This window comes from Corylus avellana, chromosome ca3 (assembly GCF_901000735.1).
Source record: "Corylus avellana chromosome ca3, CavTom2PMs-1.0".
Taxonomy (NCBI): Eukaryota; Viridiplantae; Streptophyta; class Magnoliopsida; order Fagales; family Betulaceae; genus Corylus; species Corylus avellana.
In genome coordinates this window covers 39,419,822-39,551,046 of record NC_081543.1, presented here as the reverse complement: position 1 = coordinate 39,551,046, position 131,225 = coordinate 39,419,822, and the positions used below count along the sequence as shown (strand labels likewise).

At 36.0% G+C, this 131,225-nt stretch overlaps 16 protein-coding genes across 29 annotated transcripts; 5 read left to right on the top strand and 11 right to left on the bottom strand.

Moving 5' to 3' along the window:
- Positions 1-383: 383 nt before the first annotated feature.
- Positions 384-6,421, bottom strand: LOC132174723 (phosphatidylinositol/phosphatidylcholine transfer protein SFH13-like). 3 transcript variants are annotated; one of them, XM_059586371.1, is made up of 15 exons: positions 6,088-6,421; positions 4,964-5,089; positions 4,464-4,767; positions 4,238-4,337; positions 3,670-3,936; positions 3,229-3,306; positions 3,050-3,154; positions 2,917-2,966; positions 2,738-2,837; positions 2,454-2,552; positions 2,242-2,355; positions 1,996-2,158; positions 1,096-1,481; positions 931-1,005; positions 384-840 (listed from the first exon to the last, which is right to left on the bottom strand). In XM_059586371.1, exons 2-15 carry the CDS (start codon positions 4,968-4,970, stop codon positions 820-822), a joined length of 1,869 nt encoding a protein of 622 aa, XP_059442354.1. In that variant the 5' UTR covers positions 4,971-5,089; positions 6,088-6,421; the 3' UTR covers positions 384-819. The 3 variants fall into 3 exon arrangements, with proteins under 3 accessions (XP_059442354.1, XP_059442357.1, XP_059442355.1); XM_059586374.1 differs by having other exon boundaries at positions 4,964-5,084; XM_059586372.1 differs by lacking the exon at positions 6,088-6,421 and adding an exon at positions 5,299-5,812.
- Positions 6,422-11,885: 5,464 nt separating this feature from the next.
- On the bottom strand, positions 11,886-16,102 carry LOC132173907 (ubiquitin-conjugating enzyme E2-17 kDa). 2 transcript variants are annotated; one of them, XM_059585577.1, is made up of 5 exons: positions 15,960-16,102; positions 15,268-15,374; positions 14,070-14,197; positions 12,513-12,617; positions 11,886-12,244 (listed from the first exon to the last, which is right to left on the bottom strand). In XM_059585577.1, the coding sequence occupies exons 2-5, from the start codon at positions 15,335-15,337 to the stop codon at positions 12,101-12,103; spliced, it is 447 nt and encodes a 148-aa protein (XP_059441560.1). In that variant the 5' UTR covers positions 15,338-15,374; positions 15,960-16,102; the 3' UTR covers positions 11,886-12,100. The 2 variants fall into 2 exon arrangements, with proteins under 2 accessions (XP_059441560.1, XP_059441561.1); XM_059585578.1 differs by having other exon boundaries at positions 15,964-16,102.
- Positions 16,103-18,944: 2,842 nt separating this feature from the next.
- On the top strand, positions 18,945-22,112 carry LOC132174821 (probable calcium-binding protein CML21). 2 transcript variants are annotated; one of them, XM_059586509.1, is made up of 5 exons: positions 18,945-19,102; positions 19,996-20,244; positions 20,770-20,972; positions 21,307-21,481; positions 21,771-22,112. In XM_059586509.1, the coding sequence occupies exons 2-5, from the start codon at positions 20,046-20,048 to the stop codon at positions 21,887-21,889; spliced, it is 696 nt and encodes a 231-aa protein (XP_059442492.1). In that variant the 5' UTR covers positions 18,945-19,102; positions 19,996-20,045; the 3' UTR covers positions 21,890-22,112. The 2 variants fall into 2 exon arrangements, with proteins under 2 accessions (XP_059442492.1, XP_059442490.1); XM_059586507.1 differs by having other exon boundaries at positions 18,945-19,106.
- A 1,632-nt stretch (positions 22,113-23,744) lies between these two features.
- Positions 23,745-30,239, bottom strand: LOC132173618 (KH domain-containing protein At5g56140). Of its 2 annotated transcripts, none has more exons than XM_059585156.1 (7): positions 29,924-30,239; positions 29,738-29,823; positions 27,358-27,503; positions 26,048-26,167; positions 25,854-25,970; positions 24,536-24,679; positions 23,745-24,419 (listed from the first exon to the last, which is right to left on the bottom strand). In XM_059585156.1, exons 1-7 carry the CDS (start codon positions 30,052-30,054, stop codon positions 24,270-24,272), a joined length of 894 nt encoding a protein of 297 aa, XP_059441139.1. In that variant the 5' UTR covers positions 30,055-30,239; the 3' UTR covers positions 23,745-24,269. The 2 variants fall into 2 exon arrangements, with proteins under 2 accessions (XP_059441139.1, XP_059441140.1); XM_059585157.1 differs by having other exon boundaries at positions 27,358-27,464.
- Positions 30,240-33,751: 3,512 nt separating this feature from the next.
- LOC132175035 (THO complex subunit 3) lies at positions 33,752-37,292 on the top strand. The gene is made up of 11 exons (XM_059586835.1): positions 33,752-33,858; positions 33,979-34,074; positions 34,176-34,305; positions 34,535-34,626; positions 34,808-34,876; positions 35,394-35,451; positions 35,575-35,674; positions 35,911-35,997; positions 36,155-36,233; positions 36,625-36,757; positions 36,889-37,292. The coding sequence occupies exons 1-11, from the start codon at positions 33,796-33,798 to the stop codon at positions 36,921-36,923; spliced, it is 942 nt and encodes a 313-aa protein (XP_059442818.1). The 5' UTR covers positions 33,752-33,795; the 3' UTR covers positions 36,924-37,292.
- Positions 37,293-37,418: 126 nt separating this feature from the next.
- LOC132175684 (uncharacterized) lies at positions 37,419-39,195 on the bottom strand. 2 transcript variants are annotated; one of them, XR_009439454.1, is made up of 3 exons: positions 38,292-39,195; positions 38,147-38,206; positions 37,419-38,066 (listed from the first exon to the last, which is right to left on the bottom strand). XR_009439454.1 is itself a non-coding variant. In XM_059587706.1 (2 exons), the coding sequence occupies exon 1, from the start codon at positions 39,017-39,019 to the stop codon at positions 38,339-38,341; it is 681 nt and encodes a 226-aa protein (XP_059443689.1). In that variant the 5' UTR covers positions 39,020-39,195; the 3' UTR covers positions 37,419-38,206; positions 38,292-38,338. The 2 variants fall into 2 exon arrangements, 1 of the variants encoding a protein (XP_059443689.1); XM_059587706.1 differs by having other exon boundaries at positions 37,419-38,206.
- A 384-nt stretch (positions 39,196-39,579) lies between these two features.
- Positions 39,580-51,489, top strand: LOC132173365 (nuclear pore complex protein NUP93A-like). Of its 3 annotated transcripts, none has more exons than XR_009439315.1 (16): positions 39,580-39,721; positions 40,399-40,490; positions 40,622-40,688; positions 41,798-41,854; positions 43,051-43,140; positions 43,397-43,666; positions 44,089-44,184; positions 44,303-44,437; positions 44,798-44,851; positions 44,960-44,995; positions 45,885-45,971; positions 46,495-47,397; positions 48,039-48,220; positions 49,105-49,396; positions 50,206-50,360; positions 51,226-51,489. XR_009439315.1 is itself a non-coding variant. In XM_059584841.1 (15 exons), exons 1-15 carry the CDS (start codon positions 39,620-39,622, stop codon positions 50,281-50,283), a joined length of 2,589 nt encoding a protein of 862 aa, XP_059440824.1. In that variant the 5' UTR covers positions 39,580-39,619; the 3' UTR covers positions 50,284-50,528. The 3 variants fall into 3 exon arrangements, 1 of the variants encoding a protein (XP_059440824.1); XR_009439314.1 differs by having other exon boundaries at positions 44,960-45,043; XM_059584841.1 differs by lacking the exon at positions 51,226-51,489 and having other exon boundaries at positions 44,960-45,043; positions 50,206-50,528.
- Positions 51,490-52,869: 1,380 nt separating this feature from the next.
- Positions 52,870-72,477, top strand: LOC132173364 (proteasome activator subunit 4-like). Its single transcript, XM_059584840.1, has 35 exons — positions 52,870-53,301; positions 55,672-55,774; positions 55,877-55,989; positions 56,302-56,424; positions 56,940-57,041; positions 57,126-57,291; positions 57,835-57,951; positions 58,059-58,126; positions 58,228-58,329; positions 58,418-58,634; positions 58,832-59,065; positions 59,159-59,283; positions 59,433-59,550; positions 59,651-59,869; positions 59,954-60,109; positions 60,280-60,356; positions 60,463-60,671; positions 60,978-61,194; positions 61,283-61,362; positions 61,478-61,589; positions 61,957-62,127; positions 63,556-63,724; positions 63,801-63,844; positions 63,952-63,994; positions 64,076-64,221; positions 65,528-65,622; positions 65,714-66,615; positions 67,156-67,434; positions 67,522-67,617; positions 68,531-68,709; positions 69,049-69,130; positions 69,443-69,567; positions 70,207-70,299; positions 71,760-71,913; positions 72,004-72,477. Exons 1-35 carry the CDS (start codon positions 53,141-53,143, stop codon positions 72,043-72,045), a joined length of 5,439 nt encoding a protein of 1,812 aa, XP_059440823.1. The 5' UTR covers positions 52,870-53,140; the 3' UTR covers positions 72,046-72,477.
- Positions 72,478-74,421: 1,944 nt separating this feature from the next.
- On the top strand, positions 74,422-91,794 carry LOC132173520 (proteasome activator subunit 4-like). The gene is given in 36 exon segments (XM_059585035.1): positions 74,422-74,898; positions 76,956-77,058; positions 77,190-77,302; positions 78,139-78,261; positions 78,952-79,053; positions 79,144-79,186; positions 79,188-79,328; positions 79,833-79,949; positions 80,050-80,117; positions 80,223-80,324; positions 80,415-80,631; positions 80,837-81,067; positions 81,157-81,284; positions 81,569-81,686; positions 81,786-82,004; positions 82,084-82,239; positions 82,410-82,486; positions 82,579-82,787; positions 83,055-83,271; positions 83,366-83,445; positions 83,539-83,656; positions 83,743-83,913; positions 85,198-85,366; positions 85,442-85,485; positions 85,578-85,620; positions 85,697-85,842; positions 86,085-86,179; positions 86,306-87,213; positions 88,117-88,398; positions 88,487-88,582; positions 89,064-89,242; positions 89,680-89,761; positions 89,971-90,095; positions 90,804-90,893; positions 91,384-91,537; positions 91,641-91,794. Coding segments are annotated over 36 exon segments (5,469 nt in total). The 5' UTR covers positions 74,422-74,737; the 3' UTR covers positions 91,683-91,794.
- A 118-nt stretch (positions 91,795-91,912) lies between these two features.
- On the bottom strand, positions 91,913-93,108 carry LOC132173521 (transcription factor MYB80). The gene is made up of 3 exons (XM_059585036.1): positions 92,976-93,108; positions 92,748-92,877; positions 91,913-92,584 (listed from the first exon to the last, which is right to left on the bottom strand). Exons 1-3 carry the CDS (start codon positions 93,106-93,108, stop codon positions 91,915-91,917), a joined length of 933 nt encoding a protein of 310 aa, XP_059441019.1. The 3' UTR covers positions 91,913-91,914.
- Positions 93,109-94,097: 989 nt separating this feature from the next.
- LOC132175704 (probable amino acid permease 7) lies at positions 94,098-97,806 on the bottom strand. The gene is made up of 7 exons (XM_059587725.1): positions 97,557-97,806; positions 97,216-97,452; positions 96,422-96,515; positions 95,570-95,784; positions 95,350-95,483; positions 95,008-95,235; positions 94,098-94,791 (listed from the first exon to the last, which is right to left on the bottom strand). The coding sequence occupies exons 1-7, from the start codon at positions 97,636-97,638 to the stop codon at positions 94,390-94,392; spliced, it is 1,392 nt and encodes a 463-aa protein (XP_059443708.1). The 5' UTR covers positions 97,639-97,806; the 3' UTR covers positions 94,098-94,389.
- A 936-nt stretch (positions 97,807-98,742) lies between these two features.
- Positions 98,743-101,769, bottom strand: LOC132176141 (probable amino acid permease 7). Its single transcript, XM_059588270.1, has 7 exons — positions 101,689-101,769; positions 101,358-101,591; positions 100,839-100,932; positions 100,400-100,614; positions 100,009-100,142; positions 99,651-99,878; positions 98,743-99,374 (listed from the first exon to the last, which is right to left on the bottom strand). The coding sequence occupies exons 1-7, from the start codon at positions 101,759-101,761 to the stop codon at positions 98,973-98,975; spliced, it is 1,380 nt and encodes a 459-aa protein (XP_059444253.1). The 5' UTR covers positions 101,762-101,769; the 3' UTR covers positions 98,743-98,972.
- A 674-nt stretch (positions 101,770-102,443) lies between these two features.
- LOC132173872 (probable amino acid permease 7) lies at positions 102,444-109,475 on the bottom strand. Of its 3 annotated transcripts, none has more exons than XM_059585535.1 (8): positions 107,701-107,788; positions 105,625-105,740; positions 105,301-105,534; positions 105,074-105,167; positions 104,628-104,842; positions 103,717-103,850; positions 103,362-103,589; positions 102,444-103,200 (listed from the first exon to the last, which is right to left on the bottom strand). In XM_059585535.1, exons 2-8 carry the CDS (start codon positions 105,695-105,697, stop codon positions 102,799-102,801), a joined length of 1,380 nt encoding a protein of 459 aa, XP_059441518.1. In that variant the 5' UTR covers positions 105,698-105,740; positions 107,701-107,788; the 3' UTR covers positions 102,444-102,798. The 3 variants fall into 3 exon arrangements, with proteins under 3 accessions (XP_059441518.1, XP_059441517.1, XP_059441516.1); XM_059585534.1 differs by lacking the exon at positions 107,701-107,788 and adding an exon at positions 105,917-106,947; XM_059585533.1 differs by lacking the exons at positions 105,074-105,167; positions 105,301-105,534; positions 105,625-105,740 and adding exons at positions 108,090-108,326; positions 109,113-109,475 and having other exon boundaries at positions 107,701-107,794.
- Positions 109,476-110,663: 1,188 nt separating this feature from the next.
- Positions 110,664-118,839, bottom strand: LOC132173860 (vacuolar cation/proton exchanger 2-like). 4 transcript variants are annotated; one of them, XM_059585508.1, is made up of 15 exons: positions 118,533-118,837; positions 118,369-118,408; positions 117,869-118,023; positions 117,330-117,596; positions 117,179-117,246; positions 117,058-117,086; positions 116,156-116,352; positions 115,842-116,054; positions 114,022-114,156; positions 113,272-113,388; positions 113,087-113,140; positions 112,230-112,346; positions 111,262-111,355; positions 111,063-111,109; positions 110,664-110,931 (listed from the first exon to the last, which is right to left on the bottom strand). In XM_059585508.1, the coding sequence occupies exons 3-14, from the start codon at positions 117,911-117,913 to the stop codon at positions 111,087-111,089; spliced, it is 1,359 nt and encodes a 452-aa protein (XP_059441491.1). In that variant the 5' UTR covers positions 117,914-118,023; positions 118,369-118,408; positions 118,533-118,837; the 3' UTR covers positions 110,664-110,931; positions 111,063-111,086. The 4 variants fall into 4 exon arrangements, 3 of the variants coding, with proteins under 3 accessions (XP_059441491.1, XP_059441490.1, XP_059441492.1); XM_059585507.1 differs by having other exon boundaries at positions 110,664-111,109; positions 118,533-118,608; positions 118,722-118,835; XR_009439352.1 differs by lacking the exons at positions 110,664-110,931; positions 111,063-111,109 and adding an exon at positions 111,873-111,983 and having other exon boundaries at positions 111,266-111,355.
- Positions 118,840-121,499: 2,660 nt separating this feature from the next.
- On the bottom strand, positions 121,500-121,940 carry LOC132174631 (oleosin 5). Its single transcript, XM_059586261.1, has one exon. The coding sequence runs from the start codon at positions 121,938-121,940 to the stop codon at positions 121,500-121,502; it is 441 nt and encodes a 146-aa protein (XP_059442244.1).
- A 2,025-nt stretch (positions 121,941-123,965) lies between these two features.
- LOC132173950 (probable galactinol--sucrose galactosyltransferase 1) lies at positions 123,966-128,417 on the bottom strand. Its single transcript, XM_059585642.1, has 13 exons — positions 128,002-128,417; positions 127,405-127,664; positions 127,214-127,304; positions 126,806-126,854; positions 126,607-126,698; positions 126,416-126,523; positions 126,183-126,317; positions 125,684-126,094; positions 125,429-125,570; positions 125,263-125,330; positions 125,042-125,176; positions 124,644-124,861; positions 123,966-124,556 (listed from the first exon to the last, which is right to left on the bottom strand). The coding sequence occupies exons 1-13, from the start codon at positions 128,190-128,192 to the stop codon at positions 124,177-124,179; spliced, it is 2,280 nt and encodes a 759-aa protein (XP_059441625.1). The 5' UTR covers positions 128,193-128,417; the 3' UTR covers positions 123,966-124,176.
- Between the last annotated feature and the right edge of the window lie 2,808 nt (positions 128,418-131,225).

The following is a 131,225-nucleotide window of genomic DNA, read 5'->3' as shown; positions in this document are numbered from 1 at the left end:
ATTGTGAACTAAAATCAGACCAAAACTCTTTATCAAGCTCAATTTTACTCTCCTTTATCTATTATATAAACAAAACTAACCAGCACGTCAACAATCTTGTTACATTAGTTGTTAGCATTCTATTAGGACGGTTAAAAAAAAAAAAAAAAAAAAATCAGAATTTAAATGAAATATAATAAAAGGGCACCTGACCCCACCATGCTCATATAAAAGTTCAAGCACCCGAACTCTTTTACACGAACTATACCCATTGCATATGCAATCAATAGCTCTCATTGTACCGGATTACCATATGAAAATCTAAGCCCCGTTACTTGTTAATGCTTCTTCTTTTTGTTTCTCTATAGCATTTTAACAAACACATACATGGCATTGGAGGCACGTTTAAATACATAATTGAACAAGTACAAAAGTCCAATCCCACTTGATATTTATATTTATTTGGTGGCATTGGAGGCACGTTTAAAGGTGCTATTTAGGTTATCCCCGTGACACTGCTTTGCCTCCTCGTAAAGGCATCAGTGTATTCAGTTTAGAGGAAATAATTGGAAGAAAAAAAAAATGCTGTAAGATAAATATTTCATCAACTTTTTCTTCTCTACATTGTTCCAAAGCCGATGGTGAATAACCCATACAGCTCGTCTGTAAATTATGTCAAGTGCTCGCTACTCACCATAGGAGAGACAACGAGATTAAAAAAGACAAAAGATTTCTTCCCGGCGCCTCTACCAAGTATGTCCCGCTACCAACAATGCCCCCGAAATGGCGGCATGCACACGTAACTTTGTTCTGTTCTATTACGGTCAATCTTCCAGGTATTTAACAGAACAGTCTTCTTCGCTGCATCAAGGATACTCACAAGTTATAAACTCAGCTCATGGGAATATGATGGAAGCCAATTTAGTAACAAAATTTAACCCTGATACTTACATGGCATTTAGACTCGTGTAATTTCTCTAGCAACTCACCAATCTCTAGTTGCCTCGCAGCTGTTGAATGTAGTACCTGAAACAATAAGATGAATTGGAATACATCACCATCAGTTCATCAAAATCTCAATTCCACATGACTAAACCTCCGTAGAACAAAACATACTTTCTTTGTTTGTTCAAGGTCGGCCTCAACAGACTTGATCCTGTGCAAAGATTCCATAATCATCCGTTCCTTTTCCAAAGGAATTCCAACAGGTTTGCTGTTAAGTTCCTCAAATACCTTTTCCAGTCTATCAAGACGCTGTATGCATGGACCAATTCGATCTTCTTCACTCACAGCTTCAACAGCTGCTGAATGGTCATTAATGTTGTTTTCCAGTGAATTAGATGGATAAACATTATTCTGCCTTCTCCGGAATTCATATCGTAGAGTACGGAAAAATGCAACCAGTCTGACGAAGAAGGATATCAGTGCTCTTGCAACATATTGAAAATCACTTTTCTCAACGATTTCCTTAACATTGTTGAACCAACGCTTTACTGGAGTGCCTGACAAGAGACGGCAGTTTAAGAACAAGAGGGATAATAATCAAACGCTAAGCAAATATATGGTAATAACCTATATTAGCAATTGTCACGTCTATCAATAATCTTTTCAAAAATATTCCTAAATTACCGAATGAACCACAAACAATCTTTTATATTTTGGTGAAAAAGCCACCAAAAAACAGAATGAATAATAATTTATTTAATTTATTTTTATTTTAAAATATATATATAGCAAAACCCTCATACATTAAAAGTATACAAGATTAACAACCACCCTAAAGGTGTCTCAAACTTGAAAAGCTAACTATTGGAAGAGGAGAAATTAGGAACATAGATTATAGCCCAATCGAAGAGCGAACTCAAAAAAAAAGATTTTAAACGCTTGCAGTCCTCAAAGAGGCACGGATTCCTAGCCACAAACAATATGTTGTTAACATATCCTAGAGAAGAAAAGAAATGATTGTCATAATAGATTATATTAACAAGGACCAACATAAATTACATTAACAAGTACCTTCCAAACTTGATGTTCCCTCACGAGGAGCATTATCCATTTCATCAATTCTAAGGGGTCGATCCTCAGAATGTCCCTCAACTTGATCACTTCTCACAGCCTTCTCAACCAGAGAAAAATTATCATCACAACTGTAGTAGGCAATTGGATCTGATGCCTTGACCTGCATATCAATAGTAGAACACACACACATTAGATAAATAATAATCAACACAATCAACGTGAGCCACTGGTTTTAAAACTCACTTCTTCATGAACTGGGTCCAAACGAGGAACTGTGGAGCTCTGCCGTCCTGATGTAGAACAAGGATCATCAATATCTGACCCTGACTCTGCTGTTGATGTATCACTAAATCTTCCCTGGATTTAGAAGAAGAAGAAAAAGAGAATGAGCTATATAGGAGCAAGATATACTAATAATGCAACATCATACTTCTGCCAATGAAACTAAGACTTGCCTTCAGTGGACGTATCTTAGTATAAGCGTCAAATTTCTCCTGGTCCATAGAAACTCTGGTAATTTGCCTCACAAATTTTGCTTCCACATGATGTACGATCTAAACATGGGGAGCCAAAGTCAATAGAAATTTCATTCCTAAAAAAGATTTCATAGGCATGGACTATGGACTCAACATAAATCAGGCCGCAAACGATAATATATCACATAATGAAAAAAAAAATATATATATATATATATATATATATATATATATATATATATATATTGCAAGAAAAAGCTTGCCTTCATTATGTCAGGATTATTCCATGGGCCTTTGTTAGATCTAAGGCACCCTCCTTCTGTGGAACAAGTACATGAACCACCCAAGAAGTCTGGCAACTGACTGAAAGGAAAAGTGTCTAAGCAATTATTTAACAGATACTAACTTTTAAATGAGACAGAATGAACAGATGAAAGATTACTTTGAATCTATGACTTCCAGTAGTTTAGACAACGATTTGGGTTCCAGAACCTTCAATTTAAGAAGATCAATATAAAGTCAGTTGAGGCTGCATGAGAAATACAATAAGGTAGTCCTAACTATATCCCCATTACCTGTATCTTTGCAATAGTCTTTGCATCAAGAAATTTCTGTGCAGCAGGCCAAAGCATCTTTTTGAAGCCCGGACCAGCATTGACAATGTACATTCGATGTAAAGTCTGTAGATTTATGGTAATAATTACACACCAATACATTATTGGAAAATAAGATATCATTAGGGAGACTCCAGTACCTCGGGGTAGTAACTGTTGTCAATTTTTGTCATGGCAGCCAAGAGATTTGCAGCAGTCCGGGTGAAATTCTTAATGCCCTGTATTTAACATAATTGTCAATTGCCAGTTAAAATTATGCAGAGAAGCACTATGTAAGTTATACAAACAATCGGCTATTAGTAGAAGAAAATATTTTGAAGTTCCTATCAACAAGCATATAACGAGTCTTTTATTCTCGTCCCTGTTTATTGAAAGTGTGACCTAGTGCACCCAAATTATGATACAGGTGACAGGTGTACAAAGCACAAAATATGGATGTTAAACCTGACTGAACTCTTTAAAGTACATGCACAACAGGAAACAGCACCGATCTCCCTCAGTTAGCAAAAATTTGATAAATTTTCTCCATGACAGACCAAATTCAATTTGACAAAGGCATTCCCACGTAGAAGTCAACATACCAAGCCCTGGACATCCAGTATCGTTGTTGTCGAACAGATCCGCCTTTTTGCTGCAATTGAACAAGCAGGAAATTTCTCCTGTAAAGCCCTTTCAAACTCTTGTACATGGTACTTTAAGTAGCGATCTATCGTGGTGATGCGCATGAGCCTACTTGGATGAGCTTTCCCAAGCCTCTCGATGTAAACTGGCCTGCCTTCCTTGTCAACTCCATGGTACCCTTGGGGATAATACTGTAAGACTTCTTCCAGCTCTTGAAATTCAAAATCCTTCATTAATTAGCAGAATACAGGGTTAGCATCAGACAGGATGTACATAGTGAGCATAATGCAGTTGCGACATAGTATGGCCTAGTAAAACTCAGATGCAACTATATCATTTTCCCAAGTTCTTATCCTTTTTCTTTTGCCACCAAGTTATGACATTACCGAAAAATTTAGTTACAAGTTTCTAACACCCTTATATTATGCTTAGATTGAGAAAAAGACAGAAAAAGTTCCTCCCTAAAGCATTCTGTAGAACGAATCAACTGAGACTTATATGGCTGGTGTCATAATTTAATATCACTACCTCCATAATGGTGTCAGTTCCATATTCTTTTCTCCAATTGAGCATTTCTTCCCACATCGGGATTGTTTTTTCGATGTTAAAGTCCCTAGCTTTCAAAAACCTGCCAAAGATTAAAAAAAAAAAAAAAGGATTACAACTCAGTTTATTCATGTAAAAGGTGAAACCAGCCAACCAAAGCAGCCAGTATACTCATGTAGCACATTATACATTGAAAGATACAACTAACCTCAACAAAGTATGATAGTCGTCATGCCTGGGAGGCAACAAATCCCTGTCAACGAGTTTTTGACGCAATTCACAGACAGCACTCTCCTCCTTTGCATCCCGCACATCCTCGATTGCAACTTGCGGAACCCTGTAATCGATTTTCCTTTTCCCTCTTTTCTTAAGAGAATGGGTGAATTTATTTGAAGCACTTATTGCCTTCTTCTTGAGGTTCCCAATTTTTGATCGCCGTCTCTCATCTTCAGAATTCTCAAAATCTGATTTTCTCTCCCTATTTTCATCGTGAAACCCCAGTCCTTCTTGGCCTTCAATAGGAAAATTAAAGATTAGTAGTCAAAACAGCACTTGTATATCCACTTATCCACCACTACACATTATTCTAAAGCTTTAATCATCTTTACTCTTCATTTTTCCAACTAATCAACCATCATAAAAAGCCATCAAAATTAGCAAGCAAAAGCACATGGCATGTGTGTCCTAGAAACTGACTAGCAAGCATACCTGACATTTCAGACCACAGCAAAGGGAAGAGTTTCAAGCTTAGTCTTCAGAGGATTCAGAGAAACCCACAGCAAGCTCACGGGCATTGATGCAGCTCTAGCTCACGGGCATTGATGCAGCTCTACACTGTCAAGAACAGAAGGCAGCAACTAAGCATCCCAAATTCCAAATGCAAGATACCAAATATGTTGCACGTAAATGACAAAGCATAGCATCAAAATTATATATATAAAAGACTAAGTTCCTAATTCAGTAGGAGAAATAATTGTTGGTGACGAACTTTCTTCTATTAACGCAAATCCCCATATCGAAATATCTCTACACATCCAAAGTACCTAAATGGCAAATCAACAAATGCTTTTGGTTGTCGATAAGAAAACGACTAGAAGATGGAAGGAAGGAAGCAACTTTCTTGTGATGTGGTACTTTCCCTGTGTCTCCGAATACATAAAAAAAAAATTGCATTTTCCTGTAAACCTACAATTATTTTACTCCAAATTCTCCGAAAAATTAAACCTTTTCACAAGAAAAGCCAGAATTTTCACTTCTTCTCATCACTTTCGAGCAAACCAAATAAATTCTTTAACTTTCAACACTACTCCTATAAATCCTGAAAATCCAATAGATCTACCTCGACAAAATCCCAAAAAGAAATAAAATAAAATTCCAATCAGATATTCAATTCACCGCCTTTCATGGTTTTTCACTTCCTTATTCACCGACGAAATAATAAAAAACCAAAATACACCAAATTTCCAAAAGATTCAGAAGGAGAGCAGCTAAATTTTAGCTGAAACCTCATAAAGCAACTCAAAGTCTCAAAATTCAGCAAAAAATGAAATAAAAAAGACTCGCTGACAATAGCTCTGAAACTAATGCAACACAGTGACGCCGTTAAAAGAATTGAAAAAAAAAAAATTAAGCATTAATGGCAACAATCACCGATCACATTTATAGTAACGTTCTCCACAAACTTCAAAACGCATTAAATCTCATCAATGCAGATTAAAAACAACGCCTTAGATCTCACATTAAACTCGGCGTAGAGACAGAGCACCGCACGCATCCTTTACTTGGACCACAGATTAAAAATAAATAAATAAATAAAAACTGTGAAAACGCACCGTCAAAGAAAACTACAATCGGATAAATGGAGATCGCAAGCTCCTAGACTCTAGAGGAGCTATAAGACCGTTTTTCAAGAGCCGGAGAATCTCAGGGGAAAATATTCGAAATTCACCAGCACTTCAGAGTCGCATAAGCTCTCCGGGAAAATAAAGGAATTTTCTCGAGAAAAAAGAAAAAAAAAAAAAAGACGGTAGAGTTCTGTGAGCTCGAAGGAAACAAAGAGAGATCTGATTTTCGCTAAATATTCTCTCTCTCTCTCTCTCTCTTTTTCTCTTGTAATTAATTGATTTATATGATAGGTTGTTTGGGTTTCACTTTCTCTCTCTCTCCCAAACGATGTTGTGGAGAAGAAAGAAGGTTCCAGCGCCCCCCACGCCACTTTGCGTCGCTTATTAAGAATTTGGGTTACGTGTCATTTTCTGCTTTAAATTTTACTCCTAAACTTTCTACTCATAAATTGGACCAATTGTGACTTTACCCTCTATTTCGCAAAGTACCAAATTCCCGCATTTTATGTTCCTCCTAGTCCTACTGCTCTTTATTCTTAACCACCAAGCTACCAATTTTTTTTTTTTTGAGGTCACTTTGTATTTGTCATTGCAATTAATTTTTTTTTTTTTTTTTAAAAAAAGGTGGAATTTGAAAATATGATTTTTTATAACCATATATATATATTTTGTGCCACGCAATAATGTTCAAATTTAAAATATTTATTCTGATACCATATTAACTAACAAAATTTTTACAAATATTTCATAAGATTGACCTAACAATATCCAACAACTTTTTTAACAATTACTTATTAAAAACCGTTAGAATATATCACATCAACTTTGTGAAAATATTTATAAGAAATAATTAGTGTGGTATCTAACATTACTCTTTTAAATTTCAATTTGAATCGAAACAAAGCTAAACATTCAAATAAAGATATTTATTTGAATGTTTCAATTCTAATTGAAATTCAACAAAGCTATAAAACACACTCTTCTTTAAAATCTATATTTCAAACGTCATTGGAACTTATAAATTGCTCTTGAAACTAAAAAAGTGAAGAAGAAAGTGGTGGTTAAAAGGAGGAATGATTACTAGTTCGGTGCAGGCCCGAAGGAAATACGGGATGATGGTTGAGATGGGGCACCGGCGGAGCAAAAAGGAGTAGGCTAGCCCTATTAGGATTTAGGCTATTAGTTACTACCCATTTTTGACAGCATATATAGCTTAACCCACTAGGCTGGTCGTTGGCTCAAGATTGTCTATCATATCTCTCCCCTGAGTCCTCTCTAAATTTAGATTTGACTAAATATTTTACAACCAAAATCAATAATTGTGTCACCACTAATTAATTAAGTCTCGAATAAATGTTGAGTAGTTCATGAGTGAATTGAATAAAGGTTTTCTTAGATTTATTACTCAAATTTTTAATGACATGTACAATAAGTTGTTGAACATTCATATCCCCTTTCATAATTCTCCTCCTTATTCCCACGCTGCCGCCAGAATAGGTTGTCTGACCACTCTCACTTTTGTGGTTGGAGTTGGAGCTAGGTAGCATGAGCGGAAGTAACATTTTGTGTTGAAAAAAACATGGACATATCTAGGGAGTTAGTTGGTAGTTTGGTAGTTTGTTAGTAGGCATAGACCAACCACTCTGTCCATCACGTAACATTAAGGTACGCAATGCATGACAAACCTAACACCCAAGTGTATATATATATATATCATTCTTTTTAACATTTATTTTCTTTTATATTTGATTTGCAAGGATAATTTGTATTCATTAATTTTAAGTACTTTTATAATTCATCCTTCCAATTGAGTGTATGTTTTATCTAATTTACCAAATGTTTAAGAGTACTTAGAGAACTTTTTTTTTTTTTTTTTTTTTTTGTGTCGGTTTGGGAAAAACTTAAGAATAAAAGCAATTAAAGAAATTGATAAATGTGGGGGTCCCATCATAACACGCAAAGAAAACGTAAGGAAGGTGACATTTGAGTGAGATGTTGTTCATTAAGTCTATCTAATCATAATTTTACTTAATAAGAAGTGGTTGACACGGAAAAGGAATTACAGCTTGACGCGTTTCAAGCTTAAAATACACGTGGATGATAACTGGCAATTGCCAATATCGTTGCTGTTTGCCATGAAATGCTTCTAGAGAAAAACCATAATATATATATTTACATTAAAAACGACTAGCTTCTCATTCCCATGTCAACCGCCAAATTAAGAAAAACCTAAAAAAGAAAGATGCTTGCCTTATCTCCAAAATGATTGTCAAACTAGGAAATTGTCAAATATGAATCTCTCACTGTGGAATGTGGAAGTAGTCATCCAATACAGTGCATAAAAGTAAACCATTAGCGGTGGATCGACTTCACGTTTTAGTCAATGACGACGTATTATGTGGACACCGTACCGTATATAGCGTATAAAGTGGGTAATTATAATATATAGGCCAAACTTTGGCTAAGTTGCAGCCGAGGGGTCAAAATTAAGATGGCCATGTACAAAAAAAAAAAGCGATAAAGTAATTAAGCTGCTTTAATATATGCTCCAGAAATTAAAACATAATATTAATGAAAGCAATAGCTACACTTAATTAATTAATTTACTCAAATTTTCATAAATAACATTTTTTCTAAACCGTTGATTGCAAGTGAGAAGAGATTGAGAGCGGTAGAGTAGTGATCAGTAGGGGGAATGTAGAGTGTAGAAGGGCACACGAGGTCCAAGAAAACTGAAAAGCAAAGCGACTAAACATGGAAAGGGAGAGGCAGAGAGAAGAAAGAAGAAAGAAGAGAATAGTAGCGGAGGCTGAGGTGAGGCTCCATCGCTAGAAAAGTCTGTTTCAAAAGGACAAGAGATCGAGAGTGACACATCATCGGCAGAATAGCTATTTAAATTTGCATGCAGTTTCTAGTCACTTTCATTTCGTCTCCGTCTTCGTCTCTGTTCCTATTTAGACTTTTAGAGTGGGGGTGGGGTGTCTCTTTTTGTTTTTTTAAGTGCATGCTTGTGGTTGTCGTTGTGGTTGTGGTTTTGGTGTAGCATATTATTATTTGTATATATGTATATAGAATTAGTGTTGTGTCGGCACTGTCGATAGCCACCTCAAAAAAGAAGACAACATGTGTATTGTAGATTATATATATATATATAGTAGAAGAAGAGGATGGATATGGGTTGGAGGTTTCTTTTTCTTCTTTTGAGTGTTTCGAACCCCTGCAGTAACTCTTTTTTGAACCAAGGAAAAGCAAGGAAACCCCGTGATTCTCTGACTCTCACTGTCACCCTTATTTCGGGTTTTACCGTCGAGAGGGGAGAGAATGTACGTACGGTAATAAATGATATCTCTTCTCCCCTGGTTCCTGCCACTTATTAAAGAGTGATTAAAGAAAGAAAGAAACAGTGGGAGTGGGGAATTTGGTCAGAGAGAAAAAAGCAGGGACCATTGGGAATTTCATCTTTATTTAATTAATTGTTTTTTCTTTTTGTAGTCTTCGATATTTCCGACATTTGCTTTGGTTTTCGGAACTTCCCACATCAAATCAGGTCAACTATCATCTTAATATTTAATTAATAATCTTTTCTCTCTCAAAAAAAAAAAAAAAAGCTCCATTAATTCCACTCCCCCTTAATCGTTATTTATGGATGGATGCAAATGATTTTCTTTTTAAAGGTTACGTGGAAAATTAATAAAATTAGAAGCACCTAAATTAATGAAAGAATAATTAATTTGGTTTGCACATGATCTGTGAAGATGTACCTCGAAGCACGTACACGTTGGTACATCATCTTTTGTTATGACAAGATAGATGATAGATGATAGCTCATTAGCTCAGAATGCACATGGATCATACTTTTGAACTTTTTTTTTATCTTTCAAAGAAGAAAAGCTCATTCTTAACGGTGTGGTGCGTACGTTAAGGCGACGGAAGAGACGAGTAGGAGTAGGATAAGGGGAGAGAAGGAAAAGGTGAGAAGAGTCTTTGTTTCGTTGAAGTGAAGTATGGATAGGGTGGTTTGACTTCCACTGCAATTCATTAGGAGGGAAGGGTAGATTGGTTATTATCATGTTTCCCAATTTTTTTTAGTAATTTGAACAATAAATCTTCAAATCTTATGTTTGTTAAAAGGATTCTTTCTACAAAATTATCCTAACCAGCTTAATTATAATAATTATAATTATTGATTATTGGAATACGAAGAGGTGTTATCCAATGGAGTATAACTTATCTAAACATAAATGAACATATTGTAAAGACTAGAACTGTAAAAATATTTACCATATTGACAAATTGATGTAACGGTTCACATAATATTTATCACATTATATTCATTTTCATAAAATATGGACCGAAATGTCAATTTGTAAATAGTCATAAAATTCAAATATCCTAGATTAACTAGAACTTCCTTGCTAGTTGCTTCTAAAATTGCCTTTTAATTGAGAAGACTTTTAGCACGCAAGAATGATTAAGGCATGGAAATTTTTGGATTTAGAAATAGAACTTTACTAATCCCTCCTTAAAACCAAAAGCCATAGAGCAATATATCATGTAAGAAACATCAAAAAGAAAGGGACAAATGTTGGTAAGCAGGCCGAGTGCGTACTACAGGAAGTAAGTAAAGAAATAATGAGAAGGGCCAAAGAGTAGTGTTGGAATTATGCAGCCGATAATGTGGTTGAAAGGGACATGCTCCTAAGTTCCTTCTGCCCCCATCGTACGCCTCTCTCTCTCTCTCTCTCTCTCTCTCTCTCTCTCTGTTTTTTTTTACCCTTATACTAAATGGAGTAATAAATAACAGAGATTTAAACATGGATCCCACACCTGTTGGAGTTGCTGGAGAAGCATTAAAAGAACAAGATGGAAAAAAGGGGGGCAACCCCACAAGCAGATGCCATGCATGTGATAGAGAGAGAGAGAGAGAGAGATGCCCACCTTTCACCCCTCAATAAATAGGATAAATAACCGCAGCTTGGTGAATTGATCGTGTGCACATTCATTATTTGTGCTCAAGCTGTCACTTGCTGTCGGACTTTGTCCTCAGATATTTTACAGTTTTCCATGCCAGTTTGGGTTTAGGTAGCCTCTTCTCTTCTACTTAACGGTAAATCGTAAAATTTATGGCAGAAGAAGACAGCAAAGAAACAAATACAAGGACCAATGGACACAACACAAAGACAAATTAAACTAACGTACATGCCTATTGACCCACTTGCGTCCTTTAGCATTTACAGCCACACAAATTCTATAAAATCGCCATATCAAACAAAACATTTGACAGCAGAGCCCAATTGAAGCAAGAAGAAGCTCTGACAACACAAAGTGCCATCTCATGGCAAAGAAGAAGCAAAAACACAAAAACAAGGCACTCGTTCTGAAATGATTTCTGCATTTGATTTGGGCGATGGATGAGATCTACATTCTACGGGATATATAACAAACGTAAGCAGGTTCCCTTCCTATTTCCTGTTCGGATGGATTGTAGTCAAAGAGTTCCTTTGAGATCCACCTCTATTTTTGTGCATTATCAAAAATTAAGTGCGTAGAGAATGGACTACCAAAAATCATGGTACATATTTTAAAGCATCAATATCTCATCTCTGATTATGTCCAAGAATTGAACAGCAATTCACTCCATGCATATGTCAACCACGTACTCAGTACATGGCCTTTCCTCATCTAAATTCAACAATGCCAACAGGGCGGAAAGAATCTGGCTAGCAAATGTACGGATTTAAAGCCAAAAAACACACTCAATAAAATGCAAACCAGAAATGATAAAATGCAACACAAAAACATGATTTTGCCACCAAGTTCCATATAACTATGCCATGTCTTAAAGTCAGATGTCTCAGATTACTGAAACCCACATTAAATTTCTCCAAGACAGGAGACATCACAACAGACGAAACGCACGCGTTCTTTTAACCTTCAGATCAGCTTACATCTATTTATTTACTAGTAGGATGGTTTTAAGCATTGATGCAGCAGATGGGCCTTAGCCCATGGCATACTTCTGGGTCCAGGAGCGAGCTGTAGTCTCGTACTTCGCTCTGTCAGTCTTATACATGTGAGCTATCTCAGGCACCAAAGGATCATCTGGATTTGGATCCGTCAGCAGTGAGCATATAGAGAGAAGGACCTGCGAGAAACCATTGTTACAATAATGGCTCGTTACAAAATTAACCACAAATCTAAATATTTTCCAAGCACAAAAACAACCTAAATAATAGAGCTGCTTTAATACAACACCAAATTAAACCAAAACTCAGGCATGCTGTCACCAAGTCCAAGCCTAACCCGAAATTGAAGTCAACCATGCACAACTATTGCAAAAACCTACAAAATTGCATCTCATGTCCAACACTAAACAAGAAATATGGATGCCATGACTCAAAGAAGCACATTACCTTGGATATAGTAAGGGCAGGGCTCCACTGCTCTTTGAGGATGTCAAGACAGATACTACCATTGCTATTAATGTTGGGGTGGAAAACTTTTGTTCGGAAGGAAACCTGTCCAAGGCGTAAATAAGAGGTCATGTAAATGCATAAATACAATTGGCTAAAGGACCACACCTCATGATGCAAAGGTCACTCGTTTGAATCTCTCCCTCCCTTCCCCTTGGGCCACTCACTCATTCCCGGGAAAAAAAAAAAGGGGGAGCATAAACAAGCACAGCTAACGTACATCAATTCACCAACGACAACTAATGAAGGCTGAAAAAACTCACGTCCTACCAATCACATTCAAAATCATAACTAAAAAAAAACAAAAAAAAAGTAAGATGAATGTTTTGGTCAAGTCATCTTCTTTCTCACTTTTTTTTTTTTTTTTTTTTTTTCTCTCTTTTCTATTTGAGTCATAACTGATAATGTGATGGAACCCAGACTACACGTAGCTTCATGCAGTCCAGCAAATTGATAATCATGAAACCAAGCAAACTATTCGGATTAAAATGGACATATCTTTTGACTCCGATATCAAATAAAAGCATGCTTGGTGGCGTTAGAAAGCTTATTCAAAGGGCTACAATTTTGTATTTCACAAAAAGATTTCAATTCCAATGTTCACTACCTGCTGTCAACAAAAGATTTAGGAAGTTCGCTCAACATTGGCTTGAGAGAGATTGTGACTAATTGCAAGAAAGAAACTTCGCTTGACACTCGTGCAGTGTTCGCTCGCAAGTTTAAGACAATTCAACATAAAGGCTATTTTTGTAATTTTACTTTGTAAGGTTGAGACCCTAAACCTATTTAAACATAATAAGGGTGGCTTGGCCAACCAATTTTTGTTTAGTTATTTCTCAGTTCTATCAATAAAAATAAGTTTGAGAGGGTTTTGAGGTTTTCCCCCTATTCCCTATAATTCATAAAGTTTTTTAATTGTGAAGAATTGTGTTTGCAAATTCAGCTTCTCACTATGCCACACTTCATCATAATAACTTTCCAACTTCTAGAACCTGATGAGCTTACTAATATTTCATTCTTGCCAAGTGTCCAAAGTTACAGCAAGACAGGAGGATACCAGGCAATTCACACAACATGATAGGTATTTTGGCAAAAGGCATTTCCACTCTCAAGTGCCATGTGCAGTTCTTAAGTTACTAAGACAAAGAAAACAAGCAGCTAGATGACAGCCAAAAGCCTGTTCTTAAAACCAAAACATGCAAACTCGAGCTAAATTCACCCTCCACCTACTCAAATTCCTGGCAGTAGTATATACACTCTATACCCAGGAAAATCCTTCCAGTAGTTTTAGGTCCAACATTCAAGCCTTCTCTCTTCAGGTAAATAATGAAAATAGAGGAACTTTTCATTGATAAAAACACAAACAAACGATACACAATCCAAGTATTTCAAGTAGTGAAAACAATTACGTCACATATGAAGAAATGCACACACCAAGAAGAAATATGGTTTAAGGAATTAACTATATAAATCGAGAGACATGAGTGGAGCTTTTACCTTGGGTGGCTTGAATGGGTAATCTGGTGGGAAGTGAATGGATACAAGAAACACACCCCCAGCAAATGGGCTGTCTGATGGGCCCATAATTGTTGCTTGCCAGTGGAACATATCATCAGCCACAGGACCTGCAAACATGATAAACCTCTGAATTTCAAATTGTAACACTAATAACACATAAAATAATCACTAACCAAAACGAACCATCTAACCAGAAGAGAACCGGGTATTAGCCTTACTTATTGTTAAGATAACCACCAATGCAAACAAAAACAAAAAAGAGTGGAAGGCATTACCACTTTATGTTGATCATTTCTTAGTCAACACAAACATATTGTCGGATACCAAATCATTCACTAATACACAAACAGAGATGAGTGCACTCCAATTATTCCTCTAAGAGCATGCATAGTATTATCCTACAAATGTTATTACTACTTGCTTCTATTCATTACTTTAATTCAACTTCTATCAATCTTTTCCTCATGGTTATTGTAATATTTTCTGGGCTTAACTTAAATTATTAAATGGTCATACTTCTCATGTACTCTCAAATACGTGTTTATCACCCTTCACATCACAATAATGTGACTACCAAGAAAAAGTACTAGACACATACGAATTATTACTACACATATGCATTGGAGCTCCCTAAAATCACTTATAAAGTACAGTCTTGTCAGATAAGGAACTAATTTGAGACTTTAGACTTGGCACTTACGAACTCCTTTATAATCCAATCACTTCATACGGACAATTTATCTTCCCAATGTGAGACCAACTTTCTGGAGGGTTACAATCTCCCTCACTCAAATCCTTAACATCCTTGTCAGGATCCATGTCATGGAGTACTTTAGCGCCAAATAGTGTTACTAGGTTGTTTTGATATCATACCCACGAAAAGCATTAGCTACATGCGTGCTATTACTCCAAAATAACTAGTCAAGTTGCAATTGAAATTGCTTAAAATCACTTTAGAAGTTCAGTCTCGCTTAGTAAGAAACTAATGTGGGATTTCACTCATTAACTCCTTTATAATCCATCACCTACATGCATGTAATTCATATGTCCAATGTGAGATTAACTTTCTGGGGTGTTACAAATAAGAATAACACTCATGAAACCCTTTAATCCTGAAAGCAGAATTATGAGGATAGACACAATCAACCCAATTTGACAAGTGCGTATAATAACAAACCAGCACTGCATGAAGCAGGAGGGTCTCTCTGGAGATCCTTCAACTCCTTGTTGATCCTCTTCGAAGCCATCACAGAATTCCTGCAGTCTCAGAATCTTCACCGCAGCCTAAAATAAATAATAACAAAAAAAGCCCAAAATTACAACCCCATGAAATAAATGATTCCATAAGATACGCAAACAACATTGAAAAGGAATATAAATCTAACACCCATTACAAAATATAGCTTTTCATTCCCCTCAGCAAAGTGATGGCTATGATTTTGTTATTCATCCTAAAACAATTTGTTATTCTCAAAATCATCAACAAACAAACAAACAAACAAGATTAAAATATTAAAAATAAATAAATAATCTGAAATCGTTCGCAGGCACATGACGATCTAATCAGACAGGAATCAAACATATAAATATTATAAGAATATATTTTTATTAACATTATTTCGGTCAATTAAAAATCAACAATAAAGTAATTATAATAGTTGATTAATCCATAACATGTACTACCACTATCTTCGTCCTAGGAATGCGCAAGATTCTGAACCAACAAATCCATCGAAGAAGAAAATTTTTTTAAAAAAAAAAAAAAAAATCCCAAACAACTATCCAAACCCTAAAACTTTTTGGGGGAAAAAAAAAGTTGATTCATCCAAAATCGAATTGAGAGAGAGAGAGATGGAACGAGAAGCTTACTGACTTCTATCTATATAGATAGAGAGAGAAAGAGAGAGCCTCCGAGCGCCGATGTTGGTGTGCAGAGGTTGAGAGGTGGTGGTGGCGATGGGTATTTGGTCATATAAAAGGTAAGAGAGGGAAAGCGTTACTTTTGTGAAACTCTGGCGGTGAGTCCGCGCCACGTACGTGGGCTATCTGGCTCTCAATTTTCTTCTTTTTAATATTATTTTCTCTTTTTATTTATTATCTCGTCATTTTTTTTTTCTTGTTCTAATCTCCTCCTAACAACTTGAGAAAATTCCTAAATTAAAAAGAAAAACAAAATATATATATATATATATATATATATATATATATATATTATTGAATTAGTCTTGTGGTATGATGTCTCCTTAACATTTTTCTCTAAATCTTTATAAAATTATAAATTTACTCTAAAATATATATATATATATAAAAAAGATGGTTTGAGATGGGAGTGATTTGCAACAACTCATATATAGAAAAACGTTAGTTACATCTGCGTTATCACTCTAAAATGACCAATTAATTTAGAGATTTCTTAAAATTTATTATAAAGTCCAGTTTCACCTACACAATGTGAAACTTAGCACTCATAACTATTTTTATAAAAAATGTGGTTGTTTTTTGTTTGAAACCCTAAAAAAAAAATGTTCTATAAATTTTTTTTGTTTTGTTTTTAGGAGGATTTTGTGTTTGAATTGTTGTTAATGGTTTTATTTTGAGAAGAGAACATTAAAAAATAAATAAAACAAAAATTTTAACAAATGAATCTTATAAGTTTAAAAAAACTATGGATCAATTCATATTGTAGCTCTTTTTGTTTTTGTTTTTTTTTTTTTTTTAAGGAAAATCATTATTATCTCATTAATAGAGGAATCAAGAGCATTAAAACTCTTACAATCACAGAACATAACGTTCTAAAAAATTATAGCCGAAGCTAAAAGATCAAAGTCGTAACTAAAAGATTACATATCAAATACGCTAAACATCCGCTAACCTATAACTAATCTTCAGTTAGAATAACAGATATGCGCTAGGCAGACACAAACTAATGCATATGTAGCTCTTATTCCTCGATCATGGGATCAAAAGGACCCCATGCCTACACACATTCTCCTGAATCCAAAAGCCTGGATATCGTTCACATCCACAACCCCAGGGGTTTGGACCAAAATATAAAGCGAGTAGATTAAGAGAAAGGACATGACCTTATTACAAGCAGCAAGAAAAACAAGAAAAATACAGGGAAAATCAAAGCAATACAACAAAAAATTTAAAAATATGAGCACACTAGGCGGATGACAGCAGCTAGAAGAAAAGCCGATCGCGTGCTTGCCGGAAACCGATGCGTAGATGGCGTTAGAAGCACATCGCGGTAGGAACGCGTGAAAGGACCCAGCAGAAGACAGTAAACAGCAAAGCAGGCGTAGAGGAGATCGGCGGCGTACTCAAAGAATTGGGGAGAAGTTTGAGTGAATCTCCCATGAGCGGCACCCACAAAGTGTGCACAAACAAACACCTGGCAAGAAAAAATAAACAAGCAAACAAAGAACAACAACAGGGAAAAGAAAGCGAAATTCAAAAACAAACACAAAAAAGAAAAGAAACACAGATCGAGGAAGAGAGGGGAGAACAGATCAAGAAAAGAGAGAGGGAAAAGAGAGGAAGGGGGGGAGGGGGAGAAACTCCCCCTCTTAGCTGTGCGGCACTTCAACTCTTTTTGTTTTGGATTCAACTAGTAAATAAAGAATCTAACCTTGACTTGTATTTACTTGAAAGGATCACATGGTAACATCCCTTACCTTGACCCTAACTTAGTATGTGGGTCAGCCCATGGTGATGGGCTTAGATGTACATGCCCATGATGTTGGGCCTCAATAGCTTTTTAAATGAAATGATAAATGTTGGGCCTCAATTATCATAATTGACTTATTTTTTTCTCTTATTAAATAATAATAATAATAATACAAAAAGTATATATATTTTTCTAAAAAAAAAAAAAAAAAAATTTAAAAGATTTAAAGTAATTTTTTAAGGGTTTGTTTGTGATTGCGTTTGAGGGGCCTAAAAGTACTTTTAATACTCAAAAATTATGTTTTAAGAAAAAAGTACTCGTTTGGTAAAAAAATTAAAAGTGTTTTTTAGGATCCAAAAAGCCTAAAAATTGTCAAAAAATACTTTTGACAAAAATTTCAAAATGAAAATTTTGCCTAAAAGCTCGTTTTAACTTAAAAGTTTTATTTCTTAAACACAATCTCAAACATACTCTAAGTTTTTTTTTTTTTTTTTTTTGGGACATAACCGGCTCTAAGTCTTAAAAGAACGTGTTTCACACATTAGACAAGGTGTAGATAAGTGGAAAAGACACTCCGATGGCAAACAAATATCCAAAAAGCATAATTAAAATATCCAAAAAGCATAATTAAAATGGGACCACTGTCGGTTCAATTCAATGGTTGTGTGCAATCGGGTCAAGTTAGCAATTGAGAAGTAAAAATACTGTGGAGGAATGCTATGAGCTATCAACGTACGGGAACTTGGCAACTTATAGTGGGACTAAATTATTTGATATAATGTTCCATAAACAATGATTACTCCCCTAAACTACACTCTACACATTATATAATATACACTTTATATTATGAATTTTGTAATAGATTCACCTAGTACCATTGATCATGCATCACACCCAACAAATGGTAGAAAATGAAAGATCTGAAATGCCAAGCAGGTGAACGGTGGGCGAAAGTTGAAACCCACCCCCACAATATTCCTTCCTCCAAACTCCCTAAAATCCCGACAAAAAATTTTTGTGGGATTCCGGTCTAAAGATTATCATGTCTTAGTCATGAACTAATTTGTGTTTGTTATTTTGGGTAGGGTATTTTTTTGGAAAGAAAAAAAAAAAAAACTTTATTTCTTTTTGTGCGTGTGAAAAGTCAGCGGAGGTGTTGTGAAAATGAAAGCGCCTTTAGATCGAGAGGAAGCGCAACACGTGGTGGGTGGAGCACCAACATCGGTTGACAATCCAATGAGACGCGAAGGAAGCTTCCCAACTGAGTAACAAACACCCCCACTTCCTTTCCTCAACTTTAGCGTACATCCATCTTTCATAGACCTCTGCAACTTCCTTTTTAGCAGGTTTTGGCTTTTCAAGAAACCAAAGCGGTTGTTTCAGCTTTTTTTTTCTTTTTTCTTTCAATCATATTCTCGTATTTGGTGGCCTGGTCGCTGACTTTTTTTTCTTTTTTTTTTTAAGGTTGTGTGTGTTTCTGGTTCTTGGTTTCTGTTTGTTGGTGCTTCTGATCTTGTTGTTGAGTTTCATTCTACAAGTGGGGCTGGGACGCCACTTTATTATATCTCTTTCTTTCCCATGCTGTTCGATTATTTCTCTCTTTTTTTCATTTTGGGTAATTCTAGCTAGCTAAACTTCCCGTTTGGTTGCCCGGGAAATACGAGAAAAAGAAAAAGTTTGCAGCTTTTTTTCTTTTCCTACATCTCACCTTCAACCCATTAAGAGTCTGATATAAACCCAAGAAATGATAACATGGATCTAAGCGTGTAGGCCTTTGATTCACATTCATTGCTTAGTCAACGACAAAAGGATCAATGAGTATTGGGTGCTGTTATATATCTCAGAGGCAATTAAAATAATATTTATAGGGTTGGTAGAAGTCCCATTCTGGTGAATTTATGACCATAGCAGTACTGTTTAACAATTATTTGCCATTTGTTTGATATTTGGTTAATCTGCTTGAACAGTTATTACATATTTTGCTCCATCTTTTGCTGCAACTAGTTGGATATTCTCTAACATTTTTTATTTCTAATTTAAAATAATATTTATAGGGTTGGTAGAAGTCCCATGCTGGTGAATTTATGACCATAGCAGTACTGTTTAACAATTATTTGCCATTTGTTTGATATTTGGTTAATCTGCTTGAACAGTTATCACATATTTTGCTCCATCTTTTGCTGCAACTAGTTGGATATTCTCTAACATTGTTTATTTCTAATTTTATATCGGTAGGCACATACTTGGCTTGTTTCCTGCATCCTATTCGGTGAGGTTAACTGACAATGGGAAATATAGTGGGAAAGAGTGAATCGCCTAAGAAGGGTTGGATAGTAGAAACAAAGCTTGAAGCCAAAATGGTCGAAGCTATGAAGAAGAGGGCATCTGGAGGAAGTGCCATCAAATCATTCAACAGCATAATCTTGAAATTCCCAAAAATAGATGAGAGCTTAAGAAATTGCAAAGTTATTTTTGAGCAATTCGGTAGGTAGCACTTTCAATTCATTTGTTTGCTGATAAATTCTCTTGGCAACACAAAATTCATCACCATAAAATTAAATGTATGCATCAATGTCTTTCCAAGAACTGTTGTTTGTATAGATAAGTTAGAGGCTGATTGATGCAACTAATAAAAGAATAATATATAACTGACACCCCCTCATCGAACTCTTTAAGGGATTATGCTGAGTTTCATTGTAGTTTTTTTTTTTTTTTTTTTGTAGAAATTTATATATTTGTCTTCTACTGTCTTCAACTTAAAATTTATTTTAGGATTGCCATGTATTTTGGTAAGCCTTAGATCCTAATGATGCTTAGTTACTTGTTATTTCTGAAAACATACACAAAAACATCTACTTCATTTTTTGTCCCTTGTGACTGCTAAGAAGAAAGTGTTTAGTGTTCTCTGCATGACACACACAAGAATGCTCCTTCTTCCCTCCTCTTTTTTGTTTTTTGTTTTTTATGATTTCTAGCTGCTTAGATGTGTGTGTTTTATTTTGGTTGTAGACGAGGATTCAAATGGTGCAATAGATCATGCAGAGTTGAAAAAGTGTTTCAATAAGCTGGAAATTTCCTTTACAGAGGAGGAGATCAATGATCTCTTTGTGGCGTGTGATATTAATGAGAATATGGGTATGAAGTTCAATGAGTTCATTGTACTTCTCTGCCTTGTCTATCTTCTCAAAGACGACCCCATTGCCCTTCATGCTGTATCCAGAAAATATTTTCTCTATGTATTTCCTTTTCAAGTTTCCTTTTACTTGACAGCTGACACATGAAACCTACAAATATGGTATATTTGGTAGATTTATACCTAATATCTTCTCTCATTTAGATAAGGGTATCATATTTCATATGCCTTTGGTGTTTTTTTGCTGGATATTGGCCAGGAAATTCAGTTGAATGATGGTTGGAAAATGTGAGTCATTTTAAAGGTGCAGGTTAAGATTATCATATGACCATCCTGACTTACCCAGTTGACATCATGAGGTGTTTTGCAGTAATACTGCCTTTTCTTCTTCTTGTATTCCTTGACACTGCTAGAAATCACACATGGGGATGCCCAATCTGGAGGCCACATTTGAAACTTTGGTGGATGCATTCGTCTTCTTGGACAAGAACAAGGATGGTTATGTGAGCAAGAGTGAGATGGTCCATGCCATAAATGAAAATACATCAGGAGAATATAGTTCCGGACAAATAGCCATGAAAAGATTTGGTAAGCTCTGTGTGTGTGTGCATCAATGTAAACATACGAGGCAGACAGGCTCATATGCTTAATATGTTATATGGCATGCTTATGTGTATACATTTTATGCAAAAGAGATGAATGAAGAAATGAACATGAATGTTCCTGAGTCTGGCTAATGATGATGCATTTCCCATCACATGAGCATGTATAGACCCTACTATAAATTCTCTGGATGTGTATAATTCTGTGTAAATAAATTAATGACTTTGATGATAAATTGATAATGTTAAGTGGTGAGTTTGTTTTACTTTTGCAGAAGAGATGGACTGGGATAAAAATGGAATGGTGAACTTCAAAGAATTTCTCTTTGCATTCACCCGTTGGGTTGGAATTGGTGACATTGAGGATGAAGAAGAAGGTGAAGCAAATGTCTGAATTAAGATATTTGAGCCTCTCCAGCCATCTCTGGTTCTGATGACTGGTACTGCAGCTCCTCAGGCTGTCGAGTTCCTTCATGTTATTAACTTTTTCCAATAATAGCCATGTTGATATAAACATGTATAATTATATCCTGATTCCTTCCTTGAATTACAAGCTATATGGCCAAGTATAGAATCTGCTGCAGGATGAATTTGTAATGGTTTCAAGCAGTCATGCATGAAGGAGAGCTAGTAAATGGATTTTTTTTTTTTTTTTTGTGTGATTAAAGGAGTGAGGAGTGCTAGGCTTACAAACAAATTTTACAGTAAAACTTTTACAAACTGATGTGGCACAACATGATTAGGATTTTCAAAATTTAAACTTATCTTATATCTAATCATGTTGTGCCACATCGGTTTGTAAAAGTTTTTCTGTAAAATTTGTTTGTAAGTCTAGCGTTCCTCTAAAGGAGTATTGATTGCTGACAAAATAAATGCATACGATCAATGGCAGAGGGAGAGGTATCGAGGGAGGTCAATTTTCCCCCGTATGAGCTGATCCCATGTTATTGTCTCCATCAATACGATAACTTATTGGATTCCCTTCCCCCCACTCCCAAACACTAATAAAATTTGGTTATTGACTTCTATAAAGTATCACATACGACTTTATGAATTGTATTAAAATTTTCAGTATCTGATTGTAACCTTTCTTTAATTTATATGTAATAGTATAGTTATTCACTTACCCCTAAATTACCATGCACTTTTCAGTCACCCCAATGTACAAAAATTTGTAATATGGTGTTTGATATATTAGCTCTTTTTAATACCCCCTTCTTACTGTTGGGGTTTATTAACTCAAACGACTAATAAGTAAAATGTCTTTTATACCCCTTCCCTCTCACCATTGGAGTTTATTAACTCAAATGGCTAATAAGTAAAATGTCTTTTGTACTCATATAAAAATTATAAAAATACAAATATACCTTTAATAAAAAAAAATTATTCTTTTTGTATAAACAGAGTATTTTGGTCATTTTCATTATATTTGTTAAGATTTAACATCAAATTCTAATGGAGGGAGATGATTGAAAATGATTGATACATTAGACACTCACATGCAAATTTTGAGAATTCGAATAACATTAAAAAAGGCGTAATAATTTAAAGGTAAGTAAAGTCTCCCCAACACATATTCACCATGTGATCGTGATTAGTTTTGCAATGAATAGGCATGTCAAACCATGTGATTAGTTTTGCAATGAATAGTTATTGAGTTTGATCTCCATTACATTGTAGTAATGCTGTCTTCTTTGTGTCCCTTGAAATTGATGTGTTATAAAATTATCATACTATAAAATTTTGATTTAATGTTAATTTTAAAAGCCACCACGTCATTTTTTAGAGATATAAGAGGGATACAAAGACATTTTGCATCACTTAGATTATAAGGCTCTCGATATCTGTTTTAGAGAAAATTGTTGCATTGGTTCATGTAGTTTGACCTTACAAGAAAGAAATTCCTGTAATTTCAAAATAAACTTATAAATCCATGTAACATGCCTCTGTAACGAAATGATTCGTCTAAAACTAGTTAGATATAGCATAAATGATATGACCATTTAATACTTGAGCTTTAAAAAAAAAAACGCTACTCATTTCCAAAATATAGAAGAATTCTAGTTTTCTACTTGAAAATACTAGAAACTTGCATGATCAGGCTCTTGCCAAAGCTAAAAAGCATGATCACTAACGATACTTTTTTCAGGCCAAACAATTTTTCCATCAAAGCAGTCATGATAATTCTGAAGAGCTGATGCTGCAAGAACACATTTGAGAATGCATTTAAATGGAGAAGGCACGAAAAAGGAAGTAAAAGCTACTAAAACGTCCACTAGCATATAACAAAGAATGCTTTCCATCAAATCTAGGTACTATACTAGATAAATACAAAACATTCCAACCCAGAAACCAAGCAACAGGGTAGATCATTGTTTGCCTCACTTGTATGCAAACCATACCTTAACATTCTCACCAGAGACGCCCATCACCACAAACAAAACTTCATCACAAGCTTATATATATACTATAACCTAATAAACAAAGACAGGTTTGGAAGGGGAATGTCCAGACCAAACTGCCTAATGCAACACACATAAGCATACCCCCTGCACTCAATACGGTCCTTTACTAAGCGACACGGTCATTAAGCTTTCCCCTAACAGAAACACACTCCATATAGAAACAAGTTAGAACTAGCACATAATGGTGCCAGTGCCCCGATGGCAGTTGGAGGCATTGGCTGGGACTGCAACACCTGCAGAATGGGAACTGCTGTTTACTTCCAGAAACTAACGCACAAGCTCCAAAAGCCCTCTAAGAATGGGGGTCCATTAGCCCCTAGTCTTGGCCCTCTTCATACCAAGGCTGTTGTGGAAGGGGGAAACCGAACCAGCCATAGGAGAACCCTCGTCGCGAAGTGTACCATTGAGCATTGCGAGCTCCCGTAGCTGTTGTTTCTTATAGAAATCATGGGTTTCATCCTAAAAAAAAAAAAAAAAAGGGAGAACCAGATTAGCGCAGGTTAATTCAAAGGAGGCAAAAATACTTGCAAAGCAAATGAATAATATTTAAAATAGGGGCAAAAGTGAAAACTTGCCATAGGTTTCAGCAAATCTTCAAGTATCTCACGTGCTTGCATCAGTCGTGCATCAACTATTTCAACTGGTAGTTCTGCCTCAACTAAAATATGGAGAGGTCCATTCAAATGTTCATACCCCGGTTTTCCTCTCATCATCTCCTCCTGTAAAACACAAGCAATACAACAATCTACAGTTATATTCTCATAATACAAGTGAAAAGCGGCAATTGAATTTCAATTGGTGATGCAGCATCAACAGTTCAAGCTCAGACAGGAACATAGCTAGAAATTGAACAAAACCGAAAAAGTTCAGCACCGCATGTTAGAAACTACACTCTGGCAATTAGAAGGAATCAAAAGCTGAGTTTTTGAAAAGCGTGCACAGTGCTTTTAATAGATGACGAACATCAAAATGGTCTTGAGATATACTTGAGAGAAACTCATTAAGATAATGAAATGAATTGTGATTTCACTTTCCAGGTTCATCAACAAATGAACATTTTTGCTAATCATAAGAAGTGGAGGGCCTTAAGAAGCTCCTTGGACAAAGGCCTCATACAGCAGAGAAGTACCCGGCAGTTTTCTCTTATATGCAGTGTCATGAAGCTTCTTGGACGTGAAGGTGAAAAATGTACAAGTTGGAAGTTTCCAGAAAATCTATCTGGAGTCTGACTTAATAAAAGTACTTTCTCAAATGAAATCAAAATTCATGAAAGCATCCCAGATTAGTCCACATAGACAAAACAAGCAAAAGCAACCAGCAAACCTTATAATTAGCATCGCTCTCCAAAAAGAGAAGGATCTTCAATTAACAAACAATGAACAACATGAAGCCAAGGTACCTTAATCCCTTAGTAGTAGTATGTAAAAGTTCCCTCCAACAATGTGCTGAAGCCATGAGAACTTAACTAGTAAACTCATCATTAAAAATACTTCAAAATGTTAAAAAATAAAAAATAAAAAATAAAAAATGGTGCAAAACAGAGTTTACATAATGCTTTACGTCCATATGATTCACCAGGTTTTCCAGTATGCAATCAAGAAACATGGATGAAGCCTGGAAAAAAATTACAAATTTGTAATGGAACTTGTTCCAAATGTCATGTTAATCCAATTCTCTTCATCAATAGGCACTTAACTATATATTTTTTGATTAAGTAATCGAATTATCATAAAAAGCATAAGGCACCCCCTACTACACACGAAGTGTAGAAAAGAAAACACCTAACTAGCTAGAAGGGGAAAAAAGAACAACAAGACACTTAACTAGATATACATGAACCACATTAAAGTTTCAGCATGCACAATCATCAACAGAAGAAAATCTCACTATTACCCTAGTTGGATCTTTAATGCTACCACGCCCTCTGATCAGAACACGGCACTCAGTACTTGCTTCCACTCGCTTAAGAGAGTTTCCCCTAGGACCAAGGAGACGCCCAACAAAGTTGTACTGTAATAACAAATCAACATCAGAAACTGCCAAAAATAAGAATATAAGCAATTAAACAGGAGCAAGTTTATTCGTACATTAGGGTATTTCTCGACAGGGATATCCACTCTCATGGTTCTTTTAGCTATAAGACCAGATGAGCTACCTTGAGAACTCAGCCAGTTTTGTGCCGATGAGGGCTGTAATAAACCCGACATCTGTACATTATAATTCCAGATTTGTTAGATCTTACAGTGATAGATAAAAGCAACTGTCTGTCATGCATAATGTACTGTAAAATTTTGGTTCCTGGAGGAGCTCCAAAGATTCTCAAAAGATATCTACAACAATTGTCTTGCAGCAGCTCTGAGAAAATGTTAAAAGAAAAAAATTCTAGAAAAACAAACAAAGGAGTAACAAGTATGCTATAACAAACAAACAAAAAAAATAATAGAACAATTGTCATGCAGCAGATATTTAATGCAGTTGTCTTGCAGCAGCTCTAAGAAAATGTTAAAGAACAAATTCTAGAAAAACACACCAAAGAGTAATAAGTATGCTATAACAAAAAAAAAAAGAAAAAAAAAGACAATAGAACAATTAAACCCCATGCTGACATTCAAATATAATTGTAGAAGATTGTGAAATTCAAGGGTCTAAATCCAAAAATAAAAAGCAGAGGAATTAAATGTTTGTATTTGAAAACTACTAAGAGGCTCAACGGTAATGCAGTTTTTTGCATCAGACCAGCTGGTTTCAGTGACACGGTACATCAGCAACCTCATGAAAACCCCACCAGCCAATTAATACCACAAGATCCACCCTTGTAACGCAAACTGAATAACAATATTAAAGGGTCAGCGGTTAGCACACTGCAGGAGAAATTTACGACTCCCACGCTTGAAAACCGAGACCAGCCAATTATTATACCACGTGATAGCACGCTTGTAAGGCAAACAGAATAACAATATTTCATCAACCAAAGGGTCAGCAGTTAGCACCCTACAGGAGAAATTTAGGACTCCCAGAGTCTCAGAACCTCTATAAATTGGAGAATGCCATGCTCAAAACTCTCTGCATATAGGGCTTCCATACTAGCAGGAATTGCATTTATACATCAGATGTAAAATTAACAAATATGTCATGTATAGGAGTGCCTAGACAAAAATACAAGAAGGAAAAGAAGAACCATCTTATTAGGTTCCTGGAACAGGAAGCTAAGCTAAAATCTATTTTACATTGCTTGAGGATGTTAGCTTCAACTACCTGTCAAAGAATAGCATAATCTACAAACACTCAAATAGATGTTATGAGTTAGCACGAAATGAAAAGATCGTGTCAGGAATACTTCTGCAAATACAGTAAAATTAGATGGAAAAAAGGTTATGTTAATGGTTAGTATCCGTACTTCTGATTGGAACCGTGATGGCCATCCGTTCAAATCGGCACCTCCATTGGAAAATATTCCTCCAGAAGCCAGGGGGCTAGCATGTTCAAGCCCACTTTGACCTAAAACTGATGCATTCCCCAACAGTGTGGTTACACGCAATAATTCTGCTCCAAAAATGTCAATTTTCAAGAATAAGATGTACCAGTCAGCATTTGTTAAAAAGTTAGCAGTCACCACAAAATGGACAGACAACACGGATCTTCTGAGTCAGTTAAAATTAATGATTCCTCATGAAATAAAATTTAACCTTATGAATGCACTCTAGGAAAAAAAGAGAAAAGTGAAAGCATGGGGGGAAAAATAACATGGAGTTTAATTCATCTTGTTTCACTAAAGTCAGATAATAAATGGATTTTGTCTTTTTTGATTGGTAAGTTATACAACACACGAAATCTCTTGAACCCATGACCCTACCTTCCACCTTGTTCTTATAAGGGAAGAAGGTGTTATTTGAGCTAAAGCTCATACCCACAACCACTCACCAGCCTAGGTCATGACCAACAGGAAACCAAATTCCCTAGAACTAAGCCTACACGCTTTTTTTTTTTTAATGACCAAAATAGACTACATAGTTTCTTGGGACAAGGCATTATAGATCAACCTACTAAGTTGACCTCTAGAATCGTGCATCACAACCTGTTCAAAGTTCTTTCTGAACTTTCTAGATAGATTTCACAACCTTAACTAGGCATCTGAATGCATGCAGCTATGCAAGAAAACTGTTGGGAGAGAGTTTAAAAAGTCCAGCGTACCATCCTACAGAGTGAAGTATCCCCTCTACCATGCTGCTAGGTTTTTCACTAATCTTCTCAACTTGTAGACTTTTTCAACCATTGGGTAACTGTGGCAAAAGGAAACAATTTCGAACTTTCTCATCGAATTTTTCAACATTAACCTAACATGTAGACAAAAAAGATGGAATGAGTTGGCAAGGGCTAACCAACACTTTTATGATCCCCATTTTCTAGACTTGGGGATATTACTGCAAGTGAGAAAGAGAAGGAACACCTCCTGGTAGTAAATCACATATATCATATCATTAATCTTTAAATCAAGACACAGTTTCCCATAGTTTTCACCTTTGCTCCCTATCAGCACACAAATGAATCTATATTACACAACTGAACTTAAATTACCAAAATTTGGGTTCCTTTTAGCCATATACTCAGCAAAGTCATATGTCAAGAAGATTGATCATATACGGTCCATATGCTCTTGTATTTGGTCGTACAAGACACCAAATCTGGAGCTCTAAGGTAATAATAACAACTCTTTGGATCCTAAATCCATCCATAAAATCAAAAAGATGATCTTCCAAATCCTTGATACAGTACACAGCAATCTTGTTGGAGATTCAGATCCATGGATAGCAAATTTTCAATCTGTGATGCACCAAAGGCAAAAATTCCTACCCCCAATGAAACTAACTGTGACCATACAACAAGGAGCAGACGTTGTAAGAACCACACTTGCGCCAGCCAATAACTGTTTTTCGCCAGTCAACTTAGAAGTTAGAAGCCAATCAATTTTGCCAAAACTAAGATCAGAAGAGAACCAACCTGCATAACTCCTTGCAAGTCCACAGACAACTAAAGGGAACACCATGATTTCAGCGAAGCAATTTAAAACCTAACCTTTTAAATATGATCGCGATGATTTGAAAAAATAAAATGTTTTACCCGAAGCTCTACTGCTATACATATGAAGTAGCCGCCTACATTTACATAGCAATAACATGAATCTGATTGATACATGTCAAGACCCTCTTAAGTGTTATTCCAGCACCGCGCTAGAATACAACCACCTATCAATAACTTTGGACTCACCTACCCACAAAAAAAAAAATCTCTGGAGTCACCTATTCTACAGCTAATCATTTTTGCAATCAAAAAAATTAGAATATCAAACAGGAAAAAAAACAAAAAACAAAAAACAAAAAGTTGGATTTGGGGTTTTATATATTTTAAAATTATAAGGGGGAAAAACTCTGGGTGAAAATTTCTGTTTTGAAACGTTTTATCATTGGGTATATAAGTATCTCGTGCAAGTTATTTATATTGTTTGGTTGTGCCGTTGGGTTCTTATAACTTGTGTCCTATATATCGCTTATGCGTTGATCCAACAAGGCTTTGCTGCAATACATGCACCAACTTGCGTGTTTTCTTTAGATTTTTATATTCAACCATTCCAATCTATATGAATTGGTGAAAAAGTGTCCGATCTACCACTTGAGGTCAATACTCAGTTATAACTTGCAGACATCAGTGTACATATTGCTTTATACCGTAAACTAGATATGGCAAAAAGAAATATGAAAGCTAAGCTGAAACAGACTCACCCTGGTTTAACAAGCGACAGGCATGTGGGAGCACAGGCAGAAAGGGAGTAAGCTTGTGACGCTCTGCCAGTAGCTCCGACAGATATCTGAATCATCAAACACCACCAAAATTATTCAAAGCAAAATCAGAACAAAAACAGAGTTGAAAACTAAGTAGATCTTGTTAGTTGTGGAGTGGAGTGGTACTTTTCTTGGTCGACGAGGGCGGCGGCGACGGAGGAGGCGGAACGGAGCCCGGATAGATGAGGAGAAGGTGGAGCGGAGGGAGAGGGCGAGGGCGAGTAGGCCATGTACCTTCCGCCACCGGTCGATGCCATTTCTTCTGTCTCCGAGTCTCTCTCTGTATGGATTCGATGCTATTCGATTCAATCGGATCCCTCCGACTCTCCCTGTGGTGTGGTACAGTTGCTTCTCTTCTCTTTGTGGCTCTGCCTAGCTCTGGTGGGACGGTCCCGACCAGACGCTCTCATCTCTACCCTATGCGTCGGTGCCTTATTTATACCTCAAGGGAAAACCAACGAAATAAAAATAAAAATAAAAGAAATAGACGGTGCAGTGATTCATTATTTACATGCAGGTAGGTGGACAGTGGACACCTCTGGCACTCGGTTGAATACAAGAAGTATTTCTTCCTCTACAAATTATACAAAAAAGAAAATGGATCACTGTTCTTGAAATTTTGAACGTAGTTTTTTGCTTTGAGTTTGACCAAGAGGAAGAAGAGGAGGCATCAAGGAAAAACCTTTTGTTGCATCAGGGAGGGGTTGGGTTGCCATTGCCAAGATGATAAAAATACTATATTAAGACTAATTAACAACTAATTCCACCGCCATTAGTGTACCCCAACCACTAATCTTAAGTTATATTATAATTAGAATGGATTTGGCTTTGTTATTACTCCAAACCCTTTAATCAAACTTTATTCTCTTCTTGTGATAGACCAGCTATACACTCGGCCAATTTGGGTTGACAAACGAACTTGAAAGCTTAGGATTCTAGTTCGGAAGGTAAGTTTAAACAGTAAGTCTTGACAAGACCGCAGAGGCCGACACAAAAGAACATAATAGAACAAACGGTATAACTCGTGTAGCTCGTACAATTATATTACCATAATGGCCACTCAAATAAAGACAAAAAAACTCGTGCTAAAAGAGTTTCGAAATTGTAACGCTGAGAATAATTACTTTTCGACTTGTGTTATGCTGTTTCGAGATTTTAACGCATAATCCAACACGTAATCTAGTTAAAGAAAACAACTCACCAATAAATGCTCTACATAGGGAAATACCATATCATCGATCAAAGTATGCCTATAATTACAACCGCACCTCCGTATTCAATTTAGGAAAACCCTCGCTCTCCTTTATAGCCACACCGAACTCCTTTTGCTAACTTAAATATCAAAGAGTCGGTATGCTCGGACAAATCTCCAACTATACCTACTTGTTTTGCAAATATCTATTGATTGAACTTAAAAATGCATCAATGTCTTTAACGGTTACACACGAGATTAGATCAATAAATTGAAATGTTATGCATAATTTAAAGCTAGCTCTAGAAACCTAAAATCACAATGCCATAATGCTGAATTTCTTAGGACCATGAAACTACATTTACTCCTTTAAATCTATCACCAAATTTGCAATGTTTTTCCAATCTTTCAATTTGGTTAATGTTTTTGCTGATCTACAATTGACTTGTAATGTTCCCTATTCTACGAGGAAAAAAAAGACAACAATATATGTTCCTGATAATATATATATATATAAAATAAATAAATAAATAAATAAAAAAGAGCAAAAAACCATTTAAAGTAAATATTGCAACAAAAAATAGTAGATTGAAATGGTAAATAACATTTCGCTAATCCCAATGCTAATTGTTAGTGGAAGAATATATGGCTGTCTATTTTGAGGACATGATCATCAACAATTTTAAACATTTCCTCCCTTGGATTTATGCCACCGATGAAAATAAAATCAAAGGCTCACGAAAGGGTGGGTCCATGATTGCTAATTCTGCTGCCGTGTTCTCATATGAGACCAATTATCAATTATGGCGGTCGTTGGTCAATCTGAAAACGAAATAATTTGTACAGCAAATCAATCATATTTTAAAATTTTATAAAAAATAAATAAAGAAATAAATTATGATCGTATATGTTAGGTAATGAATCGGCCAAAAAATACCAAATGGGCCTCAAAGGCTATTTTCATCATATAAGTCCACCTGTAAAGTACATGACTAACATTAAGCTAGTCCGCCGAGGGTCAGACGGGAAAAACAAGTTTACAACAAGAGAAGCCACGTTCACTAGAGAACGTGGTCAAGCTTGCAGCGCTGAAACCGAGCCACGTTATGCACAAATGTGGCCGAGCCATCAACCAACTCTTGATCATGATCCATTTTTCTAGCATTGCGCACAATGAATTTTCAAGCTATATTTCTCTCTCAAATTTTAAATCATCGACTGACTTATGCATCGAAACTATTCCCACTAGTACACTTCGGCAAGCTCTTATCCTATTTCTCTCTTTTGCAAATTCGTATATCTTGAACTTAGTGTCATGTTATCTTTCGAAAAACTGTCATCAACAATATATAATAAAATAAAGCGGAACATTTGCAGAGGATGTAGCATTCACGTTTGGGTTGTTGGGATGTTGCTTTAAGAGTTTCGATAGATTACTACGTGGAGGAAAAAGAAGGCCTAAATATAGATGTGTATATTAAGTTATTGACTCAAAATTCAGAGATTGGGCATAAGGTGGACTTTCTCAGATAAAACCTCTGCCCCATATACTCTTATTTATTGATGTATATAATAAATAATTTCTCCTCTCTCTCTCTTTTTCTTTTTTCTTTTTTGAATTTAAGTACAAAAAGAGAAGGAGAATGAGAAAGATACCTCATACATCAAACACAAAAAAAAATAGTGGGTAATGCAATAAAATAACCAAAATAACAAGCACAATGCAAATAGATCCTAGAGATTATTGGGAATGGCCCAAAAGATATTTGAATTTTGACTCATTGACCAAGAAAAAAAAGTTATCTTAATTGATTGCTTGATGTGGTAGTCCAAAATTGCAAATGCCTGTAGATATTCCAACTGCGTCAGCAAGCAAACTTGAAAGCCATGAAGGGAGAGAGTGCATTGAAACCGATTAGATCAGAGTTGCTTAAGCAGAACACTACCGCGATGTTCGGTGATAGAAGTACTCAATAATGAAGGCAAAGAAGACATTGCAACATGGTATGCAACAAGATATGTGACTCTTTGTAGACAAAATTTGAGTATATATTGTGGAGATTCAAAAGATAAATAGAGAGGAAGTCGTAGATTTAAATGAAAGAGAAAGACAGAGATTCACTTAAAATTTTATTACATATTCTACAAATTACAATGAGTTTGATGCTAATAATTAGAGTAGGAGAAATATTTAAACGGTAATAACAGAATTATGAGGATACTAAAATGTAACAAGGAAATTTAAAGGTTTCCAATCTGCCTTACATTTAGAAAGAACCTCCAATTTCTAGGTTTATTCACTTGAATCATTGAGACCGACAAGCTTTTGCTTTTATCAATTATCACTTGTCACCTTTCCTTTTTCTTTTATCAAAATAAAAATATTAACGACTAATAAAAAACATAAAATTATTAAAATTATTGTCACCTTTACAATTATTTGTTTATTTATTTTAATAAAACCAACTCAGGATTTTTCAGGATTGTTTTTTTTTTTTTTTTTAGGATTTTTGAAGTCGAAAATGTCGTATGTATAGGCTTTTCCAAAAGTTGTCATGACAATTCATTTTGTAACATTTTTTAGAAGATTGTCACAAGACAATATACGGAGCGGGCATTTTGTGGCGCTTTAATAACTTATCATAACGCTCTTCATATAGGAGCCGCCTTTACAAAACAACTATCGTCGCAATAACTATCCTTCCAATAGGTTTTCCTTCTTTAATGCGCTCGTATGAATTAAAGAAAAACAGAGAATCCTTAGAGGCCTTGCTTCGAGTCTGCTTCGAGTGTGAAATTAGAACAGATGGAGCCATCAGTTCCTTTCAAGAATCTCCACAACCGAGAGTATCAAGGTCACAAGAAGAAGGTTCTCTCTCTCTCTCTCTCTCTCTCTTTCTCTCTCTCTCTCTATGTATTAGTTTCCATGCGCAACCCTAGAGTAATGGACGGTTTTTTTAAATTTATTTTTGTTGGGTCCAATTGAAAGGTACATTCGGTGGCGTGGAATTGTGCAGGCACGAAGCTAGCTTCGGGTTCTGTGGATCAAACCGCTCGTGTCTGGCACATTGAGTCACATGGGCATGTAAGCTTCTATACCATATTTGGTTCTTGTTGTTGTTAATCGAACTTATCGACAATGATAATGATTAACGAGGACGATAACCCATATGGTGCTTGTTACAGGGAAAGGCTAAAGATATTGAACTGAAGGGTCACACAGATAGTGTGGATCAGCTGTGTTGGGACCCCAAACATGCTGATCTTATTGCAACTGCGTCAGGCGACAAGACTGTCCGTTTGTGGGATGCTCGAAGTAAGCAAAAATCCCTCTATTCTATTTATTACAATGAGAGGGTTTGCTGTCAAATCATCTGGGTTATCTAAAGTTGACACTTTTAACTGAATATCATGCATGATAATTGATATCTGGGTTATTCGAACGATTTTGTAATGTTTTCTGATCCCACCTTATAAAGTTTTATAATAACGATTTGGGTGATTAGAACAGACGCTTGTTTTTGTGCCTATGCTGAGTTTTACAGGTGGGAAATGCTCACAGCAGGCAGAACTTAGTGGGGAGAACATCAACATCACCTACAAACCCGATGGGACACACGTAGCTGTTGGCAATAGGGTGTGTAATATTCCACGGTAGTCCCATGTCATGTTCCAAAACATCAGCAGCTTTGTGATTGTTCTAAATGTTTTTACTCATCAAATTCTGAGTACTAGTACTAACCATTGGTCATAAAGCAGATATTGGATAGATATGGTAATCGCTGCTCTTTCTTAATCTAACCTCTAACTCATTGTAGGATGATGAACTAACAATACTGGATGTTCGGAAATTTAAGCCAATTCATAAGCGCAAATTCAGCTATGAGGTAATCTTTTTTAGTTCCGAACTTGATGTTAATTTCTTTTCTGTTTTTCTTCATCAATTTTTTTATGATGTGTATGTATCTTCATTTGTTTATTGTTTGTTAATTCGGTCTGGTGCCTTGCCTCACTAAAGTTATGAATCTGCACATCTTTTTATTTTCACGCTGACTATGTAATGGTATAAACATTACCATCCAGCTCTATTTAAGGTCTATCTCTTTTTGGCCTTGTGCTCCACATAATGCTTCAACTTGATTTATATCACTCATTACTTAGTAATCATTGTTTCTCAGGCACAAAATCAAACGTGTTTACATGACTTCACCTTGTGGAAGCTCTAAAAATTATATTGTTGCATAACTTATCTTTACAAACTATAGTCGGAATATGTGACCTTATCTGGAGAGTTGTTACCCCAACTGTATATATACATATGCAACAATCAGAGAGATGCCATTGAATTCTATTAATGATTGTTTATTTCATATGCTTCTTAAATAGTCCACTTATTTTTTCCAGGTAAATGAGATCGCATGGAACATGACAGGAGAGATGTTCTTTTTGACAACTGGAAATGGTAAAAATTAATTCTAAGAGGGAGTTTACTTTTCTTTATGTATAAATTTACTGATTAGAAAATGAACTATGTGCCATTTCTATTTGCTGGAATCGACATTTGATTATGTATTCTTCTGTTCAGGTACCGTTGAAGTGCTAGCGTACCCATCTCTGCGACCACTTGACACCCTTATGGCTCATACAGCTGGTTGCTATTGTATTGCAATTGATCCAATGGGAAGGTGTGCTTTAAAGCTCTCTTATTTTATTTTGGGCTTTTTCACTTGTGAAAACAGCTGCTTACTACTTATATACTTATGAGGATATTGTCATGGTCCACTTGTTAAAACATTTCCGCTTGCTTATACTTTTCCTTTTAAAAGAACCACATTCTTTTAAAATTAGTTTCAGATAGAACATCAAGAATATAAATAATTTTCTTATTCTGACCCCCTATTGTTCTTCTGACTATGACCAGATATTTTGCAGTTGGAAGTGCTGATTCCTTAGTCAGCCTTTGGGGTATATCAGAGATGCTCTGCGTGCGAACATTTACAAAACTTGAGTGAGTTTTCCATTGGGGTATCATTTAGTTTATTAGTGCTTAGTGAGCTTTGCAGTTGTTAACCAAGTACTATCATTGTTGAGGTTTTTTTCATTCAAGTATTGGACTAAAATTTGCGTCCCCAGGCATGGAACTGACCTTGTCATGCTTTTCTCAGATGGCCTGTCCGGACAATAAGCTTCAATCACACTGGAGAGTATATTGCTTCTGCCAGTGAAGACTTGTTCATTGATATAGTAAGTATCCATGTGACTAAACTGACTTTTCTTTCTCAAGGAATGTAGTTAGGTTATTATGGCTAACGCCTGTCCCTCTATCCAGATGATGCGTAGTATATGGTTTGCTATGTTTTGCAAAAACAGAGTCAAGTTCAGTACTGTTGCCCATATGCCCATAGGACTGAGGAAACCTTGGATTATATTCATTCTTACTTTTGTGGTCCTTCTCGAACGTTTGACTTTTTAGCTGAAGATATAGCTTGGTTTAGTGATTTTCCAATTCATGTCCAAGTCCTTAAAAATAAAAATTTATTATGTGGGACATACAAAGGATTCTGTATATCCAAACTTTCGCATAAAGTTGGATAAGAGAATGATAAATTGATAATATTGATACTGTATGATACAGGCAAATGTTCAAACTGGACGGACAGTACATCAGATACCATGTCGGGCTGCCATGAACAGTGTGGAATGGAATCCAAAATACAATTTACTTGCGTATGCTGGGGATGACAAGAACAAATATCAGACTGATGAAGGTATTGCCAGTTGTATGCTGTGTTAAAGAGAATTTTGTTAATGCCAGTGATCTTAAAGAAACCCAATCTGCGATGCACACTTGTTTCAGCTAAATACTGACAAAGTATCCTCATTTTATTTCTTGTCGCAGGTGTTTTTAGAATATTTGGCTTTGAAAGCGCCTGACAGCAATGCAGGGAGCATTGGACCAGGATTTTTAATCAACTTTATGTGTAGAACACCAGTTGGATTTCTCCCCTTTTTTGACTGGTGTTTGTTTAATTTTAGAGTGAGAGAGATGAAATTTGTAACATCTTGATAGTAAAAAAGTGGCAATAATTTCATCAGCATTGGGCCAGCATGGTTTTTTTTTTTTTTTTTTTTCAATTTTATATGAAGAACACACCAGTTAGATTTCTCCCCTTTTGACTCGTAACGGTGTTTGTTTAATTTAGAGGGCGGGAGATGAAAGTTGTAAACCCGTTGTAATCAGTACACCTCTTGTGAACACTTCCATAGTTGATGAATTGAGATCACAACTGAGTTTTCTCATCATCCAGATGTGTCTTCACGTTTCCAAGTCTTTGTTTATATATATATATATATATATATATATATAAAATTCAACGAGTATTTTTATTTTTATTTTTGGCAGTATAGATGAATCGAACACACAAGAGAGCATGGAATTTAGAATAACTAAATTTATTGTAAAGCAAGAAGTGAGCACACAGGCAGTGTTGCTTACTAGGAACATCCTAATTAAATTGTTATACAAGACCTCCATTAACGATGGACTGTAAAAGCTTTCTAGCTAATACACCGGAGAGTTGTAATGCTGCGTTTGGGAAGGAAGAGTCGCTCCTGAAAAAGGAATCTATTGATTCTATCCTAATTGGTTGGACTGATTTGCTTCACGGACTAGGTCTCTGGTTTGAGGCCAAGATAGCTGCGCCAAGTAAAAGAATTCTGGCACCAAATCTGGAGTATAATTTTTCTGGCTGAAGTATTCGGGATCAGGGCACACTGAATTGCAGAGTAATCTTAAATGTGTGATTTAGCTATCACAATTCCGCTCACTCAGGCAGCAGCTCTCATTGGAATCTGCAGCAGAATTTAGAGATGGGAAGAATCTGATCAATTTCTTCAGCTTTCAGGCCGGATGTGTAATCAGAACTTCCAACGGTGCATAAATTTGCTTGTTTTATGAATACTAATAATTATCGGACCGAAGAGGCTTCATCCCCTAGGAGAGATTGAACCGAAGCAATGGACTCAGATCTCTACCATTATCATCTTCATAAATATTGCCGAAATTCTTCATAAATACTGCATAAAAGTAGGACAAATCTAGTAAAGGAAGCATATAATGGATATAAATTATAATGGCAATGACAAGTTCTTATTACTTCGACACTGGAAGATTGATCTCACAGCTCCATTTTGTTCCCATTCTCCAACATCACAGCCTGCAGAAACCACATTTTGGGATTTCATTTCTATGAAAAAGGAGACGACATTTATAACGATGTATGTTATAATGTTTTTTATTACCTTGAACGATCTAACAGACAACGCCAGTAAACGAAAAATTCCAACGATCAGAAGCCGCAAAGGATAAACTTGGTAGCCGGAAATACCAAACCTGCAAAGCAAACAAGAGCGATGGTTATCAGATACCGAGAAAACCAAGTAAGCGGCTTCCATTTGATCTCGACGCTCGAGCTCTTCATCCTCTTTCCACTATGAGGCTCCTTAGACAAATCAAAGCTAGCCCCCTTCATCCTCAACTCCTGAATACACCTCGTGACCGCCCGGCTATCGGTCCTCTCCCTCTGCAACTGCTTCCACACCTTCCAAAACCTCCAAAGCTTCACCTGCACCAAGAACACAAACACAAGCGAGGTCGAGACAGATAAAAGACCAGGTATCCACCATTTCATGCAAGTGTGGGAAGTATCCTCCTCTTGGGAGTTAACCGAAGAGTTAAACAGGATGGTCAAGAAAAACCCATGAAAGATGAAAAAGAAACAGCACAGTTGGAAAAGTTCTCTTTTGATAGAGTCCAATCTAGTCTCTTTAAGGGCGATGCGCCGGCCGAAAATGTCCTCTTCTCTTTGCCAGAGTTTAAGGAGCAAGAGATGGCCGGGGCTCTCAGAGATTTCCATTAGTGGGTGGTGTTGGATTGCCGCCGAGATTGTGTTCATGGCAGACAAGAGTTTGTGCTGTTGCTCTTCATCTACTGGGATTTCTACAATGTGGGCATCTTTCATTTCGGCCATTGCAGATAGTTAGATAGATAAATCAAACTTATTATGCACAAATGAAAACAGAAAACAAAAATGGCAGGCGTTGGCTAATTATAAAAGAGAAAATTTCAGATAAATAGACAAATGTATAAATAAATGGCAGAGAGTTTGCTTTCGTATTGGTTTGCTTTAGAAAGATGAGAGAAGAAGAAGATAAGAGGAAGTGAGAAACAGACTCCTACTTAAATATTGTTGCAGAAACGCCTGGGATTCTCAACGGTCCATTTTACTGTGCATTGGCAACGGTCGAATTTTTATTTTATATTTGTTGATAATTTCAACGGTTACATTTATGATTTATCTTTCTCGGCTCTCTCACAGACTCACAGTCACACATGGCATGGGCCTAGATATTCTTTCGGCTCGAACTTCTGTATCGGCCCGTTTTTCTCATGTGATTGACCCGGCCCACTCACCTAAGCCGGGTTATTCCTGACTCAAAACAAACCGCTAAATTTATAAACACGTGAATATAATACATCGCCATATAGTTTATGTCCGGCGGCAATATTGTAGGAGCACCTTTAATTTTAAATTGTAGAGTAGCTAAAAGTAGTAGTAGTAGCAGCAGCAATGGCGACCGAGCAAGGCTTCAGTGGCTGGACCGATCTGCTCCATTCTTCCTCGAAGCTTCTCGAACAATCCGGTCCTTCCGCTCAGTTCCCGCCTCTTCAGGTTCCATCCTACTCTCTTTTACAGTTTTTTCTGTTTTGGTTCCCGAGAGAATGTAGGAAAATTTAAAGAAGAAAATGTGATTTCTTCACGTGTTGGATTTTGTCTTAGGTTTTGCTTGCTGAGAAAAATGAAGGAACGAGAAATTTATTGTTAGCTGCGAATTCATGAAATGCTTTGTTCTAGACCGCCGTTTGCTTTCCTAGAAAATGGAGGAAAGTAGACGGAAGGAGAAAAATAGTGTTGGAGTTTCGTTGTTTGAGAGAAATGACGGGAAAGTACAGATATTAAATTAAAAACTAACCTACACAAAGTTTATAATAACCTCGAGATTTAAGAATACAATTTTTAGACTTCATAGGGAGCTTATAGACACAGGAAGGAAATATTTTCGTGCAAAGCAGGGCAAATACTTGTTTAGCAGTCAACTAGAGCAAAAAATTTTAATTTATCTAAACAAAGCTTAAGGGTCCCTTTTCTGCATACGGAGCTTATTGCTACTAAAGAAAAAGTAAGAGTGTTAGGTATTTCTAAAAGAAATTGGGAATTCTTGTCATAAAAAAATATCGGTTGGTATTCCTAGAAAAATAAGTAGTAGATGGAAAGAAACTGGGCATTTGGTGTGTGGATGAATGCATCTTTTTTTTTCTTTTCAAGTTAATGGTTTGTATCTATTTCAGAGAAACTTAGATCAGTTAGAAGCATTATCTAAGAAGCTCAAAACAAAAACCCTGCGAGTTGAGGCTCCTTCTCAATCTATTGCTGCCACAAGGTTCCTCTATGATTCTTGTTGTAGATTCTCACATGTGATTCTCACACATATTATTACTTGAATTTACAATTTTGTTGCCAAGAAAAGATTTACAATGATATCTTCTACTATCTCTATTGTTGCATTTACAGGCTTCTTGCACGTGAGGGAATAAATGCAGAGCAGCTTGCACGGGATCTGAAGTCTTTTGAATTGAAGGTAAAATATTATTTGCATTCTACTTGTTTAATGTATATAACCTAGCCTTATTGGCTGCATATGGTAATTATATATGGACATGTCTTGATTGGCTTTAGATGTAAAATTTTCAGTAGTTTTTTCACCTTGATCATAGGTAGGTATTGAACACAATGCAATTCCCTGCTTTTTCTCATGCCCTCTTTCACAAATTAGTAAACTTAGCTCTATATTCTTTGGAAGCCATGTCTCTAAAATTCAACTCAACTCTAGAAATCCATAGTCTTATTATGAGGTTAAAACAATATGCAATTTTCTTGGAGAAGTATTTAAGGGAAAAAAAGTCCCTAGAAAAGTTGATTTTTTTTGTTTGGACAGCTGCCTTGGGAAAAATGTACTGTGGATAACCTGATTAAAAGAAACTTAATCCTGGCGGCTTGGTGTTGCATGCATAGGTGTGTTGGCAAGATCAATTGATCACCTGATAATTCATTGCTCAATTGCTAGGGATTTATGTTCCTTTGTTTTTGAGATCAAAGGATTCAATAGGTAATGCCTTAGAAAGTAGTTAAGATGTGCTTCGGGTGGAAAGGTCTTTTTGAAAAGCATAGTAGTTCTACCTTCGAAGGTGACTTCTAAACAAAAGGTTTTATCTGGAAAAGGTGGCCCTCCTTTGCCTTATTTGGACATATGGAGAGGGAAGAACAACCATATGTTTAATGGTGTTGTCTATTATTGAGCTAAAATGTTGATTTCAATGGGTATTGTATGAGTGCCTATTGGTTGTGGCAGTGTTCCTATCCCTTCCTTTGTAGACTTTGTTGATTATTTATATTTTATCTTGTAATTCTTGGGAGGGATTCTATGTATGCTGCATGTATGATATTACGTATCAAAAAAGAAATGGTCCTATTTGCGCTTTGTTTGATCATTCTTTTGATTTAATCTCTATCATAGTAGTTGTCACGCTCAAAGTTACTTCTGCTTTTGCTTTCTTGGTTCTACTTTGCCTTGTCTAAATGCTTTTTTTTTTGCAATCTTTTATATGATTGTTCTTTTATGAATATTATGATCTTTTTGCTTATTATCTGCTCTTTATTGTGTTTTTTTTCTTATATTTTTATCTGAAGACAACATTTGAGGATGTTTTCCCTGAGGCAACAAGTGTCGAAGAGTATTTGCAGCAGGTAGTTTTCTTAATCTGACTTAAATAATTTTTAGTCAATAATAAATAAATAAAAGAATCTGACTTAAATATTTTAATATCACGAGGGATTTTTTTTGGGGGTGGGGGGCAATTGGAGAAAAGAAAAACTTATGGGGTTTTTTTGTGTTTTACCTCCAAAATTTTTGAAAAAACATACCTTTAGAGATTTTCCTGGCTTTGTCTCTGACTATTCATGCGTTTGGTGATTGTTCTACATTCTTTTGCATTCCAACTTTGGTGCTAAAAGAACAGAATTACTGGCGGTATGGATAAATGACTGTTTGGATAGCTATTTCCTCCACAAATATGATTACATGTCTGTCATTACTTACTCACTAGTACAGCAAATTTTAAAGAGTCAATGCTTATGAGCAATCTTGCTCGACTTTCTCTGTTAAGTACATGATGATACTCATATTTTATATATTGGTTTCAAATATACTGATAGATAATCTACATATTTTTTACTTGGAAGTGGCCGAAGACCAATTCAAAGTTTAAGTTTAAATTAGTTCTGGTTCTAGGCTAGAAGAGATTCTTGAAAATCTACCAGTTTTCCAATAAGAGCAAGGAACACAGCTACCAGCTTGTTCTGGGGGTGTTTTGGAGGGAGAAATAATTGATTCTCTATCAGATTTTTTATTTTTTTATTTATTTTTTTTATTTCTTATAATTTTTCTTTTTTTTCAATCTTCAACTTGTAAATGAAAAGTTAAAACTGGCCTCTTTCCCCTCCCAACATGAACATGCAGTTTGATTGTGCTGTTGCAGTACAGCTCCTTTATCCTGATCACCACGATTATTCTAATTTGGTTTCATGAATCTGCAGATAAATAATTGATTTATTGGGATGTTTGTCAAATACTTAATTCTCTATCAGATTTTTTTATTTTTTTAATTTTTTTTTAAAAGTTTTTAAAATTTTCTTTTTTTCAATCTTCAACTAGTAAATGAATACTTAAAACTGGCTTCTTTCCCCTCCCAACGTGAACATGCAGTTTGATTGTGCTGTTGCGGTACAGCCCCTTTATCCTGACCACGATTATTCTAATTTGGTTTCATGAATCTGCTTTCTTTTTTAGTACCTCACAGAGTATTCAGCCACTTTCCACTTGCATTTTTGAGAGTGCTTGATATTGGTATCTTGATAATGGTGTATGTGATATTTCTTCTCAGGTTCATGAGATGGCAATGGTCTCAGCCATTCAGGAAGCTCAGAAGGATAATCTAAGAAGCTTTAATGATTACATGATGAAAGTTTTGCAGGTTATGACTTAGTTTTACCCTATACAAATTTTTGGGTTTGTTTCTTTATATTTGGACATGACACTTTCACACACATGCCTGTGCACACACACAAACACAAACACATATATTTGTAGGTATTTCTTGGAGCTGTGTTTTAGCTTCAAAATTCTCAATATGGAGTGTCCATTTTGGACCATCCATAATAAATCTTACATATTTTATGAGAAATTTTTCTTTGCACTCTGAATGCTGTGTATAATTTTATTTATAACAGGAGGATTGGCAAAAGGAAAAACGCGATTTTCTTCAGAGTTTAAGCCAAATTTCAACATTACCCAGGACTAATATGATTGAAACCTGCTCCGGGGGTTCTCATCCTGGTCAAACAGTGTCCATTGCATCTAGCTCTCAAGTTTCACCTGGTCCATCTACGAAGGATCTCGTACCTCTAGCTAACAAGCCTATCCTCGATAAAAAGGCATCAATCTATGCTGAAGTTGTGAAGAATCTGAATAATGCAAGGGAGCGTGGCTTACCATTTAAGGTAAGGATGATTATTGCCTTTTTAACTTATTGCTACATCATGTTGAAAGGCATCTAAGCTTGGGTGGCCTGATTGTTTTTTTTTTTTTTTTTGGGTTTAATAATCAGCTAAGTATTGGTACGAATTGGAAAGTTGCAATTCAACATGAGATGTTGTCATCTTAACCACTTATTGCCTTTTGGTTAAAAGAACCAGTTTGCAGCATATTTGAACTTTTGATACGTCATACTGTCAAGTTATATTGCCTTTTTCTTTCATTGTACTTTCGATCTTAGTTTTTTTTAACTTGAAGTTGGTTTTTGTTATGCGTTTGTTAGGCTTTTACTTTAGGCGACAGGTTCTTTTAGTTCAAAGTTGGCTTTTGTTGTGTATTTTATGTTTTCTATATGTATGACATATTTGCTGTTTATTCTTTTTACTAGCCTGCTACAGCTTTCAAGGGTGCTCATGAAAGTTTAGGCATTGAGGGATCTAGTGGAAAATCTGTTAACATGCAGAAGATATGGCACCTCATTCAGGTGTAACCTCTAACATTGCACTTAGCTTTTCTGATCTATTCTAGTCTGAGAGCTTGTTATCTTATATATAATGTTCTCTTTTTAATACAAGTAGTTATTCGTATTTTCATTTCGACAGATTCTGATGGGTGAGGATTCAACTGTGCAACATAATGTTTCCAAGAAGATGTCACTAATCATTGGTGCCAGGCGCCATCTGGAATGGGGGCATGAGAAATATATCATGGATACAATACAAAGTCATCCTGCACAGGTTATAACTTTGTCTAGTATCATATTATTTCAATGCTGATGTTAACATTTCCAAACTGAATTTAGTTAATGAATGCTTATGTGTTTTGTTATAGATCTCTTAGTTATTATTTGATTATTGATTCTCCTTCGGTGGTTGAACGCTTAATCTATTGTTGCGTGTTCATATGAACTTTACTTTTTGTAATGATTAAAATGCTTTTTTTTTTTTTTTTCCCATTATTTCTTCTATAAGCATCTCGCTCATTAGATATGTATGAAAACATAAAGTACAGATCTCTTGGAAATGGTTGTTTCAAAGCTTGTATTTGCATTGGTTATTTCAACACTCATGTTTTGTGGACATGTTTTGATCTCATAGGCTGCTCTTGGTGGGGCTGTTGGAAATTTGCAAAGAGTCCGCGCCTTTCTTCGGGTTTGTTAACATGCTTCCTTTGAATTTTCAGGAATCGCATATAATGACACATTATATCATCCTGTCAAAAATTAATTATTTGTCTTAATATTATTTATTTTTGTGCAGATTCGTTTAAGGGATTATGGTGTTTTGGATTTTGATGTAGGTGATGCTCGTAGACAACCTCCTGTTGATACCACCTGGCAGCAGGTCTTGAATACTTATATCTGTATTTTTAATCTAGCTTGCATTTCGTTAGTCAATCTACTTGTTTTAAATTAAAGTTATGTATAATCTAGCATGCATTTCAAATTTCAAGTTATGTATAAAGCTGATTAGTTTCAAACACTCGATGCAATTCACAAGTTCCAATCCATGGCTGATGTCAAATTTTGAAGTAATCCGTTGCATGACTGCTAAATTTGGTCATGTTTAAGCTATTAAGCATGTTCCTTTACTATTTGAAGAACTTAAAAGTAAGGTGTCCTGATACTGGTAGTTTGTGCATGTGATATTTATGATCCACTGGGTTCACATCACACACATCTCAAATAGATTTTATGTCTGTGGTCTCCCATAGTTCCTCGTTTAACGTCTTGTGAAGTTGTTTGAAACTTCGACCTTTAGTCCTCGGCTATCTTGCTTTAAAGGAGGGTAACTGAATTAGATTCAGAGGCATCTCAATTGTTGAATTGTTTTTGCACTTTTTTTTTTCTTTTCTCATTGTCAACATAGGCTGTTTGGGAACTGTTGTCCACATACTACTGGTCCTCGTTACTTTTAGATGTAATTGAAGGAGATATTCACTTCTTTTTAGTGTTTTTTGAGTCTGTCACTTTTGAAATTGTAAGCAATAACAGTACCATATGAAAGCAAAAATAGACATGGAATAGAAGCTACCAGTTCCCTTTTGTTTTTTGTGAACCTTTTGTTTTATCTGATAGATTTGATATGTTCAACTTATATTTTAGTTTTTACTATAGACTATTTTTTTTTTCCTACTTTTGAATAACTTTGTTTTTTACTAAATCCTATTCTTTATGTGTGACAGATATATTTTTGCTTAAGGACTGGATATTATGATGAAGCAAGAAATGTGGCTCTGTCATCCCGTGCTTCACACCAATTTGCTCCCTTGGTATAGATTGTTCACTGGTTATTGATAAGACTTTATTTTAGGGTAAAATGAACCTATACCTATGTGGTTGAATGCAATATTCTATAGGAGGTTTCAATTTTTCTAATCAAACCTCCTATAGTGTTCAATTGTTTTGATCAACTACTTTGATTCTCTTTTTCTTAAAATCATACTCCTTGTGTACTTGGGTACGCCCTTTGGTTTTTATTGAAGTCCTCTTATTAAAAAAAGAGTAATTAGTCAGATGAGATGCTAGTGATCCCAACCATCACTCAACCACATCCCTCTCTTTAATCATATCCCATTTGATATTCCATTAGTCATATGAGAATAATTTTTGTTCATGAGTAAGACAGGAAGATGATAGAATTAGTTGATTAGGACAAAGGGATACCACTAGGATTGTGAGTAGAAAAATTGGAAACTTAAAGGAGTGTCAATAGAACCGCATCAAATCGCAATGAGTGTTAGTGTATTTTACCCAATATTTTGTTGGACCTTAGTCATTCTTCCTTTTTGACAGCTTGCAGAGTGGATCAATACTGGGGGGATGGTGCCTGCTGAGACTGCAGCTGCTGCATCAGAAGAGTGCGAGAAAATGTTAAGAATGGGTGATCGGGTGGGAGGAGCTGCATATGACAAGAAAAAGTTGTTGTTGTATGCTATCATATCCGGTTCTCGCTGGCAAATTGACCGCCTGCTTAGAGATCTACCAAATCTGTTCAATACAATAGAGGATTTCTTATGGTTCAAACTGTCTTCAGTACGAGACTACCCAAGTAGAGTCTCATCTGTGAATCTAAATGAGGGAATGGTACCATACAGTTTGGATGATTTGCAGGTCTACTTGAACAAATTTGATCCATCATATTATACCAAAAATGGAAAGGATCCTCTGGTATACCCTTATGTTTTGCTTTTAAGCATCCAGTTGCTTCCAGCTGTCTTCTACTTGTCTAAGGAAACAGGAGATGAAGGATATAACATTGACGCTGCCCACATGTCAATTGTGTTAGCAGACCATGCCATCCTTTCTGAAGGTTCTGGTGCTGGGCAAAAACTGGAAGTGATGGATGCTTATGCCGAGGCATCTAGCATAATTAGGCAGTATGGATCTGTGTACTTACGTCACGGTGATCTATCAATGGCATTAGAATATTATGCACAAGCTGCTGCTTCAGTAGGTGGTGGACAATTTTCATGGACAGGAAGTGGTAATTCAGATCAGCAAAGGCAGAGAAGCTTGAAGTTGAAGCGACTCCTTACTGAGCTGTTGTTACGGGACGGTGGGATCTATCTTTTACTTGGTTCAAGAGGTACTGGAGAAGAAGGTCAATTAGGAAGGTTTTTGACTGATGCGAAAGCAAGACATCAATTTCTGCTGGAAGCTGCTCGCCAGTGTCAAGAAGCTGGGCTTTATGACAAAGTAATCTTAATTTCTTGCCTTATTCAATTTCTTTATTTCTGGAGTTTTATATGAAGAAATTGTGGCTTTTTTTTTTTTTTTGTAAGTAAAATAGTGTTTCTATCTTCATTTACCTTACTGGTATTAGTGATTTTCAGATAGCCTTATAGGATCTTTATGTTTGTTCCATATTCTACTCTTTAATCTTGGTGGTGGGCCATATTTTGTTTTATCTGCTAAAAGGTGCTAGTACCTTTTGGGAGTGGGAATGACTTCATGGTTTAACTATTCTTCAGACTCTCTTCGCTCCTTGGTGAACAACGTTTCCATGTTAAAATGAACTTGGAATGACTCCATGATGTTATTTGTTGACATTTTCATATTGGTTAAAAATTTTAAATGGTATTCTTATATATACATCTTTTACACACATCTTTGTCTCGAACGTCTTTACTTTCTTCTGTTTGCCATCTTTACTTTCTTCTGTTTGCCCCTCAATTTAAACTTATTCATGGTTTTATTCAATCTTCTGCCATCTTCAACTGTTAATGTTTCTTGCTTTTAACAGGTTTGCTTCAACTAATTTCATTTCCTCTTTCACTGTGTTATTTAACTTAATGTTTTGATCTTGATTTGACCCTTACATTTTGTTGAAAATTCAGTCTATAGAAATTCAGAAGAGAGTTGGGGCATTTTCAATGGCACTGGATACCATCAATAAGTGCCTCTCTGAAGCAATATGCGCCCTCTCACATGGTAGATTAGATGGCGAGAGCCGGACCGCTGGCCTCATTCATTCTGGCAATGAGATATTGGAGACATACAGATATTATCCTGAAGTCAGGTTATTCCAATACTCAGCATTTCAACATGTTCTTCTTGGTGTTTGTAGCTAGTCCTGGCCAATATTCTTGTATTTTTGTCACCCAAGTTCAATGGTAGATTGAAGCCAAAAGTTTTCAACTAAGACAAACCTTCTGAGACGTTAGAGCCTTTAAAAAAAATAAGAGCTCATATTCTGGAGTGGATTTGAAGTTCAATACTTTTAAAATTATGAAGCAATTTTGAATTGTTATAGTATAGAGTCATTAACTACACCCAGGTTCAATTTGTTAAGCACATTAGTGACAGAACTCAAGTTGACCCCAGCTTAATTAGGATTAACGCTCAATTGAGTCGAGTAAAAAGGCCAAAACTGAGTTTTGTCTATTATACTTTTATAATTAGTAATTTATTCACCATTACAGTGAATTTTAAAAATAAATGCGGAATCATCTTTGAAATATCTGGGATTTTTTTTCAAAAATTGTCAATGAAGTTTTTGTTTTAATTTTTATTAAATTTTGTTTTAAAATTTATGCCTGAAGCTATTGGTGAATTATGTTGCTGCTGCCTCCTTCGGACTGCTATGTTTTTGTTTGTTTGTTTTGTTTTGTTTTGTTTTGTTTTTTTGTTTTTTATGGGTTTCTGCAACAATTAGTTTGATATTTTATTTTCTTGGCTTTAATCTAGTATTTTTGAATTACTGGGACCTTCACACTTGATCAAAAAGTCAAAATTTTGATTAGTAAATTTAAGAAATATGATCGTGAATCTTTAATAATCTTGAACTGTTAACTGCCCTTATCTATGATTTATGTTAATTACATGTCATTGTTTACATTTTATGTAATCCTTATTTTATTTAATGTTTCCCCCAATCAAAGATCTCTTGAATTTGCGGTGCAGTCCTCAAGAGAGAGAGCATGTTTTGGAGCAACAAACCATATTAAGACAACTTGAGGCAATATTGTCAATCCACAAGTTGGCAAGAATGGGCCATCATCTAGACGCTTTAAGGGAGGTTGCCAAACTTCCATTTCTCCCATTAAATCCTCGAGCGCCAGATATTACTGTTGATGTGTTCCAGAATTTATCTTCTCATGTACAAGCTTGTGTTCCAGACCTTTTGAAGGTTGCTCTCACTTGCCTGGACAATGTGACAGATTCTGATGGATCACTTCGTGCCTTGAGGGCTAAGGTATGTTGAAATAAATGAATACAATTCTTCTACTATTTTTCCTTTGTTCTTTCTCTCTGCTACTATTATTTTGCTTATAGCCACTTGATAGCTTAAAACTTGTACTTTGAAGGGAACTTGTTTTGTTTTATATTGTCAAAATGGAATTCAAGGATGCTCATAAAAGTAAGTTTGTGTTTATGTACTGATGTATCATGGAACTTCATTATTCTTTCAAGCGGAGTTAAAGGTGGTTAGCTAGTGTAGTCAACTTGTAAAGTTTACTGATTGGATTCGTTGGTATGAGCTTGCTCCATTCAAGTTCAAAAAGAGTTATTTTCGTTCTCTTGAATTTAGCTTCTTTGGGGTTAAAAAAGGTCATGCCTAGAACGGTGGAAGGCAGATTGGCTGGTTGGACAGAGCCTTTTGGGAAGCACAGCAGTAGTGAAATTTGAAATGTTGTCCTTTACGTTGTATATTTGTATCTGGAGGGTTTGTTTACCCAATTTGTTAGAGTTTGTGGAGCACAAGAATTCAACAGACATGAGAAAATAAAAGCTTATGGACTTTAGGAATTAGTTTTCATTTTCTTTCTTATAGGGTATTTTCTCTTGCTTATTGCGTTCCTTCTTTGTGCTTTTTAATCGAGATTACTTAACTAAAAAAGGTTGTATATGATAATCTTTGAAATTGCCAACTTCATTTTACTGAGAGAGGGCCTACTAGGAGAATGTAGTAATGGTTTTTGGATTCCATACCCGAGTATCATCTGGTTTTTGGTATGTGCTGTTCTTGTTTAATGATGGGTGAATATTTTTTTGTCTTTGCAGATTGCAAGCTTTCTTGCTAATAATTTGAAAAGGAATTGGCCCCGTGATTTGTATGAAAAGGTTGCTCGGAGCTTGTGAGGCTTACAATTTACAAACCATGGCAGATTGAGATATCCCTATTCGGCATACAACTCTTAACAGGATTTTGGGTTGAGGTATCAAATATTTAGCCTTCTCTGTAAAAAAAAAATGAAAATCCATCAATATAGGCTATCTTACCATAATAACCAATGTAGAAAAATATATATATGCGTTGGTTAATGTATTTCGCAACACTTCCTTTTTGCTGACTAGAACCTTTGTACAATCTGCTCATTTCCATGTTTACAAGGTAGTTCCAATCAGTTAGTGGATCAATCCTTCCTAAAGAAAAAAAAAAAAAAAATCAAGAATTAACTGATGCTATCACATGAACATTGTAAAATAAAAATGAAGTATATGCAGTACTCATTGATTAAACAAGATGCATGTTATCACAAACTTAAGAAAAGCAAAAAAGAAACAAGAAACAAGAAAGGTATAGACCTGAATTGCTGAAAGAAAAATATATTTCAATTTGGTCCACGAATTGTAAATTGTATGAATCTAGCCATTATAAATAGCCGATGTGGCTAATGTCGTCACACACCTATCTTTACAAAATGCCCATGCCAGTTAATTTTATAGGCCATTGATGGTCAAGCAAGCTGAGGATAATATTGAAGTATGTTGGGGAAATAAATCACGTGACCTACTCGAAACAGTCCATAACGTGAAAAATAACTTCATAAATTCATTACGTGGAGAATAACACCTATTGTACAATTGATTAAATAATTTATGCTCACCATATGACAAGTATACCATAGGCCATATTTAGGAATCTCTTAAGTTCAAAATTGTCACTCTGTCAAAAAATAAGAGGGACACTCATATACGTTATCTCTTTAAACCTTTTCTATTCGGTTACTTTGCTAAACAATGTATTGATTTGAACATCGGAGTGTTAAGGAATTGGTGACAATTTTTTCTATTTTGCAGGTGGCCCATTGCCGGTTCGATTGTCAGAAAAATTACTTTAGCAAAGTATTTTTCAAAACCTTAAAAGAGTAAATTACAGTTTAGTAATGAAGTTAAATTTATCAACCAGTTATTAGTACCAAACTTATAGTATGGTTGTAAGAAAAATCTTCTTGGTGTTTGAGGGAACAACTCGCCTTTTCATTTTGATCTATTATTCCAGGGTTTTGACAGTATGGTGAATGGGAGGCAAATGCTCATCGATTGTTTTAGCATAATAGATTGTGTGAGGTTATACACTTGTTAGCCAATTCGTTTATTCTCCTTGAAGGGGATTCTCTGCTCTACATCTTTGCCATCAATAAAGATCATCTCTGCTTGAATTGGCTGCGTGCCCCAGTGATAGCTGATATTTGCTTATATCTTATGCGGTTTACTAATTGGACTGCTTCAAAAGTTTCAAGATGTGCTAACTTGAGAGTACATTTGGTTGCTAAATGGACCATTTCCAATAATATGTTTGGAAGTATTTCTGCTTTTTTCCCCTTTTCTCTCTTCACTTAGGTTTAAGAGTGGAAAAAACCCCCTTTGTAATCCTTTCCCCCCTCCCCCACTTTGATTTTATATATATATATATGTATATATATATATATATGGAAAAGTGAATAGAAATGATCTGACGAGAACAATGAAACAAATTGGAAGGATGTGACTAGAAGAATTAAAAATCTATGGATCTCAATAAAACAACATTAAACCAAGCATCAGTGAATTTAGCTTGTACCATGAAACTCAAAATCCAACCTAACAAAGTTTTATTTTAAATTGACTTGACAAAAAATTCAAAATGTATACCAGAATAACATGTTTTGAGAATAACATGTTTTGAGAAGATAGTTTAATAGATTGAATCAGCATTGGTTTTTGTGATTCCAACATAGAGTGATGGTTATCATGGTTTACAAGAGTCACATGCCTAGGGAATGCAGCAAAAGGACAACCTCCCTCCAATCAACATGCGCCACATGGCTAGTAGGTATGACAAGTCAGCTATAGAAGGCAACAGACACCCGGTAAAAAGGAAACTTTTATCTCATTCTTTTGAACCATATCTTCTTTTCTCTTGAAGTATTTGGCTTCGATGCTTCATATTTAACTCCAAGTTTTTTTTATGAAAAAGAAAGAACGTGGAATTAAATATGAGCGGTTAATAATACTTCATAACATGTGTTGTAAATTTTTTACCGCACTTAAAAAAGCAAATTCCTCTCCTAACTATTATCTTCAATTATATTGACTTAATCATCAAAGTTATATTAGACTATTTATCTTTGGCAATCAGAATACGATCATCTTCACTTCAAATGAACTAGATAGTATTCAATTAGTTATATTTGAAGAGTATTATTATTTTTTTATTTTATGAAAAGATAAAATTACTCTTTTAATATAAGTAACCGAATATTTATCAGTTATTTAAGATCTTAATTCCGTACAACCTCTTGTGATTTTTTATGGTCAAGTATTTCCGATGGCTATCTCGGCGTACGGTCATCTGTCCTAGCAACTTTTTTTGTTTTGACCTTTTTAAGAAAGTTATATGTAACCTGTAGATATTTTTCACCTTTTCCTTCCATCTTTTGGAAAGTATTGGTTGGGTTTGTGAACGCGAGTCTCTTTTCCTGCCAGTGTGACAAAGCAGTAGGGAAAATGCACATGCTGAGTGTGATCCTCGCTGGAACAAAGAAAATAAAGAAAAAAAAAAGAAAAAAAGGAGAGTGAAGACAAGACTACGCTTGGACTTGGACTTGGACAAGGGACGTCAACCCAACTCCCCGGAAGACTTGTAGCATAAAATTCATTTTTCTTCTGGTTTAGTGGGTGCGAGTGTGAGTGGGTGTTTTTGTATTGGTTCGAACCTTGTGGTGTTGGGGATATGCATCTCTACAATGCTTGGCTGCCACCCCATGTTGCTGAGGAAACCAAGAGAGAGAAGGGATCCTTTGCTCGGGTCGTCAGGACAGTCAAGGAGCTGTATCGACCCGATGATTCTGAATCCGTTTACTCCACTCTCACTTGGATACCTGTCATCAAACTGTCAGTTCTCTCAGTGTTCTAATCTTATTCTTTCATATCTGTTTGTTTCTTTAAAAAGTTCTCTACTTTTTTAATTGTCATGAATTTTGCATTCCATTGCCAATTCTGGGCTGCTTTCAATTAGTCTTTTGAATTTGATTTCCATTCTTCATTTCTTTTTGATTTTGGGTTTTGAATTTGAGTAATATAGACTATATTGAACTAATGAACCATCTTATCAGTTGATGCATGCTTATAAAGTGGGAAAATACTTGCCCGTTAAGAAAAGAAAGAGGAAATTAAAGGAGCCAGAATAGAGATTTATTAATAAAATACCGAAGTGGCATGTGTAGCAGTGATGCAATAGGTTAATAGCAACATGGAGAGTGAAGTTTAGTGTGACGTGTAAACTTATGATCAATTGATCTAAATATTATCACTACGCAATGATCCTTCACCAGTCTTGATGGTTATATCAACTTCACATGGAAGAAGCTAGCATGTGATATCCTCAGAACCCCATTTCAGAACTCTACTCACAAAACGGTTGTGAACTTTTGGAACTAGGAGGTGTCAGTCAATCGTTATAAGGCTTCATGCACTAACACCTTTGAAACGCGAAACTTTCTTCAGGTTTACTTTGTGAAAAGTCCTATATTTCTCTATCACTTATTATCATTATTAATTTGCTTACTCCTTGTAATACAATTTATGGCTGTATAAACTTGAATATAGATATACAAATCGCTATTAGGGTGCGCGCGTGTGCCCCCACACACACATCATCATCATCATCGCTCAATTGATCAATTCATGTTCAGAAATAGTTTCAAAATTATGTTTTTAATTTATTGACGTATTATTTGTCCATGTTCCCTATTCCGGTAGGAATGGCCATTTGACTGGAAAAACTTAAGAGGGTGAAAAACCCTCTTCATAAAGTGGTCGAAAATATGTACTTTGGTCATTTCAAGGGGCTTGGGGGTGAAAAACCTGATTTAGTTTAATCGAGTCCTTTTGGGTAAGTAGTTATAGAGGTATGCTACGGATATGGAGGCACTGTGGAAATTGGTGGTGGACATTAAATATGATAGTTTGGGGGAGGCTGGTGTTCTAAGGAGGTTGGGGGCCCTATGGAGTGGGAGTGCGGAAATGTAATAGAAGGGGGTAGGAAGGTTTCTCTAAACTTGTGAGGTATGAGGTAGGATATGGAACTAAGGTGTGGTTTTGGCTTGATTTTTGGTGTGGGTAACAACCTTTAAAGTTCTCATTTCCACTATTGCTCGTGATAAGGATGCGTGGGTGGTAGATGATATGCAGTTCCAAAATGGAAATATTCATTGGAATATTATTTTTATAAGACTGGTGCATGATTGGGAGGTGGAAGTGGTCTCTGCTTTCTTTGAGTTGCTGTATTCTCAAAGAGTAAGGCAAGTTAGAGAGGATAAAATTTGTTGGATTCCTTCTAAAAGGAAATCGTTTGAAGTGAAGTCTTACTATCAGGTGTTATCTATTCCGGTAAGTTCCCATTCTGTGGAAGATTATTTGAAAAGTTAAGACTTCCTTGAGAGTGACGTTCTTTATATGGACAACGACTTTAGGGAATATCTTAACTTTTGATAATTTACGAAGGATGCATGTTATTGTGGTGAATTAGTGTTGTATATGTAAGAGAAGTAGGGAGTCTATTGATTACTTTCTTCTTCATTGTGAGCTGGCAACAGAATTGTGGAGTACACTTTTCCAATTGTTTGGTGTTGCATGGGTCATGCCTCATAGGGTGAGCGAGTTGTTGGTGAGTTGGAAAGGACAATTGGGACACTGTAATGTTTTGAAAATGTGAAGATTTGCTCCTCTATGTTTAATGAGGGGTATTTGGAGAGAGCGGAACGCAAGGAGTTTTGAAGATCATGAGATTGTGATATTAGAGATGAAGAAGATGATGTTCCAATCTCTTTATACTTGGAGAGTAGCATGTAATAGTCTGCTTGTTTCTAATTTTTCTGAGTTTTTAGAGTTTTGTTCTTCTTTTTCTACATTTCAAGGGTTCTCTTTGTATACCTCCTGTGTACAAGAATTGCGCCCCTTGAGGCTCATATCAAAAAAGAAAAAGAAAATCTGCTTTTGGTTTGTTTATGGTCATGCTTGATCCTTTTTTTTGTTGTTGTTGTTTTTTCTCTCTCTCTAATTAATACAAAGGAAGAGGGGTTAGAGAGGGGGAACGTCATGCTTGATCCTTATTTACTTACGTTGGTCTTCTATCACCAGTAGCTAGTAATTAAATAACTCTTGATGAAGTGGATGCTGTGTAGGTCATTCACACCTTATGATCCCAACTATATGTGGGGTTGATGACAGGAATGCAATCTAAGTTATTTATCTGTGATGCAGTTTTATAGATGCCGAAAGTGAAGTGGCTTTGGAAGATGTAGGTACCCTCGTCAAAATTGGTTTAGAATTGTTTCACGTATCGCAAAACAACCTTTATGCTCAGGTAACCCATTATTTTTTTTAAAAAGGAGAAATTTCTTCTCGTCCATGTTTCTGTGCTTTGTTTTGTTGTTTTCTAAATTATGGTTCCATCTTTGTTGATCAGGTTAAATGGGGAAAAATATTGGTCAGATTAATCAATAAGTATCACAAGAAATTGTCATTGAAAGTTCAGTGGCGGCCTTTTTATGATACTCTGATTCGTACACATTTCACCAGGTGTGGTTTAAGAAAACATCTTTTGAATGTATTGCCTATGTGGACATAGATTGATGCAATTACTGTTTACATTCTCAATCATGAATGCATCCTCTTGTGCTTTTAAAATGTGCAATGTTTCTGAACTTTGAAACCAATTATTCATGGCCAACAATCAAGGTTGTGGTAGATAGATAGATAATAGATAGAACTATCATATCTGTGTGTGTGCATACGCTCTTGTATACATCATGATACTGTATTTTCTGTCTTGCACTTCTTACTTTCAAAAACTCTGTATGCTGTTGACTTTGGATTACATGCATGTGGCAGGAATACAGGTCCAGAAGGAGGGATCCTAAAACAACAACATTTTGAGACTCTTACTTCTCTTGTTCAATCCTGCAGGAGATTCTTCCTACCAGGTTCTGCCTTGGACATATGGTCTGAGTTTAGGTACCTACTATGAGGCTTTCTCAACTTTGTACATCTGTCTGAGATCAGTAATGTTATCTTTTTATTATTTTCCATCCATCAGTATGATCCTTTCATAATTCTAATTCATGTAAGTCATTTAACCTGTTTTGCGTTAAATCTGGCATATATCTAGAGTTATCAACTGTTTTAGTGGACCTTTTGCTTTTTAACATTTATTTTGTCTTGGGATATTAACCACACAATCACATACACCTCCCCATGATATTATGCCGATCTCTCTGTCTTATTTTGGTAATTTTAAAACAATGAAACAAAATTATAATTAGCTTTCACATAAATGAAGAGGCCATGGTCATTTCAGGTTTGATCTTTCCTTGGTCCAGCTACCCTTTCTGTGTAAGTTGTTAGTTTTCATAGGAATGATAAGATGTGGACTGTCAAATATCATAGGTGGATAGAATTATTGGATAGGTGCATAGTTAGGTTCTTTAGATGCTCTATTCATCTTTCCATTTAATGAAACAAAATTGCAGACCTTTAGTGGAAAATCCATGGCATAATTCATCCTTTGAAGGATCTGGATTTTTGAGACTGTTTCTTCCTACAAATTCGGACAACCAGGACTTCTATTCATGGTAAGAAGAAAAAATGCAGCTCTTATTCTTTTTGGTTCTTGACGTGACTTGTGGAAGATTAATTTCCTATTCTTTGCATGACAGTGATAGGATTAAAGAGTGTGTAGGCCTATGGGACTCGATACCAAATTGCCACTTCTGGAACTGTCAGTGGGCTGGTGTTATAGCTCGTGTTGTAAAGAATTGCAACTTTATCGATTGGGAGTGTTTCTTGCCCACACTTTTCATTAGATACTTAAATATGTTTAAGGTGAGCATATGGAAGTAATGGTGAATCTGTATTGGTATAGATTAGATGATTGGTTACTGTTTTTTGAATTATGTAGTTGAATATGATTTGCTTCTACCTGAAGCTTTGTCAGAACAAAAGTAGAAGGATAATTTTCACCTCTTCACCTGAAATGCCCTCTGCCCCTACCGTACTCCAGCTTGGTAGTTTCCACTGCCTGTCTAGGGTTGAACCCTGGGGGATGTATATTTATATATCAACGTGACTTGTGATTATAGCCAGATGACTTAACCAATTTTACTAAATTGTTTTGTGGCTTTCATTATGAACCACTGGCTTTCGATAAGTACATCACTGGCTTTCATTATGTAGTTGAATATGATTTTAGTGAAATCTTTTCTGTTTGATCTTGGGCTCTTTCTTCTTCTTCTTCTTCTTCTTCTTTCTTTCTGTCCTTTTTTGGAAGCTGTGACTTACATTGTATACTTATTCTAGGTATTACTCAGTTTTGTATTCCCATTTGGATTTCCATAACAAATTTCAAGCTTTAATTGGTAATTGCAGGTTCCAGTGGCAAATGGATGTGAATCATACCCTTTTCCTCTTGATGTTCCCCAAAACACAAGGTTCTTATTCTCCAACAAAACGGCTACCCTAGTGAAGGCTATTGCAAAATCAATTGTAAGGCTGATATAATATGGCATAGAATTAGTTGTTTTTATCAAGGAATACCCATTAGGGTGTTTCCTTAGATATTTTATTCAATAGTAACATAATTGCAATTGCAGGTGTATCTACTAAAACCTCATAGTTCAGCGCAAGAACACCTTGAGAAATTCGTCAACCTTTTGGAACAGTTTGTTGACCAATGTTTTAATGCTTTTATTATTTCCTTTCCAAAGCAAATACATATATATTATTCTATTCATCAGTTGTTTCTGGTGTCTTTGGTCATAGATATTACCATCCTTCTAATGATGGTCGATGGACTTATTCATTGGAGCGTTTTTTGCTACATTTGGTCACTCAATTCAAGAAACGCCTTAAACATGAACAACAGTAAGAATTTGTATGCATCATTATATTAGATATGTTCCCCACAGAATTGTGATTTTTGGCCATGTCTACTAAATTACTGTTTTTATAGGAACACAAATAACTGTAGACATGCCAAGCTGTGCCTTGGAAGAACAGAGAGGACTTTCTTTGTGAATGTGGTGCTCAAGTTAATTGATCGTGGTCAATATAGCAAGGATGAAGATCTTTCTGACACGGTTGTGGCTGCAATTTCAATTCTGTCCTATGTGGAGCCTTCCTTAGTTCTTCCTTTTGTGGCATCTCGATATTATATGGCCTTGGAGACGGTCAGTAGCGAATGTATTTGTTTGCATGCTAAAACACACTTAAAATTTATATTAATATTATATGTGGTTTTCCCTTAGAAGAATACCTCCTCATCTTTGAAAGTATTTATTGCTAAGAGGATACATTCCTCTAAGTTTTTCTTATTCCTCGTTTCTTCAAATTAACTTCTCTTTTGCCTTATTTTGTGTCTAGTCAGATGACTGCCACCCACCAATTGGAAATTGCTGTGATGTCTATGGCATATGTTGGGCGTTCGCTACTTCTCACATCCCTATCACCTTACTCAGTAAAACCTGTTCATCTTGGTGGTGATAATGTGTTCATTGATCTTCTGAGGGTTTCATTATCCAATGCATTACTTGGTATGGATGCCAATGATCCTCCTAAAACCTTGGCAACCATGCAATTAATTAGTTCTGTATTTTCCAATGTAAGCACACAATCCCATAACATTCAAGTGGACATGACTCATATGCCCCTACTTTGTGAATAAACAGTATTGCTAATCTGCTTTTAACTGCAGTTGGCTTCTTTAGATGATAATACGAGTGGGTTGTTATTCATGCCAATCCGCTTTTCTCAATGGCTGGATGAGTTCTTATCTCGCCTATTTTCCTTGCTTCTATACTTGGAACCAAGCAGTGTTCTGTAAGTAATGGCCTTCAGTCTTCATCTATGCATGTCTTGCACGTATTCTTTTTCCTCTATAATAATCAATTTAATCATATTGGATTAACTTTATCATTAGCTTCGCTATTTGAACCTGACGTTGGGATAACTGGTTACTGGTACTACAGGAATGAAGGTCTATATTCACCAGAAACTTCAGGAACTTTTCTGGTCCAGTACGGTTCTTACTACTATATTATGCTTGAAATCTTGCTTGGGAGACTTTCAAAATCACTTTATGATCAGGTATTTGTTCTTGACTTTCTACACTGGGGTCTGATGGTTTTATATTCTTAGGCGGCTGGTCTAAGATATTGGTATAAACTTTTCCTCTAAAAACAAGCAGGCTTTGAGGAAAATTTCCAAGTTTGTCAAGACCAATACTCTTCCTGGGGCAGTTGAAGAAGTTGGACTGCTTTGCTGTGCATGCATCCATTCAAACCGAGAAGAGGCGGTTAGTCACCTTATTGAGCCACTCTTGTTGTCTGTTATATCCTCCTTGGAAGATTCAATGCTTACAGGATTTAGTGAAGGCCAAATTTCCAGTGCCTTGATTCCAATAAAGGTATTTATGATGTGGTTTTTTTATTAGATGTTTCTATGTTGCAACTAGATTCTTTTTGTGAAAGTTTAATGATTTTGTTTTCAGGAGAAACCGGAACTTTCTCCAGCTCTTGAAACAACAATTAATTATCAATTGAAAGTACTATCGATCGCCATCAGTTATGGAGGTCCTGCACTTCTACGTTGCAAGGATCAATTTAAAGAAGCTATCATTTCCTGTTTTGATTCACCATCTTGGAAGGTCTTGTAATGACCTGTGGTTAACTGATTTATCTGTGTATTGAGAATTCTCTCTAGTAACTTACAATTGTGTCTATATGCGGTTTCTACTGAAAGTACTGTCTAACTGTCTGATGATTTAGTGGTTTCATAAAATTACTTTCTTTTGTAAAGTTTTTGGTCATATGACAGGTCAATAAAGCTGGTGATCATCTTCTTCGATCACTCCTCAGAAGCCTGACACACTACTATCCTACTGATCAGTACAAGTACGTCAATCTCTTTACTGGAAATACAAACATATTTGTATTTAAAGTCTTCTTGCCTTTTCAACCTCTATCCGCAAATAAGTAATACAAAGTTTTGGATTGATAGGTGCATTTTGTGTCACCCTGACGCAACTGCACTGGAGGAATGGATCAGCACAAAAGATTATTCTGAGGATGAACCAGGGATGCCCCCCAAGTGGCATATTCCGAGTGCTGACGAAGTCCAATTTGCAAATGAACTTTTGGATCTTCATCTTCAATCAGCTTTGGACGATCTTAGTAGAATATGCCAAGCTAGAATCCATTCTGAGCCAGGTCAGTAACATGTTCATCCTCATGTATTTTTGCCCTTATTCTGGAGAGATGTAGTAGCAAAGGAATCTCTCATTTTGAGGAGGTTACCTGTTTTTTAGCTAGAAGCCTGGTAGTAATTGTGGATCTTGATTTTGTTCTTACTCAATCCATCAAAATATTTTACAGTGTATTCTGCTGTGAGTGCCAGTTTCGAATATAAGTGTACATTTATTGACATTAATGACATATTTCTATATCAAGAAGTTCCCTTATATGTGTACATATGTGTATTTCATTATCTGACAGTTGCTGCAATTTTTCATCTAGGGGACAAGAAAGAGCACTTGAAAGTGACTCTTTTACGTGTTGATTCTTCATTGCAAGGTGTTTTGTCTTGCTTGCCTGATTTCAATCCATCCTCCAAGAATGGCATGGTTGAAGATCCAGATCGTGCTCCTTTCTTAATAGCTGGAGCTACAGGTTTGCATATTGGCAGCAGTGAATTGCGGGAAAAAGCCGCTGCGGTCATACATGCTGCCTGCAAGTAATGCTTGAATTTCGGTATCTGCATATCCTTCCTTCAATTTGGGTTGTTCTGAATGTCATTGATCTTTTTCTTTTTTACTGAGCAGATACTTATTAGAGGAAAAATCAGATGACAGCATCCTATTGACACTTGTTATTCATATCATGGATGCCTTAGTAAACTATGGTAATGGACACTGCATCTATACTAAATATATTGAAATTTTCGAGCTACCTAAAGTATCATCCCACTCCTTTCCCCCTTCTATTTCCTGTATCACCTTAATTTATGTCTGTCACAGGAAGGTTTTGGTATGATGAGTGGTCTTGGGGGGCTTGGAATTTGGAGTCTGCATCCATAACAGAACCTCCGATAAATTTTATTGTGTCATCACATTCTAAAGGAAAGAGAAGGTAATGAATAAGACACTTGGTCACCCTTTATCTCGTTAACTGTTAGAATATTAACTAAATGATTAAATTTATCATTTCCTATCAACTTAAACTTTTGAGATAAGTGGTGATTTAACATGGTATCAAAGTAAACGTTTTGAGTTCGAACATTGTTTTCATCAGCCACCTCCCATTTCAATTAGATATTCCATGTATTGGGCCCATTTATTAAGGAGGAGTTTAGATCCACATGCATGTGAGGGAAAGTTTAATTAAATTATTAAATTTACCTTTTCCTATCAGCTCAAGCCTTTGGAAATGGTGATTTAACGTTAACTATGCTTCTATATCATGGCTAATTAATGCTTGAATATGTCTGTCCATTTAGGCCAAGGTGGGACCTTATCGACAAGGCATACCTGCACAGCATGTGGAGATCTTTAAAGTCATCCCATAATAAATTTTGTGCAACTGAGAACTTCCATCCATCAAATCATATGATTCTTTTACTTGATGATCTTCTAAAGCTCTGTTTGCATAACTATGCAACAGTTCGCAGGTGAGTGACGTGAGTCCCCTATTCTGTTCCATGCCACATGATCAAAACTGTCTTAGAGATACATCTCATTATATTTGAGTGCAATAATGTGACTATGTACTACAAACAAGTATGTATGTATTGTGCATTCTACTTTTATTAGTCATTTAAAATAAGTTAAAGATAACATAGAGTGCGATATTGGATTTTGATGGATAAAAGATGGACATGGCTTCCTTCCTGAAGCAACAACCTGATGAAGCATATGAAATCAATTGCAAGGTACTGGCTGCAATCCACGTGGAAATGTGGGCATCCTTGATTTTGGCCATTGCTGATACATAAATTTATGCAATTTTTTTTTTTTAATTTATTTAAAAAAAAAAAAGAGGAAAAAGAGTGCAGAAAATGAAATGGGAGGCATTGGCAGAGAGATGAGAAAACATTTAGCAACCATGCCTTCAATAAAGAGGAATACTCAAAATTCCATAAATCGAAGTACGATTTTGTTCGAGTTCGATGTGACATTTATTTAGACTCTTGAACTTCTACCTGTTCTATTGGGATTAAGGCTCTCACGACAGCCAATTTGGAAACTGCCTAATACAACCCAATAGACTTACTTAAAATTTAAGAAACACTTCTAAGAAGTCTGCGCTTTGACTGAATATACATTATTTATAAAAAAAAAGAATCTTAGAAGCTTTAGATACCCTAACCTAGCTTTATTACTTATCCTGAATAGACTAAAAGCATTATGTTGCCTAGGATTTGCAGAAACTAAACCATTGACTCAAATTAAACTGTTTTAAGCCAATACAGGGGTGGAACTAGAATTTCAGGTGTATTCAAAACTAAAAAAATACTTTTTGGAGATTTAAAAAATTAATTTTAGAGGGTTTATTTCATGAAAAATAAAAATTAGAGGAGTTTTAACATTTTTTTTTTGTGGGGGGGGGGGGGGTAGTCAATAAAGTCGTTCTGCCCCCGAGCCAATACCTTCAAAACCATGAAAGCTCTGTCTCCATCAAACATCCCATGTGGGACACGAATGAACTCCATAATTGCTACAATTGGAAATCTAGCACATGGTAGTGGTTCAAATCTTTTTCTATCACTGCATCACTTCTTTATGGCAGCAGCAATAAGTCTACTCAATTGTTGGGAGTTTAAAACTCCTGATGAATGAAGATTCAAGCGGGGCTAGAAGTTTCTCTAATTTTAGGTGGTAGGATAGCGAAGAGTTTTCCTGGAAAGTGGTCAACTTGTTTATCATATGTTTGTTTTGTTAAACATGTTGTATGGACATTAATGTTAAACTGAAAATAGGTCTTCTGTTGATCTCTAGGTCTTTGGCATTGGTTCTTTGTCAAGTCATGCTCTGTGTTTTCTAGGTTTTTCCAGTAGCATTTCATTATATCTAATTTATAATGTTGACACGGTGTGCAGACTTGCTGGCAAATCTTTGTTAAAGATAATCAAGAGATGGCCATCCATGATTTCAAAGTGCATTTTTTCTCTTAGTGAGAACTTACGGGACCCCAACTCACCTGAACATGCAGTTCTAGGTTCTTGTGCAATCCTTACCTCAAAAACAGTTCTCAAGCATTTGTCAACGGTAGTCATTCGGGACCATATGCTCAAAAAAGATTTTGGAAAGTAAATTTTTTCTGATATACCTTTTGGCATTCCAGGATTCAAAGTCATTCTCTTCATTTATCCTAGGGATTCTTTTGAGGTAACCTTTGCCTTTTGGATTAAAAACTTCACAAAATACCTTGTTGTCTTATGCATTGGTTTTCATTGAAGATTTATGTATGGTGATTGTCTTTTTTCTACTTGAAGCTCCCATCATGAATCACTAAAAGCCCAGAAAGCAATCAATGAGGTAAAAAATCCCCATCAGATGATTGACAGTCCGTAGTTGTGAGTTTCTTGTTGTTTAATGCTAACATCTGATTGCCAACAGCTTTTTGTCACATACAACATCCACTTTGCTGGAGTATCTAGAAGCATTTTCAGGACATCAGATTATCATGTAAATGGAACAGATTCTGCAAATCTGGTTTCACAAATTATTTCCCTGGGTTCTGACTCTAGCAGCTTGCATTGGCGGTAATATTTGATTATTTCTTTTTTTTTTTCTTTTTCTTTTATTTTTTTTTTTATTTTTAAAATTATATTTTGCCTCCCCCAACTACCACCATTTTGGTGAATAGCCTTCCAAACTACAAATTCGGCACTTAATACCTTAAGTCAAAGTTTTAGTGTCATTTTGCCTCCGTTAATTTTAGGCATTAACTCCGACGGATTACTCCTCATGTGCAGCACACATGAACTCAACGTACACAAAATGACCAAAATGCCCCCTGTGAGGATCATACAAGCTATGCAGAAGGATCTGACCACTTATAACTCCACTCTGCCAATTAGTTTGGCCATGTCGCTGTCCCAATAGTTTTATATCAATTGTAATAAAACGAAGCCCATCATCCCTGCCTAAAGCTTTCTCTCAATGAGAGACATGAAGAATAATCACCATTGCATTCCTGAGAAGTCATGGCTCCTTGCCGTTGTGACCGCCAGCACAATCACCTCCACTTTGGTTGAAATCGGCTTAAGTCAAATGTCCAACAACAACAACAACAATATTAACCACACAACCTGCTTCCTTTGCTCCTTGACCGGTGCTCATGGCATCATAAATCTCACCACAATGCCAACCTGCTAGCTCCTATGCCACATCAGACTCTCCTTTGACATGATCCACTCTCTTGTGCCCTGCTACTTCCTCGGCCACACGCCCATGTGGGCCTCCCTCTGCCCATGTGGCAACACATCATTCCTTGAAAGAGGACCCCAAGTGGGTCCAGACCATCCTCTAGCATGCCCTGGTCTTACGCACCTGCACTGTTTGAAGTATATAGGAAGGTGAGGCCACCAATCCTGTTAACCCCCAAAAAAAAACCTGTTGAAAGAAAGTGTTAACCATATGAGGGGCAGATTTGATATTTCAAGTGGGTCAATTGCATGTGCCACACATGTGAGTAATTTTTCATCTGATTTAACGACTAAACTAATGGAGGGTGTAAAGCCCCCCCAAACTTCAATTTGGGGTGCTAAGTACTGAAATTGGTAGTTGTTTTTTTTTTGGGGAGGGGGTATGGTGTTCCAAAAAGGGTTGGTAATTTGGGATGACAAGGTGTATTTTCCCTTTCTTTAAAATAATTTTGAGTTTTTCTTTTTCCTCTTTTAGGAGCTGGAGTTGTTTGAATCTACATCTTGTTATTAACTGTTTTTGTGTGTTGTGCAAACACCATTCAATTAGTGGACACACTACATTCGTAGAGATCATAATCTCCTACACTGAATATGTACAGGCATTTAGATATGGCTTAATTTTGTCCTTGCTTTTTGTCAGATATAATCTGATGGCAAATAGAGTTCTGCTCCTCTTGGCTATGACATCCAGGAATTATCTGAATTCCTCTTCAGAAATCTTGAGTGATACTGCTGGTCAGCACACATTTTTCCAGTGTTCTTCTTCTTCTTCTTCTTTTTCAACCTGTTGTAGTCTTAACCTTTTAAATGTTTTCTGGCTTCTCAGGTCACTTCTTGAAGAATTTAAAATGTCGTCTTCCTCAGACAAGAATACTTGCAATCTCAGCTCTAAATACACTGTTAAAAGATTCACCTTATAAATTGTCAGCTGACGCACGGCCTTTCTTTTCTGATGATTTAGAAGGAAGTACAAAATCATCCCTTGAAGGAGCTTTGACTCGAATTTTTAAAGAAGACGGCTTTTTCAATGAGACTTTGAATAGTCTATCTCTTGTTCATATAATCACTGATACTGAAAGTACATCTTCTAAAGGAAATAATGGAAACTCTATTCTTCAGAGCCAAGCAGACAAATCCATTACTCGTTTCTACTTTGACTTTTCAGCTTCATGGCCACGTACTCCTAGTTGGATCTCTTTATTAGGAGGTCATTCATTTTATTCAAAATTTGCACGGATTTTCAAGCGGCTAGTGCAGGAATGTGGCATGTCCGTTTTATTGGCACTTAAAAGTACATTGGAGGAGTTTTCAAATGCCAAGGAGAAGTCTAAGCAGTGTGTTGCTGCTGAGGCATTTGCGGGTATATTGCATTCTGATGTCAATGGTATTTTAGGACAATGGGACAGCTGGATGATGGTCCACTTGCAGAATATCATTTTAGCGCAATCGGTTGAGTCCATACCTGAGTGGGCAGCTTGTATACGGTATGCTGTTAGTGGAAAAGGGAGATATGGAACAAGAGTTCCTCTTCTAAGGCAACAAATCCTAGATTGTTTGGCAATACCTTTACCTCCAAATGTAGCTACCACTGTAGTAGCCAAGCGCTATGCTTTTCTAGCAGCTGCACTTATAGAGATATCCCCACAGAAAATGCAAGTCGGTGAATTACAAATCCACAATAGACTTCTAGGGGAGCTTATCGGTAATATGTGCCATTCCTCTGCCCAAGTAAGCATTCCTCTTTATATATATATCACCAACTTTTCTTATTAAATTTTGTTTCAGTATGCCCCTTTCTTTATTTTTTACTCCTAGAGTTAATTACGCTTTTATAGGTAGACAAATCTTGAATACAACAATTGCAGTGTAAAATTAGGTCTTTATGTGCAAATGCACTACATTGATAGAGTAATATCTTCTAACCGAAGCAGAACCAAATATAAACCAGAATTTGAATATGAGGCAATGGTTGATAGGTATAAAAAGAGATCAGTGGATATTTCTCAAATTAGTACTGTGTTTGATCCTCCTATGTTTTCACAAAATTACCCTTATTTTCTGGAAAGTGGTAAAATATTTCATCTTTATTGTCTTTTACCTTCAAGTAGAAAAGAAAGAAAGGGAACAATTTCTGTAGTCGTTCATGGTTTAAAAAGGAAAATTTTTAGTTTTATTTCCCAATTCTTGTTTTGCAAATAACCTAAGGGCTTATTTTTCTGGTATCTTTGATGCATGGTTTTAATTTTTGTTTTTGTTGGTATGGGACAGGTAAGGGAAACTATAGGTGTCACCCTTTCTGTGTTGTGCTCTAACATTCGGCTTTATGCGTTATCTGATCATCATCATTCACGTGAAGGAGAAAAGAATGATGTCAATAACCAACTTATGGAAAGTTGTATTAAAATTTTAAGAGAACAATCATCTCAAGTGTTGATGAATATTCAGAACGCTAGCCACTGTGTCAGTTTGGAGACTTCAAGAGATTCAAATGCTCCAGATGCATACTTGAATGGTGATTCAAAAGATGATGTCAAATGGATGGAAACGGTATCTGTGTTCAGAATTACTGCTCATGGAATCTTCTTTAAATTGTAGAATCTTTAATTGATCAATTGTATTTACTAACATGTGCAGCTATTCCACTTTATCATCTCATCTTTGAAGTCTGGAAGATCTTCATTTTTACTGGATGTAATTGTGGGACTTCTTTATCCTGTAATTTCGTTGCAGGTATGTAAGTGCAAATTTGATTATATTCATACTGCTTGACAAAATTGGCATTTGAGGTTCCTGGGTTCTAAAATTCACTAGTGATGCCTGCTGCTTCTGTATCCATCACTGTCAATTTAGTCTTGAGCTGCTAATGCAGATAGTTGACCATTATCAAGAGATAACAGTTCGGAAGTAATTATTGTTTGATTATGAGCAGGAGTCTCATGTTATTGATAGATTTGTTTCCTAAATTGTGGAGAATTCCTTTTGCAAGTGAGCAGCCCTAAAATAACAGATTTACTGTGCTATCATCAATGCCCTGTCTCTGTCACTGTAACTGGTTGCAGCCAATAAACATGTAAAATTACTCGTAAGTATGGTGTGGAAGCAAAATTGACAAAGCTAAAGCATAAAAGTCCCCTGAAATGAATTTTCACTGAACTGCTAGCATGAGAGATATTTAAACACGTAATCTCTCTCTCTCTCTCCCTCTCTTTTTGACTTTGTGTGGCATGAAGATTCTTACTTCTAGTAACCACCGACCCTTGGATCTGTTGATACTACCCCCCACTTCCCCTCCCTCCTGTGTTTGTTCTTATACAAGCTCTTCATCCTCATGGTTAACCTTATGTACAGACTTTCTGCTGCTTAGGGGGTAGTTATCCATGTTTACTAGTTACAAGCATTTGGACTGTTGTGATTTACAAAATACAAATCAGAATATAAAATACATGGCACTTTCTGATGTTTAACATGTATGATTCCTTTAACCAAGTCTAACATGATCTTAAAGTGCATTTTTCGATAGTTTTGGAGAAATTTAATGTAGAAACAACCTACTCAAGGTTTTCTTCTTTTCTTTGCATAATGATGCCAATTTGATTGGGCATCATAAATGCCATAGCTGAGAAATATTATTTGCTTTCTGAAGGAAACATTAAACAAGGATTTGTCAACACTGGCCAAGGCAGCTTTTGATTTGCTAGAATGGAGAATTTTCTGGGAACCCCATCTCCAAGAAGCTGTATCTGTGATTCTTTCTTCAGCCAATGATTCTAACTGGCGAACGAGATCTGCTGTGTTGACATATCTACGAATTTTCATGCATAGGTATGGTACCTCTTATAGGGGTTTTCTTTTGCACCATGTACTTCCTTGTAGTCAGGCTACAGATTCTAGAGAACTAGCCTTTTCGTTTTTTCGTGTTTTTAATTACATTTGGAATCCAATTCAAATTGATTTCACTTCAAGAGTGTCTAATTTTACTTCATACATTTTCATTATAGAGGAACATTTAGCATTTTTGATTCATTTTTTTAATTACCTCTTCCTTTTGTGGTTTACATAATCTTTGACAAGATGATGACTTGTATAAAGTGAATTCTAGCATGTAGGCTGAATATTTTTCACAAGAAGATGCAAATAAAAGTGCACATTCTTTTCTGACAGGCACAATTTCATTCTCTCACGTTCAGAGAAACAAGAAATCTGGAGAACTGTTGAGAAGCTACTTATAGACATCCAAGTGGAGGCAAGTTCCAGGGTGAATAATTAATTGGAATGTAAAAAGTGAAATAATGGGTGTGATTTATCCTTGTTTTTCTTGAATTTTTAGTATTTGGATTTTCACAGGTGATGGAGGTGTTAATTTTTAGTAACATTGATCTTATGGACCTAAACTCTTGATCAGAAGTCATAGACCCCTGTAATAGTAATACAAGGCCTGAAGTCATTTAGTTCTTAAGAAGAGATTTTTGGCTTTTGTTACAGCTCAGAGTCCTTGGTCAAGAGATAGAATTTTTTTACTTTCAACTTATACATTGTAGTTTAATTTCTGGCTTAGGTACGAGAGCATGCTGCAGCAGTTCTAGCGGGCTTAATGAAGGGAGGGGATGAAGACCTAGCTAGAGATTTCCGTGATAGAGCTTACAATGTGGCAAATCTTCTTGAAAGGAAGAAAAAGCAGAGGTTAAATGACAATGCATTATGCATGCAACATTCACGTGTTCAGTCTTAGGATTTGCATGTCTTACATGCATAATGCATGTACTGTACCATGAGTACCATGAGTTCCTATCTACTTGCTTTCATGTATAAGTTCTCTTGTTTCAGGGAAATTGAAACCAGAGAAGATTTGAGTAAAAGAAAAAGATTTTTTAGTTACTCAATGCATTATAGATTCTTTTCTTATTAGAATGACTCCTGTTGTTCAACATAAACGGACTTATTTTGCCTACTCAATTGATCAGATCTTCACTTTAGAGAACAATGCGTAAACGTTCCCTTGATAGTTAATTGCATCAACCATTAGAATCAGTGTGCATGGGGCGTGCAAGCTTTTGGCATATCAAGCTTGTATGCAACATTTGTGCGTAGCAACATCAAATATAACATGCCTGTATCTTGCATGGGATTTTAACTACTCATTTTTATGCTTAATGATATTGATGATCATTCACATGACACATTGAATTAATCCGTGAGTAAAATACATGTATCTTTCCATGTATTTCTGAGTGTGCTTCCCACATTTTTCGATTACTCGTATATTAAGTTAAACTAGCTATTTGAATTATGGTTTTATATTCTTATCTTAATTTAATGCAGAAAAAGGAGTGAAGGTCAATCTGTAGCCTCTATTCATGGTCCTGTACTTGCTTTGGCAGCTTGTGTATTATCAGCCCCTTATGATATGCCCAGGTGTGTTATTGTTAAAATAAAAAATTGATCTTACAATCTGTTTGCAGAACTATCTGTTAACAGCTTCATTACGTATGGTTGATGAAGCTGTTAGTTAGGGTCATGTGATGCACGTCCAATGTTGTTAAACCCAATCTGTTTCTATTAAAAAACACTATTATCAGCAAGTGTCGGCATGTCATTGTCTTTGAATTCAAACTTGATTTCCAAGAGCCCAAGAGCCCTTTCCAATTTACCTACGTACTTCATGTCTCTTTTTCCCCTTCTCGCTAGTGTTGCAAACCGCACAGAGAAGCTTCATCGAAATTTCTTATGGGGTGGGATAGGTGAAGAGTTCAAATTTCATTTGGTTAGTTGGCCCAAGATATGCTCTCCAATTTCTGAGGGAGGGTGAGGGTTTGGAACTTGAGGACGTTCAATCATGCTTTTTTACGGAAATGGTTGTGGCCGTATATGCAGGAGAGAGGGGCATGGTAGAGAGTTGTGAATTATAAATTTGGCAGTTCCTGGGGTGGCTGGTGTTCTATTGAATCCTTTGGCTGCATGGGGTGGGGTTATAAAAGAATATCAGGAGAGGGTGGTGGATGTTTTCTAATCATTCCAAGTTTGAGCTGGAGATGGCTCAAAGATTAAATTCTGACATGATCCTTGGTGTGGGGAGAAGGCCCTTAAGGAAGCTTTCCTAGATTTATATAGTATTGCTTGTCCCGTTTTATTTTCTGTATGGGCATTTTAATATGATCAAAGTATCTATTTCAAATACAATTGTATTGCATAGATATTTAAAATCAAATGCCACCCCGCCACCCCAACAAAAAAAAAAAAAGAAAAAAAGAAAAAGAAAAAAGAAAAGATATAAAAGAAATGTTTTAACACGGCAATAGTTGAGCATCTGCTTCTGCCTAAAGAATTGGCAATGTGATGAATGAGACACCTACACCAGAGCTTAGAGCCATCAACTACACCAGACTTAAGGTTAGTGGACTGGATAGGAGTGATAGATATTTAAAAATCAAACGTCCATGCAACAAAGTGATATGTTGTATCACCCAAAAAGGAAAAAAGATGTAGGTGAGATGTTTAACATGTTAATATTCAGTGTTTGCTTCTGTCTAAAGATTTGGCAATTTGATGAATGAGACACCGACACCATAATGTAGTGACATGTCCTGCTTAGAGCTGTCAAGTACACGTTTGAGAGGAGTTGAACCACTCTTGGTTGGCGAAGCTCTAATATTTAAACTGTTTGCCTGTTAGCTGTCCAATATGAGGATCTTGATTAGATAAAAGGAGTCATCTGATGACTTTAAATTTTGTGTTGTGGTTTGCTTGAGGAATGGGACAATAGTTGAGAATTCTAAAAGATTTTGATTTTTTATTTTCTTCCATTTACACTTCAGAATGATGTTATTTTCTTTTTGTATCTTATTGAGTTAAAAGTTTTTACTGGCTTGTTTCAGTTGGCTGCCTGAGCATGTTACATTACTGGCTCGTTTTAGTGGGGAGCCATCACCTGTGAAATCCACAGTTACAAAAGCTGTTGCAGAGTTCCGGAGAACGCATGCAGATACATGGGACATTCAGAAAAATTCATTTTCTGAGGAGCAACTTGAGGTAGCTCCGACGGGATATTCTTTTCCCACAAACTCTTTCTTATATAGTTATATTAGAGTCCTTGATTATTAGTTTCTGTTACCCTTGCAGGTTCTGGCTGATACATCCTCTTCATCATCATATTTTGCTTGATCTAGGATGTATACTAGTAAGAGAGCAGACACAGGTTGTTGAAGGGCCTATTTGTTGGAAAGGGGTGTACTGCAGTCACAAATATAGTTTAATTGGACTTTTAATGGGCAGAAGCTTTCTGCAAACCCACTGAAATCTTTGCTCTTAAGATCGTGTATAAATCATGGCAGCTTGCTTTGGGTAGTCTTCCATCTTCTTTTAGGGACAGACTTGATTTATTAGAGTATAATTTTTAGGGGGGGATCACTTGTTCTTGTATATAACAAAACATTCTTCCCTCCTTTTTTTTGGGTACTTTCTTGGGTGTTATTTGTAGCGAGACGTCCTGTATACAACATGTGTACTTGAGGACACTCGTCTTCATTCTTTTATTAGAAAAGAGAAGAAAACATATAGTTGAAATAGAAATGACTGGAAATATTAGCTCTTGCATTTCTTGATACAATACTGTCATGATATAGAAATCAATTTAAATTCACATTTGCATTGCAGTCATCAGAAGTGTATTTTTTAACCATGAAGTTGGAATACTTGCCATCTTCTCTGTGTTCTGTAGCCTTTCTAAGATTATTGGCTTCTGAAGCCTAAGAAAAGAGCATTATGTTGATGTGACCACCGAATAGTTTTACCAATCACCTTAGGATTTGATTCTCAGTTCAGTTAGTATAAAAATCTTACCAAAAAAAAAAAAAAGAATTTAAAGGATTGTACTGTGATATTCCATCTGCTATTTATTATTCATTTTTTATGTCATAAAGTGCTAGAGAATTTACTTTTGAGTGTTGAGATTATATAAATTGACGTGATATTTGCCTTGTTGGCTACTATAACGCGGACTACTATGTGGAAATTCATTTTTATTTTTATTTTATTTTTTTAAACGGAAATTTGAGGATTTCATTGATTAAAGATCACATGCATAAAGCTCTGCAAAAATTATAGCCACTTGCTATGAGGTTATAAAGTCATAGATACAAACACAAATTCTTATAATCAGATGTTATCTATAACTTCAATCTTTCGCTAACCCATGTACAAATATAGTTAAAGAGCAAATAACCTCTCACACCTAATTATCCAAACCGTGAGAAATAACGCCTCAAACCTAATTATTTTTCATCATTCATAAGGGCAGATTCAGAGAGAAGAAACCTCCTATTCATAACAAAAAATATAAACAAACAACCAGTAAGCAGTTGTAGCGGTCGGGGAGGAGATGAACAGCACAATACGGTAGAAGGTGGACAGATGCATAGTGGAGATGCCGAAGTTGCTGATCACCTATAAACATTAAAAAATTAAAATTAAAAAAAAAAAAGAAAAAAAAGGGGGGAGTGGGAGGGAGAGGGTAGGAGCGGGGAGTAGAAGGAGAAGGGTCCTCCTCTCAAAACTGTTTTATGAGGAATTAACCTTGTGTGTTACCCGAGTAATGATATTCTTCACGTGGCAATTCATATTACTGTTATCATATTTACAAATTGATATAATCTATAAAATATAAACTATCACATAAAAACACAATATTTATTCATTATCATCAAATATAAAACTGCCACGTGAGATTTATTGCAGTCCATTCTTGTGTTAAATATATTCACTTTGCAAAAAGTTTAGACGGCCCATTGTGAACGGGGATCTTGAAGTTTAGAAAAGGTTATACAAAGAGTCAAAGCCCACCACATAAAGTTATCAAACTTTTTTTTTATAGATAAATTAAAAGGTATCAAACTTTTAAGATAGAACTCAATATGAACGATAACGTCAATTAAGCTGACGTTCCCGATGGTTTATTTTAATGGTTTATTTTAACGGCCAGCTTTATTGCCACTCGTAACTCAATAAACAGCCTACCTCGAAAAGAATATGATTTAAAAAAAAAATCTTTTAAATAAATTAGATGGTCAAATTCTGAAGATTTTACTAATTATTTATAATCAAATGATATAAATTGTTATTTCAATATTTATTTTTAATTTCTCTTCAATCTATTATATCTCATTACATTGCAAAATTAAAACAATAAAATATCAACTATTAAATAAATAGAAAATGATCATGATTTTTTTTTTAATCCTATAAAGTGTGATTATTGCTATAATTATTATAAATTTCTCAACAATTCACCTATTAATACATATCATATATTTACAAATTAACGCGATAATTCATATAATATATATTATATCAGCTATTAAAACATATAATTATAAGCTACATTTTTATCCTAGGATTAACATTTTCCGCAGCAACTTGCCGCAAATGTACAAAGATCCAGTCTTCATCTTCCGCCGGCCACCAACATCTCTCTCTCTCTCTCAAGGTCTCAAATTTCTCTAAAGTGTCGGGGCACCCATTTCCCCTTTTTTTTAATGCCCAACTTCTAAAAGCCATTATTAACATCCAGTCGGGCCCTCCGAAGTGAAACAGTGGCCAATAAGCCGCCACCAAAAGCTCCGTTGCCCAATCAAAGAAAGCAATAAAGTGGAAAAAGAGAGAGAAAAAAAAAAAAAAAAAAAAAAATCCCATCAACCCCTTCCCCAAGTCGCAAACTTTCTTGTCGAGAAAGAAAGAGAGAAAAACAAGGACCAACCAGTAATTGTTCACTACCCATTATAAATAGCAGCTGCAGATTGATTTCATTCTTATGCAGTTTGGCGTTTGAGAAATAATTGGCTATAGGAATTACCGAATTATGCATCTCTACAATGCGTGGCTTCCGCCACCGGTGGCCGAAGAGACGAAGAGAGAGAAGGAGTCCTTCTCTCGGGTCGTCAGCTCACTCAGAGCCTCCTTCCGCCCTGATGACCCCGATGCCGTCTACTCCACTCTCAAGTGGATCTCCGTCATCGACCTGTAATGCTTCTCTTTCACTTTTTTCTTTTCTTTAAGTATTTACTACTCATTTGACTCTGAATTCTGGGTCTTATATTTCACTTTTTCAGTATCATTTCCGTTCTGGGTTCGCCCTAATTGGTGTTTATAAAATTTTGATGGTTCTGAATACCCATATGATCAAGAAATGGGTTAGGAAACTCACTCATGGGAATATATCTTTTGGTGATGACATTGTCTATGGAATCATGCTAATTTCACTCCAAAAATGGTCTCAATTTTCTACCAAGTAATTAAGCAATGATCAAGAGCTTTAATGGCATGTGGTTTTTCTGACAAAAGTAATCAAGAAATGATACAAGGTCTTCATAGGGTGTGATTTTTCTAACCAAGTTGTTAAGCGATGATGCGAGAGATTTCTGGGTTGGGTTTTGCCGAAGCGTTGTAGATAATCAACTTGTTTTTTGTTTTCTGATATTGAAAAGAAATGAAAACGTTATCACTGATATGTTAGCTGAAGATTACGCCTTAGCTTGAGTAGGGGAGCAGGGAAACTCGTGAGCCAAGACCTTGATGAATTCTGAACAATTCCTCAGAATTCCATATCTAGCTCTTTTTTTTTTATTAGTAATGTCATATCATTAATAAAGCGCAGAGGGTCGCAACCCTAGAATACAGAAGTATACAAGTGAACCCCTAATAGGAAGAAAAAGAAGTACATAAATTAAAAAAAATCTGCATTAGTAAAAACACGCAAGCTATGATCAGCCACCATCCAAATATATATTGTGTTAAGTAGAAGCTTCCTCAATTCGAACGTCGAAGTCTCAAAATGCCGAGCATTCCTCTCACGCCAAATACACTACATTATACACAATAGAACCATCCTCCAAACGTCCTTGGCTGGACCACCTCCACGCACCGTGCCCTAGCTAGTCAACAAACCCAGAACCCGTCCTAGCATAACCCACTCTACCCCAAACAGAGAAAGAATGTAACTCCTTAATTCTCGTGCGACTTCGCAATGAAGTAAAAGGTGGTCAATGGACTCCCCATTCTTCTTACACGTACAACACCATTCAACAACCACAATATTCCTTTTACGCAAATTATCGTGCTTCAAAATTTCCCCAAGGCTGCTGTTCACACAAAAAATGCCACCCTCGACGGAGCTTTACATAACATATACTCTTCCATGGAAATGAATGTCCAGCTTGGCTATTTAACGCTTTATAGAACGACTTTACTTCAAATTGACCCCTCTTGGAAGGACTCCAAATTGACATGTCCTCCTCGCCATGTCGAACCTGGAAAGAATACAACCTCTCGAAGAAGGAGAGAATCATCTCCATCTCCCAATCTTGGACTAAACGCGTGAAGATGACGTTCCACAGTATAACTCGATCTTGAAGGTTCATGTTATCCACCACCCACGCGTCTTTATGTCGAGCAATACTAAATAAAGCCGGATAACATAGCCACACCCACCGCAAGAAATGGAATTCACAACTATCTAGCTTATAAACCTTACACTTCCAAAGCCATCCTTATTATGCAAACTTTTTGTTAGTGCTGTCACCGTGGATATAAGGTGCTTGGAGGGTTCATCAAGCAATACTAAATAAAGCCGGATAACATAGCCACACCCACTGCAAGAAATGAAATTCACAACTATCTAGCTTATAAACCTTAACACTTCCAAAGCCATCCTTATTATGCAAACTTTCTGTTAGTGCTATCACCGTGGATGTAAGGTGCTTGGAGGGTTCCGTTCATTAGAACGAGGTCTCATGCGCATTAAGGATGGCGTTGTGCCTATATTACTCTATGTCACATTTTTATTTTTCTTCTTCATTACAAGTCATGGGTAATCTTTCATTGTATTTCTGATTGGTGATGTATAGTCTTCTTATTGCCTTTGCTGTCAAATCAATGATTATACCTTTACATACATGGTTTCAAGACACCCATTGTATGCTTCTAGCAGTAATCTTAGCAATAGTTGTGAATTTTGTTTCTTGTTTGGTACATAGTTGTATTGGTCCTTCTAACATAACAGTAATTTATTTCTTATGCAGTTTCATAAAGGCGAAAAGTGAAGTGTCTTTGGAAGACATCTGCACGCTTGTCGAGATAGGTTTAGAATTGTTTATAAAATCGCAAAATAAGCTTTATGCGCAGGTGATCTATTGTATCTTTGAATGAATTTTCTATCTCAAAATAATTTTACTTATCAAAAAAAAAAATTTCTTCTTGTACGGTTCTTTCACTATCTTCTTTCCTTAAATGATGGTTCTGTTTGTATTGAGTAGGTTAGATGGGGAAATATCTTAGTAAGGGTACTTGATAAGTATCGAAAGCAGCTTTCCTTAAAAGTTCAATGGCGGCCTTTGTACGATACTTTGGTTCATACACATTTCACAAGGTGAGTTTTATATAAAAACAATTGTTGTTTTTAATTATTTATTTCTAATTTTTATGAGTTATGTTAAAGTAATAATTAAGTGATTAATTTATCTCTTCCTATCAGCTTAAGTTTTTGGGATAAGTGGTGATTTAATATGGTATCAGAGCCAGAGGTCCTGAAATCGAACCTAGACTTCGTCAATTTAACCCTATTTAAATTAAGTTAAATATTTCACGCATTGGGCCTCACCTATTAAAAGGGAGTTTGAGCCCACACATGAGGGGGAATGTTAAAGTAATGATTAAGTGATTAAATTTACCTCTTCTTGTCAACTTAAGCTTTTGGGATAAGTGGTAATTTAATAAGTTAAAAATGTATTGTCTTTCTGCAATAAATTGGTTAAGTTACAATAATTTATTATCCTCCCCCTAGGGTAAGATGTGGTGTGGAGGGTGAGGTCATCTATTCAAGAACCGTTCACTGTTTTTGTAAATTACCAACCCAAAAGAGAAAAGCAATGATTTATTATGAACCCGCCTATTTGTGCCCTTAAACCATTTGATGCTTTAAAGCCAATAACTTCACAGTAAAAACTTGCGAACAGCAGTTCTGTATCTATTTTACAGAGTAAAGGCTTAATGATGATGTATTGTCTATTGCTGACTTAAATTCTTTGTTTTTGCTTTCATACTTCTTTGTATTACCTTTGGCTTAATGGTTAACCTTTTCTTGACCTGTCAACAATTGTTTGATGATTCACTACAATGGAATGGTGTATATAATATCTTTTATCTTGTTCTTCTTAGTTTTGGAAAGTTTATATGCTGATGACTTTAGATATGAATGTTTTACAGGAATCCCGGTCCAGAAGGGTGGAGATTGAGACAGAGACATTTTGTGACTATAACTTGCCTTGTTCGATCTTGCCGGAGTTTTTTCCCTCAAGGTTCTGCCTTTGAGATATGGTCTGAGTTTAGGTTAGTGCTTTGAGGATCTCTCTCTTTAATTTTGTTAATCTGTCTGAAATCCATAATGTTATTTTTGAATTTCTTAATTCATCAGTAAGATCTTTTTGCTTTTCATATTATTTTTGGATGATGTCAAAGGGAATTACACACTGTTCTGCCTCTTTTAAGTTAAATCTTGCATATATTTAGTGTTTTTGACCTTTGGCTTTTTACATGGTAACAGAATGACCTTGAAGCGGATGTATTTAGCACTTAGTTTTAGATTTATAGCTACACCACATAAATACACACTTCTCCAGTGGACTTATATTGTTTTAATAGAAACATTATACAACCAAATGGTTTGGTTTTAAAAACAATCAAATAAGTCAATTTGATCATTTCAAGTTTGATTTTTTTCCAATGTTTAAACCCTCCTGCAGTCCCTGATGTTCAACCTTTGACGTTCAAACAACAGAAAAAGGGAAGCATGAATAGATATCAAAGTTGTCAATGTGGTCAAAATAGGCTTTAAATTTCTTGAACCTTCCTACTATAGTTAATTTCTAGTCTTCATCCTAGGAATGTTAAGATGTGGACTGTCACACCTCCTCCCACTTGAATTGGGTTCTTGGCTTGGTCATAACAGTAAAAGCTCTTCAGTGGCTCTTTTCCTTTTTTTGACTTTGTTGCTTTCCATCTGATGAAACAAACCTGCAGATCTTTATTGGAAAATCCATGGCATAACACATCCTTTGAAGGATCTGGGTTTGTGAGACTGTTTCTTCCTACAAATTTGGACAACCAGGACTTTTTTTCACGGTAAGGAGCACTTATTTTTGAGAACTCTTATTCTTTATGGTTTTTGACGACTTATTTGGAAAAATCACCTTCATATTGTTTGCATGGCAGTGATTGGATTACATCCTGTATAGACCTGTGGGACTCGATACCAAATGTGGGACTCGATACCAAATTGCCAATTCTGGAACGGTCAGTGGGTGGCCCTAGTAGCTCGTGTTATAAAGCACTCCAACTTTATCGACTGGGAGTGTTTCTTACCCAAACTTTTTGCGAGATACTTAAATATGTTTGAGGTGAGTGTGAATTGTCTGAGTAATGTTGAGTATGTATTGAGATTGTTAGATTTAGGGGTGCCTAGCATATGCATGAGTTGTGCGGTTGAACTTAATTTGCTTCTAACTGAAGCTCGTCATAAAGGAAGTAGAAGTACATATTGACTGACATTTTAGATCTTTGATACCTCAACCTGGCTTGTAATAAGAGCAAGACTAGTTAAATAATTCTACTGAATTGTTCTGAGGAAGGCTGTTCTTATATATAAATTTCACACAACTGAGTTTTCAATGGGTGCATGCACTAATCACTGGCTTTCCATTGATTATGCATCAAGAATGTCAAAGTAACCAAATCATGCCTGTGTTTGCTCCTACAAGATGCCCTGAAATAATACGGTTTACCTGCACACTGCTGCTACTGCTTCTGCTATTATTGCTAATAAGATTTATCATTTGTTGTTGTTTTTAGTATTATTTGTATGAAGTACACTAATATGGCCTCATCCTATTTGTAAACCACAGGTTCCTGTGGCAAATGGAACTGGATCAGTTCCTTATTCTGTGGATGTTCCCAGAAACACAAGGTTCTTGTTCTCCAATAAAGCAGTCTCCCCAGCAAAGGCCATTGCAAAATCAATTGTAAGATTGTTGAACTGTGGAATACATTTTTCTCTTTTCATGAATTGGTCCATAGTTCCTTAAGATATTGGTATCTGAAACTTTTTAATTTCAATGGCAGGTGTATCTATTAAAACCTGGTAGTTCGATGCAAGATCATTTTGAGAAATTGGTCAACCTCTTGGAACAGTTTGTTAACTCATATTCTAATGATCATATTAGTTTCTTTTTCTAAGCATGTGAGTTGGTCCTAATTTTTGTTTGTCGGTTATTTACTGGTGCTTATTGTTGTAGATATTACCATCCTTCCAATGGTGGTCGTTGGACATATTCATTGGAACGCTTTTTGTTCCATTTGGTAACACAATTTCAGAAACGCCTACTGCATGAGCAACAGTAAGAATCACCTGCTTGATGATGTGAGATCCATTCTTCACATGCTTTGGCACATTTTCTGTTCTTTCTACTAAATTACTGTTATTATAGGAACATGGAAAACAGTACACAGCCCGAACTGTGTCTAGGAAGATCAGAAAGGAAATATTTTGTCAATGTGGTGCTGAAGCTTATTGATCGTGGTCAATATAGCAAAAATGAACATCTATCTGAGACAGTTGCTGCGGCAACTTCTATTTTGTCTTATGTGGAGCCCTCTTTGGTTCTTCCTTTTGTGGCATCTCGATTTCATATGGCCTTGGAGACGGTAAGTAGCGGTGCATGTATTATTTCTTTACTTCACAGAATTGCTTAAACTTTATATGATCACCTGCAGTTGTCCCTCACAGAAAACACCTGTTCTTCTGTCATACAATTTCAAATTGATATTGTTGTGAGCAAAGTTCACTCCTTTAGGATCTACTTGTTTCAGCAAACTAACTTCTATTTCATCAACTTTTATCTCTAGTCAGATGACTGCCACCCACCAGCTGAAAATTGCGGTGATGTCAGTTGCATTTGTTGGGCGTTCACTATTTCTCACTTCCCATTCAGCTTCAGTAGATCCGGTAGATATTGATGGCGGGGACATGTTCCCTGATCTTTTGATGGTTTCATTGTCTAATGCATTACTTGGTATGGATGCCAATGATCCTCCTAAAACCTTGGCAACCATGCAATTGATTGGTTCAATTTTTTCCAATGTAAGCACACAAGCCCCTAATGTTCTTAAACTACTTGATTCATATGCCCATAGTTTGTAAATGGTTTTACTAATCCATTATACCTGCAGTTGGCTTCTTCGGATGATAATACAGATGAGTTGTCATTCATGCCTATGATTCGCTTTTCTGAATGGCTTGATGAGTTCTTATGTCGCTTATTTTCCTTGCTACTGCACTTGGAACCCAGCAGTGTTACGTGAGTGTTGGCATTCAGTTCCCCCATCTCTTCTCTTTGTGCATTTTTTTTTTTTTTTGCCTATAACAAGTTCAAATTATATTAGATCTACATTATCATCCTCTTTTTTGGCCTTTGTGTTGAAATAATCGGTTACAGGTGCTTGCTCTTTTTCCTTGTTCCTTATATTGCTGGACGTTTTCACTTGTATACTGTCTGTGTATTTGGGTTGAGTCTCTTGCGCTTTTAATAAAATTGCATTACAAAAATAAATAAATAAATAAAGTTGGTTCCTGGTGCTGCAGGAATGAAGGCCTACATTCATCTTCAACATCAGGAACTTTTCTGGTTGATCATGGTCCGTACTACTATTGCATGCTTGAAATCCTGCTTGGGAGACTTTCGACATCACTGTATAATCAGGTATAATTTCTTGAGTACAGGTCTTCAATTCAATTGATTTTATACTATAAATATTTGGAAAAAGATTCTGGTCTAAGCTTTTCCTTGTATCACTTGCAGGCTTTGAAGAAAATTTCTAAGTTTGTCAAGACAAATATTCTTCCTGGGGCAATTGCAGAGGTTGGACTGCTTTGTTGTGCATGTGTTCATTCGAACCCAGAAGAGGCAGTTACACACCTTATTGAGCCAATTTTGTTGTCTGTTATATCCTCTTTAAAAGGAATGCCGGTTACAGGATTTGGAGGAAGAGGAGCTTCCGATGCCTGCCTTTCAACAAAGGTATTTCTCTTGTGAATGGTGCATGTTATATGAATGCACCTAATTTTTTGTTGTAAAAGTAAAATTGTTTTCTTTCCAGGCAAAACCAACACTTTCTCCAGCTCTCGAAACAACAATCGATTATCAATTGAAAATAATATCAGTTGCCATCAGTTATGGAGGTCCTGCTCTTCTCCGTTACAAGGATCAGTTTAAAGAAGCTATTGTTTCTGCTTTTGATTCTCCATCTTGGAAGGTATCATATCTTTTCTGTGGCTGATTAAAGTACCTGCACAATTGAAAACTCTCCATCAATACACAATTGTGTCTAAATAGGATGCTAGCTGAAGAGGTGCTCAATGGTCTCATAAGTCTATGGTTTCATGGAAGTCTCATTCTTTAAGATTTTTTTTGGACATATGACAGGTCAATGGAGCTGGTGATCATCTTCTTCGGTCCCTTCTTGGGAGCCTGGTTCTTTATTATCCAATTGATCAGTACAAGTGTGTTTTTTATCTTGTTGTACATTGTTGCATCTATATTCTTGTTTTCTTACTCACGTGAAAATGAGAATTTTAAAATTTTGGATTCCTAGGTGCATTTTCCGTCATCCTCAGGCTTCTGAACTAGAGGAGTGGATCAGCACAAAAGATTATTCCTATGATGAACGGCCAATGGGCCCCAAGTGGCATATTCCGAGTGATGAAGAAGTTCATTTTGCAAATGAACTTTTGGACCTTCATCTTAAATCAGCCTTGGATGATCTTTTGACTATGTGCCAATCTAAAATCCATTCTGAACCTGGTAATACAGTCATACCCCAGGAAAACTTTTCTCTTAACCTGACTAATGTGGTAGTGAAGTAATTGTTACTCTGAGCATAGATTCTTAGCTGAGTCAAAAGACAGGAAATAGTTGTGTTCATTAATTCTTCATTATTAATTTTTGTATATATGCCACTTTATTTGGATTTTTCAATTTCCACTGCATCCAAATAAACATGGACAGATATTTCTTCTATTTAAGCATATTTGTCCTTTACTGACAATTTACATGCAATTTGTCACCCAGGAGATGAGAAAGAGCACTTGAAAGTGACTCTTTTGCGTATCGATTCCTCATTGCAAGGTGTATTGTCTTGTTTGCCTGATTTCAGACCATCCTCCAGGAATGCAATGGTTGAAGATCCAGATCACATTAATTTCTTAATAGCTGGAGCCACTGGTTCAAGTGTTGGATGCACTCAACTGCGGGAAAAAGCTGCTGAGATTGTACATGCAGCTTGCAAGTAATGTTTAAATTTCAGTTTTCCTGTGGGTATCAATCCTTCTAGTTGCCTGGATCTGATTTTCTGAATCTCATTCATCTTTTGCATCAAACAGATACTTATTAGAGGAAAAGTCTGATGACAGCATTTTGTTGATACTCATTATTCGTATTATGGATGCTTTAGGGAACTATGGTAATGCACAGCTTCAACCCCAAACCAACCCCTGGGGCACCCTTTCCCTGTAGGCCTGTCTCTTATCTATTATTTTCTATTTGTGTCACACAGGAAGTTTGGAATATGATGAGTGGTCAAATCACAGGCAGGCTTGGAAGTTGGAATCTGCTTCCATAATTGAACCTCCGATTAATTTTATTGTGTCATCTCATTCTAAGGGAAAGAGAAGGTGAAGGCTTTCATCATTGGATACTCGTTTATCAATGAGATATGCATGAATAGCTGAGCATTCATAACCTTGATCTTCCATTTCAGGCCAAGGTGGGCGCTTATTGACAAGGCGTACATGCACAGTACATGGAGATCCTCACAATCAACGTACCATCTATTCCGTACGAGTGGGAATTTCCATCCATCAGACCATCTGATTCTTTTGATGGATGATCTTCTCAATCTATCTTTGCATAGTTATGAAACTGTTCGCGTGTGAGTCCACTGTCTTCTTTGACCTCTTATATGACAAAGATCTTCTAAATCTTATTATCTATTTTGAATGCAATGCGACTGTTGTTGCAGACATAATGCACATTTTGCTTCTAGTTATCCATTTAAATAGGATAATTTAGACTCCTACATTGGATTTTGATCAATAATAATCATGAAAAGGAAAGGTTACAGCATTGTTCTAGAAGCAATATCAACAAAGGCAATGAAACTTGTTACAAGACACTGCCTACAACCCACGTGTAGATGTACATAAGATGAAGTCTTTTGTAGTTACTTCCAAATAATGTTTCAAATATATTAAAACAATGACCATAGATACAATAAATTGATGGCAGCATCCTGATAGATACAATATTTTATGAGCCTGGCAGTTTTAGTGAAAGTTTGAATTTTATTGAATATTGACGAACTTGGACTTATTATGCTGTATGTTTTTCAGTACATCTTAGAATCTGGTATGCCCATGTACTTTCAAGTTTGTATGTGTTCACCATTTGTTTTGTTTCTTCATCCAACGAGTTACTTCGACATTCATGTTAAACTACGATATAAAACACAGCTGTCAAAAAATTATTATTTTCTGTTAGTAATCGTAATCGTAATATCATTAAAGGAGCATCCTAAGTACACATGAAGTATAAAAGAGATACACCTATCCAGAAAAGGAAAGAGAATTTAGAAAATCATGATGATTAGGCAAATTAACAAAGTCAAGAGCAACTGTCCAGTGGAAAAGAGTATTGAGGAAGAAAAACTTTGGCTCCACCATTGTCTTCTCATAGTCTTCAAAACTTTTATAATTTATTTTCCCTCGAAGGCACCACATTAAGCAGGATAGAACCATCTTCCACACTGCTGAACTCTGAAGACTGCCCATGGTGAGGATCTTTCCTAGAGCAGCCAACCAAACAAAAAATGCCACTCTCATGTGTACTCTCATGGGGAAAATTGTAGAAAGATCTAACGTAAGTATTTATGAACATTGTAGAAAGATCTAATGTAAGTATTTTGGACGAGGACAACTTGGGGAAGAAATAGAAACGGATAGAAAGAGCTTGTTTCTTTTTTTGGGTGGGGGGGGGATTTGGTTAAAAATTGTGAATGGTCCGTCGCGGTTGTTGTTGGGTTGAATTCTTAGGGTATCTCTGTGTCATTGTATGCATGTATTTATTATAACATTGTGATTGTGACAGCAGTTGATTTTCTGAGCTTTTGAGATTGTGTTTTATGATATCTGATTTAATATTTTGACATGTTTTCCAGGCTTGCTGGAAAATCTCTACTGAAGATGATAAAGAGATGGCCATCTATGATTTCAAAGTGTGTTATCTCTCTGGCTGAGAATTTACGGAACCCTGACTCTCCAGAATGTGCAGTGCTAGGTTCCTGTGCAGTCCTTACCTCACAAACAATTCTCAAGCATTTGACAACGGTAGTCATTCAGGACCACGTGCTCAAAATAATTTTAAGAAATGACTTTTTCTGATATATTTTCTTTTATTTACAGGATCCAAAGTCGTTCTCTTCATTTATCCTTGGGATTCTCTCCAGGTAAATCTACATTTCTTTTGGTTTTAGATTGTTAAATGGTGAAAAAATTTCATACGAACTGTGTCTGACCTTCCTTTACTTCTACTTAAAAGCTCACATCATGAATCACTGAAAGCTCAAAAAGCAATCAATGAGGTAAAATACCCCATCAGAAAATTTGGAGTATGTGGTTGTGGATTCTGTTTTTTAACATTATCTATGTGCCCAACAGTTATTTGTCAAATACAACATCTACTTTGCTGGAGTATCTAGAAGCATTTTCAGGACATCAAACAATGACGTGGACGGACCAGATTTTGAAGATTTGGTTTCTCAAATTGGTTCTATGAGTTTTGATTCCAATGGTTTGCATTGGCGGTAAATATCTGATTATCTGGAAATTTTTTTCAAGTTTCTTTATATGAGCTGAAGTTGGTTAAGTCTATTCCCTTTTATGATCTGTTGTGGTTTGCTGTGTGAACTCTAATCAATTAATGTAAATGATATCTGGGTGGTTGAGTTTCATAGAAATTTTACTCGCTTAGAGTTTGATGGCTGTTCTAGATATAGGGTAAATTTTGTAAAAATTGATGATATAGGCTTAATTGTCTTCTTGTCAGGTATAATCTAATGGCTAACAGAGTTATGCTCCTGTTGGCTATGGCATCTAGGAATGACCCAAATGCCTCTCCGAAGATATTGAGTGAAACTGCTGGTCAGTTCATATTCCTTGCTGAGTCAGGGATTGACTCTTTTCTTCTCAATCACAGCCATGCAATTATTTGAGTGCAAATATCTCATTTTAAACTTTTAAAAACGTTTCATGTTAAAACCCTTACAGGTCACTTCTTGAAGAATTTGAAAAGTCAACTACCTCAGACAAGAATACTGGCAATTTCAGCCCTAAATATGCTGCTAACGGATTCACCTTATAAACTGTCAGCTGAGGATCAGTCTGGCTCTTCTGCTTCCGGGGACTTACAGGAAAGTACAAAATCATCCATTGAAGGAGCTTTAACTAAAATTTTTCAGGAAGAGGGTTTCTTTAATGAGTCATTGAATTGTCTTTCCCATGTTCACATAATCACTGATTCTGAGAGCACATCTTCCAGAGGAAATCATGGAAATTCATCTTTTCAGAGCCTAGCAGATAAATCAATCACCCTTTTTTATTTTGACTTTTCTGCGTCATGGCCACGGACTCCTAGTTGGATTTCTTTATTAGGAAGTGATACCTTCTACTCAAGTTTTGCCCGGATTTTTAAGCGGTTAATACAAGAATGTGGCATGCCTGTTTTAGTCGCACTTAAAAGTTCATTGGAGGAGTTTGCAAATGCCAAGGAGAGGTCTAAGCAGTGTGTTGCTGCTGAAGCACTGGCTGGGGTGTTGCATTCGGATGTCAATGGTCTTTTAGGAGCATGGGACAGCTGGTTGATGGTCCAGTTGCAGAAAATCATTTCAGCACAATCAGTGGAATCAGTACCTGAGTGGGCAGCTTGTATACGTTATGCAGTTACTGGAAAAGGAAAATATGGAACAAGAGTTCCTCTTCTGAGGCAACAAATTCTAGATTGTTTGGCTGATCCATTACCTGCAACAGCAACTACCACCATGGTAGCCAAGCGCTATGCTTTTCTATCAGCTGCACTTATAGAAATATCCCCACCGAAAATGCCAGCAGCTGAGTTACAGCTCCATAATAAACTTCTGCAAGAGCTGCTTGGTAATATGTGCCATTCATCAGCCCAAGTAAGCATTCCTCTTCATAGGTCGCCAATTTTCTGGTCAAACTTTTGTTGTGTTTTGTGTGTGTATGTATGTATGTAGCCCCTATTTATTTATTTCTAATATACTGATGAAAAGGTTAATAAAATATTATCACAAACTCTTAGTAGCCTTCAGTTTTTTGGGTTATCTCTTGTATGCATCTTGTGTACTAGAGTTGCGCATCTTTGCACTTTTTAATGAATTGCATTACTTATCAAAATAAAAGTTTTTCATGGAAGTTTGTTGCTGGATTATCTGTATAAAAATTATAATATAGAGTGGTCATAGTGCAAATATTTTAAGCAACTATTTTTTTTCAGTAGTCCTCTTATGGACATGGCTGTCTCTTTATTCTTTTTCTAGCCAAAAATGAAAAATAGATTAAGAACATGAGTGTATCATTGTGGCTTCTTCAAATAGGAAAAAGAAAAAAGTTATCATGGATAAATTTTAAACCATTATGTGAAAAGGAATGCAATAACTTGAGTAGCTAGGTTGTGGACTTCTTATACAATTTACATTTTTTTCTCCTTTATTTTCTGTTCTAAATAGAAATAGATATGAAACAGATTTTCATTTTCAGTTATGGTTGAAAGAACTGTGGAGAGATTGGACGAGGGTAGTTAAATCAATAATGTGTGTTTGATCCTCCTATTATCTTAGCCTTCTTGTATGTCTTGACTGCACTTAGTTTCTGACAAATCTTTCCTGCTCATTGTCCTTTGATCTAGTATCAGAGAAGGAAGAACAAAAAATTGTGTCATTATTGTTATGAAAAAAATTAACAATCATAAGTTTATTCTTCATCCTTGTATTTTAGGAGTTTTTATTATTTTCTTTCTCATATTGATGCTTGACTTTTGATGCATGTTTTATGTGGGACAGGTAAGGGAAGCTATAGGTGTTACCCTTTCTGTTTTGTGCTCTAACATTCGGCTTTATGCATCGTCTGATCTTGATCATTCACATGAAGGGGGAAATAGTAATGTTAATTACCAACTTAAAGAGGGAAGTTGGGTTCAGTTTCTAATAGAACGAGCATCTGAACTGGTAATGAATATTCAGAATACCAGTCAGTCTGACAATTCGGAGATCCCAACAGATGTAAGAGATCAAAATGGGCATTTGAATGGAGATTCAAAAGATGATGTCAAATGGATGGAAACGGTACTAATTTTTAGAAATAGTTTCTATTGAATCTCCTTTAACTAATAAACTCTTTTACTCATTAATCTATTTTTCCTATTGTGCGTAGCTATTCCATTTTATCATCTCGTCTTTGAAGTCTGGGAGATCTTCATGTTTGCTAGATGTGATCGTGGGACTTCTTTATCCTGTAATTTCCTTGCAGGTATGTTCGGTACCTGTTTGATTATGTTCATATTTCTTGTCTGATTTGCCTTGGAGACTACTCTTTGGTTCTGAAATTCATAAGCTTTTGATATTGTTCTTGTTTCTATCCCTTTTAGTTTAGACTAAAAAGGTTAGTGTTGACCATTATGCCAGAGAGAAAATCTGGAACTAATTTTTCCTTGACCAGGAGTAATATTGATAGAATTCCATGGAGACAAATGATGCAGACGGGGGAGACTATATAGTGATATGTGATATAGATATTAGGATGAAGTCGATGGCACTTTCTGATCTTTAACATCTATGACTCCTACAAAATTAAATGGGTTTCTTTTCAATTGCATATCAATTTTTTTGAGATATTTACTGCAGAAACAAGCTGCTCGAGAATTCATTTTTTGGTCTTGATTTGCATCATGATGCCAAGTAGGTTGGGCATCACGACTTCATATCTGAAAAAATGTCATTGCTTTCTGAAGGAAACATCAAATAAAGATTTGTCAACATTGGCCAAGGTAGCTTTTGAACTATTAAAATGGAGGATTTTCTGGGACCCTCATCTCCAGGAGGCTGTAGCTGTGATTCTTTCTTCAGCCAATGATTCTAACTGGAGGACTAGATCTGCGACACTGACTTATCTCCGAACTTTTATGTATAGGTATGGATTTGGTTTTGTTCTATTGTTTCATTTTTGTATTGCTTTTTTTTTTTGGTTGGGGGGAGGTGGGGGTTGATTTTTCCTGATATGTATGGAATGTCATGTCTCAGATAATTTTTGCTTCAGGAAGTTAGATATAGGAGTGTCCATATTTTGTCACATGAGCATATGTGCTTCATAAAATGTCATTTATACATGATGGGTGACCTCTTGGGGAGTCCTCATGTTGCACCCCTTGTTTATTCATAAAAAAAAAAAAAAAATGTCATTTATAGAGGAAGATTAAAATTTTTGGTCCTTTTTGTTCTTTGTTTATTTCTAGTTTCCTTTTCCTGTTCTGCTTTTTATGATATCTTGTGTAGTGTCAGTTCTGACTTGAAGAGGAATTTTCACTTTGATGCACATGAAAATAAAATTGTCTAATCTCTTTGTGACAGGCATACTTTCATTCTCTCACGTGTGGAGAAAGATAAAATCTGGAGCACTGTGGAAAAGCTACTCATAGACAATCAAGTGGAGGCAAGTTCCTTGCAGAATAGTTTTCTTTTGAGGAAAGTTTCAAATTTTGGGGCTTCACCATTGGGAGAACCCCCTCTAAATAGTATTAAGTTCCTGGCCTCGTGCTTAAAGGAAAAGTAATGTTGAATACTGGGTGTGGTATGATCCATGTTGAAGCAAGGGGTAGGATTTTGTTGCTTTCAACTTTATTAAGCTAATTTCTGGCTCAGGTAAGAGAGCATGCTGCAGCAGTTCTAGCCGGCCTAATGAAGGGTGGGGATGAAGATCTAGCTAGAGATTTTCGTGACAGAGCCTATTTGAAGGCAAATGATCTTCAAAGGAAGAGAAAGCGGAGGTTAGTTTTCATGTTTCTGAAGTCCTATAATTGTTTAAGTAATGTACCTTCTCAATGCGGGGACAACATTCATGTATCTGTGCTTCTATGCAAACAACAGTTTCTATGTATTCATTTTTAGGATATGCATGTCTTGATTACATATGGTGTACACAGGAAAACTCATCTGCTTGTAATCTGCTTGCATATCATAAAAGTTTTCTTTCTACTAGTAAGGTTCTGTTTGTTTCATTTATCTTGAAATCAGAGGACAGATTAAAGCAAACATCTGGTACTATGAAGAGGGTGACCAATGCAAACCGGGCTCATTAATGCCTTAAAAAGAAGAAGAATCTTTCTTATTTATCATTTTAGAAAGTATATATTAGTAAAGTAATTGATCAAATCTCCTAATAGTTTTAGGATCAGAATGCATCGTGCAAACACATAATGTCAATACATCCATGGTTCGACATCCAATGTGAAGAAATCTGTACTCATCTGCATGGATTTTAAAGTACTAGTTGTTTGCCTCATGACATTGATGACACTTATAAAGTTAACACAAAACACATATTAACCAGAAAGTATACTATTTATGTACATTTCATGCATTAATATGTATGAATTCACATGTTTTAGGCATGTTTGCGATCTGTATTTAGTCATAGTACTAGGTTTTCCATTTATAGTTTTGTGTTCTGATCAATATATAATATATGAATGCAGAAATTTTTCTGGTCACTCCATAGCCTCTATACATGGCACTGTACTTGCTTTGGCGGCTTCTGTGTTATCAGCCCCTTATGACATGCCCAGGTATGTTCTTTTGAGTATAATTTGATTTTAGAAATATGATGTAACAAGTTAAAATATGCACAAAGAATGATGATGTGTATGTTACTAGTGACAAAATATTGCCAACACCTAATCATGAAGGATCTTACTTAAAGCTGCCTCATGTTGGGTTTGGTAGGAAAATATGGCGAGTCCAATTTTTCTAAATCCACCAGCCTGTTATTATTAAAATTGGATTTTGAAAAGCTAATAGTTGCTATCGTTGACCAATAAAGGGTGGGTTGTTGTCTTATAATTCAAATTTGAAATTCCAAGTACCCATAAATTGATGAAGCTTTGATTGGTCAAGTATGACCATATAGCAATTGAGTTTTAATTCTGCTCTATGGTCTCATTGAGGGATGGGGCACCCAATTGAAATCTGTAGTGGATTTTGTTGATTTTAATTGATGCTTCCATTCTAAATGATACATTAATTCTTTAACGGCATTCATTTTGTATTTTCTTTCAGTTGGTTGCCTGAGCATGTCACATTATTAGCTCGATTTGCTGGGGAGCCATCACCTGTAAAATCTACGGTTACAAAAGCGGTTGCGGAGTTCCGGCGGACCCATGCAGATACATGGAATGTTCAGAAAAATTCATTTACTGAAGAGCAACTTGAGGTAACTCCATAGAAACATTACACCTCCAAGAACTCTTGCTCTATGTCAGAATATTTGATCATTGGTTCTGTTTCCTGAAATTATTCTTCTTTGTCACTTGCAGGTTCTGGCTGATACAACCGCTTCATCATCTTATTTTGCTTGATCTACATTGTATTTTTAGTAAGAGAAAAGGTATAGTTGAAACACAAATAAGTTGGAACTAGGAACAAGAAAGTATGTTGAAACTAAGAGAAACGATATATTTGCTTTATTTACATGTTGATCTTTATATTTTTGCAATAAGATGTTAATGTTTATCCATCAAGTAGGGATTCCTGCCTCTTTGCACTCCTCTGTTCTATAACCTTTCTTAAACGATTGGGTTCATTAGTTCATCAGATGGTAAATCCCATAAGACAGTCTGAACTGAACATGCTGGATCCATTTATGATTTCTTTCCCACCCTCAGAATCCTCTCCATTTTCTCCCTCAAGTTTTTCATGTAACCGGACTTGCTGGTCCCCACATGTGCTTCCTGTACACATACTCTGGCTCCATGGTGATCTGTCCCCTTCATTTGCAAAAGATGATGGGCCATACTGATATCCAGACATAGATGCTGGGAAAGCACTGCTGGCCCCTGCAAAATTTGCGGATGTGGCTCCAGTAGAGTCCCATGGCTTGGTTGATTGTAGCATGTCAGGTTCCTGTATAGCCCTTGATAGGCCAAGCTTGATCTTCTCGATAGTATAATCTTTTTCATCTTGCTTACTGTTAATATATGTGGCTGTGTTACCTGGTGCTGCATTAGGTTCTTGGGACTGGAAGTCAATGCGCTTCTTGGTAAGGAGATGGAGCATTTCATCTTTAAAGGCTGCTTCTGCAAGATGAGCCACCTGTGGAGGGGCCAGTGTTGTTGCAATTTCAGCCATGAGGTGAGAGAAAGGCTTGTGGGTCACAGGATCAATACCCATGCCCGAAAGCTTCTTTTTCAGCTTAGTGTTCCAGTGATTTTTAACATCATTGTCTGTGCGCCCAGGCAGCCGAGCTGCAATTAGTGACCACCTGGATGTCCGTTTAGGAAACGGCTATTCAATACTCAATGTTAAGAAGACTTTCTAGGATTGCAGTTTAAGAATGTTGTTTGATCTCTCTTACAATGTTTGTTAGTTGGAAAAGAATGTTGACATTCCAGTTTAAGAATAGAGCAAAATATTAAGTAGCGTACTGGTTGCCAACAACGGAATGCAGCTTCACTATGGTTTGCTCTTCTGCATCTGAGAATTGGCCGTGCTTTAGATCCGGACGAAGGTAATTAGTCCACCTTAGCCGACAGCTCTTCCCGCACCTTTGAAGACCTGAAGTATCGAATGCATAGATAGAGGAAGATAAGAGTTATTTTGTAGTTCCATTAGAGAGTGTGAGAGATAGTGAGAGAGAGAGAAAGAGAAGAAACCAGCATTCTTGGGGATGAGGCGCCAGTTGCGGGTGCCGTGTTGGGCAATGTAGGAAGAGAGCTTGTTGTCTTCTTCGGGTGTCCACTGCCCCCTTTCCACGTTGTCCTTCTCACAGCATGGAATCCTACCCATGTCTGGTTTTTCAATTCTTATTGTCGTTAGTAATAATAGGAATAGGGAAGGCAAGAAAAGAGGAACGAAGAGTAGAAAATGAGATGGAAGTAAAAGAGAATTCTCTACTGCCTCACTTTAACTCTGCTAATCTTTTATGTGTGTTTCAAGAAAAAGACTTGTTTGGTTAGTTTTCTAATATGCGAGTCCAACAAGCGTTTTCTTATATATAATGTAAGGCAATGGGCATGGGGTTATTTGTGAAGGGAATGGGGCATCAAAGGCGCATGATTTTATTAAATAATTCAACGCTATTGAGCGTGTAACAGATGGGCCGGTAGCTCACCCACAAGACGCCCGGTCAACTCTCTCTCTCTCTTATTGATTGCTTCCTTTAGGCTTTATGCAATTATTGGGTAGCTTTCTGCTTGACTCACGCAAATCCGCCTGAAGGGGAGGAAGGAGACGAGTTGTCTTTAAGGATTGCAAAAGCCGAGGTTGTTGCACGTGCGGGTGTCACACAAATCTCTGGAAACAATGTTCCTTTTGACATTCATGTTTGTTTTCAGTTTCATTCTTTGTTACTATATTGAACCCTAGGTGGCAACTCCTTTTTGTATGTTAGGTTTGAATTTTATCAAAGCCTAGGCATATGAAATATGTGATTATGGTCAATTCTAAACTGGCCTATTTAATTAGATGGGTCAAACCCCTCAACTCTAATCCGCTAATTTCGTGTTAGGTTTGTGGCAAGTTCGCAAGTCGTGTCAAAAATTGTCAGCCCTTATATTGTGTGTTGAATTCGGGTCATATCAAGGCATAAGTACAAGATTATATGAGTCAATCTTAACAAGACCTATTTAATTATACAAGTAAGACCTCTTAACTTTAATCCGTTAATTTTGTATTGAGTTCATATCGAATTCCTGTGGCATCAAATGGGGACATCACTTGCATAATATCTCTTTAACAAATTAAATAAAGAATAAGTTCTTGTAATTCGTTTTTATTACAAAGCCGCAATTTGTAATGTCTCTTTAACAAATTAAATAAAGAATAAGTTCTTGTAATTCGTTTTTATTACAAAGCCGCAATTTGTAATGTCTATAATTCATGGTACACTAGGAGGCTTCTCCATCAAAAATTTAGAGATGCCTACATCATAAGCAATACTTAATTTTCCCATACTTTTCTGAACCAATACCAATTGTTTCTGCACAATTTGGGCCATGATCATTCCTCAAGAAATCAAATATAAGTGTATATCCTCTGTCTCCCTTATGGAGTGCTGACTGCAGTTTCTCAGCTCAGTTTTGCACTTATAAGTCCTTGAATTGAGCCAATCAAGGCGAATAGTGACAGGAGCAAGCAAAAGATGCTGAAAGTTCGGAGCATGACCCACTTTGTTGTCCAAGCTTGAATGTTCCTCTGCTTGAAGTACATCTCCACAGGAAAGTAGACAGATAAAGGCCAAAAGATCAAGCTTCCGTGCACTCCCAAAACCTGGTTGAAGTAGGGGAAGACCATCGCAATTCCAGTTGTTAACACAACATAAACACTTCGGAAACACAACCTGAGAAGGTTTAGTCTAATATCTGGGAGCAGTGGGAGTTTCAAAGTGTGACTGTCATTTACAAATCTGCTGCCTGGGAACTTCCCTGCAAACCATTTCTCAACATTTGCAAACAATGGCTGACTGAAAACCTGCCACCATAAGTAAATGCAACAATATAGTAAAAAGATCTGCATTCTAGCTGTAACCCAACATGAAATTAGCGGCTAGGATTGAGGAGTTTGACTCGTTTAACTAAACGGGTCGTGTTAGGGTTGACCTATATAATCTTAGTCATGTTGAAGTGCATCGAGAATAAGAAAATTTAAATGTGACAAATGTAATATATAATGGAGGTAGGTAGGTACCTGATATCCTCCAACTAGATGAAGCATGATGCAAGCGTTAGCAAAGTCAATGAGCCAGTATGGTTCATAGAATCCAAACCCTGTCAAGAGGTTCCCCGGCGTGGCATCCCCAAAGGCAGCATATCCAAAGCCTCCACAGCAGAGGTAGAAGAAGGTTGTAACGGTGATTGCTATTGTTGAGGCTTTCTTCATGGTCTGATTTTCTGGTGGAGGAGACATCAAAGTATCCTTCATGTTTGCAAAATCCATCGTCAAATTAAAAAACAAAAAAAATGGATTTTTTTTTTTAGAGGAAAGGAAGTCGAGTCACCTATATGCATGAAACCTTAAGTAGTGTCAAACCTGTATCTCAATAAGAATGAGAGAGTATGGATAGGCAAAGGCAATGTCTCCAATCGCTTGAGATACCAACCATACTTTCTCAGCTGCACTTGAACTTGATATTCCTCCTATGCTGCCCTCAACATATCCATCACCTGCAATATTTATGACAAGAAAATTGTATGGTTTGGAAGAAACGTAGAGATATAAAAGGCATTGAATCACTTTCTAGTTAGCATACCTACAACTTCTGCGAGGCCAAGTCCCAATCCAATGGAAGAGTAGGTGAAGGACATGAATGCAGCAAGAATTGATAGCCATTGTAAATTGTGGAAGTTGGGTATCTGAGACAGTACAATTTGGACAACTCCAAAGACTAACATATTAGAGGAATCTCCAAAATCACATGAAGCCTCGTGCCCTTCCTTGTGGTAACAGTTTGATTTCTGGATTGCTCTACATCCTCGAAGAGAAAGAATAGTATAAGTAGCATAGAATACTTATTAAAACTCACTTAAGAAGTGCCAACATGCAGTGTTGTTTACAGGATCTTAAAGAAAATAACAAAACCAGATAAAGAAAGAAACAATGGTTTGAATCAAAACATCCAAATCAAGTCACCCAAAAACATCCACTATTGGCCTACCTCCAAAGGGACAAGTGGCCGGTCATCCTCATTTGGCCAAATGGGATGGCTGAACCATCTCCAAAAGCTTAGGAGTGGCTTAGCCATCCCTAAATTCGGCCAAAGATGGTGATCAAACTATCCCATAGCTTTTGGGGTTGTTTTGACCACTCCTAGATTCAGCCAAAGCAGGAGGTCAAACCACCACATAGTGCTTCAACCACCCTATGGCTTTGGGGTGGTTCGGCCACCCCCTCTGGTCAATTTGGAGGTGATTCGACCACCTCAAAAAATTTGACATTTTTAAAATTATTTTAATTTTTGTTTTTATGTTTTTTTATCAAATAGGACACGTGTCTTATTTTATTGAAAAACTAAATACATGCCAACAATTCTTGAAAAGCAAAGAGACTTTTCATGGAAAGTGAAAAAACATATTGGGTTAACAAGAGCCTAACAATAACATACCTCATACTGATAGCGGAGGTGATTGTATAGGCAATGCCTGTCCCGAATAAGCTTATTTGTACGAAGAGGCCACACACCCATGCATTTCTTTTCCCTGAAAACCATATTAATCATCAACTATTTTTACAAATTACAATTCACGAACAAAAAATACCCTTTTCTATTTTTTACTTTTTTGAGACAATTAAGTTTTTTTTTTTACAATCTAATCTTTTAAATTGATATATATCTTTAGAACGCGTAATTTTCATGATGCATGTAATATGTTATAACTATTAAAAAAAAAACATGTGAAAATGATATGCTCTAAGGACATATACTAAAAATACATATAAAAATCCCAAGATCTAAGGATACATGTCAATTTAATAAGCTAATTCAAAGAAAATTTTACTTTTAGGAGATAACCACTGATCTGTAGGTATATATTGCATTGGAAGTTATTTGCGACTTTGCGTGATGGAACCAAACAAGTGATAGCATAGAATAGATTAGGACCAATAATAAAGCATAGATTAGGACCAATAATAATCCATCAACCCCTTTTCAAAAATAATAATAATCCATCAAGATTCAATGGTTATTATAGTATGGCATTTAATAAATTAATAATAATGGCATTCATCTTCGCCGTTCCTTATTCCAACGTGGTTGTAACTTGTATGGCTCGGACAATCAATCCACGCACAACTAACTTTATCCTTACAGCGCATATGATTTAATTCTTAGACATATGTTAATGGAAGAAAATTAATTTTGTATATTCAACAAAAGAAAGAAGAAGATAATGTTACCTAAATTCACGTAAACAGCTTCAAGATAGGAGCGATTTCTGGCGGGGCCATATTCAGGGTCAGGAGATCGGTAGGAGTCGCAGAGAAGGAATGTAGAAAGAAGGGTGATTAAAGCGAAGAACAGCATCGCTAATGGGCCTGCAATCCACCCTAGCTGAGCCATGCTCCATGCCAGAGACAGCACTCCTGATCCTATCACCCCTGTTATTATATGCGCTACAGCCGTCCATACATTCCCTTCATCATCATTCACACATTAGAAAATTACCCATCAACGCAGAAATGAATTATTATTTTCTTTCTGATCACCATTGAAATTAAAACCCAAAGAAGATTTTCACCAGTTCTCTTGAAAGGAATCTCCGCTGGTTGAGCTTGCAACAGTGGCGCCTGATCACGATTATCTGCAGCTGCTACTCCCATGGCTTCCAATTCCAAACAATTAAAGTTCTCGGCCCTCCTGAAAGAAAGAAAATTTATATATGTAGGTGAAACTTACAAAGATGATCTCATTGCCAGTGTGAAAGGAAGAAGAAAAGATAAAAAAAAAAAAGTCAGAGTCCAGTTTCGTGTTCTGGAGAGTTTTCAAGTTTCTGCTATACATTTGTCAGATTATTCAAAGCCTTGTGTTAGTTGTGCTGGGCTAGAATATTCTTTACGTGGATGCTTCTAATTCGAATTTTATCTAATTTAATCCAGTTTTATTATATATTTTTATTCTTCTTTCTCATTTTTTTAGACTATTTTAATTACCACCACGTGGCCTAATCCTAAGCTGATTTCTATGACAACGGTTTTCTACCAGAAAACGTCCAAAAATCAGACGTGCCTAAGCCAACTTTTTTTTCTCCTCGAGTGAAAAAATAGCTGTCTTAATTCTCTCTTAATTTGTAATCTTTACTGTTAATTTTACCCACACAAAAAAAAAAAAATAAAACCATCAAGAATTGTAGGCTTTAGTCATATTAATTTTGTTAGAGGAGCTAGTCCAATGAGGATATTTCTTCCTTTATTCGAGTACGGCTCTTATATTTCTTATGCAGAGACCAAATAATATGAAAATTAAGTTAAAAATAGTAGCTTCTGTTTATTTTGAATTTGTCTGGAATGAATTAATATGCAACTTCTTGTTATCCTTATCTTGGAAAATTGATGATAGATGGATTGTAGACATGTGGTTTGGTCCCAAACGCGACACAACTCTTATGTCTGTTATTGGATAGCCTGACAAGTGTAATTGTGTAACACAATGAATATTTTAGGTGTTGAGAAGAAGTTTTAGCCGAGACGTGAGAGGGAGTGTGAGAAATTTGTAGATTCAGAAATTTATGTGGAAGCAACACTACTTAGAGTGGAATCATGGTGATGTGTTACATCCATCGAGCATCATTACCTCCTCCTTAATAAGTGAAGCTGAACACGTTGGACGTTTAATTGAAATGGAAGGCGAATGGCGGAGACAAAGTTCGAACTCATAACCTTTTACTTTAATACTATGTTAATTGTCCCAAAAATTTATGTAAATTTGAAGAAAGCTGCATGTTTTGGCTTTCGCTGCACACCGTAACAGAGCAGTGCATCATATCATTATATTTATAACTACAACTAACAGATATGGTCGTCATGTCTTCTTATCTGATCTTCATTCGAGTTGTCAACCTTGTTGTTCAAGCTTTCCATTGTGTGGTCCAAAGTTGTAGACACTTTAACGTACACATTGTTTTCTCCCAATTCATTTTGGGAATTACAGGTATTATTCAGCTTAACTTGGCGCTTATAAGTCCTTCAAGTGAGCCGATCAAAGCCACAACAGTCACAAGAAAGCAAACAAAGCTAAATGTCCTAAGAACAATCCATTTCCTTGTCCAAGCCCCTATTTTCTTTTGTACAAAGTACATTTCCACAGGGAAATATATGGCCAAAGGCCAGAAGGTCACGGCCCCTAACACTCCCAAGACTTGGTTGAAGAAAGGGAACAGGATTGCAATAACAGTTGTTGATATGACATATGCAGTTCGGAAACATAGCCTGAGAAGATTCCACTTGAATGCCGGCAACAGTGGGAGTTTGAAGGTGTAGAAATTATTTACAAACCCACTGTTTGGAAATTTCTTGGTAAACCACCTTTCAACAAATGCAAACACTGGCTGACTAAAGATCTGTGAGATAAAACGTGTGAAGAAGGGCTTAACTACAAGCAACCCAAGTACATATGCATGGATAGAAGTTATATATAAGAAAAACTTTACTTATTCCTTCGATGTATCACGGATTTTGCATTGTCACCATCGAATTATTAAAAGGTACAATGTGAAACCAAACCAACCAAGGACGGTGACAATTCGATGGTAAAATTGCAAAACCCGTGATACATCGATGGAATAAGTGAAGTTTTCCCTAACGACTTTGTATTTGTAAAGTTGGGTCGGTAGTACCTGATATCCTCCCACCAAATGGAGACAAATGCAAGCATTGGCAAGGTCAATGAGCCAGTAAGGTTCATAGAAACCAAATCCAGTCAATAGGTTTCCTGGTGTAGCATTCCCAAAGGCTGCATATCCAAAGCATCCACAGCAGAGGAAGATGAAAGTTGTGATAAAGACGGCAGCCATGGAAGCCTTCTTCATGGTCTGGTTTTCTGGAGGAGGGGACCTCAAAGTGTCCTTCGTTTATCAAATGTCAACAATACAGTTCATTTTAGATACTAAAATGAAATTAATTTCTTACTAAGTACTTATAATTCTCCGCTGCTTTTGGTCATAATTTGGTTTATTGAAAGACTCTGATCCATACCTGTATCTCAAGAACAATAATTGAGTATGGATAGGCAAATGCTATGTCCCCAAGCGCTTGAAAAGTTAACCATAATTTATCAGCAACATTGGCTGCTGGGACTCCTGAAATGCTCCCCATAATCTTCCCATTTTCTGCGATTACAAACACAAGATTTTTATTTTTTTCACAAATTATCTCGGTGTTAAAGTATTAATTAAATGATTAAAGTCATCCGTTCCTATTAAGTTATTTTAGGATACCTAGTGATTTAATACACAGCAACAGCAGGATGAAGTACCTATGGCTCCTATTAACTTACTGTACATAGTGGTAAGTGATCAAAGAGTTGTATTTATAGAAAAATTGGGTGTCTTTAAATTGACAGAAGAAGGAAAATTCAGAGCTATACCTATTACTTTTGCAAAGCCAAGTCCGAATCCAATAAAAGAGTAGGTAAAGGACATGATTGCAGCAACGATCGAAAGCCATTCCATGCTATGGAAATCTGGAATCTGTGACATGACAATCTGAATAAGTCCAAACAGAAGCATGTAGAAAGTATCCCCATATGCACATGCAGCTTGGTGCCCTTCTCTGTGGTAACAGTTTGATCTCTGAATTGCTCTGCATGCATTAATAGATCAACCAAAGATAAATAAAAGCATTACAATGAAGAAACTCTACGAACTTGAAATAAAGTAGGGAGGGAGAAAGAAAAGAAAGAAACTGATGAGATGGGCATTTGCTTAGGAAAAAGAACAGAAGAAGAAAAGATAAATAGTGAGATGGCGCAGAGACAAATTCCCAATACACAAAATTTTGTTATTTTCTACTCTCAGTGTAAGTACCTCATACTGGTTGCTGTAGTGATTACATAAGCAATATCAGTCCCATATAAGCTGAAATATTGAAGCAAACCACAAAACCACGTATGTTTTCTTCCTGAACTTCACTAAACCAGTGTTAGATAAATTAAAGATAAAACAGCAAACGAAATGTTTTTAACTAAGGTCGCTTTTCTTAAGAAATTATTTGCCTCCACCAGATTCTGATGAATTGGTATGCAAAGAGTTGCAGCAAATATTTCTCCAAAATACAATGGAGCCCAGAAAAACAGAAAAAACTAATGTTTTAAAGGGCAAAATTTTATATTCTCAGGAAAAGAGAAAGACTTGAATTTTAAATTACATAAAGTTTTTGAGAGAGACAGAAGAAAATAGAACTTTGTGTGTACTAAAAACTAAGCTTCGAAATATTATTAACGATTATTTAAATATATAAAAGTAGTAGTCTTTATAACGAATATCCTAGGTTGTTGAAGATCAGGTAGAAGTTCTAAAAGAAGAAAAAGGGTCGAGTTATACTACCAAGATTCACTCTAACAGCATCCATATAAGAGTAGTTTCGTGTTCCGGTTATGGAGTCAGGAGACCTGTAACAATCGGAAAGGAGGGAAGCAGAAATATAGGTGATAATTCCGAAGCAGAGCAAAGTAACTGGCCCTGCTATCCATCCTAACTGTGAAGCACTCCATGCCAGAGACAGAACCCCAGCTCCAATAGCAGCAGTAATGATATGAGCGACGCAACTCCATAAGGTTCCTGGTGATTTGAGTTGCCCACAGGCACTGAATTCCAAGAAGAAATGAAGGTGGATTTAAAAGGAACTAGTGAATGGGTACTGAAAAAAGCTTTTTACCAGTTCTTTTCGGATGCCCATCGTCATCACAGGAAGCATTGTTAGCTACTTGGAAAGAGTGTTCGACAGCCATATTGTCTATTTTCAATCAAAACAAGCCCATGGAGTTTTCTACCTGTATACCCAATATATATATAGGCCTAAAAGACAGTGTTCCACACGTATAGCAATGCAAACAATAATGGAGGAATCGGCTGTCGTGTTCATCATGGCATTTTCACGTCCCACCTTTGTCGATTTCTCCCGAACTTTATTCTGAATTTCACGACCACGGGCGAGTGGGGTGGGTGGTTAGTCTTCTTCTTTGACCAAGTAAATGGTTTAAACAAGGATAAATTTTGTCCTTCGCAGTTGAAAGTAGGCAAAGGGTCTGCGCTTTTCCTTCCATTATCAATTTATCCAGGATAAGTTGGATAACTATCTCATAAATTCCTAATACAACAAGCCGTCTTCTTTGGGCATAATGGTTTGCCAAATTCTAGTAAGACAGGATCCGGATTCCTCGCTACTCGGCGGCAAATAAATATGATCCACTACGACATGTTACTAAGAAACTGCACGGTGACATATCGGCACCAGTCAGAGCGTGACTGCGTCACTACCAATTAAAAAAAAAAATTACCAAAAAATAGTAAAAATTGTACTCAAGACGTTTTACTCTGATATGATGTTAAATTACTATTTATTTTAAAAACTCATATAAATTTGAAGGAGGCTGTTTTGGTTTTTGCAACACACCAAAACAGAGAGCAGAGTGTATCAATATATTTATTGACTATAGTTACAATTTATGAGTGTATACAGTATACGTTGATTACAATATAAATTACTGCTCTAATCAAATTGTACAATCTGATAATTAAGCAACCAATTCAAAATAAGCATAATCAGAGTAGATCAGATAGGCTGAAAACTGAAAGTTAGGTAACTGAACTCTTGATAACAGAGAAAAAGTTTCATCTCTTCTTGTCTGATCTTCATTCGAGTTGTCCACCTTGCTGTTCAAGCTTTCCATCGTGTCCCTCTTCTTGTCCAAACTTGTTGACACTATAACATAACGTATGTATACATTGTTTTCTCCCAATTCATTTTGGGAATTACATGTATCCCTCAGCTCAACTTGGCGCTTATAAGTCCTTCAAGTGAACCGATCAAACCCAAAACAGTCACAACAAAGCAAACCAAGCTAAATGTCCTAAGAACAATCCATTTCTTTGTCCAAGCCCCTATTTTCTTTTGTACAAAGTACATTTCCACAGGGAAATAAATGGTCAAAGGCCAAAAGTTCAAGGCCCCTAAGAGTCCCAAGACTTGGTTGAAGTAAGGGAACAGCATTGCAATTATAGTGGTTGATATGACATATGCAGTTCGGAAACATAGCCTGAGAAGATTCCACTTGAATCCCGGCAACAGTGGGAGTTTGAAGGTGTAGAAATTATTTACAAACCCACTGTTTGGAAATTTCTTGGTAAACCATCTTTCAGCAAATGCAAATACGGGCTGAGAATAGATCTGTGAGATAAAACGTGTGAAGAAGAGCGTAAATATTAGAATATTAATTAAATGATTAAATCAAATTATTTTTTATCAACTTAAGTTTTTGTGATAAGTAGTGATTTATCATGGTATTAGGGCAAAAGGAAAATAATTTTGTAGACTTGGGTTAGTAGTACCTGATATCCTCCCACCAAATGGAGAACAATGCAAGCATTAGCAAGGTCAATGAGCCAGTAAGGTTCATAGAAACCAAATCCAGTCAATAGGTTTCCTGGAGTAGCATTCCCAAAGGCTGCATATCCAAAGCATCCACAGCAGAGGTAGAAGAAGGTTGTGATAAAGATGGCAGCCATCGAGGCCTTCTTCATGGTCCGGTTTTCTGCAGGTGGGGACCTCAAAGTGTCCTTCGTTTAACAAATGTCAACACAGTTCATTTTAGATACTTGAATGAAATTAATTTCTCACTAACTGCTTGAAATTCTCTGTTGCTTTTGGTCATAATTTGGTTTATTGAAAGACTGCGATCCATACCTGTATCTCAAGAACAATAATTGAGTATGGATAGGCGAATGCAATGTCCCCAAGTGCTTGAAAGGCTAACCATAATTTATCAGCAATATTAGTAGTTGGGACTCCTGAAATGCTCCCCATAATCGTTCCATTTTCTGCAATGACAAACACAAGATTTTTAATTTCATAAATGACAAGGCAACTGTGTTTCCTACCCTCCATCTGGCTGTTCGAAATGCTTTCCTTGATGAAACCAGATAGTTTGCATGATGCTCATTTCAGCTTCAGGGGCGGCACTGGAATTTTAGGTGTGGGACTAATAAAAAAAAAAAAAGCAATCTATCCCATAAACCAAATGATATAGAGAAAATTTTAAAATTTTTGGGGGCTACTGCACCCCAAAGGTTACATATAATTCCGCCCATGCTCATTTCAGTTGAAACTATTGTTTTTGCGAGTTTAGAGCGACAAGAAAATATAAAATTCAAAGAAGTTGCGATTTTTATTCTTTTCATAAATTATATCAGTGTTAAAGTATTAATTAAATTATTAAAATTATTTCCTATAAGCTTATTTTGTTTGGATAATTAATGATTTAACATGTTATCAGAGTAAAAATTTTGAGTTCAAACCTTGATTTTACATTTTATCCCAAATTTCAATTAAATATATTCAGCGTATTAGACCTCACTTATTGAGTTTGAGCCCGTACGTAAGAAAATTATTAAAATATTAATTAAATGATTAAATTCATAATTTTTTATAACTTATCCTTTTGGGATGACTAGATGAAGTACTATAGCTTTTAGTGAATGAGAGAGACAACTTTTCTTTCTATTGTATAAAGTGGTAAGTCATAAGTGATCAATGAGTTGTAGCTGTAGAAAAAATGGGTGTCTCTAAATTGACAGATGGAAAATTCAGAGCTATACCTATTACTTTTGCAACGCCAAGTCCGAATCCGATAAAAGAGTAGGTAAAGGACATGAGCGCAGCAACGATCGAAAGCCATTCCATGTTATGGAAATCAGGAATCTGTGACATGACAATCTGAATAAGTCCAAACAGAAGCATGTAAAAAGTATCCCCATATGTACATGCAGCTTGGTGCCCTTCTCTGTGGTAACAGTTTGATCTCTGAATTGCTCTGCGTGCGTTAATATGTCAACCAAAGAAAAATAAAAGCATTACAATGAAGAAACTCTCAAACTTGAAATAAAGTAGGGAAGGAGAAAGAAAAGAAAGAGAAGCTAATGAAATGGGCATTTGCTAAAGAAAAAAAAGAAAACAGAAGAAGAAAAGATAAATTGAGAGATGGCGCAGAGAAAAATTCCCAAGACACATAATTCTATTTCTTCTCTATTCGCAGGGTAAGTACCTCATACTGGTTGCTGTAGTGATTACATAAACAATACCAGTCCCATATAAGCTGAAATATTGCAGGAAACCACAAAACCACGTATGTTTTTTTCCTGAACTTCACTAAACCAGATCAGGGGGCATATATATATATATATAAAAGTAGCAGTCTTTATAAAGAATGTCCCAAGTAGTTGAAGATCAGGTAGAAGTTCTAAAAGAATAAAAGGGGTCGGGTTATACTACCAAGATTCACTCTAACAGCATCCATATAAGAGTAGTTTCGTGTTCCGGTTATGGAATCAGGACACCTGTAACAATCGGAAAGGAGGAATGCAGAAATATAGGTGATAATTGCAAAACAGAGCAAGGAAGCTGGCCCTGCTATCCATCCTAACTGTGCAGTACTCCATGCCAGAGACAGAACTCCAGCTCCAATAACAGCAGTAATGATATGAGCGACGCAACTCCGTAAGGTTCCTGAGGATTTGAGTTGCCCACACGCATTGAGTTCCAAGACGAATTGAAAGTAAAGGAATCAGGGAATGGGTACTGGAAAAAGCTTTTTACCAGTTCTTTTCGGATGCCCATCGTCATCACAGGAACCATTATTAGCTACTTGGAAAGAGTGTTCGACAGCCATAATGTTTATTTTCAACTCAAAACAAGCCCATTGAGTTTGCTACCTGTATGCCCAATATATATATAAAAGGCCTAAGACACCAAACACTATGCCACACCCCAATATAAAAGGCCTAAAAGACCGCAAAACACCATGCCACACATACAGCAATGCAATTAAAAAAAAAAAAACCCACTCATGCATGCTTGTGACTGCTGAAGTCGGATCGATGTTGCTTACCTAAGGAGGAGACCGGTTTAGGTGTAAACTGTAAAGCATAGGTCTTCTAGAGTGAATAACTAGCCAACTATATCAGCACTGGAAGATGAAGATATATCTAACATATAGTCTCATGTAGACTCTAAACAATAATTGAGGAATCGGCTGCCGTGTTCATCACGGCCTTTTCACTTCCCCCTTTGTTACTTTCTCCCTACTTTATTCTGAAGAAAAGAGTAGCATGACTTAACCTTTCAGGGCCACAGGCGAGTGGGTGAGTGGTTACTGGTCAGCCTTCTTCTTTGTCAAAGAACTTGGTTAAAAGCAAGGATAAATTTTGTCATTTGCAGTTGAAAGTAGGGTGGCGGCGTGTAGATATAAGATTATATATTCATTTAATTTAGATCTCTTAATCTCAAGTCGCTAATTTCATGTCAAGTTTACAAGTCGTATCAAAAATTGTCATTGGTGTATCCAATTCAAATCATGTTCAAGTATAAATATAAGATTATACAAGTAAATTCTAACACATCTTTTTTAATTAAACGGGTTAGATCCTTGAACCTTAACATTTAATTTCTTGTTGAGTTCGTATTAAGTACGTAAATCGAATTAAAAATTAGTGGCCCTGATTGAAAGCAGCCAAATGGAGAATGACTGGGGAACCAAAAAGAGAAAGAAAACTACGTCCATTTTCTAAAGGAAGTCTGATACCGATTTAATCACAATTATTCACACAGCCAATAGCCATCAATGCTAAAAGGTACGTCTCAAACTCTCAATCCTGTATGGTAAACTCTTGTTGCTGAGTTTCTTTCCTCAAAGTACCTAACATGACCTTTCTTGTCATTTACAATTTGAGAAACTTTGGAATTGGGCGGTAGCTGGAATCTTATCATCTCCAACTAAATTAAGGAGATGGAATGACTGATGAGCCAACAGTAAGCGTTATGATGTGAAATCTAATCTATCCCAAAATGAAATGGTTATTTTTTATTTAACTTGAAATGAAAATATCTTGTTCTATTTATAAGTTCTTTACAAACTATAGTTACAGTTTAATCCACTTGTAAATAATTTAACTTATTTGTTAAATTTTGTTGTTTTAATTTTTTCACCATTAAGATATTATTTGGTGAGTTTGTAAGAATAACTGCATAAACTATGTAGAGCAACCTCTATAACCCACAAAGTATATAAACTTGTGATTTTAATTTAATTTTTTCTATTATTTCACGCTAATACTGCTGAAGTAACCCCTTTTTTCTTTTTCACCCCGGATCACATGACTCAAAATTGATGGGAAACTGAAAGCATGGTGACAAAATCTTTATTTGCTTAGGGCCCATGCTCAATATTCCGGTATTCCCTTCATATTACTTTATTTCCTATCCTAAATTACCTGGCTTTTGGTAAGAGGAACAAAAATGGTGCTTTTATTGGGCCAAGACCCAAGAAAATGATATTGCAAAGACCCAATAAAAAATACAGTTTGGGAGTTTTTCGCCCCAAGTCCATAGAGATATCTAAGTAGTAAGTAGGCTAGTTGTTTGGATTTTGGACCAACAGGTATACCATCAAGTCAATGCAACAACTTACGAGTGCCTTTCTATAGAGTGGTTGGAAAACAATGGCCACCATTAAGAGTCAGGATGCGTTTACTTATTTTTTATTTCCTTCGACTCAATTTATCTATTAAACGATATGAATTATTTAGCATAGTAAATTGAGTTAAAGGAATTTTTTTTAGAGAAAACTTTCTTTTGAATAAAGAATATAAAGAGAAAAATGTTCATGACAAATACCTTATGCTGCTAGCAGACGTAATGATATAAGCAATTCCAGTCCCATATAAGCTCTCATTCACAATTACTCCGCACACCTTTTGGTTCTTATCTCCTAAAATTTCAACACGTATGGGATGTGAGATAAGAGAGATAAAGATCTCCAATAATCCAAACAACAAATTACTGAAAATTCGGATAAAAGCTTTGAAAATGGAGTATTCTTTGATTTTTTGTTAAATGCATGGGTCCACTTTTTTTTTTAATTAAGTTCAACATGGAAGACAAGTATAGCTACCCAGTATGGCAAAATAATGCTAGCTGTGTCTGCGTCATTGATTGATGGGCGAGAGATGTGATGTGATGACAAAAAATAAATTAATTAGAAAAAATGGGATTGAATCTCTCACCCAAATACAGTTTGACAGCCTCCATATAGGACCTGATTCTAGAGGGGCCATGTTCAGGATCAGGGTATCTATAGCAGTCACACAGAAGGTTTGTGGATACAATGGTTATGCCTGCAAACGCAATCATGAGCAGTGGACCTGCAATCCACCCAAGCTGAGCCACGCTCCAAGCAAGAGACAAAACTCCTGCCCCAATCACTCCTGTTATTACATGTGCTATAGCCGTCCACTCGGTCCCTTCACAAAATATATCAATATTAGCCCAAATAATCAATTACACCAAAGCTTAAAACTTTCAAATAAACTCTACTTCATAACTGCTCAAATACTTATGCTGTAAAAAGATACCAATATAACCTCTGGATTTGGCCTACGTGCTGTTAATTAAAATAAATTATAGAAGATCTCTTGTAGTTTTTTCAACATTTCAAATTTAATTTCAAGCTTCAATGTCAACACCATGATTTGTATACTGCGTGTATTATGAAGAGAACTATGCACAATGATAGTGTTTGGACCATTTGTTCTCTCTCTCAAAAATGCCAACTGCCAATCTAACCTACCAAACACTGCCGCAGCAGCCAAGAGTAAAACCACCCAGATTTGTGTAGTGCATTGCCTAATCGTGTGTTCGGACGTGGCATTAGGCAATAAGTCAATAAGGCTGACAGTTGAAGAGAAAGATATTTTATGCCATCTGAATTGTTTTGGTTTGTTTCCAACAATTGAAGAGAGAGATATTTCTTCCTTCACATTTCACCAAACGGCTCTGCTGCTAATATGTAGCAGCAGATAAGGCACGAGCACATGCAACTTCTGTTTCCTAGAACTCGTTGAACAAGAAAAAGAAATTCTCAAACATATGATTTTGGCATCTACCCAGAGACAGGTTCTCAAAACTACATATACCCAAAGCAGAAAAAATGGAAAGCTAGCTGTCGTTTGCTTGTTTATGTTCATGATGATCGAAACATATTGGAAAAAAAAGCGTGAAGAATGAATGAAGATATTTCCTTAAATTACCAGTTCTTTTGCGAGGGTCCTCCTGATGGTCATCAGGTGATGAAGGGCTACTTAGTAAGGGTGCTTGCCGATCTTCTTCTTCACCACCCATTTCTCTTCCTCAACAATTATCAGATTCTACTGCAGTGGGGGGCATGGATCTATCAACCGACCTTATAATATATGTCATGGAAAAGTTGGGCAGCCTTGGTAGCAGTAGCACCAAACTTTCATATAATCAATCACTTGAAAAACAAACACACACCCATCAAACTCAAAGCTCACAAAGGATTGAAAGTAACATGTCCTCAATTGTGATTGGAGAGCTTGGAAAACCCATGTCAAATTTCTTTAAGATCTGAGTCCCACGTTAAGAAAAGTCTTTCAATCCAACCCTCTACCGTTTGAAGTAAAAACAAAAAAAGTCTTATGCTTTCCGTATACGCATCAACCCATGGGTTGAATGTTTGGTGGAAGGTAACTGCTGCTGCTGCATGCCTATCTACGCGCCGTTTATACTTAAGCTCTCCGGAATTTGATTGGAGTTTGCCACAAGAGGTCAACATGAATCTTTGAAGGATTCTCTTTTTAACAGAGAGTCAGAGACGGAATAATGTAGAGGCGTAGGGGGCAACTATTTGAAACTCCTGCATACTATTCTAGGATTGTTTAATCTAACATGTTGGCAATTTTTTAATACTTGCAATACAAATCCAACATAAATTTAACGGGTTGGAGTAATGGGTTATGAGCTGTTTAATTAAATGAATTGGGTTAAAGTTAATCTATATAACCTTATACTCATACTTCGACACGATTCCAATCTCACACGTGAACATGAATTGTGAACCAGTTCTAGTTTTAAGATAAAGCGGGCAAGGGTGTTGCTTTCACACCCAATCTTTGAAATTTACTTTTTATTTTAATTAAATATTTTATATGTTATTAATTGAGAATTTGAACCCCATGAAAACCAAAAGTCACTCGCAAATTCACGGTAAGAAGCCGCAACAAGAAAAAAGCGATGGAACAACCGACACGACACCATCCTTCATTCCTTCTGTGGGCAGCCAACAGATGGAGCTAATATGCCTCATGGTCGTGATTGGTCTGCCCCCACTAATACGACGTTGAGTCACATCCACGTATTCCAAAGTTTTTCCCAATCAAAATCACAATTTTTTGGCAAATATTTTCCGACTAAAAATTACCAAGATCCCACCATGCACATAGAAAATATTGTAGCGTTCATTTGGTAAAGAGTGCTTTTTACTTTTTAATTGTGATAAAACATAAAAATAACAATAATTTTGAGTGCTTTTGTAAGAATTGTGTTAATACTTTCTCTAAAGTGTTGCCAAACGCTTTTTCATTTTCCCTTTCTATTTTTTGTTTTCAAAACAAGAATATTAACCCTAAACATAAAACACTATACCACATCGCAACACTTTTTCAACCAAAAATCAAAAATCAAAAACCAAAAATACCCTCTTAAAAATTAACAAAAAGAGCCAAGGTTATTACGCTCTGGGTTAGACTGCCACCGTAACAATATACCGTTTAAGAGTAAAATGGTAATTAATTGGAACATGTCATTAATTAGAAAATAAAAGAAAGAATATAATGTAAAATTACAATAATGATACAAAACAAAAAAGCATCAGTTTATGGTAATCCTAAAACCAATGCTCTTATCACCAGTCCTGATGGTTTCCATCTGTTTCGAAGATTCCCATTCATGGCGATAAATTTACACCTTCAAATAAGATGGAAATCTTCCTTTTTTTTCTATAATACACTTCTTGTAATCTACGCGAACATGTGGTGTCCAAGCAGAAGGCTGATGAACAGAGAACATAATAGGCAAGATATCGGTTATCTGAATTTACTCAGAAGCACAAGCAGGGAGAAAAGTTGAAAATTGAAATATATACAATACAGCATAAAGGACCGAAGCTGTCGGAGATCAACCTTATGAATCAATGGCTTTATTGACTATGTTCCTACTTGACCACCATCTGCAAAATAACCAATTCAATGCTAATATGGTCACCCCCGACGTCAAGATGAGCTTTATATGGCGTGTTCTTACAATGACAAATGTTCAATTGAAACCAGACTAGGTGAAACTTAAGCAGGAGAAACAGAGAAGCTTTCATTTAAAACTGACCCGCTGAAGAATCTACATGTACAAAGAAACTTGCAGCGACTATCAGATAGCAAAGTATAAGCATTAGTCCTTTAAAGTAATTAGAAGTTCCTTCCTGCAAACAAAACATTGGAAACATATAAGAGAAATTATTAACACAAGCTTGTTCACAGCACACTGGGCAAACAACACAACTTAGAATGCAGGAGGACTTTACAATTTGGCACCATCGACTTTGAATTACAGCCTCTCGTGGCATACATATAATATTTTGGGATTAATTACACTATCCATTTGTTATTGGATCAAATTTGAGTTGCCCACCGGTTGTTTAAAAATTTGCACTTTACACACTTAGGTCACATTCTTTAATTCAAAATTCTCAGGTGCAAATCATGTGCCAGATCCATGAAACTAGGAGCGGCAATTTTTTACATGACCCACGAACTTAGCAGGTTAAGGTTGAAAGATCTGACCCATTAAATTAAATGGGTCAAGTTATAGTTGACATTAGTAGACTTATACATATATCTCGACACGACTTGAACTCGACACACAATGTAAGGTTTGACAATTTTGGCACGGCTCATGAACCCAACACGAAATTAGCTAGATAGAGTTAAGGGTCTGACCCGTTTAATTAAATGGGTCAGGTTATAGTTGATCTATATAGTCTTATATCCATGCCTCAACACGACGCGAACCCGACAATCGAACATGAATTGTCAACCTATATTGCCACCCTACATGAAACACCATAGCAACCTTATCACAATCTAAATACATTGAAGTCGTGTACCAAAAACAAAGACAATTAGATCTCAGGTAGACAACATGCAACTTTAACCAACAGGTTGGCAACTTGAATTCAAACCAAATAACAAGTAATGTATAATTTCCCCTATTATTTAAAATACTTCCTTCTTTGAGAATGGAACATTTTTAGCAAATTATAGAAATTCATTTTTCTTAGTAAGTGAAATGCAAACCTGGAGCAAGAAAGCTACGACCAAGACAGTTATAAAAAGTGTTGCTGTCTCGAAAAGATGAAAGTTTAAGTCCATAGATCGCCCCATAATCCAACCGACAACTACACAAAAAGGAATCTGCAGCAATATAATGACGATTTTAGAAGATTTTAACACCAAAAGAAAAATATTCAACAAAGTCCAACAAGCACAATCGTCAATGCAAAATATCTCATTAATGAATAAGTCATCCAAGCACGAAATGAATTATATAGTAATGCCATTCCAATGATAAGATGGATGCATGAACAACAAAGCATATGAGAACCCGATTATGCTCTAAACTACCGGCAACAAAAAGGCAGAAAAGAATTAGAATATAGTAATGGAATTTTTTGGAGCTAAATAAAGAGAGTAAGACTTGAAATCAATGCCCACCTACATCTTAGGCATGCCTCCATGGTTATACGTATATTTGTCAAGAAGCAAGTGGGTGATCATACACCAATTACTAATATACTTTCAAAAATGAAAGACATTAATTTCAAAAGTACTGAAGAACCAGAATTATCACTTCCTTTCCTCTGAAGTTGCCAGTCCTAAATAAGAGTACCTCTGCTACCATGCAGAAGCGCTAAACATATAACGACTCGTCCATAACATAAGAGATTTTTTTTTTTGATACGTTAACATAAGAGATATTTTAAATAGTTCAAACAACCATACAACTTCCAATGCAATGCAGAAGCACTAAACGTATAATGACTTGTCCATAACAAACAGATATTTTGAATAGTTCAAACAGCCATACAAATTCCAATGCAAGTTAAATCTAAAATGTAAATAGATAACAAAAAATCCATCTGGTTAGCACCTACCCCAAACATCGATATCTGTGTTGATGATCCTATTGCCACTCCTAAGGAAATGTCCTGCAGAGAAACTCAATTTTTTTTTTTTTGGATAAATAAATCATTTCATTGAAAGGTGCAAAGGGGCGCAACTCAAATTATTGCAACCGATTGTAACAAAAATTGTTAGAAGAAAAAGTCCAAAAGCTTACAAGCTTGTCTTTCATGGCAAACATAATAGCACTTGCATGCTCTGCAGCATTCCCTACAATAGGGAGCAAAATAACACTAATAAATGCAATCGGAATATTCCATGCAACAGATGCTCCCTGCAAACCAAAAAGTTCATCAATCAAAGACTAGAAGAGAAGCAAAACGATGTCAGTAGAATAACACTACGAAACTTTCATTCAACTACAATCTTAAATAAGTAATCTATCCAATAGAAACACTAGAAATCCCATCACTTTTAGTCTGAAAAGGCAATGCTTGCAATAACCAATAACAAAGAGATGAGGCAGCAAAGAAAATGAAAGAAGTGAGGGGGGTAGATAGATGATGGTGCTTGATGAGACAGGCTTTCAACAATCCCATCAAGTCATCTAACATTTTGCTCAAGGTTTCATTTGTGAGGGTTTTGACCATTTGAGTAACGTCTACGACTAGCTTTCAACCGTATGAACAACTGCTCCTTTGTCCATACTTGCAACCAGTCAACAGCCCAAACCATGACAGATATGTAACAATCGGTACAATGCCAGCATTTGATATAACCATATAAACATGGCCAGACAAAGTGTAAAGTGCTGTACATAACATGTGTGCTTGAAGAATCTAATTGTAATGCGTCCTAGAAAACCAAAAGAAAATCAATGATATTCTTTAAACCTGCTTGCTCCTTCAAAAAATATGATAATAAATATTTCAAAGAGAGAGAGAAAGCACGAACAAGAAAATATTACCTCTATTGCATTAACTAAATATTCAGATAGGACTGATATCCAAGCAGTCATAATAAAAAGCCAAGTTATTGATTCCCATTTAGAGATCTCTGGAGCTTCATCATCGTCTAAAGCCTCTTCGTTCAGACTCCCTTCCTGAGTTGATGACATGCATCACACCACAAATCAATGAATTGAACATTCCAAGTTTAAGTGTTATAATACAAAATAACAATGAATATAAAGGATACACAAATAAAGTAAGGCCCACTTGGAAAGTCTTAGCAAGTCATGAAGCCAACCAAATGTTGCACTGAAAAGCATACTGACTTATGTAGAAAAACAAAAAGTGACAGTCCACTAGATTAAGATGAGGAACCTGGAATATCCACAACATAAGCATTAAAAGAGGTTTGAGCCATTGATGTTTATAAGGATATGACTGAAAATTCTAACAAGGTAGCCATGCTAATGCAAATCTTCATTCTTGGACTCAAAACTCATGACTTGTCATGAAGATGACACATAAACACCCACACAAACGAACAAAACCAAAAAGAACAAAAAAAAAAAATTAGTCCGGTGTAATGTAGCAGTTTTCTTTATTAAATTTTTTTTTTTTTTATAAGTAATGTTCTATATATCAAAAAAGCGCAAAGCGCCTCTAAGTACACAAGGAAGTATACATAGGTAACCCAACCAAAACCCACACTCAAAACACCCTAAAAAAGGGGAAAAATCCAAATCTAAAACCCACAAAAGCCCAATAACAGCCCTAAAAACCCAAAGCCCCTACTGCACCTCAGGGGGGAAGGAAAATGCATTTTTAGCCCCAAAAAACCCCCGCTGGTTTTGGCACTTAGCCGGAGAAGACCTCCAACTTCTAGCCTCAAAATTTATGGAGCATTCCAAATTTTTGAGCTCCCTCTTTCCCTTAACCTTTGGAGCAGAAACGTCAATTATAAGACTCCCTTATTAGGCAACTCCACAGCCTTTTCAGTTTTTTCATAATTGCATTTTTAATATCCTCTTAAATTTTTTCTATTGTTAATACTCAATCAGTCATAAACCCACAACACGACCACACCCTTCAGCCCATGTTTGCCTGGTAAGCTAATCTAAGGTTTGTTCGCCAATCTCTAAATGAGGGTTAGGGGTTTGAAATTTGTTGAAATTAAATCCTGCTCTCTTAGGAAAATGGCTTTGGCACTATGGGCTTGAGAGAAAGGCTATGTGGAGAGCGGTGGTGGACTCTAAATTTGGAAGTTTCATGGGATGGGTGGTGTCCTAACAAGTCTCTCAGAGCGTTTGGGGTGGGATTATGGAAGAATATTAGAAGGGGGAAATTTCTCAAATCATACCAGACTAGATAGCATACTCTTGGGTGATGCCTAGTAACATCCTAGAGCTTCTTCATTGCTGGAAATTTTAAAGGAGGGGTCACCACAAAGAGGTAATCTGGAAAGCTATTCATGCTCTCTTTAATGTAGAGCATTTGGAGAGAAAGGAATCAGCACGTCTTTGAGGATAGCGAGCTCAATATGCTTTTTCAAATATACTCTATTTTTAGATTTCTTTTGGATTGGTTTACTGTAAATGTTCCTAATTTTGACTCGGAGAATCTGGTAGATTTGATTTGTTTTTTAGATTGAAATACTCTTTAGGTATTCGGCTCTCTTGTATACTTTTCGTGTACGAGGGCTTTGCCCTTTTCTTTCAATGATATTATTATTATTCTTAAAAAATAAAATTAATTAATTAATTAATTAAATAAAATAAAAAATCAGAGATAGATATAGAGAAAGGAAGAGAGATACTGTACAACAGAAAACATAACCAACCTCGTTAAGAGGAACATATTGATTCTTTTGACCCTTTAGCTGGAAAAAAAGGTATGCAGCATAAGCAACAAGCATAATGCAACTACTAAATCTTGAAAGGGCCAATTCTGACTTCCCAGCATGAGCTTCAGTGTGGGTATAATGAAGAACAGCTGGAAATAGGAGGCCCATGACTGCCATCAAGAGCAATCCAGAGCTTACAGCAGCAGTTCCCTGCATGGAAACTTAAATCAGCTTTGTCCAAAAAGACACACAAGACTAAAAATTAGGAAATGTAAAGATAAAACCCCATGGAAAGCTGCTAATAAGTCCACCTTATCAAAGTGCTGGTCCTTCTTATTAAAAACAAGCCCACCACAAAAGAATGCGCATCCAAGCACCAGCAACATGTTTGACAGAATTGAGCCCAATAACGACATCTGAACAACACGTATTAGTCCCCTTTTCAGTGCATAGATTGATATAATCAATTCCGTTGCATTCCCAAAAGTAGCATTTAAAAGGCCTCCAACTGCAAATTCCAATTAACTTTATCAAAAACAAATCCAGATAGAAAACTGATTACCAACCTCTAGATGAAAATAAACAATGAGAATGACACCAATTATGCCAGCAAAAAAAGCCAAATGTTAAGCACATGCATGGATAACAATGTTGGGAGTATTACACATTGGTGCCCTTTATATTGCCAAAGCAAGAATAAAACAATTACGACAGCCGAAGTTGCCCAATACCAATGCCAACCCCTCAATCCTTAAAATTAATATCAATATCCCAAATAAAAAATGCAACTAAAAAAGTAAAACAAAAATGAAAAAAAGAGAATAAATCCCTTACTACCCGTACATTAAATAGTATATTACTCTACATAGACTTTTAGAATGATTGCGGCTGACAAAGAAGAAACAAAGTTCATCTCCTGATCTCTTGATCAAGAATGCATATTAAATCAAAAGTTTACTTTCCAATTAAATCCTTTTCTATTTTTCAAGTCTGATATTCTCAATAAGATCAATAAGAAGGGAGAGGGAAGTCTAATGAACAAATATCTATGGCAGTTGCAAGCAAGACTAGGGAGATACCGTGCAGAAATTGTACGGAACCAATAATTAAGTTTGCAGGATTTTCTAAGTACTGACGTTATAAAGAAAAAAAAAAACCAGAGATAAAAGGTAGAAATTTACTAATTTGAATTCAGATACAACAAAAACTTTACCTGTAGGTCCAGTGTAAAAGGCTAGCTGCCTAAATCACAATGAAAATCATTACATTAGCTACTTAACAATTCATATTCTTTCAAATAAATAAATAAACTAGAAAAAACCATAAATTCTTACTCTGTAGCATAACCTAAACGCTCAGCCAAAGGTGTTATACCCAATAAGCTCAGAACGAAGACCCAACCCTGTAATTTACCAGACAAAAATAAACAAAAACATACTTGAACAATAATACAAATGATTCAAGGCAGGGAGAACAACCACTTACACGATGGCCAGTCATTCCCTCAGCAAGAATTGCTAGTGGCCCAAAGGGCATCAGCAAGTTGAGTTTACTTGAGAAAACCACCTTCTTTATGTTCTCATACACAACATTCCTCAACATGCACATTATATTACTACTAGCTTGCAGACCTCCAGAACACGATCCAATTTCAACCGTATGAGTAGGATGCAACTTCTGAGCATCTACCTCCGGGCTAAAATGACTCTTGTCCATGAACTCATGTACTGATTTTCCGTCTAGTGACCCCATCTGTTAATCGCCAAAAAATTATAAAATTCAAAAAAGAAAACGAGCCCCTTCTTCCTAAACGTTATTACAACAAGGTTTTATTGTATGTCCAAATTAAAATATTTGCTAACCATGCATGAACTAGTCCAGCGACTGGCGCTTTCAATTTCTATGACTATAACCAAATGCATGCAATGATAAACAAGACTACCGTTACAACATTAAGGGATGTAGGATAAAGCTTCCCTCATCAAAAAGAAAAATGAAAATGAAAAATGAAGGTTGAAACTTACTTCAAGTTGAGGGAGAACGCCAACAGTCTGTAACTTATAATCCATCAGTTTCTACTACCAACACGACAATTCTTGCATTTTCATAGGAGGGCATCGCCTACATGATGAAGTGTCCTCAACATCAAAGCAACAAGGTCCCAGAACCTCTTGTGCAGCTGATACCATAAAAAACATCCTCAATTTTAGCGACACAGATTTATCCTAAAATCTCGCCACCCATAAAAAACGTTGACTAAGAACTACATTTATTTGCAAATAACCAAACTTGATTAAGAATTCCTACATGTTGCTCCTGAAATTGTTTTTTCGTACAACATATAAAAAAGAAAAAACCATACCCTCCATCATAGTTTGTGACTTTGTTACAAAAGCAGAAAACCCATAACACTAAAATCTCTAAAACTACGTCAAACTAAAACATACCAACAAACCCACTAAAACTAAAATCACAATCTCTCGGATCTGCTATTTCAAAAAGAAAAAAGAAAAAAAAATCAAACCTTGCTAATTTGAGTTGTCTGATCTGAGATTACCGGTCATCTGCAAATCAAATCAACAACAAAAACAATGAAAAAAAAAAAAAATCTAAGCTTTTCTACACCACAGATAAACTCTCTAACAAAAAAGAAAAACAAAAATTCAAACAACTGATAGACATAGATACATGTAGAACTTGTGCTACTGGATTCTCCGCCTTAATCGTTTGAAGTAGAGAGAAATGCAATAAGCAGTATCTATTGCTGTAACCAAAGAAACCAAAGCAATAAGTATAGCCCCCGATCCGGACTTTGTGATCCACTCGATATTTCTTTGTATGATTATTTCAAAGACTTTGAAAGATGAGACGAAATACTTTTCTTTCCTTTCGTGAGCGCACGAATCCGATTATTCCCCCAAGTCTCTGCCTTATTGCCGACTTGAGCAGTTTCCTAGAGGCTTCCTCAGTGTGGGTGACGATATTTTTTTTTCTTGTATAATTAATATTATTTATTGTTTTTTATTGTTTTAGTTTCTTCTTTGGGTAGAGTGTGCTGTGTCTGTGTGCGTACGAAGATAAGGCTCTATGAGAAGTACGGTGAGATCTATGCCGTTGAAGCATGCGGGATGCGCCTAAATTCTCAGGATTTGTATTTTTTATTTTTATTTTTTCTTTCTAATTATGAGGATTTGAATTGGATTGAAGTTGAAGGAAATAAGTTATGGCAAAGGCGTCGTTTCACCTACTCTTCAACTTCTTCTTTTTTTAATTTAAAAAATAAATAAATAAAAACTTGGGCATTAAAATTTTTTATCATAATCTCCCTTGAAGGCTGATAGAACAAATTAACAATCATGTGGCATTAATAGAATAGATCGATCACAATCAAATTTAATTTCTTGACGAGTGACACGATACATTAGTTTATAAATGCTTATAATAAAAATTAGAACTCATAAATATATCTAGAGATGTAAGAGACTCATAGTTATTCCTCTAACATGAGGAATATTGGTTGTTTCTCTCCAAAAAAAAATGTATTCTTCGTTATTTGAATAAATCTAAAAATAATATCTTATAAAATTATTAATCATTTTTCATTATGATATCTTACGTTAGTGTCTGGTCACCTCACCCCCAATCAAACCTTTTAAGGTAGTCACAGTCATCTATGGCATGCCATGTAATGACTACCGAATTAGAGATGACTCGACCACCTCCATATAATGGTTGAGAGTGGCGTCAACTAGGAGAATGAGCCATGAGGTGTTATTTATGTTTTGTTTTATAAATGCATTTTTAAAAAATTAGTTACAATTTGATTAATCCATTTTAGTTAATCATTCATGTGTTATCACAAAACGAATTAATAAAAGTAGTAATTTTATTACAGTTTATTATTTTCTTAGTAATACTCATTTATAGTCGTTAAATTTTTTATACAATTCACAAACCCAACATAATATAATAATGTTCGAGTTACTACTGGGTCGGCCCATTTAAGTTTATTAATAAACCATAAACGAATCAATCAAGGATCAACCCTAATAACGAGTTGATGGGTCATATGAATAAATTCAAACCCAACAAGCCAACCAAATTACTAGACATAGATATAAATCATCATTTTAGCGTATCAAATGTAGTATAGTATTCCTAACAACACCAATTTGTATTATGAACGTATAGCATCCATCACTCGAAGATTCAATAGACAATAGGCGAGGTCCAATCCTCTCTTGCTTCATTAATAAAAAATAAAGAAGTAAAAAAATTAAGCTTTAATTTCCTCAAACCCAATGTTTGGAATATGTAAAAGGTAAGATGAATTAAGGAGTAATTTTAAAGTAAAAGGAAGAAATTAATTATATGATTCGAATAGAATGTTGTAAAGGCTGAAAGGCTACTCAAAAGGTATTGTGAAGGCGGCTTGTCGGCCCCTTAAAAGAAAACCAGCAGCCACCATCGAGAATAACGACATATTTGGAAAGAAAATAAAAATAATGCAATTTTATGATTAAAAAAAAGAAAAAGAAAAAGTAATGAATTATAAAATAAAAAAAGAAAGCAAAATTATAAGGTAGTTTCAACGTTTAAAGTAAGACTACTTTATTATATATATATATATATATATATATAGAGTGCTTCTCTCCCCAATATTCCACGTACCGTGAACCTCCTAGCTAAACTATATAACATCCATTAATTAATTTCTTGTTGGTAGTAATGATTTAAGGCGTTATTTCAACGAACTTAACGCCTAGCTAGGAATAGGACTCGATCTCCAAATTAATGGATGGAGAGTGTCGTTTCATTTTATGGTCAACGTTATTATGTCAGGATTTAATTGTTATTATTGTATTTGGTGGTGTGAATAATGCCACATAATAATAATAATAATTAAACTTAAACATATTGATTAGTCATTCAACAAAATATAAATAATGTGGCTTTATTTAAAATGTTAATTAGAAAAGTTGATAATTTACAAAGATTTTATGATGAATTCAGACTATGAAATAGGTCAGGATATTATTCATTTCAAATTAAACGAAAGTATCCTATTTCGCATGTGAATATAACATCTTTTAAGTATGGTTGTACCATTCCTAAAAGCCCATTTGGCACCACAATTTTGTAAGTCAAATGCACTTTTTTAAACATTGGTTAATTTATTTTACAAAATGCTTAAATATTTATAGAATCACTACTTAATGCCAAGTGTTCTTATTGTGTTCTTCCGATTTTAAGTTAATAATAAATATTTTTTTAAAAAAATAATATAAAAAATAAGGGTCAATTTATTTTATTTTTTTAAATAATATCCACGCGAGGCAATCATTTTGTAAATTATGAGATAATTAGAATGACTTCCCTTGGGAGATTGATGGCGTAACCTCTAACCAAAGTTGTTAATTAAGGAGTAAACCCCACTACCATTGCTTAGAACTTGGAAGAAATAGACTTTAATCAAACACAAAATATCCATATCATAACTTCATAGCCTTAACAAATTATTAACCTAGCTAGCTTCTAATCCAAGAAACTATACCCCCCCAAAAAAAAAAAAATCATTAAAACTTGGAATACATATCCAGAGAGAAATACATATATACATACATACACACAGAATATTTACAAAAAACCAAGAAATTAACTCATTTCAAACTCGATTCCAGATGTCATCTGGTGCAGATGAGCAGCCCAACCCTCGCCCAGTTTCTTCAATCTCTCCCCTGACTCTGCCAACCTCTCACCGAACGTCGACCCCACGTGATCTCCCCTGCCAGCTCTAAGCTCTCGGAAAACCCAGCCCAGAGTGGACACACCAGCCATTGCAATGGCTGCAGCCGCAGAGAAGCCAGCCAAGGCTCCCACAAGAAGAAGGGCAGCACAGAAAAGCAGAGGACTGAAGAGTAACAAAAGCGGAGAGGTTATGAGTAGTAGTGCAACTGATGCTATAAAACTGAACCCCGACATGCCCAGAAGCGGCCCCCCTATTGCCATGCCGGCAACTGATGCGCAAAGCACCGACCTCCCAGATACATGTTCCTGTTGGGGTCCCTCATTATAGACCTCTCGATACTCTGCCATTAATGATTCTTCAGTTTCTTGTGCGTTGCACGACGTTTTCTCTGGTGTAGTTGGTCTTATATTATACGTACGTACGCCATATATGGAAGTGGAGCTTTTGAATACGTGTTTCATAGCTGTTCAGTTTGAATCTTATGTGGCAGTTCCGAGTGTAAATGTAACACATGTTGGCCTACGATGTGACACGTAGCTATTGACTACTGTCCAGTTTGCACCGACACCGAATTATTTGGTATATGTCATCAGAAGCAGAATTTCCCTCCAGTCAAGCTACCCCATGCCTACAGCTACAATTTTCGTCTGACTTAGATTTTTATAAAAAATAAAAAAAATAAAAAATAAAAAAAAGGGGGGTTTATATGTGATTGTTACTGTGGCTCGACACAGTGACACTTTTTTAAATAATAAATTTCATGGTAATACACTACTTGAAAATTAACTTTTGAGATACAAGTTTGTTCAAACTCTCTGTTACCACTTTCAACCAAATTGTTAAGAGTATCCGCGACCACTCTAAACAATTCAATCTAGTAGTCATTGTAAGAATTCGGGAGAAGATTATCATATAAACATCAAATAAAAATACTAACCTCTAGTCATTGTTGCTTAAGTACTTTAATTGAATAATCTAGACTTAAATGTTTGTTGAATTTAAAATCTTAGAATTCTCATAATTTGTTGGAGAGTGATAGATAAGAGTTTTTGGCCTATTTATTTCTCGCTGAAAAATCACATGCTTATTTATAGATAGACCATGACCCTTATCCATAATTAAATGTTGCTTCCTTCCATATAGAGATGCAACATTTGGTTAAATGAAATAACTTGTCACCTTATAGTTATCTGTAGATTTAATTACCTAAAAATTTTAATTTAATAAAAACTCTCTTAATATAATATATGTGACATGTGAGCCCTTTAAATCTCCCTTGTAGGAGATGAATTCTAACGGTCATAGCCGCCAATACAACGGTCTGGATCACTCCCACGTGGTGGTTAATCTAGCCATACTTAAAAAATGCACACATTTCCCGTGGTGGTGCCCATGCCAAATGATTCCTGACTAAAGCAGGTTCGAGATGACCATCAAGTACAATTTTGATCAATTGCCTCTCACCTCACCTAGAGGCCATAGTAATTAGTTTTTTTCTATGCTGAAAAGTGGTAATTAAGAACCAAGAAAGTTACATTTACAGAATATTCAAACTGCTGAGTAATATGTATATGTTTTTTCAGCAGGGATGACTCTGAAACTTGAAATGTAGCCTGCAATTGTCTAGGCCGTCTTTGACACTTGAGGCAGAGTTTGACGAGGAACATCTACCGTCTCCTCACAATTGTCAAAACTCAAAAGCATAATGAGGCGCCACACAATTTTCTCAACAAATAACATAGTCATAGTCAATGTTTTGACAAAAACATGTTTTAAACAGTTTCCAAGCAATTACCCCTTTCAAGGTAAGGAGACAGTTAAATCACCTCCGACCACTTTATTGAGAATGATTATAACAGATTGAAAGTGGTCAAACTACCGCTAATAATATCTTTAGGATGACTAACTATCTTTTTAAATGGCGAGAGGGCGGTCAAACTACCTTAAAAACATTCAAATAAACCTTTAGCCTATTTTGACTATTTTTTTTCCCCTCTTTTTTAAGGCTCTTTTGGGGCTTATGTAGCATAATTTAAACCCTACATTGAGCTTGGATGGAGAAAATTGCAAGAGCCACTTCATTGAGAATGATTATAGCAGATTGAAAGTGGTCGAACTACCACTAATAATATCTTTGGGATGGCTAACTACCCTTTTAAGTGACGAGAGGGTGGTCAAACCACCTTAAAAACATCTCAACAACCCTTTAGCCTATTTTGACTCTTTTTTTCCCCTCTCTTTTTAGGCTCTTTGAGGCTTATGTAGCATAATTCAAACCCTACATTGAGCCTGGATGGAGAAAATTGCAAGAGATATCAATCAATGCTATAATGACCCACCTTTGTGTTCTAAAACACCTCAAAATCAGGGATTTGCACTTCCATATTCTTTCCCAAGGAGAAAAGTGGCCATTATCAAGCAACATAAGAGACTTGCAGACAACCAACATTTTAGATTTATCATCTATTCTAAACAACATGTTATACGAGGTAAATTCTACAACAAGAAGAGACCACCATTTCCTCCTAAAGAGCCAGTGAATCCCTGTTAAATGAATCCCCCTAATACTGCAATAAATGAATTTCATAGCTCAATGGTTATATTCCAGAGGTACAACTCTTCTTCTGGAACTCTCAAAGAAACAGTTACCAAACCATATCCTTCTTCGTATCCGAATTCCATCTCCTCTGAATCAACTGTTATTCTCTTGGGTCGAGCTGAAGAGTAGGCTCCAAAAAGGCCACACCCACAAACTTTCAACACAACAGTTGTGCCTTCCTCAGATTTTTCACAATTCATTACTTTGATGGCTCCTCCTGAATTGAACATCTTGATTAGGCCTATGGGGGCAAATCTAACAGCATTAGACAGTTCCCTAACAGGAACCACTGTGAAAACTTCATATTCTCTGGATTTTAGTGTAATTGGAATAGATGCATCCTTTGGAAGAAAAACCACCTCTCCTGCAATTGGCACCACAAAAAGCTCATTAGGTAAATTAAAACAGGTTTTTCTTTTTATATAAATTTTAAACGTTATGAAAAACATACCACCAAGATGAGAGAATATGACAGTATCCCCAGTCCATGTATCATTTGCAACTCTGGGCAGATAATTAACATCTTTAGCCCTGATAACCCCAGATATTGTACCAGGATGTTCATCGTGGATGAGGTTCTTCTTTCCAACCCTACACCAGCCAGCTCCCTGGCAGTTGAAGACCCCCACAACTCCAGAAAACTCATTCAGATTCCAGATCTTTAGAAGACTGCAAAATCAAGAGAAAAATAAGCCACAAAAGTTAAGATAAATGACCCTGAATACACAGCTTCTTGTGGGAAGTGAATGACATAGGGCACAATCTCATTCCGTTTATAACTTTAACCATTCCCACCACCACAATTCTTATGAATATGGAAACGCAATTAAGATTATTATCATTATTTACCTTTTTCCATCTCTAGCAGGATCAGAAAATAAGCAATCCCTTGTTGGTCTTCCTGGAAGTTTGGCCCTCAATATAGAACCATCAGGAAGTACAATCTTCTTCAAAAGAGTAAAGTCATGGTGTCCAGGTTTGTCACTGCATCACATATAGATGTCCAATATGAGAAACCATTGGTTCCAAGATATTCAGAACAAGCATAAGTTCATTAGCAGAGATATTACCTAACATAAATAGCACATCCTCCCACAGCACGAGCTGCAGCATGATATTCAGCCATTGGGTGTAGGCTCTAACATCAAAAAACAATCTCAAAATTAGCATCCAACAAATCGAGAAGTAATCTGATAATTCAATATAAACCCACAAAATCAGATTTTATTAGCTTACATGGAACATATCCCAATCCGGCTGCATAAATTCGCCCAGAAAAATGGTGTTGTAAGCAACTGATGCAATATGAATTGTGTGTGATGCTGGATCTCTAGGCCAGAAATCATCTGATGCCCTTATAACAGCTGCCCGCTTTGCACTGCATAAATTCAATGTCATACCAAATCATTATTGTCTAAAACTCTAAAGGAATGTTAACAAGTAAAATCAGAACCAAGAAAAAGAAAAACAAGAGTACAAAAGAGTAACTACCTGTACAAACTGTCTGTGCCGTGACTCATACAAGAAATAATTCCATTACCAGGGAAGTTTCTGGAAATAGATGCCTCTAAGGCCTGATGGTACTTTCTAGCAAGCTTCACCCTCCCACCATGACCTGCCCCAAGAGTTTCAAGGATGTTCTGAACATCAACTTTAACACCATCAATACCGGCCGATGCGAGATATGAGTGGAGTTCGTTATAGAAGTTGAAAACTTTCTCAGGGTTCACAAGGCCAAGTCCATTTGTTGTAATGCTTTTTAAACAATCACATGCCTCATTTGATTCAACACCGGGAGATGAAACAGGGTAGGCCAACTTGGACTCATAGTGTTCCATTGCAGTAACTCCAGGTTTAACTCCACCCCAATATCCTGTTATTGCATGCCACACATAAACGTACCTGGAAATTCCCAAAATGAAACAGCATAAATATCTTATAACATAAAGTTGCAGCACAAGATTTGAAAATCTAAGTAAGAGAATCATACTTCAGAGCATGTTTATCCTTTATTTCACCAACAATGTGGCGAAGTCCCAATGTTGGATCCTCCACTCTGTGACCCTCTTTGCCATCTTTCTGAAATTTGTGGTTCTCTTTGATATTTGTCAACCTGTTTGCAAAGCTGAACGACAGGAAGACAGCAATAATGACAAATATTGTAAGCCAAATATAGGAAAGGCGGCACAACAAAACGGGAAGTCTTTTGGATAAAGCACTCACTTGGCTGCGTTATCAGATTTAGATTCGATGCCAGTGGGATCCATGCCAACTGATTGCCATCCATCATCAATTATAACAAACTTTGGAGGAATTCCACCCTTCTCTAAGCTGCAAAAGTTATATTTGTTAACATCTTTCTATCATGCCATCCATGTGGCTTAAACTACTACCCATGATGAGAAAAGCAATACCTCTCTAAACCTTGCTTTACGCCCTCTGAAGTGACATCGGTATAGAAAGCATCCCATGTGCACCAACCAAACCAGTTCAACATGTCTGGCATCTGAAGCATATAATATACAGAAATTAGAACTTATGAAATTAAATATGAAAATATATAAAAACATACTCAAGCCAAGCCAAAGGATACTTTGAGGAGGAGAAGTGTACCTTCTTTCTCTCACGATGAGAAAATGTCTGTAAATGTTTCTCCACACTCCTGTACATAGACGGATTCTTAAGTTAAAATATGTGCGAAGAAAGAGCAATTCGCTTATCTAAGTTAAAATTCTGCAGTAAAACCTGGACTTTTGGACAGATTCAAAAAGTCTAAGAGGATAAGATATGGTATAATACAGGAGTGATTTGATTGACATGGTATGTGATAGTATTTAGATATGTAAGAGTTCTTCAGGGAAAAACACTAAAAAGGAAATAATGTACATGTCTCTTCAAGAACATTTTAGACATGAAAATTTCAAACAACATAAATTTCAAACTGGAGGCTTCGACAATGAACAGAAATTGAGGGATATTGGTATTTTCAATTTATGAATGTGGATAAAACTTAAAACTTACTTCACTGCATTTGTGATGACATCAAATGGGTCAGGTCCAGCTGCCACAAAAACCAAATGACTCCCCTCAAATCCTTCAACAGCGGGATCTCCTGCAAGAAACCACAGTTTTCATCATCATTTTAAAGACAGTCAAAATGACAATACACTGATCAGACAAATAAATACCAAGGATTCTATTTTTTTTCATACCACTTTCCAAGCAAATCTCCAATTCATTTTGTTCGTTTCCCTGAAGAACAGCCCTGAAATCGCCTTCAAGAATCGGTAAGAAAACAGTATACAAGGCAGATTGGTCCATTCCACCTTTGCTTTCTCCATCAATATTAGAACAATCGTGCGCTTCAACAATCAAAAACTGGGTCTCAAAGGGTATATCTTGGCCACAATTACCCATCCTCTGTGTCATCCACCACATCTTGAAGCGAAAAACGCACATAAAGCGCAATCCCCTGTTGAACCATAGAATTCATCACTACATGCAAGGCAATAATCCAAATTTTGAGCCTTACAAATACAGTGCATTACAATTTACACATAGAAACAAAATTATACATAAAACAGATTTATTAAAGCCGACAATATCCCAAAACAGTAAATTCAGTAATATTGCAAATTAATTCTTCGTCTGGGTGCTAAAAAAAACGAAGAAAGAATAAGATAAGATAATCAAAAGTTTTTTTGCCCAAAAGAAGTAGGAGGAGGTTGATAAGCAAAAACCAAAAGAGTCAATTCTTTTTTTCATTTCATTCAACAATGTAAATGATCAGAGAGAAACATGTTACATACTCGAGCTTTCCAATTGGGAAGACCCGGCGGCTACCGGTCTGATCGGATCTGACGCCAATAAATGCACCGTTCACCAATGCACCGCCGGAGGCCGGAGTTACCACAATGTTCTCATGCACATCACGCAACACACGCTTCCCCAGCACCACCAAGTTCCCTTCCGCCACACCTATCCCCGCCCCAACAGTCATCTTTCCCTTTCTTTATTCCCTCAAACCAAAAAAAAAAAAAAAATACAACACAACAGCACCACTCAAATGCGAAAAAACAAACACAAAAAGAACCGAAACAACAAGCCGAAGAGTCCTGGTGCTACGAAAATTCAGGAGACGATAGATACGTGAAGCAAACACATTGATACCCGTGATAGTTCGTGGGTGGGGGCATTTTATAGTGATAAAACTTTACACGTAAAAGGGCCCCTCCTCGGACTTTGTGCGAAACATGGAATCTATGCAATGGATTCGTTGGATAGATCCAACTATGTCTCATATCATGTCCCTGTGTTCAGGAATATATGTGCAGTACCTTATAATAAAACAGGTTATCACATGTTTTGTCAGACATGCATGTGATCCACCTACCCATCATGTTAAATCGAGACCGTTCATTTCAATTGGTGGGTCACCTGCCATTGTTGTAAAATCATAACAGATCGTCGACTTTGCCAAGTTTATATGATACGGCTGATACGATCAAGACAGATGCACTGGATTGTTGCCTTACAAATATCTCCCTTGTGAATGGGAGCTACGTGGCTTCCCGGAGACGCTTGAAAAGCGCTTTGAGTCCTTTTACGGTTTCAACCTACGTGTAGCCACATCAGATGGTACGCAGATACAGCTCAGATCCTACTTGGCGTTTAGATCAAGACAGATGTGACGGCGTGGGACAACTAGATTGCCGTGTTGAGTTTGTGATTGGACCGGCTCCAGCTTTTGCATGAATTATTGTTGATTTTTTTTAAAAAAAAATTCTGAGCGTGAATCATGATTCATTATTGATTAATAAGTTATAATATTAGTTGCGTCCACGTATTCATGATTGTGAAAGAAATAATTAATGGCGCCCATTAAAGAGACATAATTAGTCGAGTAGTGCAGCAATGTCTAAATTAATTGAAGGTTGGAGTCATTTTAAGGTGGCTGGCGGCATTTAGCTTATAACATATGTTTCATATGTCATTCCTTTTTTTTATGTTTAGAAAACAAATTATAAAAATTTATTTGCATTAGATTCTTTATATTTAACTAGCAACTCTCAAAAGAGCTACTACAGAACATAAATGAGGGTTGCAACGTATTCTCTTTTCTCTCTTCTATTTCATCTTTTTCTCTTTAATTGTGAATTGCGTTGAAATTTTGTAAAAAAAAATTGAAGGTAAATAGAGAACTTGTATTTGTTAAATAAATAATATTTTAATAGTATAAAAAAAGGTAAGAAAAACTATTATAATAGGGAAGCAAAAAGTATGTAGTTTTGTGCTCTAAACTTAAGGGAAAAAAAATGTTGCTACTAGTACTCTTACTTATAGGCAAATCCACAACTTGGTTTCTTGAACATCGACTAATCACCTTCTCTCAACTATTTTTAGTCATTATTTCACTTTTGAGAGTCTAAATTATTTGCCAAGTCTTCTTTCAAGTATTTTTAGTCATTATTTCACTTTTGAGAGTCTAAATTATTTGCCCACCAACTTGCATACTTCAAGTATTTTCAGTCATTATTGCGCTTTTGAGAGTCTAAATTATTTGCCCACTAACTTGCATATTTTGGGAAACTCGGAACATTTATAGCTGACTTTTTATATATGATTTGTTCTTTAAATTTAGGAAAAATGTTAAAAATATTAAAAAAAAAGTCACCCACAGCAAACTCTCTAAATGAGCATTAAACATCAGGATTGCTATAGTAAAACCCAAAGAATTGGGTTCCACCGTAGCAGGATTGCTATAGTAAAACCCAAAGAATTAGGTTCCACCGTAGCAATCCTGATGGATTATTTAATCTTAAAAACACTCTCTCTCCTCTCACGGCCCTTTATGCACACAAACCGTCTTTTCTATCTTAGACGTCTTGCTTCCTCTTTGTTCAAGCACGCACAACTTGAAGTGTGTGGATGGACTTTGCTAAAAAGTTGAGTACTATATGCACTTTAAGCACTACTATTCCATGAGCTAGAAGTTCATGGATGAGCATCAGAAGTCGCCGAAGAGTACTGAGGTGGCGACCACAAACTCGTGCTCGTTCGTGTCGAGTTCAATTGCCAACTGGAGGATCTCTAGTCGTGGAGTTCTTGCTTTGGGTTGATGGTTGATCTACTTGGGATGGCTTTTGATTAGAATCATAATATGGATTTCTTTGATTTTTGAAGGGAAATTTTGGTTATCATGGTGATTTGGTTTGCTTAGGGTGTTCTGAAATGTTGAGATGGGTCATTTGATTTACCAGGTACATGAAATTAACGTCCTTTTAGAAGAAGAAAAAAAAAAAAAAAGGGCTTAAAATTTGGTTTTTTTGTGTGGATGAATTGATGTACTGGGTTTTGTGATTATTCCAATACGCAGACGAGAGAGAGAGAAGAAAAGAGTTTCCAGAAGAAAGAAAAAAAAAATGAAAAATGAAAAAGTAAAAAATATTAGTTTAATGATATAGAGAAATATTAAGGGAATTTATTGTGGAATATATTTAAATAAGAAAACAAAAAATAGTTTAAATCTTTAAACTTAAGAAAAATGATTGGATAGATATTAGGAATGTTCTAAGTTAGAGTAAAATGAATTTTCACTAAAATATAATAATAATAATAATAATAAAAATGGTAACTTGCCCCCGAAGAGGATTGATCCAAACCTTTTAAACAGACATAAATAATGAGTTCCTTTGAAAGGACATTTTCCATTACATAGGGAGGGAGGATTGGCTTAAACATCCAAAGACACATGCATACAGGGAGGGAGAGCAACACAGCCTACACATATTGTTGCAACAACATTATCCACCGTATAAGGTGAATTAGTCAAAACCTTTAGACAAGCAAATATAGGGATCTGGATCCTCTCCGATTCAAAACAAAAAAACGGCCTCCTGTTAATGGTCAAGATGGCCATAGGAGAAATGACACATGTATCACCTATTAAAATATTATTTTTAAAATAAATTAAAATTAAAATTATATATATATATATATATATATATATATATATATATTTCAATTTTTTTTT

Coding starts and splice junctions, on each gene's coding strand:
- LOC132173950 (XM_059585642.1), bottom strand. CDS start 128,192: ATGACTGTTGGGGCGGGGATAGGTGTGGCGGAAGGGAACTTGGTGGTG. Junction 127,665..128,001: donor TTCCCAATTGGAAAGCTCGA/GTATGTAACATG, acceptor ATGGTTCAACAG/GGGATTGCGCTTTATGTGCG. Junction 126,318..126,415: donor AAATCTGATAACGCAGCCAA/GTGAGTGCTTTA, acceptor CCTGTCGTTCAG/CTTTGCAAACAGGTTGACAA.
- LOC132175684 (XM_059587706.1), bottom strand. CDS start 39,019: ATGGCCGAAATGAAAGATGCCCACATTGTAGAAATCCCAGTAGATGAA.
- LOC132173364 (XM_059584840.1), top strand. CDS start 53,141: ATGCATCTCTACAATGCTTGGCTGCCACCCCATGTTGCTGAGGAAACC. Junction 53,302..55,671: donor TGGATACCTGTCATCAAACT/GTCAGTTCTCTC, acceptor TCTGTGATGCAG/TTTTATAGATGCCGAAAGTG. Junction 59,284..59,432: donor TTGGAACCAAGCAGTGTTCT/GTAAGTAATGGC, acceptor CTGGTACTACAG/GAATGAAGGTCTATATTCAC.
- LOC132176141 (XM_059588270.1), bottom strand. CDS start 101,761: ATGGCTGTCGAACACTCTTTCCAAGTAGCTAACAATGCTTCCTGTGAT. Junction 99,879..100,008: donor TTATTGTTCTTGAGATACAG/GTATGGATCAGA, acceptor TGATAAACGAAG/GACACTTTGAGGTCCCCTCC. Junction 99,375..99,650: donor ATTTGGTGGGAGGATATCAG/GTACTACCGACC, acceptor TTTATCTCACAG/ATCTTTAGTCAGCCAGTGTT.
- LOC132174631 (XM_059586261.1), bottom strand. CDS start 121,940: ATGGCAGAGTATCGAGAGGTCTATAATGAGGGACCCCAACAGGAACAT.
- LOC132174821 (XM_059586509.1), top strand. CDS start 20,046: ATGGGAAATATAGTGGGAAAGAGTGAATCGCCTAAGAAGGGTTGGATA. Junction 20,245..20,769: donor AGTTATTTTTGAGCAATTCG/GTAGGTAGCACT, acceptor TTTTGGTTGTAG/ACGAGGATTCAAATGGTGCA. Junction 20,973..21,306: donor ACCCCATTGCCCTTCATGCT/GTATCCAGAAAA, acceptor TGACACTGCTAG/AAATCACACATGGGGATGCC.
- LOC132173521 (XM_059585036.1), bottom strand. CDS start 93,108: ATGGGTAGGATTCCATGCTGTGAGAAGGACAACGTGGAAAGGGGGCAG. Junction 92,878..92,975: donor CCTCATCCCCAAGAATGCTG/GTTTCTTCTCTT, acceptor TCGATACTTCAG/GTCTTCAAAGGTGCGGGAAG. Junction 92,585..92,747: donor CATTCCGTTGTTGGCAACCA/GTACGCTACTTA, acceptor ACGGACATCCAG/GTGGTCACTAATTGCAGCTC.
- LOC132173618 (XM_059585156.1), bottom strand. CDS start 30,054: ATGGCATCGACCGGTGGCGGAAGGTACATGGCCTACTCGCCCTCGCCC. Junction 25,971..26,047: donor CTGTCGAGAAATACCCTAAT/GTACGAATAAAC, acceptor TTGTTATTACAG/TACAACTTTGTTGGGCGTCT. Junction 24,420..24,535: donor AAGATTTGCTGAAACCTATG/GCAAGTTTTCAC, acceptor TTTTTTTTTTAG/GATGAAACCCATGATTTCTA.
- LOC132175035 (XM_059586835.1), top strand. CDS start 33,796: ATGGAGCCATCAGTTCCTTTCAAGAATCTCCACAACCGAGAGTATCAA. Junction 34,877..35,393: donor AGCGCAAATTCAGCTATGAG/GTAATCTTTTTT, acceptor TATTTTTTCCAG/GTAAATGAGATCGCATGGAA. Junction 36,758..36,888: donor CAAATATCAGACTGATGAAG/GTATTGCCAGTT, acceptor TTCTTGTCGCAG/GTGTTTTTAGAATATTTGGC.
- LOC132174723 (XM_059586371.1), bottom strand. Junction 3,155..3,228: donor ACAACAGTTACTACCCCGAG/GTACTGGAGTCT, acceptor ATAAATCTACAG/ACTTTACATCGAATGTACAT. Junction 841..930: donor TACACGAGTCTAAATGCCAT/GTAAGTATCAGG, acceptor TCCTTGATGCAG/CGAAGAAGACTGTTCTGTTA.
- LOC132173860 (XM_059585508.1), bottom strand. CDS start 117,913: ATGGATTATAAGTTACAGACTGTTGGCGTTCTCCCTCAACTTGAA. Junction 116,055..116,155: donor AGGACCAGCACTTTGATAAG/GTGGACTTATTA, acceptor GTTTCCATGCAG/GGAACTGCTGCTGTAAGCTC. Junction 111,110..111,261: donor ACATGTAGATTCTTCAGCGG/GTCAGTTTTAAA, acceptor GTTATTTTGCAG/ATGGTGGTCAAGTAGGAACA.
- LOC132173907 (XM_059585577.1), bottom strand. CDS start 15,337: ATGGCTTCGAAGAGGATCAACAAGGAGTTGAAGGATCTCCAGAGAGAC. Junction 12,618..14,069: donor ACCCATTCAAGCCACCCAAG/GTAAAAGCTCCA, acceptor CGCCTTGGACAG/GTTTCCTTCCGAACAAAAGT. Junction 12,245..12,512: donor CTGCCCTTACTATATCCAAG/GTAATGTGCTTC, acceptor GGTTTCTCGCAG/GTCCTTCTCTCTATATGCTC.
- LOC132173365 (XM_059584841.1), top strand. CDS start 39,620: ATGGCGACCGAGCAAGGCTTCAGTGGCTGGACCGATCTGCTCCATTCT. Junction 40,689..41,797: donor TGAAGTCTTTTGAATTGAAG/GTAAAATATTAT, acceptor TTTTATCTGAAG/ACAACATTTGAGGATGTTTT. Junction 44,185..44,302: donor AGATATGGCACCTCATTCAG/GTGTAACCTCTA, acceptor TCATTTCGACAG/ATTCTGATGGGTGAGGATTC.
- LOC132173872 (XM_059585533.1), bottom strand. CDS start 109,203: ATGGGTGGTGAAGAAGAAGATCGGCAAGCACCCTTACTAAGTAGCCCT. Junction 108,327..109,112: donor GGACCCTCGCAAAAGAACTG/GTAATTTAAGGA, acceptor TATTTTGTGAAG/GGACCGAGTGGACGGCTATA. Junction 103,201..103,361: donor ATTTGGTGGGAGGATATCAG/GTACTACTAACC, acceptor TTTATCTCACAG/ATCTATTCTCAGCCCGTATT.
- LOC132175704 (XM_059587725.1), bottom strand. CDS start 97,638: ATGGGAGTAGCAGCTGCAGATAATCGTGATCAGGCGCCACTGTTGCAA. Junction 95,785..96,421: donor ACCTCCGCTATCAGTATGAG/GTATGTTATTGT, acceptor TCGAGGATGTAG/AGCAATCCAGAAATCAAACT. Junction 95,236..95,349: donor TCATTCTTATTGAGATACAG/GTTTGACACTAC, acceptor GCAAACATGAAG/GATACTTTGATGTCTCCTCC.